Source organism: Eublepharis macularius, chromosome 16 (assembly GCF_028583425.1).
Source record: "Eublepharis macularius isolate TG4126 chromosome 16, MPM_Emac_v1.0, whole genome shotgun sequence".
NCBI classification, from domain to species: Eukaryota; Metazoa; Chordata; class Lepidosauria; order Squamata; family Eublepharidae; genus Eublepharis; species Eublepharis macularius.
Genome location: NC_072805.1, coordinates 18,061,277 through 18,190,894, shown reverse-complemented (window position 1 = coordinate 18,190,894; position 129,618 = coordinate 18,061,277). Strand labels below are relative to the sequence as shown.

The window sequence follows — 129,618 nt, the reverse complement described above, 5'->3', positions numbered from 1 at the left end:
CCTGAACACATACCTAGCATCCTGACCCATGGTGAGCTCAAAGGATGTCAAGAGTAGAAGTTGACTCCTACAGAAGCTTATGCTAGTGTAATTTACATATAATTATACAACATTGTTCATATACATGTCCACACCAATGGATCTGGGGTGCAGAATGAAAGCAAAGAATGCTCATTCCCCCTCCATAACCCATTTTGGGGAGGAGTTCTATGGAAGAACTCTCGCTTTACTATGTTGAAGTTCCGAAGTTCCGCCCCTGGCTGCTCTGCTTTAAAAGGCAGCCTGGCTGGGATTTCTACCTGACACCTTGGCAGAGTAGGCCCGATTGGGCAAGACTGACTTTGTCGACAGCACCTTTTGGGTGTCCTACGTGTGTAGCCATGTTGGTGTGCAGCAGAAGAGCAAGATTCGAGTCCAGTATCGCCTTAAAATACCAACAAGTTTTCTGGGTATAAGCCATTGAGGGTCAAAGCTGGTGAAGGGACCTTTGACCCTTGAAAGCTTATGCCCTGGAAATCTTGTTGGATCTTTAAAGTGCTACTGGACTCAGATCTTGCTTTTGTATATCTGTAATGGCTCGAGTTATACACTACCTTGAATGTGTGGGATATGCCAGTGCAGCTGAGGTGTTGGCTATAGATAGAGGATTCCACATGGATAGCCTTGAGGTGGAACTACATCTGGCCATGTGAGGAAAGGGCCGGGATCCAAAGCACATGATCTAGTGAGAGCACTGACCAATTTAGGATTCATCTCCTTGACAGCCTCCTGATTTTTATGGATGTCCCTGGTGTTATAAATAGGGGAGGTGGGTGGGAGTGCCAGTGATTTCATAGTGAGCAGGGATGTCTGAGGCTTTCTAAATATACCTCAGAGACTTGAACCCTGCACTCCATTCATGCCACGTAACTAAGAGGTCATTAGAATCTAGCAATGGGACTGCAGATGTTATTGGTATGAGGTTGACTTGTTTGGGCTGTCCTGTGTGTGTGTGTGTGTGTTCAGCTGGTGCTTGCGTGAACAGAGGAAACCAAGCTGTGCTGTGTTTGACAGCTTGCCGAATGGAGCTGTCTCCGATGCAGGCTCATAGCTCCATTGTGTCACATGGAGCAATTAATCCTGTAATTTATCTGATGCATCATCACTTCGAGCTGAGAGGCTGTGACAGAATCTTTGCCCTTCAAGGCCTCACTAGGCAACAGGGCCTGGTCTCCCTTCCTTTGGAAGAATCTTTATGGGCTCTGTGGGGCAAAGGGGTTTCTGCAACTGTATATTTGATAGGGGCATCATGCGGTGGTGCTATATAGCATCACAATTTAAAACTACCAATAAGTAAACACTAACTAGTTGAATGATGTCCTAAATAAAAATGTCTTTAGGCAGTTTTACTGGGCTAGAGACCAGCAGTCGTCAATTGCTTCCGTCCTGTGGCTCTGCCTTTTAATTGCAATATTGGGATCATTTTTAATTCAGACAGACTGTTTCAGCACCCTGGAGTTGCAGCTCTGGCGGGGGGGTGTTGAAATGGAAAGAGCACTAAGAATTCTTAGCTTCTGCACAAAATTATAATTCTGAGGACTGGGAAGGGGGCTGGAGCTCTGATGGTTAAGCTAATACAGAATAGCCATACATTTTTGTGTGTGCCTTTTCTACTGTGTCCCTGATGCACCCCACTGGTTGAAGCTCAGTGCCAAACTATTAAACAAGCATCCAGTTAGGGGGTCCTAAGGTGAGCCAGAAAGACTGCAATTCAGTCTCCTGGGGATCAGTTCCTCATCTGCAATATGAGACTCTCTCTGCTTTATGGGGTGCCTGTAAGAACGGCAAAGGCTTGGAATGCTCTAGAGAGTGTAACATAAATACTAAGTGTTACTAAAATACTCAGCCCAGCTGTTGTGAGCATATAATCATTTGCTTGCTGCCCAGGATTGATGCTTTGCATTTCCTCAGGTAGCGGTTCGGTGGCTGATTCATAATGTCCTTTGAACGTTTGCAGGAGGGCTGTTTCTCACCTCACATGCAGTCACCTTCCTCTCGAAGCCCGTGTACTCCTTCCTTGGGAACACTAAAGTTCCATTTTGGCTGTCTTGGGAGTGGGAGGTGGTGGTTCAAACTTAAGGTCATGTGGCTTTATTTTCCTGGCTTCTGAGCCAGCAGGCTTTTACTACAGGTGTGGCTGAAGTTCCTAGTTACCCCGTTATTTATTTACTTCATTTGTACCCCATTTTTCTTCCCAATGAGGATGCAAAGAGGCTTACGTTGTTCTTCTCTATTTTATCCTTCCAACAACCATGTGAGGTAGGTCAGGTGGAGAGTATGTGACTGGCCCAAGGTCACCCAGCAAGCTTCTGTGGCAAAGTCAGGATTCGAACCTGGGTCTCCCAGATCCTAGTTCGACAGTCTAAACCACTCACCCCACTAGCTCTCAGGTTGGGAAATGAAGCTGTCTGGCTGGGATGCATAACAAATAGCTCTTATGACCCTGAATTCTTCTCCAGTTGGGCATGTAAAATGACATTCTGTGCATGAATGATCAGGATTTGGGCTGACAAATGTTCTTTCATCTTTCCAATGGAACTTGTGACCAAAGTGCCCCAGCCAAGCAACCACTTGTTTCAAGCATCCTTTCTCTGTTTCGGTTGATTATCTCTTCCTTGTTCCTTGTATATGTTGCACGTCTTGCATCCAGATCCAAGACCATTTCGTCCTGTTTTGCAAGGTGCACCAGGGGAGATGTTGAATTTCCAAGCAGCTTTTTCTGCTGTGATTGGTACTATAACAACATTCAATTTATATATCGCCCTTCAGGACAACTTAACACCCACTCAGCACGGTTTACAGTGTGTGTTGTTGTTATCCTCACAACAATCACCCTGTGAGGTGGGTGGGGCTGAAAGAGCTCTGAGAAGCTGTGATGGACCCAAAGTCACCCAGCTGGGTCCAAGCAGAGGAGTGGGGAATCAAACCTGGTTTTCCAGATTAGAGTCCTATCACTCTTAACCGCTACACCAGACTAGGAGCTACAGTGTACTGTAGTGATTAGTATCAAACTCGGATCTGGAAGATCCAGGTTCAAATCTTCACCCTGTCATGGAAGCTCACTGGGTGACCTTGGGTCAAGAGCGCACACTCTCAGCCTAACCTACCTCACAGGGTTGTTGTGAGGTTAAAATGGAAAGGAGGAATATGAGGTGAGCTGCTTTGGGAGTCCCCATTGGGCAGAAAGGTGAGGTATAAGAGCAATAAATAGACAAATTCCCAAGACCAATACAGTAAGCTGTTCGAGCATGGCGGTCCCTTGTGCAACATTACAAACAAAGTGAGAACCCTTGGAACCAGGTAAGCCCCTCCCCCTATTGCCATAAATGCTAAGCTAATTGTGAATCAACCTTAAGGGGAATTTACCAGCTATACTTTCACCAACAATCCCTTTAAGTTCTTTTTATTATTCCTTCACAGAAACCATAAAAGCTGCAAATTCAAAATACAGATGATCTTTCGAGATGCAGCAATTAGCGTAATGGAGCCAATGTCTCGCCTCCTTTTTCGGTCTTTGTTTTGTAGCAGAGAGCTATTAAGGTTCCGTGCCTCCCTTTCTCCATATAATGTAGTCCTTTTGGCCCTGCAAATTCTCAACGTTATCCCCAGCCCCACCCTTTGCAGTAGCAGAATGGAAAGGTTTGAAGCCATATTCCAGGAACGTGGTAGGCCTTCAAATCCCCTCAATCCTTGACCAGTGTTCCCAAAGAGACATCAAAAGTGGAGCTTCTTTCTAGACTGACCGGTTGTGCTGCATTTTTCAGCCCCCTGGTCAATCTCATCCTCTCACTGTACGATCATAAGATACCATGTCCTGGAAACGGAAAGGGCAAGAACATCTCCAGGTCTGCTTTCCCATCTCAAAAGTGGGGGTGTAAACCAGAACTCCTGGTGAGATTGCCGTGCAGGAGAAAGCTCAGTGTAATACAATGGTTAGAATGTTGGATTTGGGTTGCCCTGGGTTCAAATCCCCACTCCGCCGTGAAGTTTGCTGGGAGACTTTAACCCAGTCATTTAGCATAACCTGAGGACAAAATGGAGGGGAGAATGATGTGATGTGAGCCACTTTAGGCTCCCCCTGGGGAGTAAAGTGGAGTATAAAAATCTAAATAATTGTATTTAAGGTGGTAACTAACTAAAGAACTGGTTCTCAAAGACGGGTTGTGAAACCGGGAGGGAGGGGAAGGAAGACCAGAGTGATGTGGGAGACACAATTCTGGGAGTCTCGATGGCCAGTTTGGGTTTGCCTTGACCAAGAAATACTGCCTGATGCTCAAAAGTGCTATTTATATTTTTAGTTTGTTATTTACTAGCAACAGAGCCCGTTGTATGAAAAAAATACAATGGGCTCTAGCAGCAGGGCCTTGGGAAGGCTGTGCTCCGGGCTGCGGTGCTGGGCCAGGTCTTCCTGCCGCCTCTGCAGCACAGGGCGCCGGGCCTTCCCACTGCCTCTGTGGCCCCTCAGAGGCCTGGCGCAGGCAGCAGGGAGGCCCAGCACAGCCGTTCCAAGGCCCTGCAGTGGCTGTGACAGCATGCCGGGCCTCCCCACTGGCACTCAGGGCCACGCTAACAACTCATCTTTTCTCCTGGCACAGGTGCACCCTCAGGCCCCTCAGTGAGCCTGTGCCAGGAGAAAAGGTGAGTCGTCGCCAATATGGCTCACCTTTTATATAGAAGGATAGTCCACCTTCCTCACTGAGAATCAAGGCAGATTACATAGAATAACCCAATACAATCAGTGGCCGTGATGGTCAGTAAACAACGCAGCTGCAAAAATTGCCTTCTACAAACTCAGGCCGTTTCCACACTACTTACCTTCATCCGGAATGCTGCAGAACGTTGTGAAAAAAACACGGAAGATAGTGTCTTCTCACCCAAGTTTTGCGTGATGTCGCGCAAAACTCGCACGAGATGAAGGTAAGTAGTGTGGAAACGGCCTCAGTCTAGCCGGGAAGGTGGCCCCCTACCTTGACACTGCCGATCTAGCCACCTGGATCCATGGCATGGTAACATTGAGACTTGACTACTGTTATACACTCTACCTAGGTCTCCCCTCAAAGTCAACTCGCAGACTCCAACTGGTGAAGAACTCCACAACTCTTTTACTTTCAGGAGCTAGACGGAGCCTCCATATCACACCCATTCTGCAGTCACTCCATTGGCTGCCCATCAATTATCAGGCTCAATTCAAGGAGTTGGCTCACACAGAAAGCCCTCCATGACCTTGGTCCCTCATATCTACGGAGTTGCCTCTCTCCTATGCTCCGCCATGGCAGCTTTGCTCATCTGAGCGGGGCCTTTGGAAGATGCTATCCTGCAAACAGGCAAAAATAATAGCTACCTGTACATGCACATTCTCTGTGGTGGCTCCCACCTTATGGAACAACCTGCCTGAAGAGGTCTGGAAAGCTTCCACTCTCCTGGCTTTCTGCAAACTCTCTAAAACTGAATTAATTTAGGTGGGCTTTGTTACCCAGGAAATAGGGCTGTGTTGTAAGGAAATGGTTCAGAGAGATGTGAAAGTATAGGGAAAGGGTCTGTAGACTATACTATTGTGTACTGTCTCTTGCTGTTAAGTATGCTCCTACTGGAGAGTTCTGCATGTGTTTAGTATGTTATATCTAGCTCCTCCTAGATATTATAAATATCAACAATGACTCCCATTCAGCATTAATTGACATGAGACTCCTGTGGTTTAAGTCATAGCAGACTTATGGTGACCCCAACTGGGTTTTCAAGGCAAGAGACTAACAGAGGTTGTTTGCTTTGCCTGCCTCTGCATAGCAACCCTGATCTTCTCTGGAGATCTCCCATCCATTTGCTAACCAAGGCCAACGCTGTTTAGCTTCCGAGGTCTGAGGAGGTCAGGTTTGCCTGGGCTATTCAGGTTAGATATATTTGGTGACAGACACTGAAATGAGTATGGGAACACCTAGAAAGTTAACTTTTTAAACTTGCCATTAGAAAGGTTTCTCTTTAATATCTCCCAGGGCTCATTTCGAGGAGGAATGCACAGGAACGCAGTTCCAGCAGTTCCCCAAAGAGGTCACATGTCAGGTGGCCCCGCCCGCCTGACTCAGACATTTTGGGCCTGTTTCAGCCTGGATTGGGGCCGAAACGGCCCGGATCGGGCCTCTGACGGGTGGTGGATCACTCTCCTGCTCAGCAGCGGCCCGATCCTGACCATTTTGAGCCCCTTTTCGGCCATTTTCTGCCCCTTTTTGCCATTTTGGGCCCAATTTCAGCCCTGAATGGCCAGGATTGGGTCCAAAACAGCCAGGATAGGTGATGTCAGGGGGTGTGGCATATGCAAATCAGTTACGGCAATGACACACTTCCAGTGATGGCAAGGGGCATGGCATATGCTAATGAGTTATGCTAATGAGTTCCTCCAGCTCTTTTTCTTTGAAACGACCCCTGATATCTTCCAATTACTGCCCTTAGCAGAACCAAAAGAGTTGTTGCAGGTTGACAATCCTGTCTTTAATTCACCCCCAGCCCATTCTTATTGCCATCCTGAGCAACGCATTCTAACCTAAGAGGCTTCGGATGATCCCTGGAGTGGAGGCGACATGGCTCACCGACAGGAGCGCTTCTCCATGCCATTGCGCAAGATCTCTGGTTCTTTGCCGTGCCTGGTTTTGAGCAACCAGCGGGGTTTGACCTTTATGAAGAGAAACACTTCCTTTTTTGCATCTAGCCACAGAATGTTTTGGGTATCTATTTATATTCCTGGGTGGCTTTGTTGCAAAGTCATTTGCCCGCCTGGTTGGTCACGGCACCTGCTGTTCGTAGCTGCCGGGGTATGCTTGCTCAAACCCTTGTGGTTTCCCTTCTTCCCTGCCCACTGGAGACTCATGCTCCTCTGAAGTAGTCAAGCATGCGCCTGGTGCAAGCATTTCCCACCCCCTCTCTTCGAGGTTGGCAGCAGACAGCAGATGATGGTATGCAAATACAGCTGACTTAGATCTCCTCCTGCTGTGCAAACAGCTGGGCACAGCATGCTTCTCAAACCTTATACGGCAACTGAGCCACGGTAGTGGTGAGTCAGGAGCTTGCCGAGACAAAAAGGAAATTTCTAAACCTGGTACACCTGGAGAGGCAGGGGGCGAGTGGAGAGGATTGCTGAGCCTCGCCTTTGCTGATTTTTCTCTTGCAACGCCACACAGTTTACACTCCCACCCCCTCTTTCCTCATCAGCAAGGCTTTGAGATCAGTAATAAACCCAGTCAGAAGAAAAATAGATGGTGGAGGGGAGAGAATCAGCAGGAGGACAGGAATTGAGCAGCCCCCTCTAGTCTGCTTCTTTCCCACTATTCTTGGACACCCTCACACACACCCCCAACCTGTCTCCTGTGGAGAAAATGGTTGCTCTAAAGGACGGACTCTATGGCATTGTACCTTGTTGAGGTCCCTGCCCTCCCAAATAGGGTTGCCAGCCTCCAGGTAGTGGCTGGAGATCTCCCGGAATTACAACTGGTCTCCAGGCCGCAGAGATCAATTGACGTGGAGAAAATGGCTACTTTCAGGGGTGGACTCTATGGAATTATGCCATGCCAAGGTCCTTTCCCTCCCCAAACCCCACTTTCTCCCGGTTTCACCCCCCAGATCTCCAGGAATTTCCCAACTTGGAGCTGACAACCCTACTCCCAAAGCCCTGACCTCCCCAAGCGCAACTGCCAAATCTCCAAGAATTTGCTAATCTAGAACGGGCAATCCTAAGCACGGTTAATTTTCATTTTCATGTACAATCTCTTAGTTTGTTAGTGTTCAGCCCACATCATGTTCATTCTTGGTAGACTTAGGGCCAAGCTACACATGACGAATGACACTTGAACGGCAAGTGGATTGAGTGGAGGGCAAGTGAACAGGGAGAAATACACTTGCCGTTCAAGTGTCATTCGTCATGTGTAGCTTGGCCCTTAATCTAGCCCTGTAAGGTAGGTCACCCCATCTTGCAGCCAGTTTAGTATAGGCTGAGGCCTACTTATTTCATAGCTGAGGTGAGATTGGAAATGAAGCCAGGGCTACTGACAGCTGATTCTGTTCCTAGGGTCCCTCAGTTCTCTCCACATGCATGAGGGGATGTGGGGAGAGGTCAGAACAACTGAGAGAAATAAGGAGCTGGGCAGGAGCAATTTTTTTACAGGAATTTTTCTGGGGCTTTCCTTAACAGATTTTTGAAATTTGGCCATTGTGGCAGCCATCTTGAACATTTCCATGAGAGACACTCACGACAGAGAGTGTACAAGAGAGATTTTTCTCTCAGAGGATGATCCCATTTTTGCTTTGACTGGGCAGTGTTGCAGTCTGTTCTACTTGGCAACTTTTCAAGGTTGGAGAGAGCTGTTCTAATGTTAATTAGCTGATGGCCTCAGAGGGGAAAGCAGGACAGGGGCTGTCAATATCAGACCTTCTGTCACCTGCTTTCTTGTCCGCTGTGAGGTGTGCTGTGTGGAGAATACCATTTCTCCCCATGGTGTTCCATGGCTGCATTTGAAACGCCCCATAGCTACTCAAATGGGCCCAAGGAAGAACGTGGAAAAGGGACGAAGCGAATACTTTTAATGGCCATTTAGATACTTTGAGTTTTCAGTAAGGTTTTATTGCTAACAAATTACTTAATTTTATTGATTTGCAACAGTTTTAAAAACTCACAACTCATGTGAAAATCCTTAGCAACGTTAAGTCAGGTTATAGTAAACATGAGGTTTTTTTTAACCCCTTTTTTCTCCCAAACGGGCACCCAAAGAAGCTGACTTCATTCATGCACAGGTCCAATGTGCGCCTGCACAGAAGACCACATGAGGAACAAGTTACAAGTAAGTGCAACCCTGTTTATCTTGCTCCTGCTCCCCCTTCACTCGCTCTTCCAAGTCCAAGTAAAATATATGCATATATTTAAATAAATTATTGCTAGGTAAAACACAAAAGGGAAGAACTCTGTACACTACCTTGATCTCATTGGAGGACGCTATTGAGATGGGTACCAAACACCTATTTGTCTTGAGGTTGTGATGCTTTTATTTCAGTTTGGAAGGTACCTTGTTTACCATGTCAGACCATTGGCCCATCCAGACCAATTTTGTCTCATTTGATTTAAGGTTACCAACTCCAAGCTGGGGAATTCCTGGAGATTCTTGGGGTGGCGCCTGGAAAGGCCAGGGTCTGAGGAGGGAAGGGACCTCAGCAGGGTATAATGCCATAGAATCTACCCTCCAAAGCACCCATTTTCTCCAGAGGAATGGGTTGCTATGGCCTGGAGATTAGCTGGAATTCCAAGAGATCTCCAGCCACTACCTGGAGGCTGGCAACCCTACTGAAACTCTCCAAGGTCTCCAGCAGAGAAAGGATCTGTCCCATCTCTCTGCTGCTTTCAGATTCTTTAATTGGCAATGACAGGGATTGAACCTGGGACCTTCTGTATGCAGTGTTCTACCTGTAAGGAACGACCTCTTCCCTTCTGCTCACCCGAGTGGGAGAAAAGGTGGGTTTCAGTTCCCTGCTCCCTGAAAAGTAACGAGCAGCTTCAACTACTCTGGGTGTAGTCCACAATGAGGTTTCTTTCTTCAACTGCTGTACAAGTTTGTTTTCAGGTCCTTTGGAAGTAGGCTTCCCAACTGTCTGCTGATAGGGGACAGTCTCCCAGGGGTTTGCCTCATTGTAGAGGTGGTAAACGCCCAGCCCCAAACAGGCTGACTTTGCCTCGTGCAAAGCACGGGAGCACACCCGTAGCAGGCATGATGATGTCACTTCCTGGAAGTGACATCATCACGCAAGCCCAGGAGCATACCTGCATAAAGTGCGTGAGCAAATGAAAACTCCCTGGAAGGGAAAGGTAAGTGCCAGATCCCCCCCCCCGTCTCCCGCCAGGAGGGTATAGGGATCTGGCAACCCTATCTGGAAGTGGTACAACATTATCTAGGAGCAGTGGGAGGTGAAGAAAAAAGACCTATTCGTTTGTGCATTTGGACACAGTGCCCCTTGCTCACCTCCTGCTCCCCCCCCCCAAGACACATTGGGTTTATTTTAGATCCTTTTTTAAAAAAAGCCAGTTGCCTCCCATGTGTGATTTGATGAGGAGCTGTGAGTTGCTGGAGTGCCCTTCGGTTTTATTTTGGAGATGTAGCTTTCCTTGGGAAGGAGCCAGCATGGGTCTCAGTCTCACCCATTTCCCCTCCTTACAACAATCATTGTCATCAATGGCTTTTGTCCATTTCTGTCCCCTACATAGACTTGGTGGTGGTGGGTCATCAAAGGGGAAATCCCTCTTTCCTTTTCACCAGCAGAAAAACGGGTTGGTTTCAAACCCACATGTATACATACCACCTAGGCCTTTTTAGTTGCTCGTACGGTCTTTAATGTATCCACACGTGAGTTCTAGAAATTTTGTGGGAGGGTAGAGTGGAGGTTCACAGAATTCTTCTCAACAATATCATTTAATTTTCACTTAAACTTTAGCCTAGTTCTCCCTAAGCAGTTATTTAGCCTCTTTATTTACTCGGCTTCATCACTTTGCTTATCTGTTCGAACCTCTGGTCTTTCTCATCCTTGGTTATGTGTAATTGCTAATTCTGTGGACTTATGACTGGCTTCACACCTAACCTTTCTTCCTTTTCCCCGTGCACAAAGAACCCACACTTGAAAGAGTCGTGACAGATTTCACATGAAACCACTTTGCCTCAACTGCTCCTCTTCGTAATCTTCACCATAAGAAGAATTCTAAGTATTATCTCCTCTTCACATATCTGAAGAAATAGCTGTGACGAAAAGCTCATATTGAAACAAATGGTCATCTTTATGGTGTTACTGGGCTTTTAAAAGAGTTTTCCCCTATTTATTTACTTATTTTATTGGAAGCCAGTGTGGTGTAGTGGTTCTTGTAAAGGAGCTGGTCGACCTAGGTTCGAATCTCCACTCTCCTATGGACTTTGGGCCAGCCACACACTCTCAGCCTAACCTACCTCACAGGCTTGATGTAAAGATAAAATGGAGGAAAGGAGAAGGCTGTAAGCTGCTTTGGGTTTGGTGTAGTGGTTAAGAGCAGTGGGGCTCTAATCTGGAGAACCAGGTTTGATTCCCCACTCCTCCACTTGAAATCCCTCCTCCACTTGAAAACCTGGGTGACCTTGGGTCAGTCACAGCTCGCTCAGAGCTCTCTCAGCTAGGGTTGCCAGGCTCCCTCAACCTCCCGGCAGGGGGATTGGGGCCTGGCACTCACCTTTCGGGGGGGGGTCACTTCTGGGAAGTGACATAATCATGCGCCCCCCTCCTGGAGCGCGCCCACACTCTGGAGGGGCTTGGATTGGGGCCGCTGCAGAGGGCTGCCCTCCGCAGCGGCTCAAAATGGGCCCAATCCGCACCAAAACGGGCATGTTTTGGGCCCGTTTAGGCACGGATCAGGCCTGTTTTGAGCTGCTGCGGAGCGCAGGAGCGCTCCTGCCCTCCGCAGTGCCGAAAACGGCTCCATTTGGGCGTGAATCGGGCCCGTTTTGAGCTGCTGTAGAGCGCAGGAGCACTCCTGCACTCCGCAGCGGCCCCAATCTGGGCCAAACTGGGCCGATCCAGGCGGCTGCTGTGCACGGAAGCATGCAGCGCTGCTAGGGAGCGCGCACAGAAGGTGCGCTCCCCCATCAGCCAAGTAAGTGGGGGTGGGGTGTGAAGGGTAGTGGTGGGGGATCCCCCGCCCCCACCGGGGGTATGGTATCCCTACTCTCAGCTCCACCCACAACATACTTTGTAAACCGCTCTGAGTGGGTGTTAAGTTGTCATGAAGGGTGGTATATAAATTGAATGTTATGTTCTCTGGGTTCCCAATGGGGAGAAATGTGAATTAAGCAAAGGATAAATGTAATTACTTCAGTGCCCAGCAAAAAAAAAAAAAGATGGACCAAGCCCAGCTGGGAAGTTGAATATAAGTTTGGGCAAGTCTTTTGCATCTCCTCTGCCTCGAACTTTCAGTTCTTGCTCCAGGCCTCTGTTTTCTCGCTCCCGTACTAAAAGGGGGGATCCTGCTTAGCAAGCAATCTGCTCCCCGTCGCTTCCAGCCAGCAGCTTGTCTCAGTCCCGGCTTCATTAAAGAGCTATTAAAAGCAGGCGGGAGCACATTCTTGTTTTCACTGGCCTCCCTTGACACCTCTCCGCCTTGCCCCTGCCAGCAACAGCCATTAAATAACTATTTCAGGGCTCCAGCAAGAGGCCTCCATTTAGACATTTCCAAGCATTTAGCGAGCTGCCTGCCACATTAGAACAAATGGTGCCCACTGTATGGCATAACGTCAGGGCACTTACAAACAAAGGCAGGAAGGTTGGGAGGGTGTCTCTCCCCCCACCCTTTGCTATGCCATAAAGAGTTTGTTGTGCCCTTTGAAGCAGAGTAATTAGAGCAATTAAGGCCCCACAAGATGCCATGGAGGGACGGGCTAAATTTTAAGATGATCCCAAACAACAAATCTATTTTTATTTTAAAACGTTTCTATTCCCCCTCCCTCTCTAAGTCTTTAAGGAGGCACTTACTAATGCAAACAAGACATTTCAATGAAAAAGTGGAGCCACAGTTCAAATCCTCCGTCTTCCCCCTGAACTCACTCAGTGGCCTTAGGCTAACCATAAAAGGCATTATGTGGACTGTGTTCGTAGGCAAGCCACTCTTTCTCTGCTTTACTACCCTCTGACCAAATCGGCAGTAGCAGGGGTGATAATACTTTGCAGGACTGTTTGGAGTATTGTTTGTGATAATGTACAAGAAGTGCTTCAAACCCTGAAGTCGCTCTAGAAATGCTTTTATTAAGAGACAAACAAAATTTTCCAGGGTATACATTTTCATGAGTCAAAGCTCGCTTCATCAGATATGGTATCTGATGAAATGAGCTGTGACTCACACAAGCTCATACCCTGGAAAATGTATTGGTCTCTAACGGCGCTACTGGAGTTGAATTTTGTTCTGCTGCTACAGACTAATGCTGCTATCCTCCTGAATCTGCTTTTATTTAGGTCAATTGGCCTAAAACTGTCAGCAAACAACAAACCATCCAACGAAGGGAGCTTTGACTCTGGAAATCTAGTTGGTCTTTAAGGTGCTACAGGACCTGAATCTTGCTCTTCTGCTACAGACCAACACGGCTACTTATCTCAAACAACAGGAATTATTCTACTCCCTCCAATTGCTATCTGAATCCAACCATTTTGTGCCTCAAAGTTGGCACCCTTGGTATTGGGTAATTCAGTCTTCCAGGGGAGTTGATCTATAAATTGGATACCACCAGAGAATGGCTTTTCTCTCATATGACACATTCACATAGGGTTGCCAACTCCAGCTTGGGATTTTGGAGATTTGGGGGCAGTGCCTAGGGAAAGTGAAGCTCTGGGAGGGAACTCAGTGGAGATGTGATGCTATAAAGTCCATCCTACAAAGTTGCCATTTCCTCCAGGGGAACTGATCTCTGAAGTCTGGTGATCAATTATAATTCTGGGAGAACTCCAGGCTCAACCTTGGGGTTGTCAACTGTACACTCACAGCATGAGAAGAGTCTTCCTGCATCCCATCGAAGGTCCATCCACCAAACTATCTTGTGACCCAAGTTGGCCAGAAGACCAAAGGAAGGCAAAGCGTGCCAGGTTTGTTGCTCCCAAGAGCCTCGTGGTGCAGAGGGGTAAGTAGAGATGGGCACAAACTGGGAAAAAACCAACCACGTGGTTCGTGGTTCGTAAAATTTCACGAACCATGAACTTTCATGAACCTGCCCCCAGTTCGCAAACTGGTTCATTTGGTTCGTGAAAATGTCACATCCAGGTCAGAAAATCGTCACTTCTGGGCCAGCAGAAGGTCTGCAGGAAGTCCATCACCTGTTGCCAAGGTAACTGATTGACTGGCACCAGGCTGTCTGCAGTGACGAACCAAAAAACCGTACCAAATGAACCAGCCTAAAGTTCGTGGCAGTTCATCAGAAATGGGATCTGATGAACCGCTTGTTCGCGAACCATGAACTGGCCTGGTTCGTCATAAATTTTGGTTTGTATTTTGATCCGTGCCTATCTCTGGTGGTAAGCTGCAGTACTGCAGCCCAAGCTCTGCTCACAACCTGAGTTCGATCCTGGTAGAAGTTGGGTTTAGGTGGCTGGCTTAAGGTTGACTCTTCTGAGGCCGGTAAAATGAGTACCCAAGTTCCTGGAGGTAAAGTGTAGATGATTGGGAAAGGCAATGGCAAACCATCCCGTAAAAAGTCTGCCAAGAAAACGTCGTGAAGCGATGTCCCCCCATGGGTCAGTATGACTCGGTGCTTGCACAGGGGACTACCTTTACCTACCTTTTATCTAGTAGAGCTCCGCTATCACTGAACAGGAAGTCTTTCTTTAGCCATCCTGGCCAATAGCTGTTGACAGATCTCTTCTACAGGAGTTTATCTTATCCCCTTTTTCAAGGCCACCATGCTATGCATTAACTCTGCTATGCAAAGACATCTTTTTGTCTGTCTTGACTCTACCAAAAGCACCAGCCATGTAATAATACCATTGGCTTTGGATATTGTTGGGAGGCCTTGAGCGCCCCCCCCCCCCCCGCAGGTTTACTCTAACCAGCTTACCACTTCTGTCTCATGAGGGTCAGTATATGAGTGTATAGGTTGTGCAATATTGTGCTCTGCATCTGGAAGTGCTTTTATATTTATAGTATTTTGCTGTATTTTAGTCTATTTTACGGTATGTTTTATCTCCATGATGTGACGTCCCCCCCGTGGGTCAGTAATGACTTGGTGCTTACACAGGGGACTACCTTTACCTTTTAATCTTCTTATGTATATGGATTGCTGTTGTTATCCACTTGGAGCTCGCCTATGAGGAGAGCAGGCTAGACATTTAATAAAATAAATAAATTGTACTTTGGGACCAAACACAGCTATGAATAACTTGCCAATTTTACCTCTCTACAACAGCAGAGGAAGAGAGAAACTTCCTTTTTGGACATGCATTGGTAGCCTGTTTTTAAGCATTGCATCATATCTGTGTGCAAGCCACCTGCAGTATTTTTTTTAAATGGAAATGCAACATAACTATTCCCCCCGCCCGCATCCTCTGCAATGCAGTTGGGCTCCTCAGTGTAAAGGACCACGGGAAGGATTCTCTCTGCAAGTATAAAGTGAGGCAGCACTGCCATCTGATAGGTCTTGGTGCCGGCAATACTTGTACCCTGTCCTTGCTGAGCAGATCTGGCACTACGGGGGCCTTTGACAAAGAACATGAACAGACTTGAATGGCTGAGGAAGGATTCCTAGCAGGAGTGAATGGTGAATTGGATTCTCCCCCTATCCTACCACTCTTCTGAGCAAAAATTATTTATTTAAATATTTCTTCTGCTCTTTTCCTTCTGGCTGAAGTTCAAAGCCTCCCTCCAGCCTGTGGAGACTTCTTCCAACTTCAGGGGCTCTTCCTCCAACGGGGCCCTTCGGAAAGTGGATGGCGCCACCTCAGTCTTATGAGAGTTCCATGTTAATTTTGTTTAGTGTGTTTTTATCCCAGTTTGTTCCTGCAAAGGAGCAAAGACAAAAATACTATTTAAACTACCTTCAGTAAAGCACAGAATCAGAAGAAAAACAAAGAGTATCCCTGAAAACTTGAAGGGAAGGAAGGGTAGCAGTGAGAGCGAGACCTGTGAGTTAAGGCCAACATGTTTCCAGCACAGGATCTCTGTCTGGGGCTCTGAGGAGTGTTAGCGGATCTCCTGCCCAGCTCTTCAGGGACACAGGATGGAAACGAGGTCTTTCCCAACACCAACTTGCCAGGATAATTTGAGATTCCAACAAGGATGGAACCCAAGCCCTTGTGCATGGAAAGCAGGGACTAGAGATGGGCCCGATCTGAATTATGATTTCAAACCCCCCCCCCCGATTTTGGTGTTTGCACCATCGTGACTCAGCTAATCGGTTCTGTCCGCGGCAACCGATCCAGCAGTCGGGAGTTTGCTTGTTCGGGATTTGATCGGATGGGTCAGTTTCTGTTCAGAATTGCAGACACTCTGGCGCCAGTAATTTATTCCCGGGGCAACGGAGTCAGGGGAATGAGCTGTGTTTGCCCTCCTTCTGTCACCCACAAAACGCGAATGGAAGCCCAGCTTTCCTTAATTAGCAGGCTTCCTTCCAACCACGGAGCAGCAACCCAGGGGAGGGAGGGGGAAGGGGATGTTCTGAAGCCATGGGCACAAAGGAAAGGCAAACGGTAGCGCGGGAGGCTGGGAGACTGCCCACGCCGTTCGCCTTTCCCCAGGACAAGGGGCGCGTGGGCAAGCTGGCCGCCCCTTGTCTTGCGGGGCAGGTGAATGGCGCGGGCAGCCTCCGAGCCACTCGCGCTGCCGCCAGCTCCGCAGCGCACCGGGACAGCTGGCTTGCTGGGTGGGCGTGGGCGACTCAGAAGCGTGCGCGCGCATGTGCGCAAGAGCCTGACTACAGTTGCCCTGGGCGCTGGCCTCCCCGATTCTCAACCAGAAACGAGACTTGATCAGTTAGAATCGGTGACCTGTGTTCGGCGGCAGCCCAGATCTACGAACGGCTTAATCGGAATTTTTTTTGGATCGTGCCCATGTCTAGCAGGGACCCTCCGATCCGATCCAAGCCACACAGTCGTGTCCGACCCTCGGCTACTCCGTAGATCGTCCCCCGCCAGGCCTTTCTGTCCTATAGCGCGTCGAGAGAGATCTGCAGATTCTTGCAGTGAAGTTTTTACAGGGTAGTTTACCATTCCTTTCCCCAACCCAACACACTTAGCCGTACGACAGCCACGAAAGGTAAGTCATATGTTGCCACCCCCTTGGCACTTTGAGCCGGTGTGGGATAAGGGGGAGCAGGGACCCTACTGCTGTAAAAATAGCAAGGTTCATTATGACCTGGTGCTTTTGCCCAATAATTATACCAAGGCTTGGAGAACTTTGAAGAGGAAAATATTTTATTCCAGGAATAAAAGGGGTACAGAGTTTCAAGTAAGTAAAAACACTCTGAGCCCACCCTTTTATACCTTGCCTTTCTGAGACAAAGCCCCCCTTCTTGCTGAGACAAAAGGCCCATCTTCTTCTCTCAGCCAGGATAATTTAACTGGTGATTTCAACAAGGTTGGAACCTGAGCCCTTGTGCATGGGAAGCAGGGACTCTACCACTCAGGCCACAACTCTTCCCCCTTTCTTCTCACCCAATAGAACCCAAGCCCAGGCAGTGTTGCCTCTTGAGCATCTCCCATTGGGGAAGTTCACAGTATAGAAACTATTTGCATGGCTGCAGACAAAGTTAGGTTTGAGCTGCATACAGGTTTCATAACAGTCCAAACTGGTTTCCTGAATTAATAGCGTACCAGGCCACATTCAGAGGACTATTGAACGTACCCAGGGGTTATGACAAGTGCAAATCTAATGCACTCCTTGCATTTAGCTTGATATCAAAGGATAATCAACGAAAAAGAAATGGCTTCTCTGAGAAACAGGTCCCCCCGACACACATGCCTAAAACAAGAGCCAAAACTACGGAGTGTGTTAAAATCATTGCAAATATTGTAAGAAGCCAGGCCTAGAACATCCTCAGTTTTCCATTTTGGTGCCTTCTGTCTGGCCAAATGCAGTGCAAAGACGACACCTACTGGCGGGATGGCTTTATGATATGCATTTTAGAATGGCTTTCTTTCTTTGAAGAAGTGAGCTCTGACTCATTTAAGCTCATGCTGGAATTAATGTTGTTAGTCTTTAATGTGCCCCTGGACTCCTGCTTGGGGTTATGCTGTTTGGGACTGTTTCCTTTAATGGCTTATTCACACAAGTCTGTATTCCCACTTAGATCTTACTGCAATAACAACAACAACATTCGATTTATATACTGCCCTTCAGGATGACTTAACACCCACTCAGAGCGGTTTACAAAGTATGTCATTATTATCCCCACAACAAACACCCTGCGAGGTGGGTGGGGCTGAGAGAGCTCCTAGAAGCTGTGACTGACCCAAGGTCTCCCAGCTGGCTTCACGTGGAGGAGTGGGGAATCAAACCTGGTTCTCCAGATTAGAATCCCACGCTCTTAACCACTACACGAAACTGTACACTTTCCCTCTGCCATGAGTACAAATACATACATGGGTCAAATCCACATTACTCATTCTAAGTCGCATGTTCCCCGCATTCCCCACGCAATCCCTAGTGCCGGTCACATTACCTCATTAAACAGACGCATTTCATTCGCATTTCTCCCGAATATGTGGTCACAGGTTTTCAACGGGAGTTTCACAGTGGCCGTGAACAGGCCAATGCGCAATTTACGCGTTTTTTTTAAAAACCACCCCCCTTCCTGTCTCTCCGGCCGTTCCGAGAGTTCCTATTGGCTGATTCAACTTGCAAGTGCTCCGTAGTCTGCAAAAGACTGTTTTTGACTTCATAGCATTGGCTTTATTGATTATGCTGTTTTTGAATCAAATCTGGTAATTTGAAAAATCATTTTGGGGTGAATCCACCCTCAGAACGGACTCGCGAAACTTCCTTTTTAACTGTTTTTTTTTATTTTATATTACTGTAATATCGAAATTATGAAATATCGAAATAATGACACTCCAAGAAAGTGAAACTTCAGTAAAATTCAGGCACTGAACTGTCCTGCATAGGAAATGCCCACGAAAGCTTCCCACATGCTTCCAAATTTCCAAAAAAGAAACGGGAGAGAGCCATCAGTGCTGTCAGTGGGGGAAAGAGAGGCATCATTATCTTCAATGATGTTTCTTTATATGGCAAGATCGAAATAACGGAAAAGTGCACTCAAAACATAAAAAAAAATGGGTGGGGAAAAAAGGTCCCGCCCCAAAAAAGCGGTTTTCGAGCGGCCGTGTGACCGGAGGGACGCGCGAGAAAGACGGATTGGAAGCAGGAATGTGAACGAAGAGGAAAAAATCGCGGATTGGAGGCAAACGGAAGATATCCGATAAACATGCAGGTAATGGGTGAATGTGGATTCGACCATGGTTCTCTGACACAAAAGATGGGGAGAGGGAGCAGGGCCGTATTATTCATAAGGATGACTAGGCTGAAGCCTAGGGGACCCGCAGGAACTAGGAGCCCATCAATTTTTCTTGCTGAGGCACACCTCCGCATAAATTACAATTAATTGATTCTCTTATATAATTTCTATTAATAATTAACTGCTTCCTTACTGAAGTGAAACAAATTGTCTCTTATATTAAAATAATTATCCATAAATTATGTATTTTTAATAAACAATACTTTTTTATTCACTTCAAAATATTACAGTATTGAACAATTATATCCCCAAAATGTTTTTTCCTGAAGAGTTCTACTCACGCAATAAAAAATATTTTAAAAATTGTGAATAGAATTCTTCAGCCCCCCCTCAAAATGGATACAGGGCTATGTACTGCTGTCTAGCACCTACCATACCAGGGTCAGGCGGTCAGCTGTAGTGGGGTGAAAGGTTGAAGAGCCAGAGGAGGTCCAAAATACCTGAAAGCCTAGGGGCCCGGCCATGGGTTAATATGGCCCTGAGAGGGAGCCAATAGTATAGTAAGCCGGGCTTACTATAACCTCTCCTCCCCGCCCCTCCCAGCCATCCTTTTGTTTTCCTTCTACCCAGGGCTTTTTTTCAGGGGGAACGCAGGGGAACGGAGTTCTGGAACCTCTTGAAAATGGTCACATGGCTGGTGCCCCCCCTGATCTCCAGACAGAGGGGAGTTGAGACTGCCCTCCGAGGGCAGTCTCGACTCCCCTCTGTCTGGAGATCAGGGGGCGGGGCCACCAGCCATGTGACCATTTTCTCCAAGGGCAACCCACTGAGTTCCACCACCTCTTTTCCCCGAAAAAAGCCCTGCTTCTACCCTTGAAATTTAAGTCACAAACCAAAGAGGAACCATCTTATATCCTGTACATTCCGCAGCTGAGAGATGGGCTTCTTCAACCTATCCTGTAAAAATGCACAGAATTTCAGTAAGCTTCTTGCGGGAGGTGGGAAGTGATGGCTCAGGACTCTCAGGACTCACTGTTTTTATTGTGTGACTCTATAAACACTAGTATTCTCTGGCTTTAAGATATCTACATTCTGAATTAATTATATAAATCCCCTCAATTGGCATGTTCTGCAAATACGATTGCCAACCTTCAGGTATGCAAATTCAATAGAAAGGAAATCTTGGTCCAACCAAGATTCAAACAATAGAGGGGACGCCACTCACTGAGGAAAATAATAATAAACTATCACTTTTATACATGCTATTTTTCATTATTCAGAAATATCATATATCATAAATAGTGGCCGCAAAGTTCATATATTTAAAGTGCTGCAGTATTTATTGGATAAAAGAAGGTTGTTGCAGTGGAGTATCTTGGACTGTTACTATTTTATTGGGAGCACATTAGCACTTTATTATTCTTCATTGCACGAGTCAATATATTATATCGTAAAAATGAAAACTATTGTGTATAAAAGCGACAGTTTATGATTATGTTCCTCAGTGAGGGGGTCTCCTCTATTGTTTGAACCTCCAGGTGTGGCCTGGAGATCTCCTGGAATTACCACTCATCTCCAAACTACAGCTATCAAATGGCTGCTGTGGAGGAGAGACTCTTGGGCATTCATTACACCCTACTGATGTTCTTCCCCCAAATCTCATCCTCCCCAGTCTCCACCCCCCAAAATCTCTAGGGACATCCCAACCTGGAGTTGGCAGCCCGTCTGTAGACATTATTCTGTGATTCTGCGTAAGTTTTGTAGTTTAGTTGTAGGAGGAGCAGGCCTTTTGCCAAAGAGCTTGCTCTGTCACCTATCACGCTTCAGAATTGAGTGGATGTTGCCTTGTAAACATTATGGTTATGCTGTGGTATATAAAATGAGGGTTGGATCCAGGAGATCCATTCTGCTAGCAGATGACAGCACCTCCCCTAGGTTGGAGAGATCCATAAGATCCAATGCAATGATTCTGATAAAAAGCTTGACAAATTTCAATAGCATAGATACTCCACTCCCTCCTTTCAGTCTCTGCTTGGCTATCCCTCTGTAGAGCCTGAATTTTCAAAAGCTATAGCCTGTGATTTCTTCCCTTTATATAGAGCTTCCAAGTGTTCAAAGCGCTTGACACACAAGCCGTCAGAGACCTGGCTTACAGGGTTGCTTGTCAGGATTTCTGTTACCACTGTTGTGTTGTAGGGTAAGAGAGAAGTGGGACTGATTTACTTCATTTATACTCTCCTTTGCTCCCTAGTGAGGGCCTAAGGTCGCTTACAAAATTTCCCTTTCTCTATTGTCTCACACAACAACCCTGTGAGGAGGGTTAGACAGAGTGTGTGGATGGCCCATCGTCAAACACAGAATTTGAGGAGGGTTACACAGTATGTGTGGATGGCCCATGGTCAAATGCAGAATTTCAGTATGCTTCCTTCCGGAGTGGGGTGGAGTGGAGGCACAAATTCTCTGGTACTTTTAGCACAAATTCTTCAGTATCTCAAAACCAGAACATACTAGTATGTAAGCTTCCATTACCAATGCTGATTCCTTCACTCCCCACCCTCTGCATACCCCACCCTATCCAATCATGCCTGCCATCGTCATTCACCGGCTTTTGTCATTTACCTGCTATTGTTATTCAGCATCTGAAATCACTCCACTCTCCAAGATATAAGGATAGATGGACTCGGGGCTTTTTTTCTGGGAAAAGAGGTGGTGGAACTCAGTGGGTAGCCAGCACAGGGGGCAACTCTTGGTGGGAGGTAGTGCCCCTGGTACCACATGCGCATGTGCAAAGTGCGCGCATGCCCCCAGGACCGCACAATGACGGTCACTCTGGGTCAGCTGGAACGGGGGGGGGGGAGTTTTTTAAAGTTTAAATCACCCTCGGTGAAAATGCTCACATGGCTGGTGTCCCCACCCCCTGATCTCCAGACAGAGGGGGGGTTAGATTGCCCTCGCAGAGGGCAATCTAAACTCCCCTCTGTCTAGAGATCAGGGGACAGGGACACCAGCCATGTGACCATTTTCAAGAGGTGCCGGAACTCCATTCCACTGTGTTCCAGCTGAAAAAAAGCCCTGGATGGACTCACATTCTAGCTGTATCTGAAGAAGTGGGCTGTGACTCACGAAAGCTCATACCCTACCCAGGGTTTTTTTTCTGGGAAAAGAGGTGGCGGAACTCTCAAGAGGGAAATGAGGGAGAAACACACAGGATTCTTTGAAATAATATTATTTTCATGTGCTATTGTTGAGTATTTTCAAGAGGTGCTGGAACTCCGTTCCACTGCATTCCCACTGAAAAAAAGCTCTGACCCTATCCCAAATTTTGGTAGTCTTATAGGTGCTACAGGACTCTTGCTCTTTTCTGCTGCTACAGAGAGACTAACATGGCTACCCATTTTGATCAAGCTTCCATGACAGAGTGGGAATTCCAACCTTGGTTTCCCAAAGCCTAGTTTCTCAGACCGCTACACCACATTGGCCATCATGGCTGATGTAGCAGAAGTAAGACCTGAACCAGGGACTTCCCATTTCACAAAACTCAGTTTTGCAACTACGAGCCAAGCCACAAGTGACGAATGACACTTGCCTGGCAAGTGAACAGACACACGTGCATTCCTCCCTGTTCACTTGCCCTCCACTTGCCCTCCACTTGATCAAGTGGAGCGCAAGTGGAGGGCAAGTGAACAGGGAAGAATACACGTGACTCTGTTCACTTGCCAGGCAAGTGTCATTCGTCACTTGTGGCTTGGCTCTAAATCACTGTACCTGATCATCAGTTTCACAAAAAAAGACAATATGACTGCCAATCATCTTACAGTGCATTCCCGGTGCATGAACTCCTCTGCAGCTTTCAATTGAAAAATGCTGAGCGATTTAATACAGCCAACATTATTTCTTCAAGCATCTTGTTTTATTTCTTGTTATATAAGAAGCATACATCATCATTTGGAAAGGGGGAGGAAGTGGCGGCGATTCCATTTTAAGTACTAAGAGTTTGCACACTCCAACAAAAAAAAAAATTCCCTGTGTTCACAGGTACCTGAGAGCCTCTTGCGAAAACAGGCTCCTTTCTGGTTTCCTCTGCTGTTATTGCACATTTGAGAAAATCTTGCATCAAAAGGCACAGTAAAAACAAAATCATCTAGTGCTTCTACAATAGATGTTTCAGCACACGCACTACACAACATAAAAACTAAATTCTTTGGACATGTATATACATACACACACAAACAAACAAACCATGCACTAGCTTGGACTTAGGGTTGCCTTGTGGCTTCATAATATACAAATAAAGTATAGTTTAATATTGTAAACAAATGGCATGCACATAGACTAGAGCAAAAAAGTTTTTTAACATAGTATCTGAGCGCTATGATGCTTAAATAAAACAAAATATATAATTTACTAGTCCTCAGAGTTTATGTGCCATTCTTGTCCTAGTGAGAGTTTTAAAATTCTGAACTTTTTTTTTGTTTGGTTTGACTCACAGATTGGCAGTCTGAATATTTGGAGACAGATATGGCTTTATTTACTTGCATTGTACCCCGCAAAGAAATTTTTATTAAAAAAAAAATAGGAAAAGCTTCCCCCTCGCTCCATTTGGATGCAGCTTTTCAAGCTGCTCTTCAGCTCTGGGAAGTAACAAAAATATTAATACGATTTGCCAGGCCAAGTTCGAGAGAGAAAGAATGGCGACTTCCAGGGGCATCCCCCCCCCCTCTAAAAAGAGAGCCCTTTTGGCAAGACTGGTTTCAAAGCAAATTGAAAATTTGAAGGAAATGTCGGTTTCGGCTTCCACTCCAAATTGATACATAAAATTAAAAATAATGATGATAGCAGCAGGCCCTCATGGGCACCTCTGCTGAAGTGCAGTCCCATTGTGCCCCAATTCAATGGGTGGGGATTTTTAGAGCAACCATCTTAAAATCAAGCACTCTAGCACTACAACGTTAGTTCTCTGGAGGGTGTGTGTGGAGGATGGTGGTGTTCTGGTGTATTCCCCCCTCCACTTGAAGCCATTTATAAGGATATTTGTCCCATTGCATCAGGGGGAGAAGGCACTTTGGTGGGGGAAGACTTCTTCCTAAAAGGCACCAATTTTTAGTCACCCCCCCTTAAAGGAGTCTGTTGGTTAGATCAGGCAGAGTTCTACACAGTGGCCGCCCAAGAGATTTCCGCTCCTCTCGGCCACAGCTTTCTTCGCCGAGTCCAGGCTGGGGAAGGTGACCAAGGCCTCTCCGCTGGGCTGCCCACTGAAGTTGTAAAGCAGAAGGATCGAATCTGCGTGGAGCTGCAGGGACAGAGAGGGCAGTCAGAGAAAGAAGAATGGGGGAAAGCAGGACAATTTACAGGAAAGTAATACAATTCTGGACAACAAAATTAGAGTGGAAGGGAAAGGGGGGGGAGAGATGAGAAACTAGAGGAAAAATTAGACATAGTGACTGAGAAATTTGAGGGTTATTAATGAGTGGGTGCAGACTGCAGTAACTCTGTATAACATAGCATACTGGGATGGGGAGAAATACAGACCCAGAAAATTAAAACAACTGAGATAGACTGAACTTTCTAGGCTAAAAAGAGAGACTATTGAGACACCTAAAAGAAAAAAAATACTTAGTAAAAATCAAAGATAACTCTGAAAAAAAATTCATTCATGAAGAAACATGGAAACTTAGAGAGCTGGAAAAATGTAGGGTCTTTGGAAGAGCACCTAATAAATATACATATTTATTACTTCAGAGACAGGGAATATCCAAAATGCAGATGTTGCACCAACAATGTTACATCATAAATGGAACTGGGGGGGGGAAATGAACAGGGGAACTTGTCTTTTAGACCTTATGATCCCTACCCCTTTTATAGTCCTCCAAATAAAACACAAACTTTTCCTAAAACTAAAAAATGGGAGGAACTTTTACAATCCTTTTAATGACTCCAAAGACTGGAATTTTGGCTTTCCTCTTTGTGGCAAAAAGCTGTCATCCTTACTCTTTTCAAACAATTGATGTATCCGGCATTTATTACGCCTGTGGGTAAACGTGGGTACACACAAATAAGCCAGGAGGAAAGTCACAGCAGGGGAAGCCAACAGTTAAAATGCAGATAAAGGCAGGGCTATGTTATCTGATGGCTATTTAAAACTGCAGGTTAAATAAAACCACCGTAGAAGGTTCGCTATCCGATTATAGCTCCAGATGTGTATTCCCACATTAGGCTGCTTTGCATTATGAGATTTCATGCACTGGCCACATCTGACGGGGTGCAGCAGCAGCCAACCCCCTGACTGGCTGGAAATGCACTTGGAGAGGTGCATATCAAAATATTGTGCATGTACCAGGGAGGAAAGGGAATGCAATGTGTGAACAAGTCCTAAGGAAGTAGAGGAAGCAGGAAAGTTAAAGAGTTGGTTTTGGCAGGGAGATAGCTGGGACAATGCAACCACACCAGTCGGCCACAGAACCGCAACACTTGGCTGAAGTTATGAGGTATAGGAAAAGACCCATCACCGCCCCCCCCCCCTCCGAGCTTCCTCCCTCCCAGCTTCTCCAGTGGCAACAACTGATTGCAGAGGATGAAAGCAATCCATACTGAGTGCAGGAAAAGCTAATCAGGTGGATTTCCTCTTATTTTGGATCTGCGCTCTCAAGAATCTGGGGCTCTTTTAGGTGCTTGTTTGGTTGCACTAGCTCTGTAGTGGCTGCTTTGGGGGGGGTCACAGGAGTAGAGGGTCCTGTCCCAGCAACTGCCACCTGTAACCTTCTAGCTGCATGGACGCCACCTGCTGAGCCATAGCTCCTCTCCTAATTGATTGCGTGTGTAAGAGATTCTGGAAAGGACTAAGAGGAGAGAAGCAGAACTCATCACACTCCGACTCGGCGCCATTGCTGTTTCTTCTCTGCTAGAAAACTGGGGCCCTTGAAAGAGTGATATTCCCCGTTTTGGACAATCTAGCAAAACATTTTTTTAAACAAGTCAGTTTCTGTTTTATTTTTCAATTTAATTTTATTTCTTTAGCAAGCAGCAAGGGATACTCATGGCATGCTTGTGAAGAAGAGTATGGTCACACGCTCACACATACAGCAGTAGCTCTCAAACTTCCAGTTAAATAGAACTTGGCAATGTAATCCCACTCTGTGGTACCCTGGAATCTGTCCAGGTCCATTTCTTGGCTTCCTGCAGTCATTTCGACTGGCGTTCTGCTTGCACGTTTGCCAGGTGCTTGGCTTTAAGTTTGGGTAGCGCTTTTCTTTTTAAATACTCATACTTTGTGCCCATATTTTTTCCCCTATGTCACCTGCTCTAGGAGCCACCAGTTTTAATTCAATGTTGGAGGGGAGGACCAAAAATATACACTGTGCATGTTCAGAAACACTCTTGTCTTCAAGAATATATACTTTTAGGGCGGAAAACTGTTTTCTCTAAATATCACATGGCATGGTAAATTGGAAGAAAACCACCACAATTATTGGAAATATTAACACTTCTCAAGCCCCATCACACCCCAAAGTTAGATGAGTATTGTTTTGCCTTAAGTGGCCTATGGCCAACAATAGGAATAGAAGCGTCTTGTTAAATGAGATTGCCAGAAAGTGGTAAATATAATCACAACCGCTTGACCAGGAGCACCTCTCAAAAAAACAAAAGATTGCCAAGCAGCCATGTAACCCACCCCCCCATGCCTCTCAAGCAAACCCAGCCCCCGTCATTGGCACCACCGGGTTAGTTGATTCATGCATGGTGCAAAAGCAAGGGGGCAAAGAATGTTAGCAGGCAAAGCCCTCAACGCAAGCTGGGAAAGGCCAATGCGAAACAAATCATTTCCAACCCCCCCACACCAGGCCCATCATTTCCCCCCTTGTCCATTCACCCCCGAAGGCTCCGCGGCTGCCAGGCCAAGCTTACCTTCGTTGGAGGTTACAAATAGTTACAAACAGACCCACTCTTTCGGCGCTTGTAACACACTCCTGGCTTGGTCGTTGAGCTGAACGAAGCCACTGTAGTCATCGGGGGCATACTACAGTACAAGTGCGACACACATAAGGTCAGTTGTCGTGCAACCAGCCGGCTGCACACACCGGCACTTGCAAACTTATAAGAAAGGGGTGAGAGCGACAGGCGTCAGGGAGGAAAAAGACAAAGCAATACACAACGCTGCCTTCTACCGAGTCAGATTGCTGAGCCACCCGGCCTGCCGCTCAGATTGGCCACAGCTGTCTCTCTGCACTGTTCCCCAAATCTTTTGAGCCAGACACGCTAGCGCTTCAGTTGGGGAAATCTCTAAGCAGGTGCTCTGTCCAAAAAAATGCCAAAGCATATAGCACGACAAAGGCAGTAACTTCTGCTCTGTATGCAAGACTTGCTGTATTTTGAATTTCTGTTTTGCATGCAAGATCTTTTCTCTGCTCAGGATGTATTTTGTTCTGTATATACTTTTTTTGTTCAATATGCAAGTTTTTCCAAATTTCTGTATGCAGTTTTGGCTTTGTCATACAGTGCATGGTGAATTGAGACATGGTTTCGGCTACAGCTTTGGCATTTTTTGTTTTGTTTATCTTACACTGTGGTTCCTTCCTTTGTTATTAACTATCCACTACACAAGCATAATACAGGGTCCAGGCAGCCTCATGGTGCAGATGCAGGGAACTGACTAAAGAAGCTTTGGGGCAAAGAAGCCTCCCTTCCTTGTTTTTGGGCGAGTCCAGGCTGAACCATCTTGTGGCAGCCAAGGTCTTGCAAATGTTCCAGACAGGAATACAGCCCCAAATGCTAACGTGATGGAGCAGCGGAAAAGCCACGGGCACACCCCAAGACAGTTTAATTGAAATTGCTTGTGGGGAACTGGAAGGGAAAGAGAGCAGGATTGGAGTCCAGTGGGGCACCTTAGAGACCAACAAGATTTTCAAAGAGTCTTGAAAGTTTATAGCCTGAAAATCTCATTGGTCTCTAAGGTGCCCCACTGGACTCAAATCCTGCTACTTCTACAGCAGACCTATACAGCTACCTACCTGAAACTGACTTCCTGGTAGGGAAGGAGTAGCTGCTGAGAGGCTGGGGAAATGGCAAGAAAGATGCGAGAGAGGGACTAGGCAACTAGAGATGGGAAGCAAAGTGTGTGAGGGGTTATTCCCCATAGCGTCTGTAAGACCAGATCAGGGCAGAGAGAGTGTGCAATAAAATAACTTAGCCAGAAACTCCAAGAAGAATGATCAGAGAGGGTTCCTTTTTTCAGGTCCCCACAATTATTTATCATACTGTACCCCAGGGGTATGTTTCCCCAAAGAGTGGCTGGATAAAGTTTCCCCAACATGAGCGTCCCGTGTTTCCTGCTAAACCAGGTTTCAGATCACCAAAGGGTAGAAGTGACACAAAAAAGTTTTATACCTGACTCGCTACATTTCTGCTTCTTAGAACTATGGGTGACCTTGGGCCAGTCACAGCTTCTCAGAGCTCTCTCAGCCCCACCCACTTTACAGGGTGATTGCCCTGAGGATAATAATAACACTTTGTAAACCGCTCTGAGTGGGCGTTAAGTTGTCCTGAAGGACGGTATATAAATTGAATATTGTTAGTATTATTATGTTCAGAGGTGAGAACTACACACACACCTCTGTCAAAATTGGGACAAAGGAGGGACTCGTTTTACTATCCAAGAACACAAGCTTTGCATTGACAACAGGGGCTGGTTCAGAGCCAATTTTCCATGACTGATTATGCACCTTTTGTATTACATCTACTCCACCAAAATGTAACACCCTTCCTTCAAACAGGGTTGCCAGATAAGCCGGTAACATTCAGACTAACTAGAATTTTACTTTATTGGTGGCAAAATGGGGTCAAAAGGGAGCTGAGCTGGGAACGAGTATGTTATTTCATGGAACGTAAGAAGAGCTGTGCTGGATCAGACCAGGGGCCCATCCAGTACAGCTTCCTGTCTCACACAGTGGCCAATCAGTTACTATGGAGGGTCAACAAAAGGTCAAGCAAGTACTTTAGTGAGCCCTTAATAATTAAAAAAAAACATGGTGTGTGCATGGGAGAGAATGGCGATCGTGGGGACTGAGAGCCAAGCTACAAGGGATGGCTTACACGAGGAGGAGCACGTGAACGGAGTCACAATGTTAGTCAGGAAGCTGAGTTTTCAAAGAGATTGGAAGGCTTTGTCAATTTCTTCTCTCTACAGAGCCAAGGAGATCTGTTCAGAGGGTTTGTTAATTTTCTTTTTGTCTCCAAGAAGGAGAGGTGAAATTGCAGATCCTTCTGGAGGCAAAAAGGAAATTAACAAACCCTCCCTCTGAGGAGAAATCTTTCAAAAACAAAATCCAACGGGAGGCTGCTGAATTGGAATTCATATGCAAATTTGACTCTATTAAGCTGGGACTGAATAGGGACTATGAATGGTTATCACATTATCACAGGTAACAGATCTCCTTTACAGAGGCGGGGTCTGGGGGAGCCCAGTGGCCCCTGGCATGGACTTTCGGGGACCACAGTTCTCTTTGTCAGATGCATCTGACAGGGAGAGCTGTGGTTATCGAAGGCTTATACTGCATTGGAATTGGATGGTTTAGCTGTTTTACTGCTACAGACTAACATGGCAAACTCCTTTGAAGCCTCACAAAAGCCAACTGATCCCCACTCCAAAAGGAGATGTTTACATTTACTAGCAAAGGAATCTTTTGGTTGCACCCTCCCTCTCCCCCCTAATTGCATCTTCTCTCTCCTCCCCTCCCCCCTCCTCTTCTATATTTGACCAGTTTCTGTACCATGCATCTGACGAAGAGAACTTGATTCTCAAAAGCTTATACTACAATAAAATTGGTTAGTCTTAAAGGTGCTACTGGACTCTTTTTGATTTTGCTACCACAGACTAACATGGCTAACTCCTCTGCCTCTAAGGAGAATCTCTGCTGGCCCTGTAGAGAGGGGAAATTGACAAAGCCTTCTGATCTCTTTGCAACTCCCTTCATGTGCTCCTCCTCATGTAATTTGTCTTTTGTAGCTTAGCTCTGACGGAGATGCGGCCTGCAAATAACCACTACAGACAGCTGGTTACTCCCTGTGTGTGCACATGTGTACTAAGGAGAGGACAGGTACATTTAGAGCACAATGCACAAGCATACACTATGAAAGCATTGTGCTGTGAATATCTGAGTACACCACCCTCAAGTTGCCCCTTTGCAGAGGACCTTTCTATTTCCGCAGGGTGCCTCTGATGAGATTCCATGAGCATACATCGCTCTCCCAGATGCCGTGCCAAGTGAGCCAGAAGCCTCACCTCTCCACCTGTTATCTGTTTGGCAGATAACACACGTGGGGGTGCCACTGCCACCACCTTCACCACCCTCACCCTGGCCTGCACGTGCAAAAACCCAGCATGCCTGCACATTCTCCAGGCAGGTAAGAAAATATTATTTTCACAACAAAAGAGGGGGGGCTACTCATGTTTGCTGTCATGATTAGAGGTGGGCATAAAACGAAATATCAAACAAAGTTCGTCAAGGACCAGGCAGTTTTTTGGTTCGCAAACCATCGGTTCGTCGGAGGGCATTTCTGATGAACCGTGATGAACTGTGATGATTTTTGGGCTGCCTCATTTGGTTCATTTGTTGGTTTGTCACTGCAGACAGCCTGGCGCCAATCAATCAGTTTCCTAGGCAATGGGGGGGATGGGCTTTCTGCAGACCTTCTGCTACCCCGGAAATGACGTATTCATGAACCAAACAAACCAGTTCGCGAACCAGGCAATTTCATGCAGTTAGTGGTTCAAGGTTCGTGAAATGCTACGAACCACAAACCGCAACAAGCCGCTGTTCTCCCGGTTTGTGCCCATCTCTAGTTATGATTTCTTTCCTGGAGCTCAAATAATAATAACATACTTTGTAAACCGCTCCAAGTGGGTGTTAAATCGTCCTGAAGGACGGTATGTAAATCAAATGTTGTTGTTGTTGTTATTAAAGACAATTAATTAAGTCCTGTGGCCCAGCACCAAAGCCCAATGTCTGGTTACTTTTTGGAGACTATCACTCCAGTCACAAATCAAGGCTCTTCGTAAAAGCTACAGCTCTGAGATGTCTTTCATTGTCTGGTTGGCCCACACTGGAAAGAGATGCTCTGTTACAAGCACTGGGCCCTTCTAGGAAAACTAAAGCACCCTTGAGACAGGAAGGGCCACAGACTGCATGGAGTCTCCATGGCAAACATGGAAGTACAGAGTAGAAGACTTGGAAACCTGATCAGAACGTCCCTGCAAGTCACACCAGCCATTTTTGCTCATACTGAGCAGGTATCAAAACACGGCATTTCTTATCCTGCAAACTGGAGGGCGTGGCTTCTTTTATTGAGTCAACCCATTTCATTTTAGTTCTTCCTCTTTTCCTACTACCCTTCCACTTTTCCTAGCATTATTGACTTTTCCAGAAAATCTTGTCTTCAAGATTGCCAGAGGTCTTGCTAAATACCAAGTCATCTCTCCAAAACAGTCCATCCAAACCAGAACAGGGTTGAAATCGAGCATCCATATTTGTCCTCAAACAATCCTAGGGATTTCCAAGCAAGTTATCTGACTCCAAAGTTTCAGTTTTGGGGAGCAGAGTGGATTCAAATGTAAGTTCAGGTTTGCACTGAACTTACAATTCAGTGGGCCACTTGAGCACTTGTCTATATTTATTTATTTACTGTATTTATACCCTGCCCTTGTCCTCAGTGGGGATCCAAAGTGGCTTACATTGTTCTCCTCGTTTCCATTTTATCATCACAACAACCCTGTGAGGTAGGTTAGGCTGAGAGGGTGTGACTGGCCCAAGGTCACCCAATGAGCTTCCATGGCAGAGTGGAGATTCAAAATGGGGCCTCTTTTAAGGATAAAGCTCTGTCTTCCTGTAGTCCAGGCTTTCTCAAACCTGTTTCGCTCCAATGTTTCTTTTTTAATTGTTGCCTTTTATCCTTAAGATGTGTGAAACCTTTAAAAAAATCCATTTGCCTTCAAAAACCAAAGTGACTTAAAGAATCCATGTGAAAGGGTCCTTAGGTAATACCCCTCAAACTATGATCTCAAGTTGGCTTATTATCCATAGTTAATCGTGGTTTTATGTGCTGTACAAACACAGACATCATAGCTTGATCATGGATTGTTTCACTCTGAAGCCAAGGAAAACAGTGCTAGGAAATGGGAGTCTCACGCCAACATATTCCGAGACAAACCAAGATTGCCTGTGATCTGGATTCTGATTTCACAAGTTAAACATTGTTAAAATAAACCATGGTTTTGTGTTCTATCTCAACCGAGTACGTCTGTTGCACCAATATAGATAAAAGAACATGACAATAATCAATACTGAGCAATATTAGGCTAAGCATTTGTATTCTAGATGAACTTTCAAACTTTGCATGAACCGTCTATGTGTTTTTTCTATGTGTTAGGTAATTCTAACAGGTGTGCTTTAATCTTTTGACAGTTAATTAAAATAGTGGACTCTATCGAGATTAATGTTCCTCTATCAGAGATTCAACCAATAGCGATCTCTCAGCTTAACTTTTTATGACACTTCTCAGAGATTTATAGTTTTGTTTTGCAAGTTTGAGTATAACGTCATTTTTTACTAATTGGAAGGTTATACAATAGAAACTATGAATATACAATGAAGCATCAGACCAATTATCGTTTGTTTGTGCTATCATGTGAATAGACCTTAGATATTTGCATATGATGACTTAAAAATTGCAAATTCAGATAGAATGGCAGAGCTCTGATGGAAGAAATCTCTTGAGAGAATTTAGGTGAGAATTTATTTTTACCTATGCATTTCATAGAAACTTTGATTATGTTAAACTTGGAATTTATTAGGAAATGTTAGCAAACTTATTTCTTATTGCCTTTCTGTGTTCTGTTTTTATAGGATTTATATTAATAACCATTTATATTTTAATTACTTGCTTCATTAAAAAACTAGGGTGTATTTTCAATAAAGTGAAATAAACTCTAGACAGGCGCCTGTGTGTTTGATGAAGAGTTGCAAAGCAATATTGAACCCTATATAAATAAATGTACTGATAAACAGGTGGTTCAAAGAACTTATCTGTTTGACAGGTCTGAGAACTAACTGCTGAAAGCTTTCCAAGAGAAAAGATACATCTTTCTTTTGGCTAGTAGAAGCTTAGTTTCAGACATGGGCAAAAGCTCGTTACAAGTCTGTGCAAAAAATGCAAGTGATCATGAACTTTATAATCCTGTGGTGGAATGAAGAGGATAATATGGGGTCATATTCATTAGATAAGTCCAGCCAGAGAGAATGCAGAAGCAAAAGAATTCCAAAGAATGGCTTTTCTTTCTTCTGCCCTGGCAACTCAAGAAAAAGGGGGAAAGGGCTGCCACCAAAAAGGCCCTCCTTTTACAAGCAAACTAATACTAGCATTCAATTTATATACCGCCCTTCAGGATAACTTAATGCCCACTCAGAGCGGTTTACATCTGTGAGGTGGGTGGGACTGAGAGAGCTCTGGAAGAGCTGTGACTGACCCAAGATCACCCAGCTGGCTGCAAGTGGAGGAGTGGGGAATCAAACCCGGTTCTCCCGATTAGAGTCCCGTGCTCTTAACCACTACACCAAACTGGCTCTCTGATATTAGGAATGACTGGGTAGCAGTAGCTCCCTCTTTCCCCTCATAATTCAAATGTCACAGCCAAAGCTTTTGTATCACCTGACAATTCTAGAAGTTGAAATCTCAAAAAAAAAAAAACCTTTAAAATTTTGAAAACTCACTGAATTTCAAATTTGGATTTTGATAGTAAAAGTGACCCTAATAGAGGGCTTTTATTTGACAACGGAACTCAACTGTTTTGGTTTTTCATTCATTTGAAGTGATATCAGCCAACATGTTGAGCAAATATATTGTACATGCATGAATCAGCAACGTTAGAAGATAAAAAAAAACCCATCAGATTCTACCTAATATTGACTGAGATGGCAAAATCTATGGATGGCAAAATCCCTGGCACCAACATGTAGCAAATTCTCAGAGAACATATACTCATGCAGAAAAATTTGTCAAAAATTTTTACAATGGCTAATAAAATTTGTTGCCTCTGCAGACATCACTCTAAACACAAGACAGTTCACACATTGCGTTGCAGCTATCAGTCAACGTGCATGTGTGATTTCACCCCATACCTTACAGCTAACCATCCATCTGAAGCATTTCTTTTGAAGGAGCTATTCCTGGTTGCTTTGTACTTTATTCAAACCCATTTATATTCTTTGCAGCAAATGATGAAAATTTGTTTGAAAAAATGGTGATGAAATGGCACAAAATTATTTCATTTAAAACTTTTTTAGCTGCCTTTCTACCTTGCAAGAACTCAAGGCGGCTTACAATATAAATAAGACAACAATCATACAATGAATAAAAACAAAGTTTAAAAGCTAAGACTGCCAATAAACAATAAACATAGAGACAAAGTTAATTAAAAGCAGTCCTAAATAAAACCATCTTCAAGTTGCCTCTTGAAGATCATCATTGAGCGGAGCCAGACATTGAGGGGATGTTGCTCCTTAATTGTGGGGCTGCCACCAAAAAGGCCCTCCTTTTATGAGCAAACTGATTTACATACAATTGTTCAATCGCTATTCTTAATTTCAAATTTGTTATTTGGGATGCAGAGAATTTCTTTTAGGACAGCAGAATCTCCTTGCTGCAGAAAGAGAATTAGTTCACCAAAAAAGAGTGCCAGACAGAGAGTACAGCCAACAAAATCTAAGACCAGTATTCCTGACCCCACAAACCTCAAGCTGTTCCAAGATAACTACTAAAAATCACTCCTGGTAACAATATGGGCTAGAATCTTGTTTGCCTGAAATCAAAGCTGAGATTTGCGAGGCTCCAAGTCCCGCACCTGATCCTCCATCCTGTACAGGAAGAAGGAAAAGACACACAAAAGATTTCTCTCTTTTCTGGGTGTTAAACAGCCACTCTGGCAGAATGGGCAACCAGGACAGGCTTCAGATTTCTAAAGAAACCCAGAGAAGAGAAGACATCTTTGTTCAAGCATAGATTTGAAAGGAAACCTTTAAATCCTATCGAAGTCGGCGACAATGAGGCCTCCTGTCCCTGTATGGGAGAAATACAGACTGCTAATACCTTTGGCATTTTGCCATCAGTTCAGTACCTGGCTGGCACCCTCTCCTTTCAGTGCTTCGTCCCCCTCCCCCTATTACACAGTTTTAGACCACATCTGGCCATCAAGTCTATTGAAAAAGCCAAAGGATTAAATACAATAAAGCCCCTTTTTCGTTGCAGGCAAGATTATGTGATACGGAAGTTCAGCATGGGTTGAGCAGATATGTCCCAAGTACAGTCCTGCTGCCAGTATCTTAGAAAACAGACCATACACATGTTTTTTTCTTTTTACAAGAACATCCAGACTAGGTGTCCTGCTATCAAGTGGAGTACAAATGTTTTCAGGCCGTTGATAATACGTGCTCAAAAATCTCATCCGAGCAAGAAATCTTAAAATTTGGTGCTTGATTTTACTCCAGAATGTGTTTTGTCCATTGGTAATAGACACAGTTTTATCTGTTTGCAATGGCACCTGGCCTTTGGGCCCTCCAGAGGTCACCCCCCACCCTGCACCTTTCTGAACGGAGAGATTACTGAATTGCATTTAACAGCCCATTCGTAAGATCTGCCACGGCAGAAAAATGACACAGCCAGTGTGGTACAGTGGTTAGAATGCTGGACTAGCAAAGTTCCAATCCCCACTCTTGTCTTGGCCAGTTACTATCTATTACAGGGTTGTTGGTAAAGCTAAAGTGCTAGGGCGACGGACCAAGACACACCAAACTGAGCTCCTTGGAGGAAGTGCAGGATCTTAATTATATCCACACACTACACCCACATTTTAGACTGCTTATCCTGAAAAGACCATTGGCCCTCTCAGTTCAGTAATATCTTACAACTGTCCTCCAAGGCTCTATGCAGAGATCTCGCCAGCCCTGAAAGTCAAGCACCTTCTCACCAGAGACGGGAACTAGATACCCGCTGTACCTCTGCTTAGCATCATGAAGATCAGAGTGTACTGTTTTGCTTTAAGTAGACATAACAGAATTTTGGAACAAAGATGTCTTAGGATACTCCACCTCCTTACCGAAACATGTTTCAATACCACTACAGTGGAGGTTTTAGGGTTTATAATTCCACTACACAAAATGCACAGTAAACAGGCACCCAGCAATGCCCGAGTAGATCCAGACGACAACCTTGGAGGGTCTCAGGACACAGAGAACAGGACAATCCAAAGAGAGCCAAAGAGCTTTTTCACAAAGCTCTCAACTGAGATAATGTCCTTGAACACTCCTACTGCCTTCCAGTCTATCTCCTGCTGATCACCACTGGCAACTAAACCCTCCACCTCCTGCCGACGGTGCTCAGCTCTCAATTAGATAGTGCCGGGCAGGCTCAAGAACAGCCTATGAGATGTGTTAATGATTCATTTATTTTAAGACTCCTCCTGAGTAAGGTAGAACCATTGGAGGAGATTAAGGAACAGATTTAGAGAAGATTTCCAAATCTGCAGGAATATTCTGGGTGGGGGTGTTAAACATTTTTTAAAAGATGATTCTACAGAGTAAGAATCTTACACCCCATGTAAGGACGATGGTTTAGAAGAAAGTAAACAAAATATATTCAACACTTATGAATAATTGCATCTGACGAAGAGAGCTGTGATTCTCGAAAGCTTATGCCTCAATAAAGATGGTTAGTCTTAAAGGTGCTACTGGACTCTCTACTATTTTATAAATAATTGATTATTGCTAATGTTTATAATGATCAGGGGTCATTTCGTAGAAAAAGAGCTGGAGGAACTTATTAGCATAACTCATTAGCATATGCCATGCCCCTTGACATCACCGGAAGTGTGTCATTAGCATAACTGATTTGCATATGCCACACTCCCTGGCATCACCTATCCTGGCTGTTTTGGACCCAATCCTGGCCATTCAGGACTGAAATTGGGCCCAAAATGGCAAAAAGGGGCTGAAAATGGCCGAAAAGGGGCCCAAAATGGTCAGGATTGGGCCGCTGATGAGCGGGAGAGTGATCCTCCACCCATCAGAGGCCTGATCCGGGCCGTTTCGGCCCCAATCCAGGACGAAACAAGCCCCAAATGGCTGAGAGTCAGGTGGGTGAGGCCACCTGACATGTGACATCTTTGGGGGACTGCTGGAACTGTGTTCCTGTGCGTTCCCCCTCGAAATGAGCCCTGATAATGATAATCATTAGAGTATTGAGTGGTCTTCAGCAAGTCACCAGCTCTCAGCCTAGCCTTCCTGGCAGGGCTATTGCGAGTGTATAAACTCTCACATACCTTGCCTTGAGCTCTTTGGAGGGATACAAATATGACAGAGTAAATGGGGGTGGGGGAGGGTATCACTGGCAATTAAAAACAAATGCTAAATGCCCGTAATTTTGCAAGATCCAAATCTGAAGTCAGGTATATATGAGCATTATTGTTGTTGTTATTGCCATGATCCTTTTTAGACACAGCAAAAACAACCACAAAATTGAGTTTTCCAGTTTTATAAGGTTTTTTTTTTAATAAGGAAACCTTTTATAAGGTTTCCAGTTTTATAAGGTTGGGTTTTCCTTTTCATTCGCCTTCATGTGGTGAGAGCTGGTACTTCATATATCAGGGTGAATGACATTGCTTGCTAGAGGTTTCTTGCACAGAGTAAATACTACATTTCACCACAAAGAGAGAATTTTCCAACTGAAAACATCCACCCTATAGAGGAGATCTTCCAGGAAGGATATCTCCTTGTCTCAGAACTTTTTACATGCAGTCTCCTAAATAACATTGAGCAGGGTTTTTTTTCTGGGAAAAGAGGTGGTGGAACTCAGTGGGTTGCCCTAGGAGAAAATGGTCACATGGCTGGTGGCCCCGCCCCCTGATCTCCAGACAGAGGGGGTAGTTCAGATTGCCCTCTGTGCCAAGCTGCGCGGAGGGCAATCTAAACTCCCCTCTGTCTGGAGATCAGGGGGCAGGGCCACCAGCCATGTGACCATTTTCAAGAGGTGCCGGAACGCGGTGGAACGGAGTTCCGGCACCTGAAAAAAAGCCCTGACATTAAGCATGCCGCTGACTATGAAAGCACCAAATGCAGTCCCAGGAGCCACAGAGGGAAAAAGAAAGAGATTGGAGTAACACCCAGACTGAATTTCCAGCGATGAATGAAAGCTTGCCACAGGTCACAATTTGCTACAAGTACTGCATGGCACCATTTCAGGCCTCGACGTGTCTACAGAGAAAGCTTGACATAGTTGGACTGGAAGACAGAATGGGAAGCCAGTTCAAGCCTAGATTGGAAATGCAGCTACGGGTGGGTAAAGGCAACTTCCCCCACCCCTATTTCTGTCTTCCTTCAGCCTCGGCAAAAAGGTCTGCTCACACGAGTGGTGATTGAAAGACAAAGAGTCACATTGGCAGCTGGATCAGTCCTGGCTTGGAACTCCAAAGAAAGGAAGTGGTTTGCAAGGGTTTGACTCCACCCCTGGTTGGCACAAGAGAAATTTCTCGCCCAAAACTTCTGCTCCCTTAAAGCTGTGAGATGTGGAAAGTTCAAGTTGCAGTTTACCACCGAGAATGGGGGTGGGGAAGGAGGAGCCCGATACTAACCTGATAGCCCTGGAAGAAACTGAGAATTTCCTTCATGCCTGCATTGTACGGCAATCCCTGCATCCGGACAAGAGCGCCAGGCTGGGGCAGCATTGGAGTGTGCGAGGCCGAGGCGGCGGCTGCCACTGCTGCTGGAGGAGCTGTAATGTATCCCACTGTGGTAGGGGACACCGGAGGGCTGAAAGCGAAGGAAAGACAGTTGGGCCAGATTGGACTGGTTCACAAATGCAGGTCTGATTTGGGGACCTGCAGCCAAATTTTCAAATGGCTTCACTGTGATGGAAGGGCTAATTCACACATGCAAGTAGAGACATATGTGGGACTCTCCCCACACTGCCTTGAATTGGGGACAATTCAATCCCAGCTGCCTTGAATTAGGGCCAATTCAAACCATCTCAGGCTGTACAAAGCGACCTGATGCCAAGTCTCTCCACTGGCCCACCAAGTCTAGCACTGCCCACTTTGACTACTTCTATGAAGTCCGCTTTTCCAAAACTTTTTTAAAAAAAGATACAGTGCATTATAAATGCAAGGAACATACAAAGCTGTCTTATATCAAGTCAGACCATTGGGGCACATGACCCACATTACTCTTGAGGGAACAGCTCTCCAAGGTCATCTTATCTGGAGAGGCCTGCAAAGCACACGCTCTCCCACTAACATATAGGCACTCCCTACATGCCAAAGCTTGGGCTGTGTAATGTTTGTTGCCACTGGCTGAGAAGGGAAGCAGTCCATTGCTTTGCCGTGCACACAGACCATCCTTCAGGTCTGAAATCCACCATATCTACCTGAAGGGTAGATGGCCCTGAATGCAAGATGACCCCCTTCCCTAAAGTTATACACATTTTTTTAAAAAATCACTGGATCTACTTTTAACATATGCATATGTAAGGTGACAGCCTCTTTTTCTTGATGTCATACCTGGAAAAAACACCTTGTCTTCCTCTGGAGTAAATAGAGTATCTGTCATGAAAGAATTAAGTTGATGTTTGTGTTAAGCTAGTGATAACTACTTAGCATAGAGCCAATTAGGTGTAGAGTAGAATCTTTCTGCCAGAGAGGAGGTGGTATTATTATCAATGAGGTGACCCTAAGACTGACTACTGGCGGATCAATGTTATTGGGGGGCAATTACGCATTCTTGCATACAGGGCTTTTTTTCTGGGAAGAGGTGGTGGAACTCAGTGGTGGAACTCAACCGCACAATGATGTCACTTTGGGTCAGCTGGAACAAGGGTGTGTGTGAGTATTTTAAAGTTTAAATTGCCCTCGGCAAAAATGGTCACATGGCCGGTGGCCCTGCCTCCTGTCCTGATTTCTAGACAGAGGGGAGTTTGGATGGCAATCTCAACTCCCCTCTCTCTGGAAATCAGGGGGCGGGGCCACTGGCCACGTGACCATTTTTAAGAGGTGCTGGAACTCCGTCCCACTGCGTTCCGCTGAAAAAAAAGCCCTGCTTGCATATATGCAGGGACCAGTTACAGCTCAGTGGTTCTTTTTTAAAGTTTGAACTAGAGAGGTGTAGAGAGAGTTACAGAGAACAAAGGAACAAGATGGAGCTTAGTTAAGCTGTTTGTTATTTTACTATCTGTGTACCCTTTACCCTAATTCTGTAGCAAACTCTTTTCCTTAGAAGCTAAACACGCACATGTCTGCACCGCTTATTTCTGCAGTGTATTATTTTTCACTCTGCTACAATTTTATAACGGTGACGTACATAGGTATGGACATAGGTCACAAGCATTAGACGTGGGGGGGGGGGCTGAATGGAAGCGCTTCAGTGTGTTAAGGCAGGGCTCTTCAATGAAGCCATTTCACAAAACTGGTTCTGAAATTTTTACAGAGGCAAATGTGAACCCCCTGAGCAACAGAGCTTTCAGAGTTTGGTTGCAAAACTCACTGCCATTGTTAACTTTCTTTAATTCTTGTATTTATTTATACTCCGCCTTTTCTCTCCAATGGGGACCCAAAGTGGCTTACATTGTTCTCCTTGCCTCCATTTTATTTACACAACAACCCTGTGAGGCCACCCAGTAAGTTTTTGTGGCAAAGCAGAGATTTGATCCTGGGTCTCCCTAGAGAGATCCTAGTCTGACTATTACAGCACACCGGCTCTTGAAGATGGCAGAGAGGAGATGAGGAGGTATTTTGTATTGCATCAGCCATTGCAGCTAAGAGACACAGCCGACAGAGCCCTAGAGTGTATTTGCATTTATGGCTACTGGCTAGCATACTTATGAGCTACTGTGCTCCTGATCATAGAGTATGTACCACAGGCTATTAGGCAGGGCTTTTTTTCAGCTGGAACACGGGGGAACAGAGTTCCGGAACCTCTTGAAAATGGTCACATGGCTGGTGGCCCCGCCCCCTGATCTCCAGACAGAGGGGAGTTTAGAGTGCGGAGGGCAATCTAAACTCCCCTCTGTCTGGAGCTCAGGGGGCGGGGCCACCAGCCATGTGACCATTTTCTCCAAGGGCAACCCACTGAGTTCCACCACCTCTTTTCCCAGAAAAAAAGCCCTGCTATTAGGTATGCATTGTTTAAAAATTGCAGTATCCACCCAGGGAACACCTGTTGCATCAGATCGCTCTGCCCCACACCATTCCTTTCCCAAGAGCCTTTATTAGGGCTGTCTGTTTCAAGCATGCTTGTAATCATAACTGCTCAAGCACAAAAACTGCTCCTGGTGCACAAATTCAGCAGGCTGAGAATTTCAGCCATTTAAATCAGTCAAGTTTCTAGCCCTCATGGCTACAGAAATAACGCAACCTGGTCGTGTCTAAGCCAGAGCTTGTAGTAGTCATGAGGGCTAGAAACTTGACCTTTAAAATTGCTCTAGCCTGCTACTCAGGCACAGACCAATTGGTCCTTCCAATTTGAACCTTGGTCTTGCAGATCGGGGCCAATCAGTCCTTCCTGGATCTTGCAGAAAGACCAATCGGTCCTTCCCAGTTCTGACAGCACCAGAACAGGACTTGCTGCACTCCTTGCTCGTCTCCCACAACTGACAGAAGGCTAAATTATACAAAGCAAGATGAAGTGCGCAAAATTCATATAACCTAGCTAGGCCATTTAGTCTAGATTATTTTATGATTGCTATTTGAACAGACCATCAACATACAAAGGGTTTTACAGGACTAAACAAAGAAGTAAAGGTCATTGCAACGAGGTTAAAATCTAAATTTTGACAACAGGGCGATCAACTGAAGGCATGGAAGAAAGAGGCAAATTTAACAAAGCCATGGGAAGAACAGATGTCCTGAAGCAGCAGGCAGACATAGCTACACCTATATTTTCAAAATGCATCTTAAAGATCACGAGGATTAGGAACTTACTGTTTAAAAAACAACAACGTTGGCTGAAGTTCGCAGTGTGCTGCACTAGCTGCTGGGTTTTGATCAAGGTGACTATTTCAGTACCGAAAAGTGATTAGTCCAGTCAAAGAATCCTAAGCTGGTATTACCTGGGGTAATATCTGCCTGATTTAATCTTCTACTTTCGGTACTTTTGCAGGGGAGATTCTCAAGGGTTTCATTTCAGGAGCGCGCTTGTCTCCGTGAAGATGGGGAAGCTGAAACTGTTGGGCACACACTATGGTACTACCTCTTTTATTGTCATCTCAGAAAAGATCTGGTTATTCTCATGCTTCAGAAAATCCCAGGCAGAGAATTTGTATACGGTTTTTCTTCTCTTGGACCATGATCTTGGGGTTATGGACCAAGTGGCCAGATTCTGTGCAGCCACTAGAGTCCGTTGCTGTCCTGTAATGAGTTGGTGGATGCTACCTGTTTGTTTAATACAACTTTTGTTACTCTTCATGCAACAATGGTGTTACTGTATGTATTTTAGAACTGGTCTTCGCTCATAAGAAATAATAATAATAATAATAATAATAATAATAATAATAATAATGATGATGATGATGATGATGATGATACCTGGGGTAATAAGCTGTGTAATTCATATAAAGTTGAGCAGCCTGAGCTGGGTAATAAGTAACAGCTGGAGTGGCGGCGGCAGCAGCAGCAGCGACGGCAGCAGCAGCTGCGGAAGCCTGTTGGGTCCTGCTGGAAGGTAAGAGCGCTTGCGACTGGTATATTGCCGCTTCTGCTGGGATCACGGCTCCTGCGGCCGTCTGGAAAGCAGCATAGGCTGGAGGTGAGAGACCTAATGGGAAGGAACGGCACAAAGGAAAAAAGAAGACGCACAGAAAGTTAGCAAGGCTGGTGCGTTATACCTTTCGACGCAGCTGCAGTTGCAAGCAAAGGCTGAATGCTGCTCAACAATATTGCTCAGCCTTGAAGAAAACACAGATGGACAGAAGCCCCCTCCCCAACCAGGCCAGTGCTCCCCCTACATTGGTTATCAATGCGGAGTCCGTGCCAGAACCACTCAGCACCGTTGGGTTTTGCTCAGAACTGTGGTGTATGTGTGGGGTGCGGATTAGAAGCAGTTCACCTTCGGCATATTATAGTTGCTGCACCTGAGCCATCCTTCTAAGGTTCTATGGGGACGCTAACCTCTGAAATTAAAGGTGACGGGGTAAGTAAGGGGTATTCCCAGTGGTGGAACCCCATTTATTTTTTGAGAAGTGATGGAACCCCATTTATTTTGCGACAAGTCAACATTATATTCTTTCAACCACTGGGATTATATATATAAATATATAATCGCAGTTTCTGCACCACACTGCGCCTTGATTTATTGTTCTGCCACCGACTTGTACTTTACTTTTGAATCTCAAAACTCTAAACAGGCATTAGAGGGGTCAGGTTTCCAGACCTCTTGGTTTTAAGTTCAACATGGGTGGGTTCTTTTTGCTAAAAGCACAAGTGACAAGCAAAGGCTTTTTTTTCTTTTTAAACTTCAACTAGTTTAGTCACAAGATCTGGCCTGCCTGCCTGGAAATTGTGTGTTATGTGCTGTCAAGTCACCTCCGATCTATGGCGACCCTATGAATGAAAGACCTCCAAAATGTCCTATCATTAACAGATTCGCTCAGATTCCACATTTACTCTGATTTAAATGCAGACACTGGAGGTATCCTGACTTAGCAGGATTATCCCAGGCAGAACAGTGACTGTGATGTGGAAGATCTGGGCCCAACCTTCAAACAACCTTTTTGTATTCTGCCCCCAAACCAGAGATTCTGTCATTCAGCCCACAGTGAAGCCAGCAGTGTTGATTCAAGACAGCAAAGAAAAAAAATCGGGTTTCATCACTCTTTTCTGGATCCAGGGCCGTTTCCAGATGGCTTACCTGAAGCCGCTCCATGCCGGAATGTTGTGGATTGTGCTGGGGCAAAACTCGCACGAGAAAACAATATTTCACGTTTTCCCCGGCACGATCCACAACATTGCGGCATGGAGCCGCTTCAGGTAAGCCATCTGGAAACGGCCCAGTAGAATTTGTCTCAGAAGATGCCATCTTCAACAACAAGCTATCCCCCAAAGACGGACATCTCCTTAGTGCTAAGAGGCAGGCTAACAAGATCGCTCGGCTACAGAAGATGTTTCTGCAGTAAAAAATAAATTAAAAATCCATAGCCAAGCAGATGAAGTTTACTGCAGATTTTGGAAAAAAGGTACCCCCAAACAGAACGCATGATAATACGAGAGCTTGTGTGTGTACGGAGGGAGAGGGATCTCTACCTACCTGTCCGAGAAAATAGTAAGGACAAGAGCTGCAAGCGTTAATCTGAATTAACTGGTAACCAGGGAGAGATCAGTCGGTGCCCCCTGCCCTGCACGGGGCACTGATTCGCCCTAATAAAAATGCTTTCAATCATGCCAGTGGTTGCCCCAGCAACCAATTCCATCCAGAGCCCAAGGGATGATTACAGATGCTTGCAAAAGATTTAAAGAGGGATGAGCGGACCGCAGCGCATCAGCACCTACCAGGCACCAGCCATTAGCAGCAGAGAGAGCGGAAGAACCGGAGACTTACATGGTAACTTACACGGGGGCGGAGACAAGCCACTACGATTTAAAGTGCCACCCATTAAAACAAAATTCATCTCCTCTCCTGAACACTGGAAGACTTCCACGTAGCGGTCCTTCATCATCTTCTTGTGACACTTCTGAGCCACTAGGAAAGCCCGGTCCGAAGATTTCATCTGGATAAAAGCATCACCGGAAGGCCGGCCCTGAAGAACAGAAGCTGGAATTTAAGAAATGTAGGCCCGCATTCCAGAACGAGCTTGGAACACTACCACCTCTATCAGTCACATTTTTAATACCGCCTATCCTCCGGGGAGTTCCGGGCACTCTATACAGTTGTTGTTTCCTCACAACAGCCCTGTGAGGTAGGTTTGGCTGTATCTCTCTGGGTTTCAGGGATAAAAAAAAACCTGGATCCCTGAAATCTGGGTTAGAGAATCCCAGATTTAATCAGACATTATTCCCTATGGGGAAAAATGTCCAGGGTGCTGGGGGGGGGGGGGCATTTTTTAAGCAATTGCCACCAAATTTGTAGGGAACCTACTCCTTACTGTCCATCAAAGGCCCCACCCCCAAATTTCAGGAGGATTAGACCCCAGGGTTCAATTTTATGGGCCCCTGAACAAGCTGCCCCCAGCCACTCCTATGGAGGAAACATTTCCAAGGCTTTTAAACTCCCCAGCTCCTTTCGTCCCGTGCTTGGGATTCTATGACTCAACATTAAAACATCCTTTACAAGCTTATTATTAAACCACAGAATCCCATGGAGAAGGCGACTGGTGCCACCGGAAACATGGCGATTTCTCTTCTGGCCTGACCAAGAAGGGACATCATTGTAGCATTTGTCTCGAACTGTATGGTTAAGCCATAGAGTTTTGGGTGAATGCTAAAGTGGTACCTCCTACATGATGATGTCACTTCCAGGTCACACCAGAAGTGACAGCACTGCATTGCCAGGCAATGTCATGGCATTGCCAGCTAGAGCCACCCCCAAGTTCTCCTGCTGATAGCCAGTTTTGAGAATGCAGGTGGAAAAAATACCCCTTTACCTCTGGTTTGCACCCAGATCAGCAAAGCCAGCTATGTCATATGCCTTACAAGAATTCCCATCATTTCTAGAAGACTATGACCCCAGTATCCCAAAGAGACAAAGACTGTGTGATATTGCATCAGGCATCCAGGTTCAAGGACCATAGCATCCTAGTACCCAATGACTTAAGATGAGGCAAGTACCTGGCATGGAGGGACAAACAATCAGGATGCACAGACAAATAGCCTGGTGGCTTCACCAGGGACAAACAACAGAGTTTCCTATACTGATGGAGAAGAACAGGACTGGGAATAGGTACAGAAATCAGGTCACTCGGAAGGATCATTTCTAGGACCAGGAAGATTCTGCTCCGAGGTTGAACTCCCTGTAGTTCTTCCTCTGACCAGTGTGGGGTAGCAAGGAGAAGGGAAATAGGTCCCGGTTCAAGTACCACTAGCTGCCCACAAATCAAAACCCAAGGAGCTTGCTGCTGCCAAGACACAAGACCAGCAATGAGAGGAAGGGGCTTACCAAAAGGAGAGCTGGCATAGTAGTGGATAGAGGGTGGGGCAAGGATCCTGGGAGAACCAGGCTCAAACCCCCACTCGGCCATGGAAGCTCACTGGGTGATGCTGGGCCAGTCACATTCTCTCAGACCAACCTACCTCACAGGGTTGTTGCTGCTAGAGAATGGAATGGGGGAGAATGCAGGATATAAATAAATAAACACACAAATTCAAATGCAAAGGGGCCTGATAACCACATGGTTTTATTAGCCATCTGTTCCCCCTTAAAGGGATAGCTTGGGAGATACTGGATTGTTTCTCTGATGGACAGAGCAGTCACCCTGCTCTAATGCATCATCACCTATTTTGAGTTCCCATGGTGGAGAGTGCCCTCAAGTCATAGCTGACTTACAGCATCCCCTGGTGGGGTTTTCATGGCAAAAGACTAACAGAGGTGGTTTGCCATTGCCTACCTCTGCCATTGCCTGGTCTTTGTGGAAGGTCTCCCATTCAATTACTAACCAAGGCCAACCCTGCTTAGCTTCTGAGATGTGACGAGATCAGGCTTACTTGCTGATTAAGGACCATGTGGACTCCGTGTGGCTTGATATCTGCGGTTGCATCTCCCATGAACTCCAGGATGTCATCGATTCTGGCAGTGTATGGCAGGCCTCGGAGCCGGACACAATCTCGCACGCTTCCAGGAGCAATAGTGTAAGGAGGTGGTATGACGGGAATTATGGGAGTTGGGAGCGTGGAGATCAAAGGCGTTGACATATATCTGTTAAGGACCTGTCGGCAAAGAGTTTGTTGGTGGGGAGAGAGAAAGAAGAGGACGTCAGCTTTGCCAAGACGTGAACTGCAGTCGCAACTCAAGAGAATCATTAGAAAGCAGGGCTACCAAAACAAATGGCTGCCATTTTTTGAATATATCACTACAAACGATGTACAAACCCGATATATCAAACAATCTTAAACTTATAGGAATAATAATAACCACATATACTCAACTCACTTAACACTGAATCACTTGTTCACAATGTCAAATCTAAATTTAATTATAGGCAAAAAGTATAGAATCTTGTAACTTTACTCATCCTTGCATTGGACTCACAGCACGTAACTCTACTCCTTGACGCTATGACATTTGTGTTAAGTATTCATAGTACGAACAACATTACTATCAATCTTGAATGGCTAAAACTTCAACCTTATTGTTGTTATGGAAATTATTTGAAAATAAAGTTCTCAAAAAAAAGAAAAAGAAGAAAGCGAGCAGGGATTCACTACAAATAAAAGGTCCATCTGTTTCAAGATCATTGGATCGCCCCTCCTCCTCCCTAGCAGAACCCTGAGCGCATGGAAATCCCACCTACTGGTTGGCATCCCAAGGGTAAGGAGTTGCACCACCCTCAGCAGGTGGCTTCCCCTACACCCCCAACCCACATTACACCAGCCCTTGCCTCATAGATGCAAGAGCACAGAAAGATCAAGGCTGATTCCGCACACGTTGGATAATGCACTTCCAATCCTCTTTAGAGAACATTTGGAACTGAATTTTTCAAGTGTGTAGTAGTAGTAGTTTAGTAGTAGTAGTTCACAAGTGTGAAACAAAAAATCCACTTCCAAATGATAGCTAAAGTGCATTGAAAGTGCATTATCCAACATGTGCGGAATCAGCCCAAGTCATGCAGTAGCCATTATGGCAGTGGACCAAGGGTGTGTGGCTAGAGTTGCCAACTTCCAGGTGTTAAAAGTTCTCCTGGCAGATTCAGAGGGAACACTGTAGGGCATCACTGTAGGGCATCACATCCCTGCCGAGCTTCTACACCAGCGCAGGACTCTAATCTGGAGAATTGGGTTTGATTCCCCACTCTTCCGCTTGAAGCCAGCTGGGTGACCTTGGCTCAGAGCCAAACTACAAGTGACGCCTGACACAGGTTGGATGCTTGTCAGCTTCCCTCAAGTTTTGATGGGAAATGTAGGTGTCCTTGTCTTGCAGCTTGACTCTCGGACTGCTGTCCAATGGACTTTTCAACTGTCACTTGGCCAACATTCCACCAAGCTGCCTACATTTCCCATCAAAACTTGAGGGAAGCTGACCAGTGTCCAACTAGGGTCAGGCGTCACTTGTAGTTTGGCTCTCAGAGCGGAACTACAAGTGACAAGAGGCACAGACTGGACACTTGTCAGCTTCCCTCAAGGTTTGATGGGAAATGTAGGCATCCTAGTCTTGCAGCTTGGCTCTCTGACTGCTGTCCAATGGACTTTTCAACTGTCACTTGTCCAACATTCCGCCAAGCTGCCTACATTTCCCATCAAAACTTGAGGGAAGCTGACAACTGTCCAACCTGTGCCTTTTGTCACTTGTAGTTCCGCTCTCAGTCACAGCTTCTCAGTTCTCTCAGCTTCACCCACCTCACAGGGTGATTGTTGTGAGGATACTAATAGCACACTTCATAAATCGCTCTGAATGTGGCATTAAGTTGTCTCGAAGGGTGGTATATAAATCTAATGTTGTTCTTATTATTCCTTTTGCCAAACTCCGCCCTCCCCAGGCTCCATCCACAAATCTCCAAGAGTTTCCCAACCCAGAGGCGGCAACTCCTGCATTGCGATCCCACCCCTACGCTAACCAGAACCACTTCCCAGATAGCCCACTTTGAGTTAACAAACCCCAAAAGGCAACTCCCAGAACAAAAAGCCATACCAGAAGCGTCATGAAAACCACCCCGAAATAACACAATACATCATGCAAATTGTGGGTTGCGTTATTATTTTGGTTGGTCTAGGCAACCGCCAAAAGCCACATAATGCCTTTTTATTAAGACTCAAAGCACAAACTCATCACACGCTTAGCACACTGTGTTTTGCTATTTGGGTCTAGGCAAAAAACAAAAAGCTGCACAATTCCTTTTTACTAGGCCAAAATAACACAATACAGAGTGTGAAACGTGATTTGTTTACATTTTTGGTCTTAGTAAAACGGAATTTTCTTTTGCTGCAGAACAACACGGCTGCATACTTTTTTGTGTGTAAACTCCACAAAGGAGTACATGTACTGAACACACATGTATAAAAAGAGGGGTCACACATTTTCTACAGGCTGCCTTGCAGAAGGAATGCCACAGGCAGTAGGCCTGCTCCATGCCCAGCAACCTTTCACCAAGGACATTTTGAGACCCTCCAGAGATCACCAACAAATTGTCACTAGCAACTGTAAAAAAAACAAAAACCCAAACACCAAAGAAGCAGCTCCTGCCTGCAGTCAAAGATACCCCCGCCCCCCATAAAGAATAACAAGCTCAGGGACATCTCCTCGGCCCACCCTTATGCCTCCAGCTGTGCCTTCTGATTCCTGGGGGACTTCTTTGCACTGATGCCCTCCTCGGTCCTTCCCAACAGACAGAAACCAGACAGAGATAATTGGAGGCAGAGCGGCTGCCTGTGGGGCCCTTTGTTCAAAAACTAATTAGAGGATGAGGGAGAGGGAGCCATGAAGGGGGAAGGGAGAAGAACAGCAAGTCACAGGGCAAGCACAGTGGCTGCAGTTTGGGTAACATCAGGGCTTTGTTTCTGGGGAAAGAGGTGGTGGAACTCAGTGGGTTGCCAGCACAGGGGGCAACTCTTGGTGGGAGGTGGTACCCCTGGTACCATATGTGTGCACTCAAAGTGCGTGCAGCACCTGATCCAGGGTTGCCCACGCCCGGGGCAACCCTTGGCTTACTGTCTCGCGCTTGTGCTTCCCGCACTGCGTGATGACGTCACTTTGGTGATGTCATCACGCAGGGCGGACAGAGGCAGCGTGTGGGGCTGAGAAGCCGCCCACCCCATTCGCCTCCCTGCAGGCGAATGGCGCAGGTGGCCTCGCAGCCCCCCGCGCTGCTGTCGCCTGCCCCGCAGGACAGGGGGCGGCCGGCTTGCCGCGCACCCCCTGCCCTGCAGGGCAGGCAAAAGGCAGCGCAGGAGCTGTGAGGCTGCCCGCACTGCCGCCTGCGCGCTCCGGCAGCTGGGAGCTGCTCCCGGCGCCCCCTCCCTGGTGGCGCCGGGGGCAGACTACCCCCTGCCCCCCCGTAGATCCGGCCCTGAGTGCGTGCATGCTCCCAAGGCCAATGATGTCACTTTGGGTCAGCTGGAACAAGGGGGGAGTTTTTAAAAGTTTAAATCACCCTTGGCAAAAACGGTCACATGGCGGCACGGAGGGCAATCTAAACTCCCCTCTGTCTGGAGATCAGGGGGCGGGGCCACCAGCCATGTGACCATTTTCAAGAGGTGCTGGAACTCTGTTCCACCGTGTTCCAGCTGAAAAAAAGCCCTGGGTAACACACTCCTGGTTGACCAGCTTGGAAACTTTCAGACACAAGAAAGTTGTGATCTCCCCTCCCTGCCCCCTGCCCGCAAGTTACAACGTACACACATTCAATCCATGTAGAGAGTACACTTGCATGTGTGGAGTAATTCTCGTGTTATAGTAAATGCCTGTACTGCTGAATGTGTGATTGAAACCCCCACATCTATCCAGGGATTGTTCCCCCGTTTCATTTGCAAAGCGAATGCGCATTGGCTCTTTCTTACAAACAGATGTATGCATGTACAAGTAGCGTGTATATGCATGCACTGTACATAATGTGCGAATGAGGCTACAGAGGGCCTGCAAAGTTTTCTCTCCTGTTAGCTGGGCTGAACAGACCCATGTTGACAATCATGAAGCTGCCTTATATTGTGTCCTGTCTGACTCTTGGTCTATCAAGGTCAGCTTTCTCTACTATGTCCTCGGCTACTTATCTTTATCCTTTTAACTAGAGAGGTCAGGAATTGACCCTGCGACTTTCTGGATGCCGAGCTGATGTTCAACTACTGAGCCACAGTCCCTCCCTGACCGAAGGGAGGAAACACATTTATCAGTGACAATAATTGTGCTTTTGCATAGATGCAATGCAAAAAACATGCCACCCCATTGCTAAGGAGCTGAGGGGACAGAGAAGCCACCTTTTCAGGCACAGGGAAATAAACAGGAACAGAATACGCCTCAATGGCACTAGGGTTGCCATACCCCCGCTGGGGGTGGGGGATCCCCAGATCCCATGCTTTCCCCCCCATGTCCACTTACTTGCCTGGCCGGGGGGGGGGGGGGCGCTGCCTGGGGCGCACTCCCTGGGCAGCGCGGTGCACCACCATGCCCTGAACTGCACCCCAAAACAGGCCTGTTTCAAGTAGAATTGGCCCCTGCAGTGGGCAATTCAGCCCCTTGGGAGTGCAGGGACCACCCTTCCACCTGCACAGCAGTCACCGCCACCACTTCCAGAAGTGACGGTGCTGCGCGGCCGGAGAGATGACGTCACTTCTGGAAGTGACGTCATCACACCGGCTTCGGGGCATGCATGCAGAAGGTCTCTATGGAACAGGGGAGAGGTAAGTGCCAGGTCCCAATCCTCCCGCCAAGAGGATGGAGGGACCTGGCAACCCTAAATGGCACTGTTAATGCGCTCTGACCAAAGCAATTCATAATAGTTATTATAAATCAGGAAAATGGCCTTCTTGGGTATATGTGGGTCACAAGGCCCTGCAAAGCCTCAACAGGATGGGGGGGGGGCAGTGATGGTGAGAGAGGCAAGTCGAGGGCACTGTATCCCTTTCCACACTGGCCTATAATGCAGAACCCTTGTAGGTGATTGCCGCGCCATATGGGATTGCCAATCTTTAAGTGGGGCCTGGAGAATCTGGAATTATAACTTATCTCCAGATTACAGAGAGATCAGTTCCCCTGGAAGAAATGGCAGCGTCAGAGGGTGGACTCTATGGCATGATACCTTGTGGCGGTCCCTCCCCTCCCTAAAACCTGCCAAACGCCACTACCAAATCTCTGGGAGTTTTCCAACCTGGAGTTGCCCACGGGTAATGCCTAGGTGCCTCTTCACTCCAAGAGCATCCCAAGTTCAGCACTTTATTTTCATGCGTCCTGATCTATGCTCAAGTCTGTGTGGCAACTACCCACAAACGACATGCAAGAAACCAACACGAGAAAAAGACCAGAATTGCTGCAACCTGCTGGACTTCCGCAGCTGTGCTTCTGAAGAGTTCGATGTAGCGCTTGCCAAGGATCTCCTTGTGCTTCTTAAGTGCATTCTGTGCATACTCTTCACAGGCAAACAGGACAAAAGCATCGCCCGTGGGCCGGCCATCTGGATACTTGACGAAGAGAAGCCCCTCCTTCCCGCCGGTGACAGGGCACTGGGGCCCAAGGAAGCCCAAGACGTCCTCAGGGGTGGCTGTGAACGGAAGCCCCCGCATCCGGATGATCACCTGGTTCTCCTTGGAGAGGAACTGGGCTACTTCATTGGAGGTACCTTGTTGGAACGATAAGGAGAGAATTTATTTTTTTGTCCCTTGGCTAGGAGAATAAAGATGGGACAGAAATTATGAGGGATTGACAAAAGTAATTCCAGATGAATTATGTCAAGAATGCTTTCTCTCCATTTTTTAAATATTTAACTGTTACTGAGCTACACCCTCCTAAACATCTGCAATTTCTTACTTTAATTTAACAGATTATAATAATAACATAATATCTTCTGTTTATCTAGCTATTTGTAAATCTTGTTAAGTGATTGTTTAACGTACACCCTATAATGTTGCAGATATTTAGACAAACTCTATAGACCTTACTGTAATTCGTAATCTCTATTTTGTTACTAGCTTTGGTATTGTTGTATTGTTATTGCTGAAATACATTTTTTCTTTAAAAAAAGAATGCTTTCGAAATACCGAAACATTTCTTTTTTTAAAAACAAAATAATTTTAGTTTAACCTGTAAAGTACAGACATAATAAATTCGGATAAACAAACATAACAGAGTCTTTAATCCATATGATTAATAAAGTTAAAAATTACCTATCAGATCATAAATATCTAAAACATCAATTAAACTATTATGAACTATCTACCAATGAAGATAACATATGATACAATCATTTAACACAAATATAATAATCTATTAGCTAAATCAAAACAAGAACCATGTTTGGTAAAAGGAATTTCTTGACAAAATTTCATAGTCCATCAAATATTCAAATATATAATAACCATGCCTGCATAAACTTTTCTATTGAGTTATTATTAGTTTGTATATCTAAACTGACCACAGTTTTGTGCATAATTAAATAATCCCAAATATTCTCCAGTCATTAACGGTAGGGGTATGACAATTTTTCCAGTTTAATGCAATTCCAACACCTGCAGCTGCTAATAGTGAGATAACTTCTAATTCTGTTTTTGTACAAGTAGAAGAGGACCAAAAATCCAATGTGCCATTTCAGGACGAAAATGTAAGTCTTGTTTAGTAATCTGTGTAATTTCTCATATCATTTAAGTACACTGCCAAATTAGGGAATATCCAAATAAGTGACCTATATGGTTTTGGTTTGCCCTTCAAAATAAGAAAGGAAAGCCTGGTTTTCAATTGTGGCTTCTGATTTTGGCAAGCAAAAGATACGGTTTGCAGATATATCAGAATGCTTGAATATATTGAGATGCAACCTTCTTAGGGCAGGGATTTCCTTTGGCTTGTTCCCTTTGCAAAAAGCACATTTTGGTGGGGCAATCGAAGGACAAGTGGTCACATTAATCAGTTTAACATTTTAAATGCAGCTGTTCAGCTCATTACATGCAGTCAGAATAGCAAACTCGCATTTACAAGAAATATACAGCAACTCCTCACCTCCAGCAATCTTTAGAAACTCTTCTCCAGTTGCTTTGTAAACCTGAAGCAAAAAGAGAGCAACACTAAGTAAAAAGTTGTTAGCACGACTACTGGTTTTATTAAACCCCAATGCAAATGTAGGTCCAGCTTCTGAACATTCCTGCTCAGATACGGGTGTTCGCTTCATGCATTTAAACCCTGCCTTTCTTCCACTGTGGGATCTGGGTACCTCAAGAATATCCTTCTCCCTGATTGTCTTCCAGCCTGTTCAGATCTTCATCCCATGTACCTTGCAAGGGAGGCAGGTGGCAGTCAGAGACAGGGCTTTTTCAGTGGTGGCTCTAAGAGAAAAGAGCCCAGGCAAGCCTGAGCTTGTCAGATCTTGGAAGCTAAGCAGGGTTGACCTTGGCTAGTAATTGGATGGGAGACCTCCAACAAAGACCAGGGCTGCCGAGCCGGGCAAAGACAAAGCACCTCTGTTAGTCTCGTGCCATGAAAACTCCAGCTATGACTTGACAGCACTCTCTACCCCCCTCATCTGCGGAAGGCTCTTCCCCTGGAAGCTCACCTGACACCTCCCCCTCCCCCTCCTCCTTCTCAATGCTTAGTTACTCCCTCATCCTTCTGGCTTTTTAGGCACACAGCTAACACACTTTTGTTTGCTCAGGATTTTATTTGAGTTCCTTCCCACTTTTCAGTTATTTTATTACTGGGCCATCTTAGGTGTTCTACCTAAGGCCATAGAGAGTTATAACTGATGTACTCAATTGCACTGTGTACTCCGCCTTTGGTCTCAGTGAGAAAGGTGGCCTGTAAACAAATAAATATTATTTCGGGTCTGACCTGTTATAATGGGAACCTAAATTATGCCTCGATATTTACTGGTTTTCCTGCAATGGCTTATTTTTATTCCTCTGCAGATTTTTATTTTTATTCCTCTGCAGATACATCTCCGCTTCTTTTCTCAAGGGCAGCAACTCTCTATAGGTTGCTTCCATTGGGAAGAGTGCCTCTAACATCGACTCCTGGCACTGTCTTGCCATAGTTGGAAAATCACCATAATCTTGAAATTCTAGTATTCATATTTTTATTCCCAAATTTCTAGCCCTCATGGCTGCAAAGAAAGTTTCTGAACACAATTAACTGATTACATACTTTAAAAAAAAATTTATCCCCCTCTTTCCCTTGAAACCAAACATTGTGATTTGCACACAGCATTCAAAATATATACTCATTAAAAAAACCCACCAGACTTTTTAAAAAAAGACTCTTAAAAACGATTCAAACCCAAATGCAAGTTCTCTTGAAAGCTACTTTTCTGCATGCACAGAGGAACACGGAAGCATGCCGTCCCTCACCTGCAGTAGGACAATAGTATCAATCCAGCATGACCCCATACTACTACGCAGTTTTGCCAACTGTGTAGTTGGTCGCTTAGAAAGGGTGTTCCATAGCAAACAGCGCCATCCTGAAGCCAACGTGCTACCCTTTTTTATTAGATCCCACTAAAATAACTTGTATGTGATGTGAGTTGTGTCAAGTCACTGGCAGCCCTCTAGCTCGGCTTTCGGATGTGGCCCTGGATGAACATCATTCCTTCAAACTCAGCAGAGATCTTCACTCAGGTCTTTCACCATGCAACCTACCTCTATGTACCTGCTCCCCATGTGGTGCTTGTGTCTCTCGAGAGCCAAGTCCCTCTGTTCAGAGTTGACAAATCGGACTAGGGCTTCCCCATTCCGCCTTCCTTGGGCATTCAGACACAGAGCCACACCACCTCTGGGGGGGGGGGGGGAGAAACAGGATGAAAAAGAGTATGTCGTTCTTCATATGTATGCAGTAAAGAGTGTCACATCTTCAACCACATCTGAAGTTGTCTTAAACCAAGTCAGATAATTAACCAATTTAGATCAGCATTGCCTACTCCCCCCGCAGGGCAGCAGTTTTTTAGGGTCCCAGGCTGGGAAAGATCTTTGCAAGCATATTTCCAAGCTACTAGCCATGGTGAACAGATGGAATCTCCACATTTAGCAGCAGTAAACCTCTAAATACCAGTGCTAAGGGCAACATTGGGGAATATTGTCCTCTATACCTTGTTTGCTGGCCATCCAGAGCAACTAGCTGGCCACAGAGTTGGACTGCTATTTTGATCCAGCAGAGATTATCTTATGTTATTTGGCCTTTATCTGGGGATTTAACCAGAGACCTTTCTACTTGCAAAGCAGAAGCTCTTCAATTGAGCACATGGCCCCTGTATTTTTCAGGGAAAATATGGTAGGAAAGGCCAGGGTTTTTTTTCAGCAGGAACGCGGTGGAACAGAATTCTGGAACCTCTTGAAAATGGCCACATGGCCAGTGGCCCCGCTGCAGTGCGGAGGGCAATCTACACTCCCCTCTGTCTGGAGATCAGACCATGTGACCATTTTCTCCAAGGGCAACCCACTGAGTTCCACCACCTCTTTTCCCAGAAAAAAAGCCCTGGGAAAGGCATATAACAAGCAACCAAGGCAAGAGTTCCTAAGAGAAGGGGGAAGAAAAGAGGACTACACCGGGCCACCTCGTTTAGCACTCTTACTTGGCAATATTAAGTCCTTTGAAAAATCGAGCAATGTCCTGGTCGGAAGATTGCCAAGGGAGTCCTCTGGCACGTATTACAGTTTCACTGTCTACTGTTTCTGATTTACTACTGTGAAAAGAAAAATAGAGAGGGTAAGTCACGCCAACTTTTGACCCAGCTCTTCTAAATTGCTCCGTAAGTACACATTTAAGGCACGGCTGACAAGCATCACAGGCATATCTTCTACTGACAGAAATGCGAAGCATTCTATTTGGCAGTTGCAATGCATACCGGAAATCAGAGAAGAAGATCAACACCCTTAAAAACACAAAAAGAAGAGCTGCACAGCAAAAATCTAGTAGGAGCTAAATTCACAGGATGCGGTTAAGCAGGGGCAGGAGGTCAAATTTATGCCCTCGCAGGATGGCTGCTTGTGGCACACAGAAGTGTCTATAGGGTTCCGCTATTTCTTTCAGAATCGAAGGCCAAGTTGGATTCAAGGAACCTGGACCTGACTCATCCAAAATTGTAACAGGTAGTTTGGTCCTATGCAGTACTGTCTTATGGCGAGAATCAGCATTTTCAGAGACAACTAATCCATTAGAATTAGACACTGCCATGCCTCAGACTCACTGGGCCTTTTAGGCAAGTGGCAAAAGGGAAATAAACCAGAGCCAAGCTACAAGTGACAAATTACACTTGCCTGGCAAGTGAACAGACTCACGTGTATTCCTCCCTGTTCACTTGCCATTCACTTGCGCTCCACTTGATCGAGCGGAGCGCATGTGAATGGCAAGTGAACAGGGAGGAATACATGTGAGTCTGTTCACTTTCCAGGCAAGTGTCATTCATCACTTGTAGCTCAGCCCCCAGTCTCTCTAAGGATCTCCCCCACAGGGTTGCAAGATTCAAACTCTTTTTGCAAGAGAGAAAAAATACCACCCACTGCTCCTTTCCCTGGTGGAGAATCGCATTGTGGATTCTCTCACAAAAAGCCACCCTGGATTTCCTGCCTTCTGTTATGTGTCCCCCCCTGCCCCTGAGCTTCTGGAGGAAAACCCAAACTGAGTTTTTTTTGCAAGAGAGAGAATCCCTCCCATTGGTCTTCCCTGGCAGAGAATCGCATGGAGCGGCTGTTCTTTATAAGACTACATTACCCAGGGAACCTTGCAGGACCTGACACGTGAAGAACACGAGTCTGGCATTTTGTGTAGTTTGGTTCTCAGCCATAAAGCTCTCTGGGAGACCTTGGGCCAGCCAGTCTTTCTCAGTATACAAATATCACGGTGTGGTTGTGAGGATAAAAAGCAGTTCTAAGCTCCCTGAACAACAGGTGGGATTACAGCATATAGGGAAGGAAGGCATTCTTCTGTAAGAACTTTGGATCCAGTCCTATAGCTTGGATTCAGTTCATTGTGTGGAAACAAATAAGACAGCCAATGGGGTTTGATTATCAGACTACGATCTGAGAGACCCAACTTCAAATCCCCTCTCTGCCATGGAAAATTGTTGGGTGACCTTGGGCCAGTCACACATCTTGGAGCCAAGCTACAAGTGATGCCTGACACAGGTTGGACACTTGTCAGCTTCCCTCAAGTTTTGATGGGAAATGTAGGCATCCTGGTCTTGCAGCTGTAATGGAGAGCCAAGCTGCAAGACTAGAATGCCTACATTTCCCATCAAAACTTGAGGGAAGCTGACAAGTGTCCAACCTGTGTAAGGCGTCACTTGTAGCTTGGCTCTCAGCCTAACCTCCCTCACACACTTTGCTGTGAGGAAAAAATGCAGGAGAGGAGAAAATTGTAAGCTTCTTTGGGTCCCAATTGAGGAGAAAAGTGGAATACCAATTAAGAAAAATAAAAATAAGGGCTTTTTCTCATACACAGAAAAATAACCATGAGACCCGAGGAAGACAGGATCATTTCAAAAGATTTTGAACAACATGTGGATGGCTGACATACTTTACAACCCCAGTTGATCGAGCTAATCTGGTGCTACTGAACTGTGTCTGAGTTGATATTTATTTAGATACTGATATTTTCTCCTATTGATGAACCAAAAATGCTTACATCATCCACCCCCCATCTATTTTATCTTAATAACCACCCTGTAAAATAGGTTAGGCTGATAGTGAACAACTGGCCCAAGTCACTTAGCAACCTTCCACAGCAAAGTGGAGATTTGAACCCAGGCCTGACAGATCCTAGTTCAGCACACTAACCACTATACCACTCTAGCTCTCAGATATCCAGCTATCGGAGACCTGATGTGGAGTAAGAGATGAAGTTTCCGATTTGGACCGTGGAGCTCTAAATCCCACCTCAGGCATGACGCTCACTTGGTGACCTTGGGTCTACCTCTCAGGGTTGCTGTGCGGATAAAAATGAAAGAGCAGCCCTGTATGCTGTTCACAGTACTTTAGGGGAAAGGGTAGGCAATGTAACAAGTCATTTGACAGTTCTGTGGTGATCAACCTGATCCATGTTAGCCGTATATGAACATGCATATGTGAACTGGAGGCATAGGAGGCATATGAGCCGATCAGAACTGTCTTCTGAGATGTGCAAATCCTGGTTTAGGATGTTGGTGTTCCTCAATAAATATTTACTATTAAATTTATTTGGGATGACTGAAAAATGATGCCTTTTGAACAGACTGTCCCCAGCATACAAGACTACTGTATGATTTTTTCCCAGGAAAAGAATTCTACGAAAGGATAAATTTCAACATTTCATAGACTACTAGTTAGTGATGTGGGGCAGATCAGCTTTCAGAAAGGGAATTTCCCCCCAATTTTTCCTACCGTCTTTTAGAAAATTAATCAGTAACTTCATTAATGGAACTCCAGTCACATAATATGTGGGGTTTTGTTGTTGTTTCTGTTTACTGAAGACACTAAATCAGGAGAACCCTAAAAGATTTAGTGCATTGAAAATGGTTTTCAACTTCAAAATGTTTCCTGGAAAGTGAGCGTCTCAGGCATTTACCTCTACCTATTTGCACGTGAAAATCTTCCAATTCAAAATGTCCCACATCACCGCTTCTGGCAAAATTTCTAAATAGATTAAATCACACACACAAAACCGCAAACCACCTCACACAAACCCAGGAAATAGGGCCCGGGAAAGGACGGGGCTGGAAGTCCACAGCTCCCTCTGAAACACGTAAGGGCCGTTAGCTTGGAGGCCAATGACCTTTACAACCACATCACAACAACCACACACACCCCCATGTCATTCCAGCCCAATGAACCACATATAGCCAGAAAAATACCAACAAGAAGAGTGAGAAACAGCAAGTGTGTGAACGCCCATCGGCAGCTTCCGCTTAGGTGAGAAGCGGCAATCCCCAGCCAGGATCAAAGGAGGAGACTTCCAAGAAATTCAGGGGGACACCACAATGCACGGGGCCGTCCCACCACGGAGCTGTCTCTCGATCTCCTGCTGCTCCCCGCTTTGAAACGAGCAAGCCCCAAACCTTCCACAACACAGCCTCAGGCAGTGAGTCTTACATGACTTCCAGCTGCAGTTTGCAAATAAAACTGCCGCATTTCCCCATCCCTCTGGACTGGAAGAGAAAAGAATATGGGACACCCTAAGAGAAACTGAAGAACCTCCAACATGTTTGCGTAGGGCTTGCTTCTTTTGACTTAGCGTGATAGTGGGGCAAAGTTAATAGGACATCAAAGGCCTTGCAACAAATTTGGTCACTATCAGCAAATCTATGAAGTTATCTTGCACTAGCCTTATTCACATGACAGTGAATGCATATACGTCCTGCACATGTCTTCGGAATACATTCTGATCCTCGGTGGATTAATATAATATACGACAACCCACATACATAGGGAGTTGCTTATTTTAATTAATACAACTTGCATGTCAGTTGCATTGACTTACAATACTCCTGCCCATATAGCTTTGGATGTGAGCAAAAATGCACCCCCGGGGAGGATCGAAGCAAGACCTTTGACTTGCCTCTCCCACCAGGTCCTCTGGTCACTTGTCGAGATAGGTGTTCAAACACCCACCAAGTGCCCCTATTCGGAGGAAATTGCATGCAATGGCAGCTGGTGCAAACATGGGGCTACCCCCAGATCACTTGTAAAGCTAGGGGAAGGCCGGGTAGAAGCAGTGTTTAAAACATAAAAAGGAGCAAGCAGCTGAGAAGGATACTGAACTACTCACAGCACTCCAGCCATAACCCAGGCCCCCAGCTGCTTCTTCCCAAACAGATTCACTTCTCTATAAAATCCTGGGTGTGGTGAGAAGCCGGTATCCTTGTTTCAAATTGCTGCATATACCACCTTCCCCATCCTCTCCATTTCCCCTCCTTTAACACTCTCTGTGATCATAAAATGAAACCTGGGGCCATGGATCCCGGGTTCCCAATCCCATCTAGGGAAATTCCGGGAGATTTGGAAGCAGAACTTGGGAGAGGTGGAGTTGGTGGGGGTGAGGGAGTTCAGACGGGATGTGTGATGCCAGAGAGTCCACCCTCCAGGATGCCATTTCCTTCAGGGAAACTGATTTATGTAGTCTGGAGATCGGTTGTAATTCTGGGAGAAATATACGACCCACCCGGAGGAGGGCAGCTGTGCCTGCATCACACAGGAAGTGGCCTGTTCAAGAAGTCTGATCTGCCTAGCTCAAAACATCAACTGGCAGTAACTATCCAAAAGTTGGTCTCTCAACCAATACCTGAAGCTTAATCCCAACAAGACAGAAGTGCAACTGGTGAGCGGAAGGTCTGACCCAAGATTTAAGGGGTCACCCATTCTGGATGGGGTCACACTCCCCTTGAAGGAACAGGTTTGGGGCTGCGTACTGCTAGATAAGCAGGTGGCAGCTGTGGCCATGAGTGCCCTTTAACAGCTTTGACTGGTTAGCCAGGTGTGGCCTTTCCGAGGCAGGGGCCACTGGGGTACATGCCCTGGTGACATCTAGATTAGATTACTGCAATGCACTCTTATGTGGGGCTGGCCCTTGAAAGCGTTCAGAAGCTTCAGTTGGTACAGAATGTCCTTTAGGAACCCACCTGACCACTGTGGTCATCTTCGGAGGCCACGCTTTGGGTGCCCCCGCCTTCTGAGATTAGGCAAATGGCAACCTGGGAGAGGGCCTTCTCAGCAGTGGCCCCCAAATTCTAGAACTTTCTCCCCAGGGAAATTTGCCTTTCCCCTTCTGTTGCTGTCTTCCGTCAGCGGATGAAGACTTTTTTTGTTTTGCTTGGTGTTCCCTCAGTGACCCTCCTCCCTCTCCAATATTTTAACTGTTGTTTTAATCTTTTTTATTAATTTAATCTCTGGTGTTAATGATGCGTTTGTGTGCTGGATTTAATGGTTTTTAAGATGAGATTTTAATTCATGTTTTAATTCATTAGCTGCCTTGGTGGCCCTAGCAGGATGGAAAGGCGGTGTAAAAATCTTGTAAATAAATGAACCACCAGCTGCCTGTGAAATTGTTGAAAGGGAAATGCCAGGGATTGGTTCTGGACCCCCCCCCCCCCACAATTAAAGTATGTGACTGTATGGTGGCCCCTTTCCAAAATGAGAGGGGAGGGGAAGGGACGCCTCAGCCATCCCATCATATTCTACAGCGGCGCTAAGAGAAAGCAACTTACCAGGGTCCAGTTTCATACTTATATTTCACAGTCTCTGGGTCAGTAAATGCGTGAACTGCACCTGAGGTGGAAAGGTAAAATGCAATCATGAACATGAAGCAGGCAGGGGGTAGGAGAAAATAAGAGGAAAATGTCATTTATTGGCTGACACAAGGAGTGTGCTCTTTACAGAAAGTGTCACATGAGCACAGAAGGGTTTGCACTTACTATAGAGGAAAAATTCTAGAATGGGTGGGAGAAACTGAAGGATGCAAAATACTTACTTTCCTATCAAACCCATTTTGCTGCTGCAGTAATATAAAGAGCATTATTTATAACTTTTTAAAAAGGTAGGTAAAGGCAGGGCTTTTTTTTCTGGGAAAATAGGTGGTGGAACTCAGTGGTGGAACTCAGGACCGCACAATGACATCACTTTGGGTCAGCTGGAACAAGAGGGGAGTTTTTTTAAAGTTTAAATTGCCCTCAGTGAAAATGGTCACGTGGCCAGTGGCCCCACCTCCTGATCTCCAGACAGAGGGGACTTTAGATTGCCCTCCGTGCTGCAATCTAAACTCCTCTCTGTCTGGAGATCAGGGGGCGGGGCCACTGGCCACGTGACCATTTTCTAGAGGTGCCAGAACTCCATTCGACCACTTTCCAGCTGAAAAAAAGCCCTGGGTAAAGGTAAAGGTAGACCGCCTGTACAAGCACCGAGTCATTACTGACCCATGGGGGGACATCACATCACAACGTTTTCTTGGCAGACTTTGTTACGGGGTGGTTTGCCATTGCCTTCCCCAGTCACCTACACTTTACCCCCAGTAAACTGGGTACTCATTTTACCGACCTCAGAAGGATGGAAGGCTGAGTCAAACATATAAAATTGTAATAATTGGCATGTTTATAGAATTCAAGAGTATAAGTGCCTTTGTTTTTTGACAAGCAAAAGAGTAAATATATCCAATACAAAAGCAAGAGAGAGCGTCAATCTACAGCACCTTACACTACCTTCACATATTTCACTCATTCCCAAAGGGGGGAAAAATATATTTCAAAGGATTTTTTTCCGTGCTCCTCAAAATTTCCCAACTGGAAAAAAACAGGGAAAAAATGGAAACGTTGCAAAAAAAAAAAAAAAAGTACTTTTCACGCTATTCACTGACCGAGGAAAAGCTAATCTTAGAAAGCATTTCATCCATTTTAAAATAAAAAAAGGTTTCAAGGGAGATTTTCTTAGTGCTCCTCCAAAATTTCCACTAGACGTCCATGCTCCTCGTTTTGAATGAATAAAAATGTACCTTTTAAAACATGTCACTCATTTCAAAGAAAAAATATTTAACAGCCTTCCCCCTGACCCGGGCGATCCCAAATTTCCCGGTATTCCCAACTGCAAACAAGTCCTTGGGAATAACCAAACTCCCGCTCCGGTACTTTCACCAGGCTCTCACATCCCTGTCACTTACCACGTGTATCTGAAAGCATGTTGAAAATTATGGCCACCATGGCTTTCACTTGCCATACCCCAAAATCCTCTTCCGTTTCATCTATCCTGAAGCCAATACCTTGATGTCACGTTCAAGAAAACAATAGGAAGGATTTCACAAATGACACCGGCACACAGCTGCAGTACTCTGCACATCTCAAGGCTACTTAATAATCAATTGGCTGCTTTGGGTTTTTTTTTTAAATTAAAAAGTTTTATCACAAAAGTGGAAGAAAGAATCTGTTACAACCTGAGCCAGACTAAGTTATGAAGGAGCCCTAAGCTATGTCAAGCTTAAGAGATCCCAAAGCATTACCCCCAAAGGTGTGTGTGTTATGTGCCGTCAAGTCGTTTCCGACCTATGGCGACCCTATGAATGAAAGACCTCCAAAACGTTCTCTCTCTAACAGACCTACTCAGATCCTGCAAACTGCAGGACGTGGCTTCTTTTATTGAGTCAAGCCACCTCGTTTTAGGTCTTCCACTTTTCCTGCTGCCTTCCACTTTTCCTAGCATTATTGACTTTTCCAGAGAATCTTGTCTTCTCGTGATGTGACCAAAGTACAATAGCTTTAGTCTTGTCATTTTAGCTTCTAAGGAGAATTCAGGCTTGATTTGATCTAGTACCCACTTATTTGTCTTTTTGGCTGTCCATGGTATCTGCAAAACTCTCCTCCAGCACCACATTTCAAATGAATCAATTTTTTTCCTGTCAGCTTTCTTTACCGTCCAACTTTCACATCCATACATGGCAATGGGGAATACCATCGTTTGGATTATCTTGATCTTGGTTCCCAGAGAGACATCTTTATCTTTAAGGATCTTATCTAGCTCCCTCAAAGCTGCTCTTCCAAGTCTCAATCTTCTTCTGATTTCTTCCTTGCAGTCTCCCTGTTGGTTGATGATTGAGGCCAAGGAATAAACAATCTTGAACAACTTCAATTTCCTCATTGTCAACTTTAAAATTGTGTAGTACCTCGGTAGTCATTACTTTTGTCTTCTTGATGTTCAGTTGTAATCCTGCTTTGGCACTTTCCCCTTTAACCTTCATCAGTACTAAAATTATCCCAAAGGTAATTTTAGTATTTTTTGTATTTACAGCCCCCCAATAAGCTGAGGCCTTAAACTGTAGCTTACTTAGCGATGTAGCCTGTTAATTATAATGCCTTTCTCTGTCTTTGTAACATGTTCTTTGTCCTGTAAAATGCTTGTCAGATATGGCACCAGAGATTGCAAATCTCATGCTCTGTCCTAAACCAGAGACACAGAGTTTCTAACCAAACAAACAGTGTGGTAAGATAAATAACTGAACTTGCAGTTCTGATCTGAGCTCACGAGATAAAGAAGAAACCATGTGATTTATCACTGCCCTTACATCAGAGTTCTTTTGTCTGTAAAGGTATTTAATGTGTGCTGATAATGTATATGGCACTGCCAACTTGTCAGCTTAATAGGCTGATAGAATTGTGAGAGATCCACAGCTGTGAAACTTTGTGTATGTGTGTCTCTCTGTTTGTATTTCAGTCTCTTTGTGAATTTTTGTTTATTCGGCACTTACTCCTGTTCTCAAATAAAACCTTTTTCATATATCACTGTTTTCAGGTTCATGTGTTAAAACTGCTACTACATTATTAGCTTGTGCATAAATTCAGACTGAAGTCTTCCAAGCAAGTGACACAATAACTTTCAAAAACAAGGATGGACTGTAGGGTTGCCAGCAAATTCTGGGAAATTTTTGAGGGTGATGCCTGCAACATCATTTACAGTCACTGCTTTAGAAATTTCATCTAATCTCTATCATAAAGACCATAGAGAGGCTGGGAAATTCCTAGGGAGTCATCGGGGAGACCTTTTTTTCTTCTGCTCAGCTTCTTGAAGGTAGGGGATTGGAGCCAGGGCTTTACCCATTGTGGTTGGGCAAATGGCAAGCCTAACAGGCTATGAAGTTGAAAGGGCTCTGAAACCAGCTGAGCAGCTCTGGTGGTGCTATAACCGACTTCGCTTAGCAGTATCAACTTAGAGGACATTAGCTCACCCATGGGTCCCTACCACAAAATGGGGGCAATTCAGGAGAAAGCAACTGGTGAGGAGATACTGGTTGTCATTGCCACTGATGGGTCTGAGCCAAACAGTCCTCAAGGTATTGGCATAACTAACTGCCTTTAAAAAAGAAAATTTGAGCATTTTCAGATGTGAGACAGGCCGTTTTCACATGTGCTCTGGGAGATTGCGCAAACTCACGGCATGAAGCGTCTTCCTAGCATGATCTCCCGGCACGATCCCCTTTAATGGCCCAATGATGTTAGAAAAAGCACCATTAAACAGGATTGTGCCGGAATCACGCTAGAAAGACGCTTTTACGCCATGAGTTTCACACAACCTTCCGGGCGCATGGCCGTGTGAAAACGGCCTTAATGGTGAAGGAGGGACAGACAATTAAAAGAGATTACATGTTAATTTTTAAAAACAGTGTATGTACGTAAAACTGGCAAGAAGGAAGGTCAGTACGTGTACACCAGACAAAATGATAGTCTTTACCAGCTGGCAGCAGGCAATGATCGAGAAGAATAGATTTCCGTAATTTTGATCCCATGAACAAGGAAGCTGTTTCTTGGGTTTAAACCTATTTAGCTTTAGAAAGCAGAGGCACCCAGTGCAGGATTTATGAAGACTGCATTCACACCAGTGGTACTAGACAGTTTTCATGTCAGTCTGTGCCAGGTTGGTTCACCATGAATCATGAAGAGCTGTCAATGCAAATGGGGCCAACGTTTACTAAGCACCTAACAAATCTCACCCAGAGCAACACTGTTTTCGTCTGCACTACGAACCAAGTAGCCCTCTTTCTGCTCTGAATGGGCATCTGAGGTCTATGAGAATGCTGTGGAGCAAAGGATAACGCACCACGTTGGGGGTGACCTTTCCATTTCTGAAACATGGGCGACCAACTTTTATGGTCTACAGTGCTTTTTGGTCTGCAGTAGAACAGCAGGATTCAAGTTCAGTGGCAACATAGAAAGCAACAAAAGTTTCAAGGTGTAAGTTTCCAAGGGTCAGAAGAACACTTTCTTTAGTTTGACACCAGCAGGTAAGCTGAAAGTGTATTTTGTCAATCGATAGATGGCCAGATCTTGGCCGCATCTGCACATCGTTGGATATTCCTGGATATTCCACTATTGTTGCACTACAACTGTCTGCACAGATAAATGCAAACGATTGCTGAAGTCAACAATAGTGTCGAGGCAGCCCTTGAAATACAATTAGTGTTCTCCTAGTAGCAAAGGCCAAGTTTAAGAGAGATGTTGCATTCTAGAGTAGACTACTTCTCATAACCTGCAAAGAATTTTTTTCTATACCAGTGAAATATAACACAATCAACAGCTGGATTAAAAATTAATGCAGCTACCAGGGACCTATCAAAGCTATTAAAGATCTGACCTGCGAGTCATCAATTAACCAGCCCTGCCCTCCACAGTATAGCGTATCAATCCAGATGTAGAAGATCAATAAACAAGGATACATTCAGCCATGGACTGGATAGTTTGATCCTTCACGGAGGCTGAGTTAGGGTAGCAGTTGTGAAATTCTTTCCGTAGATCAAAAAAGGAATAAAAGCAATCAGACAACAGGAGATTCTACGAAGGAACAAGACAGAGAATACACATTTAGCATTGTGAAGATAAGGCCAAGAATAAGGCAAATTTCTCCAGTGCATATTAATCAAAACACAAAAAGTTTCTTAAGTTAAAAACCAAGTTCTCCTGGTGAACTAAGATTTTAAAAAAAGATTCAGAAACTTTTGTTTCTGTGCCTTTGTGCCAGCACAAAGAGACTACAGTGAATATAAAAGTAACACTTCATGAGATGTTTCATACATAACAATTGCTAATAATCTGAATAATAATTCTACAAAGTTGGCCCAAGTTAACCACCATGGACACATCCCCCAGGCTTCTGGGAGCAGAAATTTGGAGCAGGGGTAAGGTAAATTGGGAAATTCCTGGAGATTTGGAGAAGGACTTTCATTTTTTTTCTAGACTGTATAGTGTGCCATAGAGCCTGCCTTCTAAAGCTGCCATTTCCTCCAGGAGAACTGATCTCTGTAATCTGGAGCAGTGGTGGAGAGTGCCCTCAAGTCATGGCTGTCTTATGGCGCCCCCTGGTGGGGTTTTCATGGCAAGAGACTAACAGAGGTGGTTTGCCATTGCCTGCCTTTGCAATGCTGCTGCTCTTTGTTGGAGGTCTGCCATCCAATTACTAACCCAGGCAAACCATGCTAAGCTTCTGAGATCTGATGATGAGATCAGGCTCACCTGGGCTATGCAGGTCAGGGCCTGTAGTCTGGAGATCACTTGTAATTTTGGAAGCATACCAGGCCCAACTTGGGGGCTAGTATCCCAATGCTCACAGTCATAACAGCGAACAGGGTCTTTTTTTCAGGGTCATTTAAGCACGCTAAAGGCGAGAATGATTATTAAAAAAAACATTCGGGGTCTGGGTAAACCTTGGGAGGGTGCGGCATCGAGCTGGGTGGGAAGGAGGGTAAACTCTGGAGCACTAACATTTCTGTCAATATCCGTAACTAAAATTTGTTTTTTAAAAAAATCCAGGGCTTTCCCTTTTCTAAAAACAAACTCTACGGCTTTAAACAGAAGCTGCTCTGTCACGACCTTCAAAGCCTGTTGTTCAAAAAAGAACACATTTAAGTGAGATGAATCAGCACTCAGACCAGGTTTATGCACCATCTCCACCCTGGATGTGGCTCTTGTACAACACGTTAGATTGGAGGATCAGTAGCCCATTTACATCTTCTCTCCCAAGGTAAAGTAAAGGTAGTTCCCTGTGCAAAAACCGAGTCATTAATGACCCATGGGGGGACGTCGCATCACGATGTTTTCTTAGCAGACTTTTTGTTATGAGGTAGTTTGCCATTGCCTTCCCCAGTCATCTATACTTTACTCATTTTACTGACCTCGGAAGGATGGAAGGCTGAGTCAGCCTTGAGCAGGCTATCTGAACCCGGCTTCCGCCAGGATCAAACTCAGGCTGTGAGCAGAGCTTGGGCTGCAGTCAGGGGTCATTTCGTAGAAAAAGAGCTGGAGGAACTCATTAGCATAACTCATTAGCATATGCCACGCCCCTTGCCATCACTGGAAGTGTGTCATTAGCATACCTGATTTGCATATGCCACACTCCCTGATATCACCTGTCCTGGCTGTTTTGGACCCAATCCTGGCCATTCAGGGCCAAAATGGCAAAAAGGGGCTGAAAAATGGCTGAAAAGGAGCCGGAAATGGTCAGGATCAGGCCGCTGCTGAGTGGGAGAGCGATCCACCACCCGTCAGAGGCCTGACCCGGGCTGTTTCGGCCCCAATCCAGGTTGAAACAGGCCCAAAATGGCCGAGAGTCAGGTGGGCGGGGCCACCTGACATGTGACCTCTTTGGGGAACTGCCGGAAATGCATTCCTGCACGTTCCCCCTCAAAATGAGCCCTGGCTGCAATACTGCAGCTTACCACTCTGCGCCACGGGGCTTTTATCACCTAGTTGCTCCCATTTTTTTTCCTGCCTAGCCCCAGTATCATTTCCTTTGTCATCCCGGCATACCTTTTTTGAGGCCTCTGGATGAAGGACCTGCCGAATGAGTAACTGGCCATCTGTGCAGAATGTGTAAGAACTTCTTCCTAGTGCCTTCAGATCACTGGATACCAGCTGGCTGAACTAGAAAAACAGATTAAAAGCAAGTATTCACATTAAAAAGGTTGCTAATCAATCCCATTAAATTGCAATTTTTTTTAAAAAGTCAATAAATGTACATGTTTGAAATATGTTGGATGGAAATGTTGGTAAGTGATACAACCCGGCCAGCCTTCTGGAAAAAGAGGCATGGATATACTCTTCTCTGGCATCAAAGTGGAAAAAAACCAATGCCTGAGTCCAGCATGTTTTTAAGGAGTATCCCCTCCCATATGCACCTCTCCACGCTTCACAAACTGGAGGTGAGAACATGCAGTATGGCCTATATCTAGAGTTGCAACTTGCCACCACCTGGGCTGATTCCAGACGGCCCTCTCCATCCCGAAATGTCGCGCATCGTCGCGCGGAAAACGCGAAATATCGCGTTTTCTCGCGCAAGTTTTGCACGTCGTTGCGCAAAACTCGCACGAGAAAACGCGATATTTCGCGTTTTCCACGCAACGACGCGCAACGTTTCGGGATGGAGAGGGCCGTCTGGAATCGGCCCTGGTTGTGAAATTCCTGGAGATTTTGAGAATGGAGCCTGGAGAGGCTGGGGTATAGGAGAGGAGGGACCTCAGCAGGATATAATGCCATACAATCCACCCTCCAAAGCAGCCATTTTCTCCAGGGGAAGTGATCCCTGTTGCCTAGAGACCAGTGGTAACTCCAGGAAATCTCCAGCAACCACCAGGAAATTGACAACCCTACCTATAACTTAAGCAAGACCTGTATCCTATTTACTGAAAGTTCATGGAATAGGGTGTCAACGTGAGGTGGGAGACTCACAGACTCACAATTGGTGGGAGATTCACAGATGGGGAGACTGACAATGACAAAATAACTTTAAAAAAACCTGTAATTTTTATCACAACCCTAACAAACCACATCCAAATGCCCAAGAGAAGAACTCTTTCCTTTATGTTACGTTAATATTTTTCTTAAGATCGCCCCAATAACCTAGGCCCTGATCTTGGAAAAAAAGAAATGCAACAAGAAAAATGTAATAGATATAGTCGCCAACATCCAGGTGGGGCCTGGAGATCTCCCAGGATTACAATTGATCTCCAGATGACTGAAATCAGTTCTCCTGGAGAAAATGGCCACTTTAGAGGGTAGACTCTGATATTATACCCTGGTGATGTCCCCCAAATCCTGCCCTCCCCAGGACCTGCCTCTAAATCTCCAGGAATTTCCCAATCCTGGAGATGGCAACCCTAGTAAGAGAAGTCAAACCCTTCTTCAACTCTGTACTTGCAAGTTTACTCAGGGAAGCCAACAGAAAAATCTGCCTCTTCAGGTTAGAATATAATTAGCTGCAGGGCTCATTTCGAGGGGGAACACGCAGGAACACAGTTCCAGCAGTTCCCCCAAAGAGGTCACATGTCAGGTGGCCCCGCCCACCTGACTCTCGGCCATTTGGGGCCCATTTCAGCCTGGATTGGGGCCGAAACGGCCTGGATTGGGCCTCTGACAGGTGGTGGATCACTCTCCTACTCAGCAGCAGCCCAATCCTGACCATTTCCAGCCCCTTTTCAGCCATTTTCAGCCCCTTTTTGCCATTTTGGGCCCAATTTCGGCCCTGGCCAGGATTGGGTCCAAAACAGCCAGAATAGGTGATGTCAGGGGGTGTGGCATATGGAAATCAGGTATGTTAATGTCACACTTCCGGTGATGGCAAGAGGTGTAACATATGCTAATGAATTATGCGAATGAGTTATGCTAATGCGTTCCTCCAGCTCTTTTTCTACAAAATGACCCCTGATTAGCTGCCTTAATACCAAGGTCAGAGTACCAGTTCAGTATTATTATTGTTGTTGTTGTTGTTGTTGTTTAATTTATAGCCCGCCCGCCCTGCAAGCAGGCTCAGGGCAGGTTACAGCAATATAATCATACAGGGATAAAACATTTAAATACATTTAAATTACAGAAACAACAATATGAAGAATCAAACCCAAGATGGCAGATTCATCCACTCTTCCCAGTGATATGGATTGACACTGTTACTTAGAAAAATCCAACAGTAGCAGTCAGTGAAAAACATGGATGAACATCAAAGCAGTGGGCAAGCTTTCAAGTTCATCAGAACTCTTCTTCTGTCTAGGAAGCTGCCTCCTAGCACAGCTGGATGTAGATCCCCTTTAGTCTTTAAGGCTAATAGCCATTGAAGGACCTCTCCTACATGAAAGTGTCTAACAATGGCCGTTTCCACACGGCTTACCTTTGCTCAGAACGACCCGGAACATTGCGCAAAAAATGCGGAAGATTGCGTTTTCTCGTGTGAGAAAACGCAATCTACCGTGTTTTTTGTGCGATGTTCTGGGTCGTTCCGAGCAAAGGTAAGCCGTGTGGAAATGGCCCCCATTTTGAAACTAGATCGTAGATTGTGCTAACGGTTACTGAGACAACGACATAACCACTGCTCTCTTTCTCTGGGAATACAAAACCAGTATGAATTCCGATCTGAGTTCAGTAGTAATCTTGACATGCTGCAGAGATTTCCTGTCACATTCAACATCTCCTCCAGCCGTACCCCGGCTTGTTTTTATTTAGTTTTATCTAATCCAAAGGGGGAAAAAATCCATCAAACTCAATAGCTCCCTTATGACTTGCGGGTTTTTTTACTTCATCCCAAAGAAACGTATTACCCTACGTAACAAAGGAATTGGTCCAAGACATGCCAAACTCATCTGCTTTAACCACCATGGCACTGCCCTTCCTGGGTTGATGGACAAAGGGTGGGGGGGAATCTGAATGGCTTTGGGATGTTTAAAAGTGAATGGATGGGCCAACCCCTTCTTAGTATATTTCAACCTGCATGAGAGATTTTGGCAAGGAAAGAGGTGGAGGACAAAGAGAGATCGAAGAGCAGATTTAGAAGCTGGACAAACAAGATTTGGGCCATTTACTTTGGAGCAGAGCAGAGAAGCAGAGCAGCTAATTTAGCTGTACATTGGCCAAGAGCCAGCACCTGCCTTCTCTCTCTCTTCCGCAAACTCACTCCATGTTTCAAAATACATCCCCCCCTCCTTTGCGCTACTATAACCAGACTGAACAAAATTGGTCCCTGAGTAAGCGCAGAGTCCAGCACAACAGGGGATTTTCTACAGCTACAATTTGCTAAGAGTATCTGGGGATGCCTCTAAATCCCCACCTCGTTGCTCACTGGCAATAAGAGAAAGTTCCTCTCGTTCTGTCCCCTCACTTTCTCTGCACCAAACCAGTCAAGCAGCTAAAATAATTTGATACACATGGAAATGCACAACTCAGTTCGATCATTCGTGCTCACATCCTAACTGCATGCAACCATCATGGGAGCTGAATGCAAAACTGGCTGTTCAGCCTCCATTTGAACTGCTCAAATTTGTCTCACACAGAAATGTCATGGCCATGTATGCACAGGCATCCATACTTCCTCACCTACCCGTCAACAGAAATGTCACATTGCAGAAAAAAATTATATAAGGGTGGGGAAAACAAGTTCACTATTCGTTTGGTACCCATCTCCGTTCTAACAGCTTGTATGCTTCCAGCGGCTGAACTGTTGATTCAAGGCAGTTTGCCCATGCTATTTCTCAGATAGCCTCATGAGAGCTGCGGGTTTCCCCCTCGCCACCACTGTGTGTCAGTTAGAGTCTCTCTCTACACAAGGCATCTGACATGTGAAGAACATGTGTTGGGAGATGCAATGGTTGCCGGGAAGGATAGTTTTAAAAGACGGAGCTGATGGCAGGGCAAAGGCTTTGCTAGACACTGGAGCTGTGTCAAGGGACTGTGAAATGCCAGAAGGGAAACGTCAGCCCGTTATAAACGCTCCAGGACCAAGCCCAGCTCTGGAGGGCAGCTCCAGCCCACTTCCATTCCTCACTGCCCTTTGGTTGTGATCTCACACACATTTTAGACTGCAGAGGTGAAATCGATAGAGCCTTCAGGGAGGCAAAGATGAAATTAACAAACCCTATGAGGAGCGATCTCTGCCGGCTCTGTCTTTTAAAACTTCATTTCCCGGCTAACATTGTGTCTCCCTACACTTGATGAACATGCGACGAGGCATCTTGTGTACAGAGACTCTTAGAAAAAGGTTTTTACAATTATAAAAATGGAGGGATGCCATGTGCTCAGAGCCAACCCATTTTAATGACCTGAAACCGATCTAGGGGAAGTAGGGAAAAGATTTACTTCCCCTCTCACACAGGTACGTGTGGCCACAAAACACAAATAAACTAATTATTTACAAGTCTATTGTACAGCCACAAGATGGGAGGGCAAATTGGTTTATCTTGCCTTTAATCCAATGCATAATTCATGTGTAGGAGACAGCAGCTCAGCAAAGTACATTTGTCGTGTGAGCAGTTGGCCCCAGAGTGTGAAACATCTCTAGTTACATCTAAGCTAGACAGGCACACTATTATAATGAAAAGCTATCGTTCTTCTGCAAGGGTGGGGGGGAGAAAGGATCACCTGAGCTGAGGAGGAAGCATGCGAGTTGACAATCAGGCTGCAATCCTAAACCCATTTGTGGTGGAGAGTGCCCTCAAGTCATGGCTGTCTTATGGCGCCCCCTGGTGGGTTTTCATGGCAAGAGACTAACAGAGGTGGTTTGCCATTGCCTGCCTCTGTAATGCTGCTGCTCTTCGTTGGAGGTCTCCCATCCAATCACTAACCAAGGCTGGCCCTGAGTTGCTTCTGAGATTTGACAAGATCAGTAAATCCCACTGAATTCAACAGACACAACTTACTTCTCAGCAAGCAATTTTAGGATTATGCTTCTATTTGTGCAACCACTGAACCAGGTCTGCCCAAATGAGTAGTTTATGCTCGCATTATAGGTCAAAGGATGCAAGATCTGAGCAAGCCTGATACGCAGACAGGAGAACAAGCCAGCAAAACAAAACAGACCAAAAAACAGAGGAGGAATGTTTGCAAATCTTTCAACAGAAACAAACAAAATCTTGAAAGTGGCAGACTCCCAGGAAAACTTACTCATTTCTTACAGGTAAATTATTCAACTCTCTGCAAGGTGCAATAACCAATACAGAATGGACTCGTTTAAAGTCAAAACGCTTATTCACTAGCACAAGTCGCAGGGCTCAGAGGAAAGACATTTTAGGAGGAATAAAGCTTCTATTAGGCCACATATAAAGAATCTGAACAGTGAAACAACCATTGGTTTGGAATAGGATTACTAACTCTGTGTTGGGAAATTCCTGAAGATTTAGGGGGGGGGTACACCCTGTAGAGTGAATTACACTCAAATACACTCACATTACCCGTGTAATTTGAGTGTATTTTGTCTTGTGTGGTGGTGAGACTGAGAGCGGAACTACAAGTGACCAAAGGCACAGGTTGGACACTTGTCAGCTTCCCTCAAGTTTTGATGGGAAATGGAGGCAGCTTGGCGGAATGTTGGACAAGTGACAGTTGAAAAGTCCGTTGGACAGCAGTCAAGAGAGCCAAGCTGCAAGACTAGAATGCCTACATTTCCCATCAAAACTTGAGGGAAGCTGACAAGTGTCCAACCTGTGCCTTTTGTCACTTGTAGTTCTGCTCTCAATGTTTGGAGCTAAGATCACCCAGAAGCATCCTGTACCATCTATTGCATTTTTATTCTACCAGGGAGTTCACTACAACGCACATGGTTCTCCCTTCCTCCATTTTATCCTTACAACAACCCCTGTCGTTAGGAGTAGTCCCAAAGTACGCAAATCTGTCCTGAAAACACTCCGCAAGCTTCATGGCTCAACAGAGATCTTAACCTGGGTCTCCCCACTGACATTTTTCTGACTGCTGTATTACACTGTCCAGTAAAGCGAGGCGAGTCCCAAGTCACAAAATGGCCGCCTCTTTGTTTACAGGAATACAAGTGTGGTCCAGTGGCACAGGGCTGCCAACTCGGGGTTGAGAAATTCCTGGAGCTTTGTGGATAGAACTTGGGCAGTTTGGTGACCCTAGGGAAAATGGCGTTTGGAGAGGGAGCGCCACTGAGATGTGATATTGTAGAGTTCACCCTGTGAAGCTGCTATTTCTCTCGGGAAGCTGCCATTTTCCCTCAGGAACTGATCCCTGTAGTCTGGAGAACAGCTGTAATGCCAAGAGGTCTCCCTGTCCCACCCTAGAAAGATGGGTGAGATTGCAGCCTCACTTCTTTCAGTATGATACGAAACAACAATGAATTCAAGTCAAGGAGGTGTTGTAAGGAGAAAACAAGTTTAAAAAGGCAACATACCCAGCAATTTAAGAGGACTGCACAATAAACTTTTCTCTCACCCCTCCTTTTTAATAGCTGGCATGAGGGGAAGTAAGGAGTGTCCTGAAAGAGCGAAACAGTTCCTATCTTACTACCTAGAAGCCGCACTCCACCCATGAAGGGTGTGTGGAGTTTGCAGCACACTTGAGATTAGAGAGAGATGATGGCCGGGGGGTGGGGGGAGGTGAGAATGGGAGGGATCTGACCCATTTAGCTCTTTGGCAAAACTACTAAACAAAAATGTTGTCCCACCAGCTTGTCACAGATAAGTAGGAGAAAGCAAGTAGTTAAGACCTTAAGTGCATAAGTATTTCTTGGATCCGGATTATTACAGGGAACACTGCCTGATACTCCCCACACCACACTACCACCGCTGCCCAGCTTGGCAGTTATATGTTATATACTGTCACTTGTCCAACATTCCGCCAAGCTGCCTCCATTTCCCATCAAAACTTGAGGGAAGCTGGCAAGTGTCCAACCTGTGTCAGGCGTCACTTGTGGTCCCGCTCTAAGTCATTCTTGGCGGGATATGGGGCACTTTGTTGCGAGCTAAGTACCCCCTTGTATGATTCCTTACCCCACTCTCCCCATCTCCCAGTTTGCCCCCCAGGGACCTGGCAAACTTAGGCCGATTCCATACGGCTTACCTGAAGCTGGGACGTTGCGCAACGTTGCAGATCCTGCCAGAAAAAACACGGAAGATTGCGTTTTATCTCACCGTGCAAAACTCGCGTGAGAAAACGCGATCTTCCGTGTTTTTTCCGGCATGATCCGCAACGTTGTGTAACGCCCCAGCTTCAGGTAAGCCATATGGAATCGGCCCGAAGCAAACTGATCTCCATATCAGAAGGAGCTGTTTGCATCTACTCCTCCCTCCCCTCTCCTCCTCTATATCTGACCAGTTTCTTTTTGCCCTCCATGCATCTGACGAAGAGAAATGTGATTCTCGAAAGCTTATGCTACAATAAAGTTGGTTAGTCTTAAAGGTGCTGCTGGACTCTATTTGATTTTGCTACTACAGACTAACACGGCTCACTCCTCTGGATCTATGACACCCCCCACACACACACTTCACTGAGGCCTTGCCTTTTGTTTGGCTACTAACTGCTACTCCATGTGGCTAATAATAGGATTATAAAAAAAGTAGTACATGAAAACAGTAGAAAAGAGCAAGAGTCCAGTAGCATCTATAAGACTAACAAAAATTGAGGTAGGGTATATGCTTTCGTGATCGTGAGTCACAGCTCACTTCTTCAAGATACCTTACATTGGTATCTGAACAAGTGAGCTGTGACTCTCAAAAGCTCATACCCTACCACAACTTTTGTTAGTCCTATAGGTGCTACTGGACTCTTGCTCTTTTCTACTGTTACAGGCAGACTAACATGGCTATCCATATTGATTTACCTACATGAAAACAGTACAATCTGACAGGCTCGAGCTAATTTCTTTCTGCTTCTGGCACCATGAAACAAAAAAACAACAAAAAAAGGAAAGGCGTGCCTGTGGCTGGATGCAAAAAAGGCACAGGTCATCATAACGTGGCAGACGTGAGCTCAAAGCCACACATTTGTACCTGCCCACTCTGACAGGACAAAGAAGGCACTCGGCTTCATTTGAAATTTAACATCCCTTTAGAACACACAATTTTGCAAAGTCAATCTTCACAAGCATATAAGACGGCCTCTCAAAAATCTCAGCCCGGTAGCTCTGCATTCCTTACCTGGCCGTGACTCCCCGGGGTTCCTGGTTCTGTTCCCAGTACCTGCTGCCTGAAATCATTTCACTAGCGAAAGCAGTGACTGAAGTTGTGCTCACATGCATACAAAGAATTTACCCTGCCTACCACAGTCAAATGTTAGCCCATTGGAGTGAAAATAAGATCCTGTGACACCTTGAAAGTCTCAAGTTTTTCCAGGGATATTTCATCAGAGTTCACGGTTAACTCCTTTTTTTAGCCTTTCATACCCTGCTTGGGGATCGAACGCTGGGGGATTTCTTTTCAACCAACAACAAATGGACCTCCCTGAATATAAAATCCCATCTCGCCCTGTCCCCACCTGCCTCCTCCAGCCATCCTTCCTCCGCAAGCATGCTTCACTGAACACCGCCTAGCAGTCGGATGGCTCCCTGCCAGCGGCTGTTGTGCAAACGACAGCACGTGCAACATACCAGCACAGCCGAGAAAGTCAGGAGGACAGACAAATGAGCCACTTCCACACACACACACACACACACACAAAATTGCTCCAGCTGGAGTTTAGGGATTGCTGGGGCTGTTGGCTCCCTCTTGAAGCATTGCCAACTTCAGGATGGGAAATTCCTGGGATTTTGAGGATACAGCCTGGGGTGGGCAGGGTAGGTTTAAAGTCATACGGCCCACCTTCCAAAGCAGTCATATTATCCAAGGGAACACCTTATGTCCTTTGGAGATCAGTTGTAATCCCAGGAGATCTCCAGGTCCCGCCTGGAGGTTGGCCACCATGTTGTTGAAAAATTAACAGTGCGGGGAGGGCTGTGGTTCTCGAGGGCTTGTGCTGCAGTGGAATTGGTTGGTCTTGGAGGTGCTGCTGGACTCTTTTTGATTTTGCTACTACAGACTAACACGGCAAACTCCTTTGAATCTTTACACAAGCAAACTGATCCCCACACCAAAAGGAGCTGCCTGCATCTCCATATCAAAGGAGTTGTTTACATCCCTCCTCTCCTCCTCCCCCTCCCCCCTCCCCTCCCCTCCTCTATATTTGGCCAGTTTCTTTCTGCCCTCCATGCATCTGACGAAGAGAGCTGTGATTCTCGAAAGCTTATGCTACAATAAAATTGGTTAGTCTTAAAGGTGCTACTGGACTCTTTTTGATTTTGCTACTACAGACTAACACGGCTAACTCCTCTGGATCTTTAACAGAGTTAACAACCTTCTAAGAGCCAGCTGTTCTTAGGATTGCAACGTTTAGGGGTTAAATGATTGAATAAGTTACAATGGCTGCCTTGAACGTATAAGAAGCTTGTGGGGGGAGGGGAACGAGGGAGATCCTGTTGGCAGGTGCTATGCACGATCACATCCAGTTGGACTCTAAAATGGTGACAAGGATCCTCAGAGCCTTGCCTGCCCCTGAAACATCTCTGAGAAGGAATATACCGCTTAGAGGTCTGGGGCCTTGTTAAATCACTTCCTTGCAGAAAGGAGCAAAACCAGAGAAATCGAAAACCAGGCTGATTTTAAATGGCAGGGGCTCAAACTACCCATCACATACAAGGGTGGAATGGCAACTTCTGATGGGCCCAACTGGGAACAGAGAAGTGGAGCAGGAGGGAGAGGAGGGGCATGCTCACTCAACTCTTTCCCCACCTGCTATTTCCTTTACCCCTGCTTCCCCCCCCCCCAAATTACCCACCAGCAGCCTCTTCTCCCATTTTAATTGTGGGGAGATGTCATAGAAGAACTGGTTCAGTCACATGCCAATGGAGAAGGAAAATTACCACTGGCATTCCACCCCCCCCCCCAATTGTGCATCATGCACATATTTCCAGAGGGTGCAGCTGTACACTCCAACAGTCCCAGTTTCTTTGCACTGGTCCCTGGAAAGTCATTAACCCCATTCCGCCTTTTTCACAAGTTTCCATTTTCAAGTTTCAGCCCCCCCCCTTCCTCCTGCTCCCCCCCCCAAGGAGTGAGAGAGAAGAGGATGCTCTGATGTGAGTCCGTGTTGCAAACATGCACAATAATGTTCGACTTTCCCTCTATATGATGCTGGTGGTGAGCACACAGCACAGGAGTATAACCACCTAGCCCATAAAGATGTCAACAGTGGCAGTGGGTTGTCAGTGGGTGGGAACCTCAGAAGAACTTCACTTCATTTTGCTTTTATAGCTTACTTCATCTCAAAAGGGGTTTTGACAGGTACATTAAAAAGAAAATTTGGTACATAATGTACATTTGGTACATTAAAAAGAAAAGCAAAATTACATTTCCAAGATACTATGATCAAAGGTGTTGTCAGTCAGCGGTTCTGTGAAAGTAACCAGTTTGGTGTAGTGGTTAAGAGCATGGGACTCTAATCTGGAGAACTGGGTTTGATTCCCCACTCCTCCAATTGAAACCAGCTGGGTGATCTTAGGTCTGTCACAGCTCTCTCAGAGCTCTCTCAGCCCCACCCACCTTACAGGGTGATTGTTGTTATGGGGGTAATAATAACATACTTTGTAAACAGCTCTGAGTGGGTGTTAAGTCATCCTGAAGGGTGGTATATAAATCAAATATCAAATATTATCAAATATTATTATTATTACCCCTCATAGTTATATTCACAAGGAAAGATGATCAAGGCAAGATGAAAAAGGTTCACGAGTCGTTGCTTCGAGTATGTTTACTGTATGAAATCTGAAAATGCTGCCAGTTTAATATTACAATTCTACAAGGAAATCAAAGTACTTAGACTTGAATAAGGGTAGATAGGACTGCAGCTTAAGTCACTTGAGCAGTATTTGGCTGGGATCCCATGGAAAATCTCTTTTAAAAGGGTGTGTGTGTGTGATTTTCATCTCATGCTGTCCCTGGCGGTCCCATGTCTCCCAGTAGCTGCATTTTGGGAATCATTTTGGGCTACAGCAGGAAGTCGGAGAGAGTTGAATGGAGGGTTGCCAGCTCCAGACTGGGGAACTCCTGGAGATTTAGAGGCAGAGCCTGGGGCTTAGCAGAGATTTCTGGGGAAACTGCAGGCCCCACCTGGAGGTTGGCAACCCTGCTCGTTTGGCTGATGAAGCTTTCTTCCAGCTGTAGAAATATAGCGTGAGATCCAGAACATGTATTTGCTAAACTTATAGACTGCTTTTCCACTTCTGTTCACAAAGCAGTCTATAAGTTTCCAAGAAATGTGAAACAATTTCACAAGATGGTGAATCTATATGCCAATGAAGATGTTACTTGAATAGTTTTTAAAACAAAAACAACTGCGATGGAGGATGCAAGTTCAATTCCAAGGCCGCTCACAACAGAACATCTTTGCTTGTGGGAGGCTGTCAGACACAAGACCACTAGCATATTCCGGTATTTAGGAGTTGCAACCGAAAAAGCCTGGCTTCGGGTTCAAAATCATTGGATGATGTCAACATTTCAAGGGCATCTATATGGGCTGGGACGCTACTTAAAATAGCCCAAACCCACACCATTTAGGGCTCTCTACATCTGGCTGTTTAAACCTTAAAAAAAAAAATCACAGGCCACTAACAGATCTTGCTTTCATTTGCCATTCACTGGTTTATGAATTCCCCGGACACAGCTAATAGCAAGTCCTTTCCAAACTGCCCAGCTCTGTTGCTCAAGAATGTACAAACAGAATTAATTTAGTTGTGTAGCCAAAGTCACGCCAGGCAGCATTACGCTCTCCTAGGCACCAAGGCATTTCTTTAATTAGGGGAGGGCTCAGCCGGGTATTAACCCACCTACTTTCAAAAGTCAGATGTTTATAAGTTTTCTCACACCTAATCCTAACAGGTCTCAGCTTCCTATCGCAGCGTTCAGTTTCCCTTCCTCTCTCGGTTCTCTCCCCTTCCTGTTCCAAGGACAAGCTTTCATTGGCAACATGATCTTTAGCACTGGCTCTATTGATCAACAGCCGTGTTTACCCAACACTGTGGCTCTGTTTGGAGTGCAAAGCAGAGCCTGCCAGGAGGAAGCCAACCAAAGCCTGCAGAGGGAGTTAAACATGGGCATGATCTAAACATGAAAACCTACACAAGCCACCGAAACATTATAAGAGCCAATTCTCAACATGGAGTTAATCGCCGACTTGACCAAGAAATGGAATCTGGGATAAATGGCATCAGGTTGCATCTTTGAGACTAACAAACTTCCTTTGGCAGAATTCCCAGGGGTCAGAGAGCCTGCTTAGTCCAATGAATGACATGTTCAGCAAATTGTAGGTCTGCACATGTAGAGATGGTATAAGCAGAAGGACTGTGTGTGTGTGTGAGGGGGGGAGAGGGAGAGCGATTACCAAAAAAATTGTTGCAAATATATGTCAGAAGTAATCTGGATCTGTCTCCATCACCATGCTTTGGCTTGTTTGAATGGTTTGCTTTATTTTAATTGTAAGCTGCCTTCAGCAGGAATTTGGAGATGTGGCATAACCCCCCTCCCCACCAAATAAAATAAATCAAATTAATAGTGACTCCCTTGTTAAGCAAAAGGCAGAAATGTAGGGCTACTATGCATTCTGAAGGAAAGTTCTGGTCGACTTGAAAGGTTGCTCGCTATTTCCTGATGGTTTAAGTAGCATTACTTGAATGTTACTCCCTCCCCCCTTTTTAATTGACCAACATGGCTACCTGTCATTCCAGTTATAAGCAATGCATTGGAAAATGCCAGATTTTGAGGGCAATGTCTGGGAAGGGTGGAGTTTGGGGAGGATGTGATGTCACTTCCAGACAATGCTCTAGGAATTTCCCTTAATCTCTATGGTAAAAACCATAGAGAATGGGAAAATTCCTAGAGTGTCCCTATGGAGCTCATTTTGTGGCCATTTTTTCTCTTGCTCCTCAATTTCTTAAGGCTGGGGGTGGTGGTGGAGGAGATGCATTTCCATGGATAAAAACAGAGATACTTTTTTAACACCGCCTCCCCATCCTCACATCAAAAATGAGAGCACTTCCCCATGATTCATTGCCAAGAGCTGTAGCATGGCCATACAGGTGCATGTGTGTAGATGCGTACAAGTATTAAGATGCACCTCTACATGCTTTACAATGCAAACCTATAAAGAGTTACTTCAGTTTAAGACCAACAAAAACAATGGGCTTAGATGGATTGCCTCTGCATAGAACTGTTAGTTTCTAGAGTCCTGAAGAAAGGAACTGAAACTGCAGAACTCTAGCGCTTATTAACCTTTTCAAACTGGCATCCTCAACAGCTCCACCCCCCACCCTATCCCAAGACAAAAGAGGGATAAATTACTTTCACTAGGGAAGAATTTTTTTAAAGGACCATTAAAAAGAATCCCCCTCCCAAGTGACAATAACTGTCCTTTTACTTCTCCCCAAACTGACTGCCGTCCACTCTTAGTTCTTGCGAGTGCTGAGGGAGAACAGATGGCAGAACCTAACCTCTGCTCTAATACTAGACTGCCTGCCCTCACTGACACAGGGGAGATGGGGACGTGCATCTTGCAAGACACAAACCTGCTCTCCACACATCCCACTTGCCGGTAGACAACTGCTGGCCTTTCTGGCGAGATGTATGGGCAGGAGGGAAGCCGTTCCCCACACACACCCCTGACTTGGAGGCTCAACAGCCATTGAGGGGAGTCTTTATGGAATTCAGAACGCAGATTGGTGAGAAAAGTTCACTGGGCTTACCAATTGATTTGGAGACAAATCTCTGCAGCGACACCTCATTTCCCCACAGGATCAACAAAGAACTTCCTACACATTCTAGCAATTTCTTCACTCTCCTAATCTGCCTCACATCCACTCAAGAGGACATACTTTTGCCGCACGTGCCTATTTCTTCCTTATTAGCACCCCCTTCAAAATAGCATGAATACATTTAAATCAAAGTATATTGCTGCTAGGTATACTGGCACGAAGGCCAGCAGTTTCCCCTGAAATAACAGCTATTCTGTTCTTCATGATGATATAGGTTTGCCAGCCAGTCTCCATGCGGGACCTGGAGATCTCCCAGAACAACAAATGATCTCCAGACGACAAAATCAGTTCCCCTCGAGAAAATGGCGGCTGTGGAAAGTGGCGCATATGGCATTATACCCCACTGAGGTCCTTCTCCCTCCCCAAATCCCACACTTCACCCCCAAAATCTTCAGGAATTTCCCAGTCCAGACTTGGAAACCCGATATTGATGTGGCTTGTTTAAAGCCAGGGTACTGACAGCATGGTGCAGTGGTTGGAGTGCCAGGCTAGGATCTGACAGACTCATACTGGAATCCCAACTCTGCCATGGAAGCTCACTGGGTGACCTTGGGCAACTCACACGCTCTCAGGCTAACCCACCTTACATGGCTGTTGTTGTCAGGGGAAAAAAGGAAGAATGAGCCGATGATGCAAGCCACTTTGGGTCCCCCTTGGGGACAGAAGAGGGACGTAAGTAAAGAGTCATGCAAACAGTCCTCCCTCATCTATCATCAACAGCGCTGAAAATTACCCAATAGCTTAAAGATGGCAATAGAACCAATGTTGCCCAGTGCCCTCAGCTTAGTGGTGCTTCCCTTCCACACCAGCACATGAACGAAACATTTCTTCTTCTTTCCTTTGGAACCAGCTAAATGCCTCATGCCTTATCAGCATCACTGTAAGCAGTTTGTTCCCCAATCACCACCACCTCCAAATGTTCTTGTTGGGACTGGCATCTACTTTCCTTTTCAGCGGCACAACTTAAAACCTTAGCATCTGGATAGTTTAGGTGCATAGCCATGTTGGTCTGCAATAGAACATCAGCATTTGAGTGGCACCTTAGAGACTAACAAGATATTCAGGGAGTTCTGACTCTCGAAAGCTTACACTCTGAAAAAATTGTTGGTCTCTAAGGTGCCACCCAAATGCTACTGGACTCAAATTCTGCTACACTAGCATTTGGTTTGCATTAGGGGACCAAGATCAAGATAATCCAAACTATGGTATTCCCCATTGCCATGTATGGATGTGAAAGTTGGGATGGTGAAGAAAGCTGACACAAAGAAAACTGATTCATTTGAAATGTGGTGCTGGAGGAGAGTTCTGCGGATACCATGGACGGCCAAAAAAATAACTAAGTGGGCACTAGATCAAATCAAGTCTGAATTCTCCCTAGAAACTAAAATGACAAAACTGAAGCTTATCATACTTTGGTCACATCATGGGAAGACAAGATTCTCTGGAAAAATCAATAATGCTAGGAAAAGTGGAAGGCAGCAGGAAAAGAGGAAGACCTAAAATGAGATGGCTTGACTCAATAAAAGAAGCAACGTCCTCCAGTTTGCAGGATCTGAGAAAGTCTGTTAATGATAGGACATTTGGGAGGTCTTTCATTTATAGGGTTGCCATAGGTCAGAGGCGATTTGATGGCACATAATAAATAAAAAAGAAGACCCTCCCCTCCCCTACATACACAGAAACACAGAGGGAGGTGTTTATTCTGAAGGCAGAATATTGGTGGGAAACAACGTGCCTTTATCTGTGGTCAATGAGCAAAAGAGGGGAAGAATGAACAGAGAAGAAGCCTACAGAGCAAGAGGGTGCCACCAAACTCTTCCACGCCTGCTACTGGATCTCAACATCCTCCCCCTCTGGCTTGGATTCCGAGAAGCATATGCCAGGCAAGGGAGTAAAAAGGGACACGTGGAGAGGGAATTCAGAGGGGGAAGAGTTGGAACAGTTTCCCCCCAGTTTCCACTTTGCCACCACGATGTGGTTCTGCAGAAGCCATCAAGGCTGCTGTTTGTAGTACATCAATAAATCCACTCGCTGTTAAGAACTAGGGGATTATGTGACAAGTTAAGTCTAGCTGAAGCATTCCACAGACACCTGCATCCGAGAAGAGGCGCCTGCTCAGTTACGCAGCCCATCAGTTGTAGCCAAGTCATGTGTGGCCTGGATCTGGTGCACTACCATTTTCACAACTCAAATACTAACCGGTGTTAAACTTTCTGGTTTGATGGTAAGGGAGGGGCAGGAAGAGGGGAGGTTATAGGAGTGCACAGCGGTCTTTATGATACTGCAGGTTTATTTTTCTGAAGATAATATCTCAAACCCTAACCCATTCTGAGCTAACAGGTCAGCTGAACTTCATTATTAACACTTAAGTATTTTTATAGAACTCTTACCCCACTCCCACCCAATTAAGAACCAAGCCACAATTTACTTACAAGATGTATATCCCACTGCTCAGCCCAATGGCGGCCATTTTCACACTGCTTACCGGCCATGGAACATCGCGCCAAGCTCCCAGAACAACAGCGTCTTCCTGCCGCGTTTTCGCACAAGACAGTTCTTGCGCAAAATCACACCAGGAAGATGCTGTCGTTCCAGGAGCTTGGCGCAATGTTCCATAACCGGTAAGCAGTGTGAAAACAGCTGGCATTCAAGGTAATTTATAAGCAAAACAAACCTATTTGAAAGTCATTAAAAAGCACCAAATCACAAACCTTAAACAGCAGCTAAAACAGGTCACTCAAGAACACCAGGACATCACAGTGGCTAAAACAGAAATGACTGAGCAGAGCTATAGAGAGGAATCTCTACAGTCAAGGGGCAACTGCAGAGGAGGCTCTGCCTTGGTGGCCATGAACTCATCTCGGGATAGTGGCACCCAAAGAAAGGCATCCACAGAAAATCTTAATTCTGGGGCAAGTTCATAAGGGCCACTCCCTGGCCCCAGATCAATCAGGGTTTTAAATGCCACAAACCGTGAAAGAGACCATGGTACAGACTTCCTTGGATGTCAGCACTTAAGCAGGTCAATGCATAAGCCAATAGGCAAGCAGGGAGGAGCCTGGCTGTGCTCAGTTGCTGAAGAGCTGAAATCATGGACGTGGAAGCTGAGCTAATAGCAAATCCAACCAAGCAGATCAAACCACTCCTGTGTTTTTGGTTACTCTCTGAGATTTAACACCTGTCTTTGGAGACCGTCCATAGGCCAAAACTTGCAATGACAGGTCAGACCCTAAGAGCTAGCAACTCCAGGGTTTTCTGATCTATGATTTCTGTTGAACTGAACCAGGGGTCTTGTTCTGACTTTGCTTAGTCAATAGTACAGGCCTGGACAGGCCAGATTGGACACTGCCTGCCCATCAAAGGGGTGGTGGTTTCATACTACCCCTTGTAAAGGGTTCCAATGCCAGAACACATCCCAATGCCAGAACACATTACAGTCCAAGGTACAATTCAGTCTAGTGCTCCCCAACTTAAGCCCCAGTGTTCAGAGATTCTCTGATCTTGATAGCGTGCAAGACAGAAATTGCAGTCCCATGGACAAACTCTTACTTGAAAGTAAACCCTTGCTAAACACAATCGGGAAAAGCATGCATCTTATCAGGCTGGAGAAAGGCCGGGTGAGGGGACAGAGAATAAAAACAATCAAGGCTTATCTTTCAGACAGAAAGCTTGACTTACATCACCACAGGGCTTTGGAAGGCAGCATTATTCCCAAGGGTGTGGTTGCCACTTGCCCAGAAGTAAGATTCCCCCCCCCCCACACACACACACACTGAATACCATAGGGCAGGCCTTGACAAATTTTCTTTGGCTCTACAAGCCAGTCTAAACATTAGGAGCCAGACTCATATTTCAGCATCCAAGGTTATGTATGACGATACTTTCTAAAACTGCTACCAGAAAAAAAATACTAGGTGCTACAATGAAATTTCTAGGTGCCATGGCAACCTGGCTTCTGGGATTTGTTAAGCCCTCCCATAGGACTTTTTCATAATAAGCAGTATGCACAGGGTCAGAATCGGGAAGGACAAGGGTAAGATGAAATGTCAACCTCTCCCACGACTTGTAAGAACAATATATTAACAAGCGGAGGGAATTCATCCATCTCTAGTAGTAAGCATAAACCCACAGCCATCAGAGCTATGTATTCATTCAATAGGTGCACACATTTATTGTTTGACTTTTGAAATCTGCATGTGTATAATTATGCAATAAGCTTTTAAAACCCTATCTTGCAGTTTTTTTAAAAAAGATGTACATTTTATCTAAAGCTACGTCTTAAATAGGAGCCTTGATAAGCTGGGGCTGACTGTTCCAAAATCTTAAAATGGCCTAAGCGTCAACTGCTTCCGTTTACTGTTTTCTGGTACCTATCTTTGGCAAATCACTGACGATATTCAATAGCCTGGGGAGGGGTGGGGAGTTCGACAAAAGGCAGCGAGGAGGAATGAGGGAGTATTCTAAGAAAGCGTCACTGATAACTGAATGCAATTGCAGTGTGCTTCCCTCTGTATATCCAGGAGGCTACTAAACAAACGGAGATTTCTGCATTCAGAGGTCATGATGACATATCATGCAGGACAAATCACAGTTAGTATCAGGGCTTTTTTTCAGCTGGAACGCAGTGGAGTGGAGTTCCGGAACCTCTTGAAAATGGTCACATGGCTGGTGGCCCCGCCCCCTGAGCTCCAGACAGAGGGGAGTTGAGTTTGCCTTCCACACCGCTCATGTGACCATTTTCTCCGAGGGCAACCCACTGAGTTCCACAACCTCTTTTCCCATAAAAAAGCCCTGGTTAGTATGCTAGACACAGATGCACAGAATTACTAGTTTGTTGGGCAGCCTGCTCTCAGATACCACGCTCAACTGATTGATCATGCTAGAACAACGATGGTTTACTGGGATGTCTGAAGGCAGCCTCTCCCTATCTTTCCCCCCTCCCTTTGGGAAAATGTCTTGTTACAGTTTACAGCAGGAGTTTAGCATTGTCCCGCTTCGTTTCTTAAGAATCTCTCAAAGTTACGTCTCTAAGTGGGGTGCGAATGCATCTTGTTTCTAGTGCATGTGCACATAAGCACACACACATGAACATTAAGGTGCCAAGTGGTGCACCACCTGCCATGTCGCACTTTTCAGCCTCCGGAGCATATTTTGAACTAATTTATAACAAGAAAAACACAACTGCCCTTCTTCTTTTCTTTAAAGGACCCCTTTTGCTTTTAAATTGCTGGGTAAGTATTTACTGCAGAGCAAGTTCAGCACAGAGAAGGCAAAACAGAATCTTTAGCAAAATAAGATGGGAGGTCCCTCTTGGACAGTAACCTTTGATACAAGAATTAGGGTCTAACACGTCTCTACTGAACCCACGAGATGTTGGGAGATGCAGTAGGACTCTGCATATACTGTAAAGAAGCAACGAAATGGCATTTCATCCAGACCAGATTTGAAAACAGAGCAAAGGAATCCAGTTTAGACAGCATTCCATGTGTGTCAGGAGGGGACAGGTGCAAACTAAGTCATCAGCGGGATGGCAGGACTCCCCCCTTCCAGACATTTTATCACAAGGATCTTAGCTTCCCCCCTTTTGAAATGCAATAAAACCCAAACTGTTTCCAGTGCCATTAAAGGGGGCAGAAAGGAACACGCCCTTTCCCATCAGGAGGAAAGCCTGTAGAACTGGTTCGCCTCCAAGCAAAACTGCAACCTGTTCATCAGGTTGCAGGAATCCAAGTTGCTGCTCTACCGCTGGCTTGCAAAACAAAAGTTTTCTGCTGAATTGGCTGGTGTCGGCAAGCACATTGCGTGGAAAAATTAGGGACATCTCCCCCCCAAAAAACAGGGCTATGAAGAGAAAACGTCTTTCTCTTCTTTATAAAAACAAGAAATGGCTCCTCCCGCAGAAGTGGATAGCAAAACCATCAGTCTTTCAAGCTCAGTATTGTCAACCCTGACTGGCAGCAGCTATCCAGGGTCTGAATTCGAGGTCTTTCACATCACCTCCTACCTGATCCTTTTAGCTGGAGATTGAACCTGGGACTATCTGTATATTTATTTATTTATTTATTTATTTATAGTCTGCCTTTCTCACTGAGATTCAAGGTGGATTACACAGTGTGAGATTAGTACAGTCAATTTCACTGAGCCATAGACCCATTAGAAGCCAGTTGATTGGGTGGTAATCAAGCACTGTTTCTTAAGTCTTTATCCCTATGGCCAATTAACGAAAGCCCCAATAGCAGACTTATCCAAAGTAGAGATGGGCACAAACCGAAATACGAATCAAAGTTTGTGACAAACCGGGCCAGTTCGTGGTTTGTGAACTGGTGGTTCATCAGAGGCCATTTCTGATGAACCACCATGTAGGCTGTTTGTTTGGTTCGTGTTTTGGTTCGTCACTGCAGACAGCCTCGCACCAATCAATCAGTGTCCTAGGCAACAGGGGATGGACTTCCTGCAGACCTTCTGTTGACCCGGATGTGACCTTCTGCTGCCTCGGGAGTGACGATTTGCTGACCTGGATGAGACGTTTTCACGAACCAAATGAACTGGTTCACGAACCAGGGCAGGTTCGTGAAAGTTCATGGTTCGGAACCACGAACTGCACGATTCGATTTTTTTCCGGTTCGTGCCCATCTCTAATCCAAAGCATTTCACTCCCCAACTACACATTTTAGAGGATGATTGCCTTATGGGAGACTTACTCTTTGCCCCCATACCCTTTAAAACAAAAACAAAATGATAGATAATTATAGCTCATTACGTCACCTGCCTTTGAACAGACTGTTTAACTATTACCAAGATATAAATGCATTTTCAGATACTAAAAATAATACCAGCTAATTTTCCTTCATCAAATTGTTCTCTCTTACCCTAGTACAGGGACACACCAGAACAAAGCGTTTTTTTTTTAAAAGAATACCTTCAATTTGCAACCTCAGCAACTAAAATTTCCCGTCTCTGATTAATCAGCTGAAGCTTTATTTGATCTACTCATTAAAGCTTGCATATTTTCATAAATGCAGTGTGTTCCAAACATGTGTGTTTGTGTGGGATGAAGCTATGAAAAACAGTATACCCACAGTACAGCTAGCAGGTCTATGGAGAGGCAGTATATAAAATTTCTAAACAAATAAAATAATTCAACTATATACTGGTTTTCTAGCAGTTTTACTGTCGTGGTTCCCCCAAAGGAATCCTTGGCAAGCTCACCAAAGAATGTCCTGTTAGAATTCCCAGGTTCCCCTCACTGAATTATAATATCTAAACTGATGCCAGCCTCCCCAGGATGTGTGCGGCAGATATATCTGAAACTTGTAAGATACAGCAACTCCCATCAGACAGGAATGAGCACTCCCAGCACAGAGAAGAGTTGTAGCAAAGATCACAAATGGAGTTGGTTTGGGATGTGTGTTGCACATCCCAGTTGCATTTCAACTAATCATAAAGGAAGTTCTAGCTAATGCCTGCCACCATTGTAATACAATAGTAAAGAGTCCAGTAGCACCTTTAAGACTAACCAACTTTATTGTAGCATAAGCTTTCGAGAGCCACAGCTCTCTTTGTCAGATGCATGCAACTACAGACTAACACAGCTAACTCCTCTGGATCTATGACCATCGTAGTATGACAGCATACACAGTGGGTTGGAACCACTTCTGTTAGTGGAATGAGTTTTCCCCGATTCAAGAGACAGCGCTTCCTGAATCAAGAAATGCCTCTATTATTGGCGTGCCCTAACAAATTGTCTTTGTGAACTACATCCCCCCCCCCCAATTTTCTTTATGAACTACCTCCAAAATTTTGGAGCTGGACTTATTTTTCAAACTTCAGGGTTTTATATTTTAATGAACACACTTTCTAATTATTGCTGCCACAAAACCTAATCCTAAACGCAGATTCTCAGTTACTTGTCATTTTTTTTAAAAAAAAACTGTAACAAAATATGTGGCATATAAATAAATATGGGGTAACCCTAGTTGCAGCATATAAATACAATGTATCTATAACAAAATGTTGTAGCCTATAAATAAATACGGAGTAACCATATTTACTCTATCCCTTACTTAAATAAGCTTTGTACATCTCCTGAGAAACACAGCAGGCACTTACAATAAACGACTGCTTGAAAATACCAGGCACTACAATACAATTTCTACCTGCCACGACGCCTGGGATTTGCTCAGCCCTGATTAGTGGAATGGATCCATGGGGATCCACCCCAATTATAGCATAAACCTGGAGGGGATGAAGTGGAAATCAAATCGATGTATTGTCGAAGGCTTTCACGGCCGGAGAACGATGGTTGTTGTGGGTTTTCCGGGCTGTATTGCCGTGGTCTTGGCATTGTAGTTCCTGACGTTTCGCCAGCAGCTGTGGCTGGCATCTTCAGAGGTGTAGCACCACACCTCTGAAGATGCCAGCCACAGCTGCTGGCGAAACGTCAGGAACTACAATGCCAAGACCACGGCAATACAGCCCGGAAAACCCACAACAACCATCGGAAATCAAATCGTTTCAAAAACAAATGTTCAGTACTGGTAGAAGTAGGATCTTCCCACAACAGATACAATCATCAGAAAGGAAGGCATCTGAGAATGCAAGCACCTTGGGGCAGGGACCTGTCTTGTTTTTGCCCACAAAATTTCTGTCTACTGCCAGTTACTTCCTGTAGAAATAAACCAGAATTTGGCTCTTTCCAGCTTCTTCTCCTTTCATCTCCAATGACAAAAAGGGAACCAAAGGCAATCTAGATTTCATTCATGCATTTCACAGTCTTGATAGCCTCTTCCATTCAGTTTGCAAGCCACTGACCAAAGTAACAGCCTCTCACTTGGAAAACTGGAGGAAGGGAGACTTGCCTATTTATTTGGTCCATTTCCAAGTCAGACTGAGATAATATCTTGGGCTAAACTGTGTATAGTGGAAGCTGTCCTTGCTTAACATCACAGACTTTAATGAAGCCCCAAAGTGGTATTTTGAGCTACAGCTGTTAAGTTGTTATTCTTGTGCATTTAACGCTTAGATCCAGGAACAAGCCAGGCACACAGCTTATGTGAAGATCCCTTTTGATATTCAAGGACGCCACATAAACTCACGAAGCTGCCTTATACTGAATCAGGCCATGGCCGTTTCCGCACGTCTTACTTGCCTGCAGAACATCCCACAAAAGACCCGGAAAACAGCATCTTCTCATATGAAATCGCGCCACGAAGACGCTGTTATCCGGGAGTTTTGCGCAATTTCACGCAAAACTCCCGGATAACAGCGTCTTCCCGGCGCGATTTCGTGCGGGAAGATGCTGTCTTCCGGGTCTTTCACGCGATGTTCCGCAGGCAAGTAAGACGTGCGGAAACGGCCCATTAGTCCATCAAGGTCAATCTTATCCACTGTGGCTGGCAGCTGCTCTCCAGGATCTTGGGCAGAAAGAAGTTTCGAATCAATTCCTCTATTATGAAGAGGAAGAGTTGATTAGATTTCAAAAAAGTCATGCATTCTAACCACTACACCACACTGTCTCTAATAACTACTGGGAAGTTCTTAAAGCCCTTCCCATGGTTATGTAAAAGATGGGATTTTTCGCCCTCCTTCTCGCTGCTGTCTTCCCCCAAGCAGCTCACATCTATCACTTCTCCATTTTATCCTCATAACACCCCTGTGAGGATGGTTAGGCTGAGGGCCAAGCTACACATGACGAATGACACTTGAACGGCAAGTGGATTGAGTGGAGGGCAAGTGAACAGGGAGAGATACACTTGCTGTTCAAGTGTCATTCGTCATGTGTAGCTTGGCCCTGAGAGTATTGACAGTGTGCAGAGCGCTTCCTGATCCTTTCCACTGGAGGTGCTGGGGATTGAACCTGGGACCTTCTGCATGCCAAGGGGATGCTCTACCACTGAGCCATAGCCTCTCCCAGACCCCAGCTTTTTCAACAAATCAGATAACATAGATATGCCTGTAGTCCACTGGTTCAAATTGGGAACTTGTAAAAGGAGTTCTGAGAACTCTCTTTTAAAAAAAGTTTTATCTAATATTAGAAATTTTAAAGCCCAGTACAATTAATTTTTGGACTTTTTGATAAAGAATTGGCATACGGAGTACAAAGAAATTGCCGACCAAGAGATGGTAACCTGTAGGATAACTAAGGGCCAAGCTACAAGTGACGAATGACACTTGAACGGCAAGTGGATCGAGTGGAGCGCAAGTGGAGGGCAAGTGAACAGGGAGAAATACACTTGCCATTCAAGTGTCGTTCGTCACTTGTAGCTTGGCCCTAAGATAATAAAAAGGAGGAAAGTGCAGCTGGTATGTCAGCATTTGCATTCCTTCAAGAAGCAGGCTATCCGGAATATAAGGTGGGCAGGCCCCAGGCTTTGTCCCCAAGACTTGAGCAGAAGGGATCAATCTTAAGGCAGAAGGTAAGATTTCAGTTGCCAGCCCACCTGTTTGATTCCTTCTTTGAAGGCATACGCCCACTCTTAGTAACGATTGTACTTGTAGTGGTGTACGGAAGTATTACCATCAGTACTTTCTTTGGTGTGACATCACCAAGCCCAGCTCTGTGACGTCACCAGGCTCCATCTTTCTGTCTCTGGTTTGGGATGCTGGCAATCTGGCAACCTTGGCTGTTTCCACGCTACTCACCTTCATCTGGAACGGGGTGCAACGCCGCGAAAAAACCACGGAAGATAGCATCTTCTTGCCTGAATTTTGCGCGGCGTCATGCTATCTTCTGCATTTTTTTCACGACGTTGCGCCCCGTTCCAGATGAAGGTGAGTAGTGTGGAAACGGCCCTTGCCTCTGCATCAATACTCATTTCTCTTCGTAGGGGCCAAATCCACAAACAGAATCCTGCTTCCCTGGCTCTCTTAAGGTGCAAAAATAAAAAAAACCCCATCTACTTCTATTGAGTTTAGATCCCTATCATGCTACTAACATGGGCCAATAGCTTGCCTCTGTTGGAGGCCTGGGATGTTTTTGGGCACGTGCGTTTCACGACAGACAAAACTGCAGGTGACATGCGAGTTTTGCAATTACAGCTAAATAGCAGCCTCCGAGACGGGAGATGAGTCACCACTCCCTGTAATGTCTGCCCATCTTTTTCATCCCACAAAGCTTGCTGTAGCTTCAGAGAGGTTGTTTAAAATGTGAGAGAGGAATAGGAGCAAAACGTTCAATGCTTCCTTCCCTCAGCAACTCATCTCTGCTGTCAAGGCAGCCACCTGAGACTGCTGATTAGCTTTTTAAAAGTTGCAAGAAGTTCCAATTCTATTTCTTTCGCATCACATGAAATTTGGCTTCCGACAGTCATTGGATACAGGTAGTAAATTTATATGGCCACTGAAAGATATACACAAAAACCCCTCCCTGCTTTAAAAAAAATACGTTTTTTGCAATTTAATTTGCAGTATAACCAGGGCTCATTTTGGGGGGGAACACACAGGAACACAGTTCCGGTAGTTCACCAGAAAGGTCACGTCAGGTGGCCCCGCCCACCTGATTTTTGGCCATTTTGGGCCTGTTTCGGCCTGGATTGGGGCCCAAACAGCCCAATTTGGGCCCAAAATGCCCAGGATCAGGCCACAAAACAACCAGGATTGGTTCCAAAATGGCCAGGATTGGGCCTCTGATGGGTGGTGGATCACTCTCCTGCTTAGCAGTGGCCCAATCCTGACCGTTTTGGGCCCCTTTTCAGCCCCTTTTTGCCATTTTGGGCCCAATTTTGGCCCTGAATGGTCAGGATTGGGTCCAAAACAGCCAGGATAGGTGATGTCAGAGGGTGTGGCATATGCATATCAGTTATGCTAATGACACATTTCCGGTGATGGCAAGGGGGTGTGGCATATGCAAATGAGTTGTGCTAATGAGTTATTCCAATGAGTTCCTGCAGCTCTTTTTCTATGAAATGACCCGAGTATAACTAAAAGCAGGCCTTTAAGGCCCGCTGTGACTTTCCCCTCTCCACTTAAATCGAGAAGTGACACCCCCAAGAAAGATTCTCTCTACACAACAAGACATCTTACATGGGGACGCTCAAGTGACTTATTTTTTGTGCGGTCTTATATCTAAGTATACTCTGTCTCCCTAGCTGTGCATGTGTATCCCCAAGAGGAAAACAACTGTAAGATCTTTCACTTGAGCGTCCCTGTGTAAGATGTCTTGTGTAGAGAGACTCTTAAGAAGCCTGATTTTGTCTGAAACTCAGTATTAGTAATTAGTATAATGTTTTAATCAAGCTCGGTGAGATACAGCTGTGAGACATGGCCTGTATCACTGTATTTAATTTTTTAAAAATGTATAGTTGAAGTAAAAACAGATGCATACACCGTGTGCTAATATGAATCTACACTCACACTTTTCTGGGCAGATACGGAAGTTTCCAAACTGAACTGAATCCAGACTGCAGGAGCACTCTGTTCCTCCAGGCCCAGTTTCCAGAAGAAACCAGTTGTGTGCAGAGTCCCGACCGGCTGGCAATCATGAAGTCCTGCCCTTTCCACAGCAACGCTCAAGATTTTCATTTTTACAAAGATCAGTAGCTGTGTTTTTAAAAAGTCGGGGATGTATTTAAATGGATATGAAACTGTTGTCTGGGGGAAATGTTTTAAAGACAAAGGCAGGCCCAAAGCTTGGGGGCAGGGCTACAAAACAACCCAAAACCCCACAGCGGAAAGTCCATGCTAGAGAGCCAGGCACATGTGTCAGATTAATAAGGTTATCAGACCCAAAATGGGAAATTTCTGGAGCTTTGGGGGTGGAGCTTGGAGAGGGAGGGGTTTAGGGAGAAGAAGGACCTCACTTTGGCATAAATCTAGAGTCTACCTTCTAAGGCAGCCATTTTCTCCAGGGGAACTGATCTCTGTGGCCTGGAGAGCAGTTATAATTCCAGGAGATCTCCAGTTACCACCTGGAGTTTAGCAAACCTATGTCAGTACAAGAATAAAGGTCAGGAGAAATGAAGCACACCCCACAGCAGAAAATCCACACCTGGAGAGAGGTATGTCCGTCTTCAGCCTTATTTGCCTATTCATTTTCCAGCTGTCTTCAACACACAGGGTTGCATTTGGCTGTTATAATGGCTCAGGATTAAGCCTAGCATTACCAACTCTGGGTTGCGGAATTTTTTGAGATTTGCAGGTAGAGAGCCTGGTGACGGTGGTGTATAATCCAAACCAGCCATTTTCTCCAGGGAAACTGATCTCTGTAGACCAGAGATCAGCTGTAAATCTGGGAGATTTCCAGGCCCTACCTGGAGGTTGGCAACCCTAAATAAGTCCGAGCCAATTGCTTTCTCAGATCTGTCATGGGTGGGGTTGCCAGCTCTCGGCTGGGAAATTCCTGGAGATTTGGGGGGGTGGAGTCTGCAGAAGGCAAGATTTGGTGCGGGAAGGAACCTCAGCAGGGTATAATGCCATAGAGTCCACCCTCCAAAGCAGCCATTTTCTCCAGGTGAACTGATCTCTGTGGCCTGGAGATCAGTTGTAATTCCGGGAGATCTCCAGCCACCACCTGGAGGCTGGTAACCCTAGGGGATGAAGCAAAAAGTGAACCTATGTAGCCACTGGCTGGGCCCAAGCCAATGGGCACTGACAAAGTGGCCGGACTTCTAGAGCCGTCTAGAATGAACGTTTGACCTACTGGGCATTTAAAATGAAGTATATAAAAATAAAAATAGGTAAGTTCTTCAGAAGCCCCCCATGTTCCATCATGGTGGCAGCTACAGAAGACTGGAGTCAACAGATACAGACATTTTAGAAGCCAGTCAGCACCAAGTTTTCCTTCAGCCTCCAGGAGAAAGGCGCCTTTTTTGATACCCCTCAAAATCTGCCCCCCAAGGCAATCGCTTTGGTGTGCCAGTGGCAGGCTGGCTCTGAAGGTAGCTTTTGCAGGGCTGGCTGCGGCCCTTCCCAGGAAGTTAAAGGGCCAACCTGCTTCAACAACATATATTGCAAGCTTATTTCTTCCAACATGAGGGAGAGACTATGAGCCAAGCTTCAAGTGATGAATGACACTTGATCGGCAAGTGAACAGACTCACGTGTATTCCTCCCTGTTCACTTGCGCTCCACTTGATCACGTAGTGAACAGGGAGGAATACACGTGAGTCTGTTCACTTGCTGTTCAAGTGTCATTCATCACTTGAAGCTTGGCTCCATGCGGTGGCTTTCTTTCCCCAAGTATGAAACTTTAGCTCCCCTTTTCTCCTTAGGGCAACCTATGCACACTGCAAAATACCTGCTAGGCAAAATAGATTATGCTGGCTTTGACCTATTCTCCTGCCGACGATGTGGAGGACCAGCAGAACCCAGAGTGGGCTGCAGCACGCCACACCTTTGGGACGTAGCACTGAAACTCTGCTTCTGTCGCTTGGGACTACAGAGAGTTGCCAACGTCCAGGTGCAGCTTGACCACAGGATAGGGTTGCCAGTCCCCTGCTGGGGGCAGGGGATCCCCTGCTCCCAACCCCCCACCCCTGCTTTCCTGGAACGCACCTCCTGGGGCGCGCAATGTTCTTCTGGGGCACGTGGCACATTCCTGTGCACTGCAGTGGTCTGATCTGGCCCCAAAGTGAGCCGGATTCAGGCTGAATTGGGCCAGAAACGGCCCATATTGGGCCCAAATCAGCCTGAATCATGCCACTATGGAGTTCAGCAGCAATCCCGTGTGCTGTAGCAGCCTGATTTGGGCTGAGTCATGCACGATTAGGCCCCCTGTGGAGTGCAGGAGCGCTCCCAGGGCGGCATGTGGCCTGTGCAATGATGTCACTTCTCAGGAGTGACGTCATGATGCAGGCCGGGAGCACACACACGAGGAGAGCAATGCAGGTAGGTGCCAGGTCTCCAGCCTCTGCTGGGAAGGTAAGGGGACCTGGCAATCCTACCACAGGGGGGATTGCTTTCTCACTTTCCCAGACTCTGATCTCCCCAGGCATTTCTTCTGCAGGAATTTCCCAGACTGGAGTTGGGAAGCCTAGAACTAGGAAAAGGTCCAGATTCTCATGACTGCAGTAAAACTGGAATAAGCTGCCCATCTCTGGCCCGACAACTGGTACGAAAGGGCCAGACTGTTACTGCTCAAGATTCTCTATTGCTCCCACTCTCCTCTGTTACTTGACCAAGAGGTGGGAGGAAGTCTCCCCCACACCAAGGCAAAGGGACCCTTTTTTCCTCTCCATCTACCGTAGTAGCCGTACCTAACTTGCAATTTGCGGCAACAGGATACAGCCCCATAGAAAAATGGAGCATAATTACAGCGTTTGTCTTACTTTTTTAAAAAGTTAACAGCAAAGTGCAGCTAGCTAAGTTGTTCCAGCTGTCTTGGGTTGCAAGATTCAGGACAAGATCTAACTTGCAGCCTGTAACATTTGTCTCGGAGCCATTTCCAAGCTAACAAAGTCATTCTACCGCCTTAACCAGCCTTGCATGAAATCGAACGAAGAGAGTAAAAAGAAAAAGAAGAAACACCACGTCTAATTGTTTCTTTTGCAGAATATTTTCCCCCTTCTCCTGGAGGTCTGCCATACTCACTCTTAAGGATAAGACCTCAGGCGAAGGCACAGCTAACCCTGAAAGGCATCGCGTACAGGAGCCACTGGCTGTCTCTAGAACCTGTTTTACTGCCTAAGCAAGTTTCTCCCACACACACAGACACACTCCCTGCGATTCAAACAAGATATGAAAAACCCGTTTCAGACATTCCACAAAGCCTCGCTATTGTGCTTTTCCATTTGAATTCTGTTTTCTCAAAGGTCACTTGGAAAACAAGTAAAAATTCCAATAAACACACTTGCACCACATGTTAAAGTTCAAATGAACTATTCTTCGTCTTCCATGTCAAAACACAGTAAGCAAATAGTGACGTAATTTTGTAGCATTCAGGACCTTATAAACTTAACATTTGAACGCGTCACATATAGGTGGCAACTGCATTTGGATTTACTTTTAGAGCTTTGGAAACTTTTTATAGAAGCTTATGTATAGATTTGCCAACACTGATTTTGTTGCCAGCACTGGGTTTTTTTCTGTTTCAGTTTGTGTTTTGAACAAGTAAATAAAAATTAAAAAATTAAAAAAAAGAAAATACTGTAGGAGACCAACAAAAATAAGTGTTAATACACGGGCATATAATTTGGCTGTCTGGGAACATCAACCTGTTTTAAAAAGGAAAGTTCCTAGTTCTTATGGTTCTTCAGATAATATTAAGCTTACGCAAAGAAACCAGATTTACATAATTTCTCCTACTTTGTAGGATTTATACAGGTTGCAGAGGTATTGCTGCAGAATTCAAATAATGATGGCATAGGATTTCTAGTTCAAGGTAAGAAATTCCTGAAGATACGGGGGAAGAGCCTGGGGAAGGCGTAGTTTGGGGAAAGGAGAGAGGCCAGTGGGGTATAATGCCATAGAAACTACACTCTGAAGCACCCGTTTTCTCCAGGGGAATTGATCCCTGTAATCTGGAGTTCAGTTGTAATTCTAGGAGATCGCCAGGCTCCCCTGGAGGTTGGCAACCCTAGAGGGAAGTGACATGCGGCAAGGTGGCTAGAGCAGGAAAATACATGGCACCATATGTTTGAACTTATCAGGCCTTTTGGAGAGTCCAGTGCGAGCTATATAACATTGTTCAGGTTTTCGTGGCCAAGAGGCCGGCGCCTTTAGTAAGTCACGGGTGCAGCCTTGAGTGGAGAGAATTTGACTCTTTAGCTCATTTAAACTTTTTCAACTTTGGGAGATGGGGTATTGATTTTAGATGCGCTAGTTTCACATTCAAATCCCACAAAGCTCCCGGCATAACCATGAATAGACCATTCTCCCACCTGTCTGACCTCTGTCAGAGGGCTGGTTTTTTTTTTTGTGGAGGGGGGAGAAATTGTGAAGTATTTTACACAGTTGATATTCACATTTGATACTTTGTAAATTTAAAGTCACTAAATATACAGTGAGCAGGTGCCATCACAACGTTTAAGAGTTTTTAAACACAGAACGGGCAGCTCAGTTTAAGGGAACTTATGAACTCTCAAAGGTAAGTTCACACCTTTGAATCCACCATAAAACAAGCTCAGCATCCAGCTATCCCTTGAACATGCGAAACATCCGTCACAGATCACACACCACAATATATAATTTTAATTATACGTAAGTTGATCACACTGTTAGGTCATACTAAAAATCCATTTAGTCTAATATACTGTTCATGACAGTGTCTAATAAGATGCCCCTCCATGAAACCCATAAGAAGGATATCCCCTACAAGTACTGTGCAGCAAGAGGTATACTGCTCCTGAGGCTGGAGGTTCAATTTAGCCACCATGGCTAATAGAGCTCTTCTTCATGGATATTTAAAAAAAAATTTTTTAAAAAGAACCCTGCTAAACTATCATCACACACTGTGACAGCAGATTCCATAAAACAGCTTCACATGTTCGCGAAGGGCTCTTTTTTCCTCCATCCTGAATCAGTTAGAAGCCCCCAAATTTTGAGAGAAGGAGAAAAAGTCAGCTCTGATTACTTCTGCACCCTATTCATAGTTTTATAAACTTCTACCATGCCTCGTGTTCTCTCTCTTGGCTGTTCTTTATATCATACTTAGGAGAATTCAAAGCATTTCATTTTTATGATCCCAGTAATCCTTACAATGATGAGAAGGAGAGAAAATGCAGGTTGGCCTAAAATTATTTACCCAGCACAAAGACGAGGAATAATGTGAAGCAGGGGCTTCGTGGCTCCTGGCTGATGCTCCTGGTTGCCACCTCATGCAAGTTTCTCAGAATTTGTCAATGCCGATACTCAGCTCCCAGTCATCAAATAATGAATGAAACGGGGGCGTGCATGCATGCCAAGAAATTAGCCATGATCCCTTTTATGGAGCCCAGCAGGTCTCCTTTTGCAGAAAAACCTTGCCTGTGATACCGCTGCTGCCAAAAGAGACATTTTGCCATTGATTTCAAAGCCGAAAGCAAGTCTGTTTGCCATGTTGCATCAGATGGAGCCCTGCTCCTTGTGCATTAACCCCTTATTGCCCTCACCTGTTGTAGAACCCGGTCCAACGGCTCAGCTTTACTCAGTCCCTCGGGGGTTAAGCCCGTCACTTCTCGACATTGGTCACTCAACTCCAAGTTGTCTATCTTCACCAAGCATTTATGCAGTGTCCCTACCTGAAAATATTTCACAAGTGGGAAGACAGGAATTGGAGAGAGAGAGACAAAATAAGACAGATGCTGGAATTGTAGGTGTTTTGTGTTGATTTTTTTAAAAAGATAAAACAAAATGACTTGAATTGCTGGCGTTTTACAGAATGGATAAGACTCCTTGTTTGGAGAATGCTTTTATCTGTTTCCCAAAACTCGAGATCTTTTTGATCCTCCAAGGTCTCCTTTTTCCAGGAGAGACGGTCTCCCACCCCCTTATCAAAGAGACTCAGCTACCATTCTTATATAATCCTGAGAAGTACATATTTACTCCACCAGAAACTGGCTGGTTTTCATAGGAAGATTAAATCACACGGTAGAGTCTCCTTTAATTAGGTTCGGTCATACTGGCAACTGGGCAGACATTTTAAAAACAGCAATGACTTCAAGAGTTCACATCCTTGAAAGAAGAAGGGAAAATTTAGACTCGCTCTTATCCGCACAGAGAAGATCTTCCCCAGGAGTTCAATTCCCATATGAAGCAATAGGTCCAAGAGCAGCATGCAGGCCTGATTTTTAAAATACAACCAAATATCCCAAATGAGGAAACCATCTGACTCCTAGAAGAAGGAAAAGCTTTGGCATTCATAAGAATTTGCACTTGGGAAGAAGGGGATAGAGCTGCGATTTTGTAAATCTGTGTATATTTTGTGATCTTGAAGATCACGCTCTCTCCTCAGTCTCTCTAGCACAATTGTTAAATGAGCAAATCGACTCCTGTGTGTTGGGGGGGGGGGCACAATTCTGACAACTGAACTCTTCTCCCCCAAAAAGGTTTGGGAGGAAGAGGGATAACAGCCCAATGTTTTCTCAAGGGTAAGCCCCAGTGAACTGGGTGGGATTTACTCTCAAGCAAGCATGGGCAACCGTGAAGTTTCTTTTTTAAAAAAAAGAACACACACACACACAAAAGAGGTTTGCGCTTTTTTGGGGGGGGGGGTTCATTTTTGCACATCACCCGACTTTTGTATCAAGAGTTTGGGAAGCCATACCTTCTTGCTGTGTAGATCCACAACTTGCCACACCAAGAGAATTAGTTCCCGCTCATCGGAACCCAGCTTAGCCCCATATGCACCAGCTGTTGCCCCAAACAAGACCACCAGAGAGTCACTGTGCGAAGAAGCCGTCATGACCACAGGGAGAGACAACTACAATCAAAAGCACAGGTAAAAACAAAAAAAAAGAGAGAAAGAAGGAGGAAAATAAAAAGGGAAGGGGAGAGAAAGGAGGAGAGAAAAGTAACACAAACCAAAAACACAAAACCCCACATGTAAAGGGTCACCCCCTTCCTCCAAGTGGAAATAAAAAAGGCAATATCAGAAAGCCAGAACTATGGGGTAGGGGAGGATGGGAAGAAAGTAGCGCTTACACACACCCATAAAACAGATCAAGAAGAGAAAAATTCGTCATTGTACCTGTTTGGGATGAATCTCTTTCCCCCTGGGTCTGACTGGGAGAGGAAATTAACAAGCTGTAAGCTTCTCTCCCTTTGACATCATGGCAGGAACTCAAGCTTCAGTATATTAAAAAAAAAATTCTTTTTTCCCCTCTCCTAAGTTACCTGCCCATGAGAGAGACCATGTGACCCTAGTCAATCTCCCCACAGGGCAAAGCCATTGGACCTTTAGGAAAGGTGTAGGAGGGACACAGAGAAATCAACGCCTGCTGGAGCCTACCTGATTGGATTTTTTTTTTGAGTGAGAGAGATCAGAAGGGAAACTCCCATTCTCCTCCACCCCCACCCTTCTCGGTTTTAATTCTGGCTCCAGGAAGTGCTTTTACCTGCTTTGAGTTGACTGGAGTCTTTTTATCAGCACTGAGCAAGTGGAATGCAATGGTTTCCTTTTTTTTTTTTTGGGGTGGTGGTGGTGGTTGCAAAGGCTGGGGTAGCGTCTTTTGTTTGCAGAAGATTCTTCGACAAAGCAATATTGCCTTTCAGCAGTTTTTCTTCTACCATTTTGTTTGCCAGTGTTTGCCACCTGGGCACAGATATCTGGGTTCTGAATGGTTTTCGAGTTACAGTCCGCCACATGCATAGAGCCCAACCCTATGCAGAGTTATGTATACTTACAACACATGGGTCAACCTTAGAGTAAATCCCGTTACCTCTGAGGAAACACAAGCAAGATCAGGCTATCCAGTTGCAATCGTATGCTCCTTTGCAGCTTGAACATGTTTACTCACAAGGATGTCCCATCACATGCAATACTCGGGAGTAAATTTCATTCAGCAAGTCTAACTTCCAAATTAGGCTAAGTTTCTAGGTGTGCCCATTGCATTAAATACACAAGGGCATGGTTATGTTTATTTATTTGAGTTTTATCCCATTGTGTCTTTTAAGGAAATCCAGACAGGTTCCCTTTTATCTTCACAGCAATCCTGTGAGGTAGGTTAAGTGGTAAGACAGTGGCTGGTTCGTAAGCTTCACAGCAGAAGGGGGCTTGAACTGAGGTGTCCCTAATCCAATGGTAGAAATGCCATCCTGAAATGATGATTTAGATGAAACAGGGCAACAGGTTTCCATATCTGTAGACCCCAGTTGGAACACTGTTTGCAGTGCTTTTTAAAAGGAATTTTCACTAGGAGGAGGAAATGAACTCAAAAGGATACTGGCGAACCACAGAAAAAGGCATGTTTAACTTTTAGTTCAAAAATGCACATTTCTCCGAAGTGGAGCTTTGATAAACGGACGTTAAATGAGATTTAAAGAAAATTTGCACTTTCCTGCAACTAAAAATCTCACAGCCAGTTTTCCCACTGCGCCTTGTGCTAGCTTCAACAGCACATATACGAAAACTGGAACGATACAGGGAAGATTAGCAGGGCCCCTGCGCAAGGATGACACTGCACCTCCGATCGTGGGCAAAGCCGTACAACTTTATAAAGTACAGATGTAAAGGGATCGGATGTTTTCTTGACACAATCCTCTTGGTCAGTGCTGCTACCACTTGCAAAAAGATACCTTCCGTTCAGCCTTGTGATTTGATCAGAACTGCCTCCCTCACCTTTGGGAAGGCTCAGCTGGTCAGTGTTTAGCATCTCTTTCTTCTGATCTTCAGATCCAGAGGAGTTAGCCGTGTTAGCCTGTCGTTGCAAAATAGTAAAGAGTCCAGTAGCACCTTTAAGACTCACCAACTGTATTGTAGCATAAGCTTTTGAGAACCACAGCTCTCTTTGTCAGATGCATCTGATGGAAAGAGCTGTGGTTCTCAAAAGCTTGTGCTGCAATAAAGTTGGTGAGTCTTAAAGGTGCTACTGGACTCTTTACTATTCTGATCTTCAGTGGCTTATGTGCTGAGGTTCTCTGGTTTGATGGAGGGGCATCACCCCTCCCCCTTCTCATTTCCAAATCCCAAATCCTCTCGGGCCTGCCTTTCAATGCCTAGAAGAGGGAGCAACACCTTGCATTCAGTCTAGGCAGGGCTTTTTTTCAGCTGGAACGTGGTGGAAGAGAGTTCCGGAACCTCTTGAAAATGGTCACGTGGCCGTGGCACGGAGGGCAATCTAAATTCCCCTCTGCCTGGAGATCAGGGGGCGGGGCCACCAGCCATGTGACCATTTTCTCCAAGGGCAACCCACTGAGTTCCACCACCTCTTTTCCCAGAAAAAAAGCCCTGAGTCTAGGTCTTCCTTTCCATGATAAATCCGGAAGGGTAGCTTCTTTCCAGTCAGGCCTGCCCTGAAATCCTTAGGACATCATTGGCTCAAGGCAAGCTCGATTACTTTATGGAGACAAAACTCAGAGCCAAGCTACAAGTGACAAATGACACTTGCCGTTCAAGTGTCATTCGTCACTTGTAGCTTGGCCCGCAGAGAACATCTCCATCACTCATGAAGCAGGAAGAAAACTCTTGTAAATAAATGCAACCCCCGAGAATCCCCTAACTATTTCTCCTTCTCTTCCACTTGTCCCAAGTTCCTTAGTGACTCTTTAACAAGAAAAAGTTAGGAACTGACGAGGAATAAAATTTGCATCTGCAGCTAGGACACGCCCAGGAGATGGGAATGTAGTTTTTAAAGAAAACCACTCCCATGAATTTCATCAGAAAGCAATGATCCAGGGAAGCTTTGTTAAATGCTGGTAAAGAGAAACAACCCTTTTCTCTTTTCACAGAAAATTTCTTCATATTTATTATTCGATTTAGATATACCCTATATTTCTCCACAATAGGGACCCAAAGCAGTTTACAATATTATCCCCCCCACCCCCACCCCCACCCCCACCCCGCTTTCATTTCATCCCCAGAACAGCCCTGAGAGGTAGGTTAGGCTGAGAGCGTATGACCACATGAGTGGCAGAAATTCATCAAGTTATTCTTTGCTATCATCCCACCCACTTAGAGAAAGCTCCATAAACTATATTTGTGCCAGTCTTGCAGTTTTAAAAGGCACAGAAATCCTACAGGGAAAAAAGATGCCATCTTTGTTAGCCATCTCCTTACCCTCAATTAGATTATGGAGGAAGGTCCCAGCTATGAAGTAAATTGGGCAAGGTTTTCCAAATGTAAAAAGTATTCACATTAGCGTTTGGCTTTTTCACTAATTTGCTCTTGGCTGCAGTCTGGTTTTAAATTCCTTGTAGCCTGGAGCATCATTGGCCGTTCAGATTTTGGAGTCTACCATAATCTAACCAGAGCAAGGACCACAATATACTATGGGGGGTGGGGGGAGATGGGAGAACAGCATTTAAATGGTTTTACTTTAGTATGAATGCTCAGAAATTGGAAGTTTTTAGATCATAGAAAGTCAGAATGTGGTTCAGCTGCCAGTATTCCCTTTCTTATTTAATTCCCACAAAATCTCACGTGTGAAATGTTGTATACTAAGGACTGTTTCACACAGTATCAGTGCAATCCTAAACTGGTCTACTCAGAAGTAAGAACCATTTTATTCTGCAGGGCTTACTCCAGGGGAAGTATTGCTAGAATGCAACCTATAAAAGGCAAACTCAGATCTGCCAATCAATTTTGCTAAGAAGTTTGATAAATACCTTTATTTGATAGAAAAGAATGAGGGAGGCAGTGTTGTATAATGGGTACAGTTTGGGAACCAGGACTGGGAAAATTTAGGTTGAATCCCTGACTCTGCCATGGAAATCCACTGAGTAACCTTGAGCTATCCCTCTTTCTCAGCTTAACCTACCTCACAGGGTTGTTGTGGGCTTACAGAGATTAAGTCGTACTGAACTGAAAACTGTCTTCAGGGTAAAACCATGCAGGACCACTATAGTGTGTTTAAATAAGAGGCCCAAGAAGAATAAGCAAAGTGACACAAATGCTGGGTTGGAAAATACAGATTCAATTTCCCACACAGCCATGAAGCTTATTAAGTGAATTTGAGTCTGTCTCAGCGCTGCTCACCTTGGAGGGCTGTTGTGAGGATAAAGGGAGAGTGATGACCACATCTGCTGCCCTGAGCTACTTAGAAGAAGTGTGGGGTAAAAGTGTGATACTGCTGTGGATGGTTGCTTAAACAGCCTAGCACACTGTAAAACAAAAGGAAGCTCCCTTAGCAACAACCTGAGTAATCAAAGTGGAAACCCACAACTAAGGGATACAGTCAGTCAGTATCCCTTAGTTGTGGGTTTCCACTTCGATTAAACAGCCTAGCAGCCATTGAGGCAGGATTGTAGATAAACCCAGAAGAACTCAACATTGCTCAGTGCTAAGCAGGGACTTTTCCAAATGCAACAGGCCTTTAAACAAAGACATTTAAGAGGCATATACGGACAAACTAGACTGAGAGACCTAACTAGAATGGGGAGTCAGGACACATAAGATTTCAGGAAGGCTAACCTACCTGCCTGAGGATTAGAAATTTCTGCTTCTTCAGGAGAAATGAATTCACCTCAGAATGTAAGCAGATGGTGGGCCTTGCCTCAAACGGAGCGGCCTTTACACAGGTGCTGCATTTCCTGTGGAATGTTAAGTGGGCTTGTTGCATTCCTGGGGCAGGTGCTTCATTATCATGCCCCCCCCCTTTCTAGGGAAGTGCTGAGGCGAATGTCAGTCATCTGTCTTGAGGGGAAAAGGTCCCCCCACCCCACAAAAAGAATCAGTAGAGGTGGATACCCTGCATGTTCAATTCCACGAATGTGCAATTCCACTTCTTCTCCAGGAAGGGAAACCATGCTGGCTCCAAGCTGATGGGGAAAATGAGAGAGATGGGTATGAATTTGCCGGAACAAGTCTTAGCACAAAGTTTTGAAGTCTAGTCAGTGGAAGTGTTATCACTAATTCGGTCCGTTTAGGACTGTGTCTTGTGCATCATCCAATGATGTGGACTCTAGTTAGCAAAAATGTTTTCTCCAATTAATCACTAAAGCACTGGTTCCCAACTTGGGGCATGGGGTGCCCTGCGGGATGTGGAGATATTGCAAGGGCTCTGAGATTCTGTATGCATTAAACATTGTCATTTTGATCTTTTTGCCATTATCTATTTTCTCAGTCAATGGGTACTACTAACAGTACAACTACTATCACGTGGGGGGTGGATTTATATGAAATTTTAGGTTTGGGAATTGCTGTTCCATGGTTTTACAAGATTTGTTGCTGCTCCTGTTATTCTTCTGAGTGATTTGAATGCCTGTTCAAATGAGTGTCTGGTATCCGCAAGCCATATCATAGAATCATAGAGGTGTAAAGGATCCCAAGGGTCATCTAGTCCAGCCCCCTGCACAATGCAGGAAATTCACAGCTACCCCCTCCCCCCCACTCCCCAGTGACCCCTGTTCAGTGCTCAGAAGAAGACAAAACACCTCCAGGCTCCCTAGCCAATCTGGTCTGGAGGAAAATTCCTTCCTGACCCCAAAGTGGAGATCGGCGTTAACTTGGGCACATAAAGTCCACAAGGACCGAGCTCTGGCTCATCCCTTCCTGACCTGTCTCTTACAATCAGCCACCAAAGTTCATATCTGGAGAAGGTCAACTTCTTCTTTGTACTGTAAAGAAATGATGGCATGCATTCTTTGCCCCTCTTTCCCTGCGAGTAGGGTTCATAATAGGGGCATGCAAAACAACAAAGGAAGCCAGAAATTACTGCCAGTGGTGCGGAGGGCAATCTAAACTCCCCTCTGTCTGGAGATCAGGGGGCGGGACCACCGGCCATGTGACCATTTCCACCGAGGGCAATTTAAACTTTTAAAAACTTCCCCCCTTGTTCCAGCTGACCCAAAGTGACATCATTGTGCGGTCCTGGGAGGGTGTGTGCACTTTGCGCGCATGCATGTGGTACCAGGGGCACCACCTCCCGCCAGGAGTTGCCCCCTGTGCTGGCAACCCACTAAGTTCCACCACCTCTTTTACCAGGAAAAAGCCCTGCTAATAGTAGTAGTAGTAGTAGTAGTATATAATATATAATATATAATATATAATATATAATATATAATATATAATATATAATAATAATAATCGATTTATATACCGCTATTCAGGATGACTTACTACCCACTCTGAGCATTTACAAACTATGTAATTATTATCTCCACAACAATAAACACCCTGTGATGTGGGTGGGGCTGAGAGAGCTCCTAGAAGCTGTGAGTGACCCAAGGTCACCCAGCTGGCTTCAAGCGGAGGAGTGGGGAATCAGACCCGGTTCTCCAGATTAGAGTCCCGCGCTCTTAACCACTACACCAAACTTGCTCTCAGCAGTACCCAAGCACTGCTTTGTTTCCCCCACCCCCATCAGGGCACTTGGACGGTCAGTTGCAGTAAGGAAAAGTGCCGCTGAGCGAGGTGCAACTGGTTTGTTCAACCAATCGAACTTAATAAAAGCCCTGGAAGAGTTCAGTCATAGGATGCAATCCTAAAGACACTTATCTGGGATTGAATTATTATTGAATAAAATGGGACTTACATCTGAGTAGACTGTTTAGGGGGGAATGTGTATCTTGGTGCCTCAAAGGTCTCATTGCAAAGAATGGGGCTGAAATTCATGATAACAAAAAAAAAAATGGATTTGAGCTGAACCAGCAGCACCCCACCAGGAAAATATCAATATCAATAGTTTGTTCAAACACCCTGGATTTGAAATGGAAATGAAAAATTTCTCAGTCATACCTCTAGTTGATAACCTGTAGGTGGGGCCTGGAGTTTTCTAGAATTACAATGATCTCCAAACCACGGTGAATGCATTTCTTCCAAGGGCAGTACTCTAACCGAGAGAGTCCCAAGGCTGTGCTTGCTTCTTCAATAAAGCATCTTTCCCAAAGCAAAGGGCCAGTTCTGATTTTCCTCCACCTCACTGGAGTAAGAGGTACTTCTGAGCGCGTTATTCTTTGTTCCTGCAGGGAACACCTGTTCAGAAACAGATAACTCCATCATATCTTGCAGCTTTTTGTTATTGATCCTAATCCCCACTCTCTGTCCTCAAAACTCCAAAGTTGTTCGTGGATTCAACAAGATTGTGGACTCCTCGTTTCTCTTATACCACATTCGCTCGACATACCCAGAGCTAGCTGAGGAAATGGAGAACAAGAGATAGTGCCCCTATCAGTCATATGGTCTACTCCCCAAACCCTTGCAGATACAGTTACCAACTCTGGGTTGGGAAATTCCTGGAGATTTGGGGGCAGTGCCGAGAGAGGTGGCCTTTGGGGAAGAGACCAGAGCTGTGATGCCCTAGAGTCCAGTGACATTGTATAAACCATAGTTTTGGCCAAATACTGGGAGTGTTACCCTTGGCATGATGACATAACTTCTGAGGCACACTGGAAGTGGTGTCATCATGCTAGGGATGCTGATCACTCCCCCCCCCCACACACACACTGCAAGTTTACCTCCTCCATCACTCACCTAGCAACCGTACTGAGTAACCCAGTCATTCTCTGAGCCCTATCTCATACGGTTGTAGGGTTATACCAACCACCAGTTCTCCAAGGTTTACAACTGATCTCCAGACTACAGAGAATAGTTCAACTGGAGGAAATGGCAGCTTTGGAGGGTAGACTGTATGGTGTACTCTATGGTATACCATAGAATCTGAGAGAAACATGCCCTAGAATGACCTCACATCCTCACTGAGCTCCTCCTCTTCCTGCCTCAGGCACAACTCCCAGATCTCCAGCATTATCCAAAGCCAGAGTTGGTAACCCTACAGGGTTGTTAGAATTAAATGTTGTATGGGAAAGGTGACAAGCAGTATGTATGCTAACCTAAGCCCCTTGGAGGGATGGGTAAAAAAATGTAACAATTCAGGGCTGATTTTACGTGATGTTTTTTCATTGTGTCGTTTTTCTTCTTGTTATTGCAGCCCTTTCCTTATTGACACCTGACAGGGGTCACAGATTGGGTCTGGAGTCCCCATCAACAATGAGGTGTGAATTCTCTTTTCCTCTGTGTTAGGTACCCAGTTTGGATTGTGACTATCAGTGGCACTTGAAGAGAAGGAGCTTCTTCCTCCCACCCCATGCCATTTTCCTGCCTTGACATAGTCCCCAGCTGGACCCGTTTGAGGAGAGCCCGCAACTTCACTTCTAACTGTAACACATTGCTAACTGTAACTTACCTACATAGATCAGTTCCCCTGGAGAAAATGGCTGCTTTGGAGGGTTGGCTCTATGGCATTATACCTCACTGAGATCCCTCCTCTCCCCAAACCCCACCCACCCCAAGCTCCACCCCCAACCTTAGTGGGGTACTTTGGGCCCAATTTGTGGGAGGGCCCTGAGCCCAGTCTGTGTGCTCCATAATACATAACTCATATCTAATGCCAGAAGCAGGGCTCATTATGGGAGAAGATACGCAGGAACGCAGTTCTGGAAGTTCCCCAAATAGGTCACATGACAGGTGGCCCCACCCACCTGACTTTCGGCCATTTTGGGCCTGTTTCGGCGTGGATTGGGGCTGAAACGGCCCATATCGGGCCTCTGACGGGTGGTGGATCACTCTCCCGCTCAGCAGCGGCCCAATCTTGACCCTTTTGGGCCCCTTTTTGTCCGTTTTCAGCCCCTTTTTGCCATTTTGGGCCCAATTTCGGCCCTGAATGGCCAGGATTGGGTCCAAAACAGCCAGGATAAGTGATGTCAGGGGGTGTGGCATATGTAAATCAGTTATGCTAATGACACATTTCTGGTGATGGCAAGGGGTGTGGCATATGCTAATGAGTCCCTCCAGCTCTTTTTCTACGAAATGACCCCTGGCCAGAACCATTTAGAATATTGCTAATCCACCCACTTTTGCCCATCCAAGCACAGGAGGACCATTCCACACTGCTGCACTTCCTCGAATAATGAAGCATGCAGCCTTTTCTTTACTGAGAATGTTGGAGAAATGATATTGTGCACGTTTGCAGAGGACATAACCAGGAGCCACTTGCTGCAGCGGGTTAAGTCCTTTGAGTGCCTGACGCTGCAAGTTAATCAGTAACCTAGGTCTTGATGAAATGAAGAGCCACAGCAGCTCCAGTTCATCTGGTTATACTTGGAGAGAGTCTTGTTTCCACGCTACAGAACCAGGACCAGAGCTGCAAAAAAGGAGAGAGAATAAGATGCAAAAAAGACCTCCGTCCTGCTGCTCACTTTCTTCTGAACATGATAAAGCAAAGCTGGAACATTCAGGCTATCATGCAGGGCAGTCACATGAGCTCTGAGTGGGAACAGGACAAAATGCAGCAGTTGTGACGGTCCGTGTTTGTTCTCTTGGCTCTTCTCCATATGGAATGCAGTCTTTAAAGGAGGTGGGATAGGGTGGGGTGTGGAAATTCCTGACTATGCTGCTTCAACACTTCCAAACTGCATACTAGGAAGTTAAAAGAACTACATAACATTAAACACACTTGTGCACGCAAAGCACCCATATACAGAAGTGATGTGTCTCTGTATGAGTCTCTGCCCCAGCTTTGTCATTTACTTGCCATCTCCTCCTGGATTGGCCAGTTCTGCCTCAACTCTGAATCAAATGCAGCATTCACTCACTGTTGCTACAGGAACGCAGCAGAATGGCTTGTTTGCTGAGGAGGCTGCCTGTTGTCCCTCTGTTTGGGGCTTGCCTCCTATTAAGAAGAGGAGTAACTCCTGGAGAAACTTGAATGTGGAGAGGGCTCCTCTGAAGACAGGCCATTCTTACTGTTCCACACTCAAAACCTCTTAGCATGTAAGCCTGTGTGCGTGTATAGTGTCCTCAAGTCATAGCTGACTTACGGCAATCCCTAGTGGGGTTTTCTTGGCAACAGACTATCAGAGGTGGTTTGCCATTGCTTGTCTCTGCAACCCTGGTCTTCGTTGGTGGTCTCCCATCCAATTACTAACCAAGGCCAGCCCTGCTTAGCTTCTGAGCTCTGACGAGAGTTGGCTCACCTGGGCTATCCAGCTCAAGGCTATGTAAGCCAGAAGTAGTCTAATTATAATTCAGAAAAGAAAGGAGGCCCTGATTATCTGAAGCTGGGGAAACGCTGTTCTACACGGCATGCAATACTTTATTTTAAAATTAGAAATGTTAACCAGGCATACAATTCTGGAAGACATTCACCTCTTCCTCTGGTATCAGTGTGACTACTGCTCAGGGAGGGGAAGAGCGGTGATGGTAGGGAAGTGGCAGTGAGTGGCCCAAGGAAGGGACATATGGATGCTCTTCTGCCCACTCTGATGCCACTGGCTGCTGCCATTTTTTCAGTCCCATGTAAAGTCACTGTGATCAGAGGACGATCAAGTAAGAGCCAAGCTACACGTGACGAATGACACTTGCCTGGCAAGTGAACAGACTCGCGTGGATTCCTCCCTGTTCACTTGCCATTCACTTGCACTCCACTTGATCAAGTGGAGTGCAAGTGAACAGGGAGGAATCCACGCGAGTCTGTTCACTTGCCAGGCAAGTGTCATTCGTCACTGGTAGCTTGGCTCTAAGACAGAACCTTTCATAAATGCCAGGTCTGCAACATCAGCACCAGGTCTCTGTATAAAAGTGTGCATGTCAAAGGCAAAAATGCCTCTCCTCGAAATACAAGACAGTGTCTGTATTGATTAGTGTTGTTGTAGTTGCTATGAACTACCCAAAAAAGTAATGATATCAAATCTACTTAAAATACACTTTTTTTCCCAATTTTATCTTTCATATATCAGAAACCAGGATTTTAAATCTTGCTCAGAATGTTACCCCCTCCCTCACTCCTCTGTTCTGAAATCTGGTTTGGTTTGCTGTTGCCTTCCCCAGTCACCTACACTTTACCCCCAGGAAACTGGGTACTCATTTTGCCGACCTCGGAAGGATGGAAGGCTGAGTCAACCTTGAGCCGGCTATTTGAACCCGGCTTCCGCCAGGATTGAACTCAGGTCCTGAGCAGAGCTTGGGCTGCAGTACTGCTGCTTCACACTCTGCGCCATGGGGCTCTTACCAGCCTTAAAAACCCCTCTCAAAATCATCTTCAGGTTAGGTCACAGAGTCTCTCTATATGAGACATTTTGCATGGGGATGCTCAAGTGAAGGGAGACGCAATGTTAGCTGGGAAGCGTAGTTTAAAAAGACAGAGCAGAAGGCTCTGTCAATTTCACCATTCTACAGGAGGGTAGTTTAAAAAGACAGTCCCAGCAGAGAGAATTCAGAGGTATTGTCGAAGGCTTTCACGGCCGGAGAACGATGGTTGTTGTGGGTTTTCCGGGCTGTATTGCCGTGGTCTTGGCATTGTAGTTCCTGATGTTTCGCCAGCAGCTGTGGCTGGCATCTTCAGAGGTGTAGCACCAAAAGACAGAGATCTCTCAGTGTCAGTGTCACTCTCAGTGTTGACACTGAGAGATCTCTGTCTTTTGGTGCTACACCTCTGAAGATGCCAGCCACAGCTGCTGGTGAAACGTCAGGAACTACAATGCCAAGACCACGGCAATACAGTCTGGAAAACCCACAACAACCAGAATTCAGAGGGTTTGTCAGGGCTTTTTTTTCAGCAGGAACGCTGTGGAACGGAGTTCTGGCACCTCTTAAAAATGGTCACATGGCCGGTGGCTCCGCCCCCTGATCTCCAGACAGGGGAGTTTAGATTGCCTTCCACGCTGCTGAGCTGAGATGGGGGCGGGGCCACCAGCCATGTGACCATTTTCACCGAGGGCAATTTAAATCTTAAAAAACTCCCCCCTTGTTCCAGCTGACCCAAAGTGACATGTCATTGTGCAGTCTTGAGTTCCACCACTGAGTTCCACCACCTCTTTTCCCAGAAAAAAAAGCCGTGGGGTTTGTTAATATCATCTTTGCATCCAGGAAGGAATGAGGAAACTGAAATAGTTCAAGATTTTTTATTCCTTGGCTCAATCATCAACCAAAAGGGAGATTGCAATGAAGAAATCAGAAGATTGAGACTCGGAAGAGCAGCTGTGAGGGAGCTTGAAAAAGATCCTTAAAGATGGATATGTCTCTCTGGGAACTAAGATCAAGATAATCCAAACGATGGTATTCCCTTTTACTATGTATGGGTGTGAAAGTTGGACGGTGTAGAAAGCTGACAGGAAAAAAATGCATTCATTTGAAATGTGGTGCAGGAGGAGATGCCCTGACCTCTCTATCTTTCTAACTCTTTGGTTTGTCCCCCTCTGAAACCTGTGAAAAGGGACAGCGCTCAGTGCGCCTCTTCTAACAATACCAGTCCTGTGGTTCAGGTCTGTGTCCACCACACATATGACACCATATGTGTGCATATGCATGTGAGTTTCCTGCTGGGAACTCAATTTGTACTGGGACCTCAGCAAACACAGATAGGGTTGCCTGCACCACCTCAGCAAATACTGGGAAATTTTGAAGGCAGTGCCTGGGAAGGATGGAGTTTGAGGAGTATGTGATGTTACTTCTGGATGATGCTCTAGGAATTTCATCTAATTTCTTTAGTAAAGAACACAGAGACATGGGGGAATTTCTGCCCATTTTTTCTTCCGCTCAGTTTCTCCAGGGAAGGGGAAAGGCAGAAGGTGGAGAGGTTTACCTGCTACAAGTGGACAAATTGCATGCCTAAATGGGGAGGGGCTGCTTCTCCCCCCCCACCAATCCCCACCCCCGTTTGAAACAGTACTATTTGCTTTGCTTGGGAAATCTTTGCATACCCCATAGGAAGTCCTAATGGGGCACATAGTGCCCCTGTGGCATTTTGGGGTCAGGAAAACAGCCCCAGGGGAAAGACTGCCACCCTTTCTCCTAGCATGCTCTGGTTACGATCTGAATCAGGTCACATGCTCTTGGATATATAGTTCCCAGCGGGGAACTCGCAAGCAAATGTGGATTGCAGGGACCCTGGGAAGAAACATAACCTGTAGTTAGGCCTTAATTTTGGCTGGGCTTAAGGAAAAATATTACAAGAACATATTCAGTTGTAAATCCCCTGGCTGCTGCTATCTCACACGTGTTTACCCAGCAGGATATTCTTCCCAGCAAATCTGCATTGCATAGACTTCTGTAAGAGGGGGCTTCATATCTCTTTGTAAGAGAGAGATGAAAGGTGAGAGATGGAATTGCGGGAACTTCAGAGGCCGGGGCTGCAGTTTTGCATGAAAACTGAAGATGATCTGTTGGCTCAGGATGGTAGAAGTGGAGGAGTATAGCTGAGGATTGTGGGCAAGTTGCAAGTCGGGGGGGGGGGGCGGGTGATGATGGAGATCTTTGAAGGTAAGGAAAAGTGATTCCTGCCAAAAGTGGTAGAGGATAGGAAAACAGAGATGGGAGTCTTATCTATCCGGAACAGTGAGATTTTTGACCTGGTCCATTGGGAGCTTTTGTATCACTTTATTGCTGCAGGGATTGTAATGTCAATATTGATTTTAAAAACTTAGTGTACAGCAGAACAGGTGCAGAATGCTCCATGCCTCCCCTCTCCTGGCAGAATCTGAGTGATATAAATACGTGCCCTGGCAGAACCCTTCCAGATGCTTTCAACTGCCAGTGCCACCACACCCACTGCTTTTCACACATAACTATACTTCAGAGGGCACACCCTTGTTTGCTAAGAAATCATAAAAATAAAAAAATGCTTAGCCAGTATAAGTTGGTTTCTCAGTCCCTAGCAAGGCATTTGGAGGCCCAAAGCAGGAAGTCCAAATGGAACCCAGAGATCCTTCTAAGAACGGCCCTCTGGTACATCCTGTCTGTGCAAGCTTCATGGTAATACATTGCGACGTTTCAGGAGAATTCTCCGGGAGTTCAGATCTGTCTGTGTTGTAATTGCACATATAAGGGTAGGGCTTCTTTAGCTGGGGCTCCACAACAGGGCAGGGCATTTGGCCCAGGTTTTTTGGGTCCTTAAAGAAAAAGGTTAGTTGCATCACATAACAGAATCAAGGTCCCATATGCAAGCTAAAACTGTCCATCTATGAAGGTTCAGGCTTGCTCTGTGTGATAATAACGTAAACATGGACAAGTTTTGGGCAGTCCAGCGGAGGATCCGACCTGGTGTGGCCAATAGGGTTGCCAGGTCCCCTTACCGTCCTGGCAGGAGGCTGGGGACCTGGCGCGTACCTTTGTTGTGTCACCAGTATGTTCCTTTCGCGCACATGGCCCTGCGCCTGGACCATGACATCACTTTGATATCACTTCCAGGTGACGTCATTATGCAGCATGCACGCATTTCACAACAGGCTGATTTGGGCCTCAAACGGGCCCAGTTCGACCCGTTTGGGGCCCAAGTCATCCCACTGCAAAGTGTGCATGCGCTCTTGGAGTGGTGGCGAATTGTCATGCCGCCTCCAGGAGGCCCGTTCCCACGCCCTTCTCCCCCACTGGCCAAGTGAGTGGTGGCGGGGGGTGCAGGGTGAAAGCAGGGGTTCCCCCGCTCCCACCGGGGGAATGTGATCCCTAGCCCTGGCCAGGAAGTAAACACACAAGTGGAAGAGGATGCTGGGCAGCTGGGCAGTAGAAGAGCTTCCGCAACTCTAGTGCTGTCACTGTCTCACCCAGGGATATTTACTGTGCAAAAAAGATGGAGCCATAACCGGAGGGGGAAGCAACGCGCAACATCTGAACATGTGCTTTGCATAAAGAATGCCTCGGCTGTGATCCCTGGCTTCTCCTGTTAAAGTCTTGCCAGTAGCACATCTTGGGAAAGACCTTTGCCTTCTGGAACTCTGCACAGCTGCTATATGTTGTAGTGGACCATACTGATCCTGGTGGGGCAACTGGACTCTGTATAAAGAAGCTTCATGGCATTACCTGTAGCAACAGCAGCAATAGGGTTGCAAGCTCCAGGGTGACATATTCCTGGAGATTGGGGGGCAGAGTTTGGGAGGGAGCTCAGTAGGGAAGTGATGCCATTGAGACCTCCGTCTGAAGCTGCCATTTCTCTCTAGGGGAACTGATGTCTGGGGACTGAAGATCAGTCATCATTCTGGGAGAACTCTGGGCCCCGCCTGGATGTTGGCCACCCTACAGCAGAGGGAAATAGCATGGGAAAGGCAGAGAGTTTTCCATGAGACCGCAGGGAAGGGGAAACTCTGCATCCCTTTGGACTGTATTTGGTGTGAAGAACAGCTGATAACAATTGGGGTATTTGTTGCCTGAAGCGAGAGGAAGGACTTGCTGAGGATCGTGGCTAGAGTTGGCAGTTCTGGCTTGTGAAATTCCTGGAGATTTGGGAATGGAGCCCCGGGGAGGGGAGGGTTTGGGAAGGGAGGGACCTCACCAAGGTATCATGTCATAGAGTCCACTCTTGAGAGCTGTCATTTTCTCCAAGGGAAATGATCTGTGAGTCTCTGTACACAAGACTTCTGACACGTGTTCTTCCTGTGTTGGGAGATGCAATGTTAGCTGGCACGTGTAGTTTTAAATGACAGAGCCGGCAGAGATCATTCCGGAGGGACAGATTCGCTCACAGCCCTCCACCGCCTCTGGTGTACTGGACTCTCTCCCCTTCTGGAGCCTTTGCCCTGCCAAGGCTCTATTAATTCAAAGTTTTAAGCAGAAAAGGTGGCAGGGCAATGGCTCCGGAAGGGGAGACAGTCTGGCACACCAGAGGCAGCAGAGGGCTGTGAGAGAATCCGTCCCCTCCAGAGTGATATTCGCCGGCTCTGTCTTTTAAAACTACTTTTAGTGGCTAACATTGCGTCTTCCGGCACTTGATGAACATGGACCCAGGCGTATTGTGTAGAGAAACTTTCTGTCATTTGGAGATCAGTTGTAATTCTGAGAGATCTTCAAGCTCCATCAGGAGGTTAGAGTACCTAGAGGTGCTTTTTGATACAAAGTGATTTATGAGGGCTGACAAGAGAGAAGGAGGAAGAATTGCAGAAGTAAGATTTGGCTGGCATCTGAGAGCCAAGCTACAAGTGACGCCTGACACAGGTTGGACACTTCTCAGCTTCCCTCAAGTTTTGATGGGAAATGTAGGCATCCTGGCCTTGCAGCTGTAATGGAGAGCCAAGCTGTAAAACCAGGACGCCTACATTTCCCATCAAAACTTGAGGTAAGCTGACAAGTGTCAAACCTGTGTAAGGCGTCACTTGTAGCTTGGCTTTCACATCACATCTGCCTCCCCCTGCCCACCCCTCCACTGCCCCAGCGTATGAGTTCAGAGAAAACCTGGGAATTCCTGATTGTTCATCTTGGGACACAGATCTGAAAAGCAGCATCCTCTTTTGGAAGGCATTTGGAATGGTGTGATACTGTTTAAAAATCTACTTCGTGCTTCTAGATGGTTTTATTGCATTTTTAATTGTTTTACGGATGCTAATTTGGTTTTATGGATCTGTGTAGGGGGTTAGAAGAAGGCAGGTCACGAAGTAACAAGCTGAACAGGTCTGTGAGTGAACCAGCTTCCAGAGACGTTTGTTTTTCCATCTGTAATGGCAGGGGCTGCCTTTGGGTTAGTTTAAGCACAGAGATTTTTTTAGCTGGTGAAGAAGACCACAAATATATAAGGTTTGGGCATCTTTATAAAAAATTCAGACCAGCTATTCTTTGCTTCTTCCATTCCTTTGCAGTTTCTGTATTTTTATCCTTCCCTTTCTCCAAAGAGTTATTTATTCACTGGTCCAGCTTTGCATCCTGTTTGTAGATAGCGATCACAGGAGTGAACCATTCAATAACAATAACAATAACATTCGATTTGTATACCACCCTTCAGGACAACTTAATACCCTCTCAGAGCAGTTGACAAAGTTTAATTGCTGCTAAGCTGCTAAGCTGTTACGGGTGTCAGCCGAGTGCTGTTTTCCAGCAAGAGGTTTAGTGGTCAGGAAATGCAAATTTCCATCACTCTGAAAGCATCTATCACTTCCAGATTCATACTGAAAGTAACATTGCACCATTGGAGTGAAGGCAATTTTTTTGCACCCCCTCCGCTGCCCTACCAAGAAGTTGCAGGGGTTGGGGGCTGCTGGTAGCCCTAGGAGTTTTGCGTGAAATCGCGTCTTCCTGGTGCGATTTTGCGTGAGAAGATGCTTTCTGCCGGGAGTTTGCGCAATGTTCCGGCAGCTGGTAAGACGTGTGAAAATGGCCAATGTCACCTATGGTTTTCATGGAAGATTTGGTTGGAACTGGACCTCCAGAGTAGTGCGAAGGAACCTGAGGGGCCTGCCCTAGGAGACTCTTCACCAAACCTTGATTACCTTCAAGCCCCTCATGGAGAGAGAGGCAACAGTAGCCAGTGATGAAGTCGGTCTTCCAGGGGTCCCTTCATGTCTATTGGCAGTACCACGAGCGGGACATGGAAGCATCTGACTTTTTTGGTTATTTCTTGATGCCTACCATAGAGAAAGCCTCTAAAAGGTTTGGTTTGGGGGCAGTTGGCCAATCTCACCACCCAGGAACCCCTGGAAGACCGACTTCATCACTGGCTATTGATGTCTCCTCTCCATGCAGGGCTTGAAGGTAATCAAGGTTTGGTGAACAGTCTCCTAGAGCAGGCCCCTCAAGTTCCTTCGCACTACTCTGGAGGCCGTCGTACTGGCCTCTGTCTCCAAGATGGCGTGGATCAGCACCACCACAAAGCTATAACAGTTTCACTGCTAAAGGAGAGAGTTCAAAAGGACTGCCTTTCTTCTAAATCTGAGAAGCCAATTGCTGTGACTGCTGGACTTGTTTTATAGAACTAAGGGAGGGGAAAGGAGTGGCCACATCTGCCACTAATCTTAGGCCAATAGCTTCTGGACAGCAGCAGAATCCCACCTTGTTGCTGCGCAAAATTAATTTGCCTTCCTCGATGCACGGAGCATATGGTATTACACAGGGCTTTTTTGCTGGGAAAAGAGGTGGTGGAACTCAGCGGGCTGCCCTCAGAGAAAATGGTCACATGGCTGGTGGTCCCGCCCCCTGATCTCCAGACAGAAGGGAGTTTAGATTGTCCTCCGCGCCATGCTGCGTGGAGGGCAATCTAAACTCCCCTCTGTCTGGAGATCAGGGGGCGGGGCCACCAGCCATGTGACCATTTTCAAGAGGTTCCAGAACTCCGTTCCACCTCGTTCCAGCTGAAAAAAAGCCCTGGTATTACAAAGCATATTAACTCTGTACATGGAGGTTCCATTTAGCAGCCATGTTGAATACACCTGATTGACCTATCCTTTGTAACAGCCAAAGGCTATATACAATAAACGGAACTTGACTACTACTTCATCTACCTATCCTTTCTGAATTTGTGTGTGTGTGTGTTTACAAAAGCCATCTAAGCTTGGAGCCATTGCTGTGTCTTCTAGAAGCAAATCCCGTGAGTTCATTGCCTTTTATCTTTGATATTCATCAGAGTGCTCAGAAGTTATTAAGTCTGCTAAGCTTCTGGATTGTCGGGAAGTTGAGTCTTGCTTCTTCAACTACCCTGTTTAATGAAAAGGGGAATCTGACATTCTTTCACTTACGATTTCTGCTTATGATAAGTGGGCTCTAGATCAAATAAAGCTTGAACTCTCCTTAGAAGCTAAAATGACTTAACTAAAGCTATTGTACTTTGGTCATCTCATGAAAGAGAAAAATCACTGGAAAAGATAATAATGCTAGGAAAAGTGGGATATAGTAGGAAAAGAGGAAGACCCAGCACGAGATGGATCATGTCAATAACTGAAGCCTCCGCCTTCAGTTTGCAAGACCTGAGCAAGGCTGTCAGCGACAGGACGTTTCAGAAGTCATTAATTCATAGAGTTGCCATAAGTCAGAAGCGACTTGATGGCAAATAGCACACATGATTTCCACAAAGCCTGCTTGCTTTACTTCAGGCTAACTTACTGCTCTCTTGTTACCTTGGAAATGGCAAAAAGGCAGCCACACCTATATGGAACCACCCAGGTGACTCAGGAGCAAGAGAGGAGACAGGACCTGGCCACATACCAGTCTAACCAGCTGCAAAAAGTAGATTCAGGTACTCCCGTTTCTGTAAGTCCATGTCATCTGCCCATGTATGTTGAATTGTGGAGTGCAGCAATGGAACAAAAGGCCTTCAAGAATATACAGTAGATTTCCCACATGGTAAACTGCCTATAGATCAACTCCGTAAGCTGGGCAGAGGCCACAGAACAAACCATTGGTCCATCAAGGTGTGTGTCATCTGCTCTCATTGCTCTTCAGATAAAGAGATCTCCTATCACCCACTTCCTGATCCTTTAAACTGGACATGTCCGGGGCTGACCCTGGAACTCCCTGCCGGTTTTACCACTGAGTTGGGGGAAGCCAGTATTCACCCACTGCGTTGCTATTAACCAGAGAAGACAATGCTGACCTGATAGACCACAGCTCTAACTCATTTTGAATTCTCAAAAGTAGAAACCTCTACAAGTGAAGGAAAACCCAATAAAAATTATTGTAAAGCGAAACGAATACATTTATTTCTCTACACAGAATCAACAAGCATTGCTTTACTCAATAAACGAGAATAATTAACCAAGTGTATTCAATTAATTAAACAGCAAACCATGCAAGCCCAGACCACTTGCATGAAATAATCTCTCAGTCCACATAAGTCCATTCAAATGATCAAACCCATCCTTTAGAAAAGTCCAAGGTAAGTATTCCAAAAGGTAAGTCCAAGGTAAGTACTCCAGTAAGTTCTTAAGTAACCTCTTCGTTTTTCTTTCAGGTGGTGTATGCCAAGTTCAAACAGCCAAAGAGGCATATCCCATTCGCTTGACACCAGGGCCGGCAAGATGCTGCCTGCTGTTTCGTCCGTAGACCTCCTCTGGGGCGGTTGCAAACCCACCACAATTTACCATAGTTTCTCTTAGAGTACACTAATTGTCATCCATAATGTGTATTCTCCTGTAGTCAATAGTTGCGGCTGAGAAGCTGCCAGTCTGTAGTCTCCTCTAGAGATAGGCATGAACCGGGAAAATACCGAACTCTGCGATTTGTGGTTCGTAGCATTTCACAAACCATGAACTTTCACAAACTTGCACCAGTTCGCGAACCGGTTCGTTTGGTTTGTGAAAATGTCACTTCCAGAGCAGCAGAAAGTCTGCAGAAAGCCCCTCCCCATTGCCTAGGAAACTGATTGATCAGTGCCAGGCTGTCTGCAGTGACGAACCGAAAAACAAACCACATGAACCAGCCTAAAGTTCATGGCAGTTCATCAGAAATGGGCTCTGACAAACTGGCAGTTCACGAACCATGAACCGGCCAGTTCACGACAAACTTTGGTTTGTATTTCGGTTCGTGCCTATTTCTAGTCTCCTCTTCAAGGCCTCCTCCCCTCACACAGTGGGCTTGAGCAAAATGGGCCTGTGGTCTGCGTTAACCATTTCCACTGAGTTTGCAGGGCGTGCACTTCTGCCGAGAAGAATTTGGAGAGAGAGCTCTTGTATGCACCAAATGTCCAGCTAGGATTGCCATTTTTTTTAATTAAAGTTGGTTTTTTTGAACAAGCGTGTTACAGATCCTTTTTAAACCTGAGATTCTGGGCACTGAACCTGAGGCCTCCTGCTTGCAATGCATGTGCTTTGCCATAGAGCCACAGATCCTGCCCATTATGCTTGTTTCTGTATTTCAGTTGGACTTATGCAGCTTCCTTAGTGAGCAGATCTGCAGGCAGAAGCAACTTGACACTCATCCATCGGAAAATGTTTTCGACTCTCTATTAAAGAATTTTTAAGCCTCATTTTATAAAATCTTGTTTTGAGCATATGTTCAAAGCGAACAGCACACAAAATATGTAAGCTAGTAAGAAAGCCTTGCTCCAAGTGTTAAAATTTCTTTCTCTGAGATATTCTGCAGGTCACATAGGTCTCCCGTGGATGAGACAGGTCACTGAGCAAAGTATAAACATTTTCCTTGTTTTGGTTATTCTAATCAGATAAGTAAGAATTTAACCTTGATTACATTCTTTCCCCAAGAGAATACCAGATATATGGCTCTAGCTGCTCAAATTTTTGTATAATTCATATGTCACTCAAGCTTGTTAGATGTCATGTTCTCTGGGAGAAGCGTCATTCTGACGGGTATATGCATTATTTTGACAGGGTTTACACTAGCCTTTTGATCTTTTATTCTGTAAACAATTAGTACTGAAGGGTATATAAGGCCCTCCAATGCTACTGGTCCTTCACATGTCTCCCTAAAATGGAGGATGTGTCATGGGATTATTAAATCAATAATAAACCCATTTTTCTTCTGTAATCACTATGTTTGGTGTCTTGAAATATATGAGGGTAAGTGGTAGTAGGGGACTTACGAACTGGCAGCAGAGTATGATGAGAAAAATTCCCCTATCAGTCTACACATTTAAAGACTACTTTTAACTGCCCTGCCTTTCCCCTAAGGATCTTGGGAACTATAGTGTTAAGTATTCATCTCCAGTTCCTTGCTGACGGTGCTCCCAAAATGAGTTATTCCGGTTGCTGAATCATTCATTCTCCCAGTAGCACAAATTGGCCACTCCCCAAGTTTCAAGGCACAGAGTCAAACAGGGTGTGCTGTTGGCATCGCTGGCGGTCATTGGGCTGGTAAAATAGTTTTATGAAAAAAAGAGGCCATGAGGGTGCTTATTACTCTGAGGATCCAATTAAATGTATGGAGATTTGGGCCGCTGCTTAATTCAAAACTTGAAATGGTTTTGCAATTTATGCAATAAAATCATGCTGTTCAAGGACACTGAACACAGGGCCATTCCAAGAACATATAAAGCCAATTTAAGAGCGAGTAGGGTGGAACACTGATGAGTAATTGTTTTTTTTTTTTTAAATGGGAGTAGATCCAGCATTTTCCTCAATTTCAGAACATGAACGTTTGATAACTGCTAAGTTATGCAGAGCCTTTTTCTTGATGGTAGGAGGGGAAACAAAGGCTTTATCTTGCTTAGGGGATTTTTATTTGTACTGTTTCCAAGATCACCCTTTGGTAGATTTTTTACTTGCCAGGGTAGGATGCTGGAAAAGGAAATGCTGTTTGGCCACTTAACAAGATATCCATCAACTGAGAATTGCTCGCTTAGTCCGTATTTCTGGACTTTATTTGAGAGGGGGGAAATGTCGATCATTGTGCATGTATAGATCAAGAACTACAGGAATTTTTTTTTAACCATTTTTTAAGGAGCTTCTAAACAATGGCCATTTCCACATGGCTTACCTTTTTCAAGAAAACAGCGAAATCTTGCATGAAATTGCACAAGAAGATGCTGTTACTGCGCAAAATCACGCGAGAAGACACTGTTATTGCACAAGAAGACGCGATAACAGCGTCTTCTCGCGTGATTTCATGCACGATTTCGCTGTTTTCCAGAACAAGGTAAGCTGTGTGGAAATGGCCATTGTAACAATGGCTATTCCAAACCACGAAGTGCAACAATATATCTCTGTAACAGGGGCGCAAGCCTTTATGTGGAACCTGGAGATCTCCTGGAATTATAAATGATATCTAGTTTACAGAAATCAGTTCCCTCGGAGAAAAATGGCTGTTTTGGAGGGTGGAGTCTATGATATTGTACCCTGCTGAGGTCCGTCCCCTCCCCAAACCCCGCCCCCACCAGGCTATACCCCAGATCTGTAGGAATTTACCAGCCTGGAGTTGGCAACCCTATTCTGTAAGCATATTGGCACTGCATTCTTAAAAAAAAAATTATACCAGTTTGCCTAATGTGGTTTCCCCCAAAGATCAGTGGGAATTGTAGTTTGGTAAAGACACTGAGAGTTCTGTGGAATCCCTTCGCCAGTACCACAGCCTGAGGAGAAACAAGGACTACAAAATGAGTTTGTTAGGGTTTAGAGCGGAGTTTCCCAACATGATGCCCATGGGCCCCATGGTGCCCACAGATACCTTTCTTGGTACCCACCAAGTGTCTTTAGAAAGTGTGAGAAGGAGGTGGTTCTTTTGTCCAGCAAGGCTTCTGATTGGTCATTGAAGATCTGATTGGCTGTGCAGATTTTAATGAAGTTGCTTTAGCAGCCGCTGCCACCACAGCACCCAGGTTCGAACCTCCACTCTGCCATGGAAACTTCATAGAAACACAGAGTTGGAAGGGACCTCTAGTTCAACCCTCTGCACAATGCAGAAAATTCACAACTGCCCCCCAGTGACCCCTGCTCCGTGCCCAGAAGATGGCAAAAAACCTCCAGGATCCATAGCCAAGCTGTCCTGGGGAAAAGTGCTTCCTGGGTGACTTTGGGCCAGTCACACTGTCTCAGCCTAACCTACTTCACAGGGTTGTTGTGAGGATAAAATAGAAGAAAGACAAAAGATATAAGTTGTTTTGGGTCCCCCCTGGGGAGAAAGGCAAGGTATAAATGAAGTAAAAAACTAAAACTGAAAAGGAAGATGATCTTGAATCAAAAAGAGTCCAGTAGCACCTTTAAGACTAACCAACTTTATTGGTTAGTCTTAAAGGTGCTACTGGACGCTTTTTGATTTTGCTACTACAGACTAACACGGCTAACTCCTCTGCATCTATGATCTTGAATGTAAGATGACACACCCCTGTCAAAATATGCACGTTTTATTATTGTGTGCAAAAACAAGATGACCCCCCTCTTTTTCTTAACAGCAAATCTGGGTGGAAAAAAACTCATCTTTATTTCAGAAAATAATGAAGTTTTGAAATGGCTACTGATGAAGGTTGAAGGAGAAAGTGCCAAAGCAGGATTACAGCCGAACATCAAGAAGAAAAAAGTAATGACTACCTAGGAATTACGCAATTTTTAAGTTGACACTGAGGAAATTGAAGTTGTTCAAGATTTTCTATTCCTTGGCTCAATCATCAAGCAAAAGGGAGACTGCAGTGAACAAATTAGAAGAAGATTGAATCTTGGAAGCGTAGCTGTGAGAGCTAGAGAAGATCCTTAAAGATAAAGATGTCTGTCTGGGAACCAAGATCAAGATAATCCAGATTATGATATTCCCCATCACTATGTACAGATGTGAAAGTTGGCTGATGAAGAAAGGTGACAGGAAGAAAATTGATTCATTTGAAATGTGGTATTGGAAGAGAGTTTTGCAGATACCATGAACAGCCTCTCCCAAAAGGAGGGGGGAGTAGGTACTAGATCAAATCAAGCCTGAATTCTCCCTAGAAGCTAAAATGACAAGACTAAAGCTATTGTACTTTGGTCATATCATGAAAAGACAAGAATCTCTGGAAAAGTCAAAAGTTTTTATTGATTTTAAACTGTTCACCGCTCAGAACCCCTGGGGATTGGCAGTATATAAATTGAAATATAAATAAAATAAATAAAAAGTGGAAGGCAGCAGGAAAAGTGGAAGACCTAAAACGAGATGGCTTGACTCAATAAAAGAAGCCACGCCCTCCAGTTTGCAGGATCTGAGTAGGTCTGTTAGAGAGAGAACGTTTTGGAGGTCTTTCATTCATAGGGTCGCCATAGGTCAGAGGCAACTTGATGGTATATAACACACAGTTATTTTTTTAAAGTGTGAGCAAATTTTTAGCATGAATCTATAGGGTGGTCGATTGATTGAAAAAATGGACAATACAAGCAGTGCACCTTTAATTTTTTCAAACACTTTACTTGTGAAAAATCAAATCATTACTATTATAAAGTGCCCAAGTTTTAGCACTCATGGGCATTCCCAATGTACAGTGAATTTCAAGCGCTAACAAAAACAGAATGTAAAGCACCTGTAGCCTTCTTTGAATCCAAAGCTTTGCTTAAGCCCCTGAGGAACTCTAATAATATACACACACGTCTCGGTGGACTGCAGCTCAGCTGTTGTCACACTCTCAAATTAATGGCTTGTTCTTTTCCTCCACAAACGTTTGAGACCAGACTTCTGTTACTGAGAAGGATAATCCACTGCTGCTACAGGAGGCAGGTGGGAAATTCAAATCCTTCCTTTTAAAAATTTAAGCCTCCAGAGCTTTAATTCAGGTACTTGGCCCTGGGGTTTCTAATGAGGTTGAGTTATGTTGTGTAGGTTTGACAGAATAATGACCAAAAATGGGGGGAAATGTTTATTTTACATCCCAGAGTTGCAGTAGCGTTTTGCAAAGTTATATGGTTTTTCAGCTGAAGATGTTCACTGTTCATTAGGTTTTGAGTGGCTGCCCCAATGAGAGATGCTGTGTGTTTAGACTATTCCCACCCACTCCTGGCTTCAAATGCAGAGCGAAGGGTTCTTGTGCGTTCCTTCTCTTTCTCGTCCTGTCACTTCCTTCTCCTTAGAGCCAAGCTACAAGTGATGCCTGACACAGGTTGGACACTTGTCAGCTTCCCTCAAGTCTTGCAGCTGTAATGGAGAGCCAAGCTGTAAAACCAGGATGCCTACATTTCCCATCAAAACTTGAGGGAAGCTGACCAGTGTCCAACCTGTGTAAGGCGTCACTTGTAGCTTGGCTCTCAGGGCCAAGCTACAAGTGACGAATGGCACTTGAACGGCAGGTGTATTCCTCCCTGTTCACTTGCCCTCCACTCGATCCACTTGCTGTTCAAGTGTCATTTGTCACTTGTAGCTTGGCCCTCAGTCTTGGCCTGAACGTATGAGGCTGCCTTCTGCCCAATGAGGCCACAGGTCTCTCCAGGTCAGTATTGTCTGTTCCGACTGGCAGCACCTCCCAAGAAAGAGGCTTTTTGCATCACCTGCGAAATGGGAGTTGCTGGGGACTGAACCTGGAACCTTCTCCATGCAAAGCAAATGCTTTGTCACTGAGCCACAACAGGTTACCAGCCAAAGGCAGATTTTCCCTGGCTGATGCCCACACTGGCCTTACACTGATTATTTACACCCCACATATCCTCCCTGTGCTTCCCCCACCCACAGACATACTGGTCTCGGACTAGGGTTGCCAGCTCCAAGTTGGGAAATTCCTGGAGATCTAGGGGGTGAAACCTAGAGAAAGTGGGGTTTGGGGAGGGAAAGGACCTTGGCATGGCACAATTCCATAGATCCCACCCCCCAAAGTAGCCATTGTCTCCAGGTGAATTGGTCTCTCTGGCCTGGAGACCAGTTGTAATTCCGGGAGATCTCCAGCCACTACCTAGAGGCTGGCAACCCTATCTCGGACAAAGGTAGCATGTGTTGCCACGGCAACAGAGCTAAAACTCCTATAATAGCTTAACATGTGATGGACATGACATTTATTTTAGTCCTCCTTTCTCCTTGACACTCAAGGGGGATTACAATTTTTTAAACTGCAACAATACAATGGGGGGGGGGGGGAGACTGACTAAGTTTTCATAGACATTAAAACTTTCAGTGGGGCGGCTGCATTTTGGTGTCACATTAATGCCATGACATCACTTCAAGCATGATTTGGATGTCCCCGTCATAGAATTTGGGCTGACACAATGATGTCACTTCTGGGTCATGTTGGAAGTGACATCATAGTGTCAGTGCAATGCCAATCCTCCATTCTCCCAGCATTCCCACCACTACCACCTAGCTGAGTGGCTGAAAGCCGAGAAGTCTCCCACGGAAGCAGCAGACCTGGTCTCCCTATCAGCCATGCTTGAAAGTCCGTCAGAGGGTCTTTTCTTTGGCTGCCACCTATGGAAGATGGTAAAAGGTAAAGGTAGTCCCCTGTGCAAGCACCGAGTCATTACTGACCCATGGGGGGACGTTGCATTACGACGTTTTCTTGGCAGACTTTTTGCGGGATGGTTTCCCATTGCCTTCCCCAGTCATCTACACTTTACCCCCAGGAACCTGAGTACTCATTTTACTGACCTCGGAAGGATGGAAGGCTGAGTCAACCTTGAGCTGACTACCTGAACCCGGCTTCCGCCAGGATCGAACTCAGGTCGCGAGCAGTACTGCCGCTTACCACTCTGCGCCACGGGGCTCTTGGGAGACTGGTAGGGGCAAGAATTCCACAAACAGCAATTTTCTGATGCTACAATGTCACTTCTGGTTACGTTACCAGAATTGATATCACTGTGTTGTGGGGCACTCTAGGATTCACTCTGTGGTTTTAAGTTGCTGCCCCCCGTTTTCTCCCACAACTGCACTGAGTACCAGCAATGGTTCAACCCTAGCTTTTTCTCTTGCTTTTGATTGCGGAACTTCAACTTCTTTTGCCTAAGCTTCCTCACTACATGGTTACCCATTTGTTGTCTTTCTATAGTTTCTTTGTAAGTTCTCACACCACCTCTGATGTGATGTGAGAAAGCATGGAGGAACAATAAAGAAACAATGGAAAGGAAACAAATGAAAAACGACATCACGGAGAAGCATGGAGGAAAACGGCTGCAGCTTAGCACACATATGGGAGGA

At 45.5% G+C, this 129,618-nt stretch overlaps 1 protein-coding gene and 1 pseudogene across 2 annotated transcripts; one reads left to right on the top strand and one right to left on the bottom strand.

Moving 5' to 3' along the window:
• Positions 1–22,904: 22,904 nt before the first annotated feature.
• ESRP2 (epithelial splicing regulatory protein 2) lies at positions 22,905–102,607 on the bottom strand. 2 transcript variants are annotated; one of them, XM_055000291.1, is made up of 17 exons: positions 102,502–102,607; positions 102,079–102,234; positions 100,925–101,053; positions 69,105–69,218; positions 67,019–67,133; positions 63,479–63,577; positions 62,037–62,097; positions 56,433–56,543; positions 55,504–55,636; positions 53,876–53,918; positions 52,204–52,505; positions 46,729–46,950; positions 44,630–44,828; positions 42,622–42,850; positions 38,680–38,857; positions 26,913–27,024; positions 22,905–24,300 (listed from the first exon to the last, which is right to left on the bottom strand). In XM_055000291.1, the coding sequence occupies exons 2-16, from the start codon at positions 102,214–102,216 to the stop codon at positions 26,935–26,937; spliced, it is 2,163 nt and encodes a 720-aa protein (XP_054856266.1). In that variant the 5' UTR covers positions 102,217–102,234; positions 102,502–102,607; the 3' UTR covers positions 22,905–24,300; positions 26,913–26,934. The 2 variants fall into 2 exon arrangements, with proteins under 2 accessions (XP_054856266.1, XP_054856265.1); XM_055000290.1 differs by lacking the exon at positions 26,913–27,024.
• A 1,245-nt stretch (positions 102,608–103,852) lies between these two features.
• Positions 103,853–103,968, top strand: LOC129344350 (U6 spliceosomal RNA; annotated as a pseudogene).
• The last annotated feature ends 25,650 nt before the right edge of the window (positions 103,969–129,618 follow it).

Bases quoted from the DNA above. Each gene is read 5' to 3' on its own strand.
- ESRP2 (XM_055000290.1), bottom strand. From the start codon at position 102,216: ATGACGGCTTCTTCGCACAGTGACTCTCTGGTGGTCTTGTTTGGGGCA. The intron at 63,578-67,018 runs GTATCCTTGTTT...CGTGACATCAAG, and splicing joins TATCCAGTCCATGGCTGAAT to GTATTGGCTTCAGGATAGAT. The intron at 38,858-42,621 runs GTATCATCATCA...CTTCGCTTTCAG, and splicing joins TACACAGCTTATTACCCCAG to CCCTCCGGTGTCCCCTACCA.